At 38.6% G+C, this 144179-nt stretch overlaps 6 protein-coding genes, 1 long non-coding RNA gene and 3 other non-coding genes across 21 annotated transcripts in view; 7 read left to right on the forward strand and 3 right to left on the reverse strand.

Moving 5' to 3' along the window:
• Positions 1-438: 438 nt before the first annotated feature.
• LOC135587260 (uncharacterized) lies at positions 439-28430 on the reverse strand. Of its 6 annotated transcripts, none has more exons than XM_065078469.1 (9): positions 28185-28430; positions 27656-27805; positions 5112-5288; positions 3790-3878; positions 3633-3724; positions 3372-3474; positions 1665-1772; positions 1316-1418; positions 439-606 (listed from the first exon to the last, which is right to left on the reverse strand). In XM_065078469.1, the coding sequence occupies exons 1-9, from the start codon at positions 28324-28326 to the stop codon at positions 581-583; spliced, it is 990 nt and encodes a 329-aa protein (XP_064934541.1). In that variant the 5' UTR covers positions 28327-28430; the 3' UTR covers positions 439-580. The 6 variants fall into 6 exon arrangements, with proteins under 6 accessions (XP_064934541.1, XP_064934535.1, XP_064934522.1 ...); XM_065078463.1 differs by having other exon boundaries at positions 455-606; positions 1316-1467; positions 28185-28429; XM_065078450.1 differs by lacking the exon at positions 439-606 and adding an exon at positions 964-1228.
• A 6018-nt stretch (positions 28431-34448) lies between these two features.
• LOC103998046 (uncharacterized) lies at positions 34449-40225 on the forward strand. Its single transcript, XM_009419424.3, has 4 exons — positions 34449-35474; positions 35556-35699; positions 37619-37804; positions 39894-40225. Exons 1-4 carry the CDS (start codon positions 34536-34538, stop codon positions 39972-39974), a joined length of 1350 nt encoding a protein of 449 aa, XP_009417699.2. The 5' UTR covers positions 34449-34535; the 3' UTR covers positions 39975-40225.
• Positions 40226-41074: 849 nt separating this feature from the next.
• On the forward strand, positions 41075-74086 carry LOC103998027 (protein PLASTID TRANSCRIPTIONALLY ACTIVE 14). Of its 3 annotated transcripts, none has more exons than XM_009419395.3 (13): positions 41075-41230; positions 41333-41506; positions 41585-41722; positions 45192-45317; positions 46346-46474; positions 52313-52402; positions 52472-52622; positions 52996-53105; positions 70764-70835; positions 72742-72847; positions 72959-73159; positions 73272-73314; positions 73407-74086. In XM_009419395.3, exons 1-13 carry the CDS (start codon positions 41165-41167, stop codon positions 73483-73485), a joined length of 1485 nt encoding a protein of 494 aa, XP_009417670.2. In that variant the 5' UTR covers positions 41075-41164; the 3' UTR covers positions 73486-74086. The 3 variants fall into 3 exon arrangements, with proteins under 3 accessions (XP_009417670.2, XP_009417678.2, XP_018678481.2); XM_009419403.3 differs by having other exon boundaries at positions 41076-41230; positions 41336-41506; XM_018822936.2 differs by lacking the exon at positions 70764-70835 and having other exon boundaries at positions 41090-41230; positions 73407-73583.
• A 717-nt stretch (positions 74087-74803) lies between these two features.
• Positions 74804-78186, forward strand: LOC135676215 (uncharacterized). 3 transcript variants are annotated; one of them, XR_010514199.1, is made up of 6 exons: positions 74804-75118; positions 76999-77067; positions 77140-77234; positions 77347-77524; positions 77711-77820; positions 77925-78186. It is a non-coding gene; the product is annotated as an uncharacterized LOC135676215 (long non-coding RNA). The 3 variants fall into 3 exon arrangements; XR_010514198.1 differs by having other exon boundaries at positions 74805-77067; XR_010514195.1 differs by having other exon boundaries at positions 74805-77234.
• Positions 78187-80569: 2383 nt separating this feature from the next.
• Positions 80570-80642, forward strand: TRNAA-UGC (transfer RNA alanine (anticodon UGC)). The gene has a single exon. It is a non-coding gene; the product is annotated as a tRNA-Ala (tRNA).
• A 38073-nt stretch (positions 80643-118715) lies between these two features.
• TRNAA-UGC (transfer RNA alanine (anticodon UGC)) lies at positions 118716-118788 on the forward strand. The gene has a single exon. It is a non-coding gene; the product is annotated as a tRNA-Ala (tRNA).
• Positions 118789-123921: 5133 nt separating this feature from the next.
• LOC135679328 (ethylene-responsive transcription factor 11-like) lies at positions 123922-124614 on the reverse strand. The gene has a single exon (XM_065192960.1). It carries the CDS (start codon positions 124612-124614, stop codon positions 123922-123924), a length of 693 nt encoding a protein of 230 aa, XP_065049032.1.
• Positions 124615-125616: 1002 nt separating this feature from the next.
• On the forward strand, positions 125617-125698 carry TRNAS-UGA (transfer RNA serine (anticodon UGA)). Its single transcript has one exon. It is a non-coding gene; the product is annotated as a tRNA-Ser (tRNA).
• A 707-nt stretch (positions 125699-126405) lies between these two features.
• LOC135587275 (receptor-like cytosolic serine/threonine-protein kinase RBK2) lies at positions 126406-128326 on the forward strand. Its single transcript, XM_065078497.1, has 5 exons — positions 126406-126746; positions 126824-127075; positions 127159-127313; positions 127384-127463; positions 127974-128326. The coding sequence occupies exons 1-5, from the start codon at positions 126422-126424 to the stop codon at positions 128323-128325; spliced, it is 1164 nt and encodes a 387-aa protein (XP_064934569.1). The 5' UTR covers positions 126406-126421; the 3' UTR covers position 128326.
• Positions 128327-140694: 12368 nt separating this feature from the next.
• LOC103998003 (uncharacterized) overlaps positions 140695-144179 on the reverse strand; it is a 9081-nt gene continuing 5596 nt past the window's right edge. For 2 of the 3 annotated variants that reach the window (XM_018830911.2, XM_009419368.3), the window contains exons 4-8: positions 143963-144179; positions 143758-143838; positions 141298-141409; positions 141147-141213; positions 140695-141057 (exon numbers count right to left, since the gene is read on the reverse strand). The exon at positions 143963-144179 is cut by the window's right edge and continues 53 nt beyond it. In XM_018830911.2, coding sequence (XP_018686456.2) covers positions 140958-141057; positions 141147-141213; positions 141298-141409; positions 143758-143838; positions 143963-144179 — 577 coding nt within the window. In that variant the 3' untranslated portion in view covers positions 140695-140957. The other variant, XM_018830909.2, reaches the window with a different exon arrangement.

A 144179-nucleotide genomic window follows, 5' to 3' on the forward strand; every position in this document is an offset into this window, starting at 1 on the left:
GATACGAACAAAAAGATTGCTGTTTAGAATCATAGTGATAATTATAGTTTCACTAATGTTGATTATTTATTTGAAATCATGTATATTTAGAGTTCGATCTCTGATGACACTTTCTTTAGTTAGATATAGTGATAGTGACAATTACTCTATATATTTTGATATTAAAAATCAGATTTCTAAGTGAACTCGAAAAACAACTTACTAGTTATTTGAGTAGGGTTTTGCTGCATAGATCTAATAAGATACCTGAGGTCTCCCCAAGCCATTATGAGAATACATTGCTTTTGGAAAGGATGAAACCATTATGAGAATAAAAAATGAGAACACAATTATTTTGTGTCCTACTATGCTGAATTTGCTGTCCTTGTGACATTGATGCAGCCACATTATGCAACAATACGTTTGCTCATAACTCAGTTTACACTGAAAACAAAAAGGAAAATTGAATTGATTCATAAGGGATAAATGGTCCACTATCATTCATCTTCATGTGTTCAAGAGAGAGGATCTTAAAGCCACATTGGATCCTTTCCTAAAATAGGCCACCATAGCTTTGTTATCTATGTAAGTCCAGAGGAGATCAGCTGTTGGGTTGGTCAAGACTACCTGCTGAGACAAGTAATTTCTGGGTTCAGTGTTCTTACCTATGACCATCTTGTTGAGTTTATATAGTTCATCAATCACAATTTACATGGGAAGATAAAGCTAAAATGCATTGCTAACCAGTTATCATATCTAAGCAAAGTTCCATCTGAGGTACCACCATTTTTATCCTCCCCTCAGAGGAAGCACTGCACTGTCAGGAATGGATGGCTTTAATCCCATTCCTGACACAGAATTGTTGCTTGACACTAATGACAAGACAATATTACAAATCTATCAAATCAAACCACATCTTTGTTGAAGTTGTTTTTTTATGCAGAAGATAGAGATTAAAAAAGTTCAATCAGACAAGTCTAAGAATGCAGAAACTAAAAGTTTATTTACAGAACCAAGAACCTAAAAAGCTTAGCAAGAATGGTATCTTCTAGAAAAAAGCAAGGAAATATGTCATTTACTTTCCTAAACCAAAATCCAGGCAGGTATTGCATATGAACTAATTGTTTTGACAACACATTGACCTGATTTCATATTTATAATATACAGTTATTTATTGAAAGACAGAAGAAAATTGATGGAAGGCCAAAAGCCAACTTGCTTCACACACTGCCATACTGAGACCTGCATCCTGGATAAACATTTTGATATAGTTATCAATTCACCTTCTTTTCCAGGTACTACTATAAACATCCATCATCATTACCATCTTAGTTACCTTGAGTAAAGGTTCTTGGATGGTCAGACAGGTGCATCAGCATAAGATGGGTACTTCTGAAGAACACAAACTGGATCCCCGACAGCAATAGATTTCCCTCTGCCTGTTGGTGAGAGTGAATCTTTGCAGATCAAATTCTGTCCAAAGAAGACCTACATTTTTTTTTCAAATATAATAAATTTAACCACCATGAAATTTGACTTTAGGTTAACATTATGGCATATTGGTTTCAGATTATCCAAAAGAAAAACTGGTTCCTGTTTACTGCAAATATCGTCATGTGTACCGAGGATCACATATCTATGTGGAACGATGACTTGGTACGCATACAAAGCAAAGAATATTTTACCTTCCCCTTCTTCTCCTTTAAATGCAAAGCATGGTCTGACCGAAACTTCATTAGAGTTTGCGTTGGCTCATTCCCCACACTTCCATTCTCTTGGTTGATAGTTGGTACCTGATGAAAATGACAAGAAATTTATATTGAATCTTAGAGATAATCTTATCTATGTTCACAGTTTTCAAGATGTTAAAAAAACTACATATCTAAAACATTTCAGGACAAAGTCAATGTTTTTAATGATATTAGCCAACAGAGATATTTTCTCCTAGAAAGGTTTTCTAACTTCAGTGGAGCACTGAATCACACAAGTGGACATACATATATGTATTCAAGGACAAACATTCTAAATCCAGCATAAATTGAAAAGCTCTGATCATCAACTTAAAGGATGATAGTTTGATTCATCATTACCAAGAATACTATGGCATCGCCCTAGTGGAGCATTTTCTTCTAAAAAGGTTTTCTAACCTCGGTGGAATCACACACTCGGGCATACATATAATTCATAGACGAACGCTATTAATTCAGCTTAGATTGAAAAGCCTCTAATCATTAACTTAAATGTTGATGGTTCAGCCAATCATTACCAAGAGTGAGATGGACATTGTCCTGGTGGTTAATACCTCATTCCATTTGAAGAGGTTTTGAATTCAGACATTAAAGAGGTCAATTTTTTGCTGATTTGTTCAAATTCTAATGAGGAGATTATCCTCTAAAATCATTATTCCGCAATCACAATGCACCTGAGATAGGGCAGAGTGTGGATTAGAAAATATTCACTCTCGGTCTGGATTTATATTTAGAGAAAAGTTATATTTTGATTCAGAATTGGATATTCAAATTTTCAAACAAAATATAGAATTAGATTTGTATCATCATACAAATGCATCTACCATGGTGACACCAGACAAAGATGACAGTGTGAGCAACTGAACTTCAATTTTCCAAACAACTTGGGGACTAAGGACCCAACTTGAGCCTCCAAAATCACCTGGCCAAGGTGGTTTATGGTAGTAGGAACAAGTTCCAGTAGACTGTAAGGCTAATCTAGCCTAAGTTGGCCATAGGTCACATTAAGTGTATCTTCCAGAAGTGTTTAAATGAAGATGGATTAGAGCACTATGCTTCATATTCTTCAACAACTAAAAATCCCATAAATACAATTATATTATTGAAAACTATATATTTTTTTCCTTTTTAACTTCAACATTACTCATTTGTTGAGAGATGGTATTGGGTTATATCAATAAAGCCTGAAAATTAGACATATTCCCATAATTGGTCTTTGGCTCACAGTATACATCCAACCTAATTATTTTGAGCTCCTGCATATTACCGTAAGTGATCGACATATTTTCTTTTGAAGAAGTTCCAATTCTCTTTTTCTCATGATAGGGTTCCCTAGTTAATAAGAAATGTGAAAATGACACTATATAATTTACTTTATGGAGGTCACCAGCAAGAACAACTGCATTTATCACATTTATCAGGAGCCACTAACCATCCAAGAGATTTCATATGGCTCTAAAATGAGAAGTATTACCCTTTCTATTTGAGGTAAAAAAATTGCAATTATATACTTATATCGACAGACTGAAAGCTCACGGATGAAACATACTTATCCACACTCTGATAATTTAAATCCAAAAGCAAACACCGATAATATCTTACAGTAATAATATAAAAAAGTGGAAGGAACAGAACGCATGTTACCTTACAGCGTGCACATAACTTAACACCACAGAATGTTAACTTGTTTATTTTTATTTCTTTCCACAGGTCCTCTGAAAATGGATCACACCCATCAACAATGATACTGACAAATTAAAATTTGAAACTCATAAGTCCCTGAAGAATACTGGTGATGGATATGGTTAAGTGCAACAATCCAAAATTATCAATTAATAAAATGATATGACTGCCAAGTGTATTTTTGATTTAAAATAGGATGTTATGTATATATTACTTTCTTACTTTGCTCTGAAGCGATTAACTGATAATGGTTCTTCCAGAAGCTCATTTACAGAATTAAATGATCCCTGCATATGATATATTAAAACAGAAAGCTGATTTTGCTTTAGTATAATATTAACATTTGAAATCTTGCAGTTTCACATTAAAGAAATCTAACCTGGGATGCCAATAAGAAAGGAAACCCATCAGAAAATGCAGTTTTGTATCCCTGAGCGTAATCGGGGTCCACAGCTCTAATTTCTGATACTGAAAAATTAACATCACAAGGAAATTTTTTAATCAGCCCCTTCGATATGTTGATTGAATAGACATGATAATAACATTTTTGCAAAAAATAAGGTAAAAAAAGAATTAAGCTAACAAGAAAAACCTTACAATTTAAGATAACACACTGTACCGTACCGGTATTTCGAGGTTGGCTCGGTACGGTATGATACCATGTACCGAGCGGTACACCAAGGCATACCAGGCGGTTTTATATATTTCTTTCTCTTACTGTAGCCCTATAGCACTGTTATACTATAGCACTGTAGCACTTTCCGTCCGATAGTGGGCGGTCCGCGTACCGGTATATCGTCGGACCGGTACGTACCACCCGTACCGGACGATATCGTTCGAAATTACATACCATGATTTGTAATAAGAGGCACAATTTAAAAATATCACTGAACAGAAATATACAAGTAATATTCAAAAGCAGACTAATTTTCATAAAGAAGATTTAAACAACATTCTCTTTATGTAATTCCACCTCAAGATGAGCATGTGGTTACTAAAACATGCATACTTCATCAGTTAAAAGTGTTTGAATATTTTTAGTAATATCATAAATATATGGATTCAATTAATTCTTTTGAACTTTGAATGAATTACTCAAGGCCTATAAACTCTATAGAGACCATAGCATTATATGTTGTCAGTGACTTCGTCCTATTTCTAGTCCACTGATTTTGTTGCTTTATAATTTTGATAATTTGATATTTGCCTAAATATCTAGGAAATCCTGCCAGTCAAAGCCTACAAGTGCTTATAAGGATCTCCACCTTATTTAGTTTTATGACTCCGATCTACAAGTTCAAAAACTGCACTAAGCTTCATACAATAAAAGAGTGAAATTTTAACTACAATTGAATCATATGTAAACTGACAAACTACCATTATTATGCATGGATGACAAGTGCTCATCAGGTGAAATGTAATCATAGCACTGAACTAGCAACAGAATATTTTCCACACAACTAAACAATACAGGTAAAAACATGCCAAGTAAAATCAGTATTGCTGAGGGGAGAACAAGAATGGCAATATTAGCCAAGTGGATTAGAAATGAACATCAACTACATAGATGCCAGCCATATTACGTTCCCATTCAGAACCTTGATAATTTTTCCAATTAAAAACCCTTCCTAGCATCAAATATTATGGGACTGAAGAACTTATAGCATTGAAAGAAATAAAAGAGCATTAGAAAATAAATACCAGTATTAAAACGGACTAGACGGCTTGGTTTTCCAAGATACTTGGTAAACCACTCAAATGCTTCATTGCCTTCATCAAGTGCAGAGCCAGACCACTCCCATACAGATATGTCATCAATGGCAGCATGTTCTCTATTCAAAGGAATCTTCAGTGGCTCCATCTGAGGTGCCTTTATAACTGCAGAAAATGTAGAGAATATAATACTCGCAAAGAACATACCAAATAAGTATAGTTGTTACTTAAAACATAACATCAAATCATATTGTTCACCACAAAAATAGGAAACTACTGAAAACTTATGACCAACATCGTGGCAAAGTGCATCGATACCATCTTTCTTTTTCCTTTTTGTGCAAAGGCAAGATAAAAAGGCAAGAGTTGATCTTAAGATAACATTATCAACGGTCAAGATTTTTATCAGAAATGCTAATTTTCATCTTAAAAAACTTTTAAGTTAGCTTTGTACACTACGACCATACCAATATTTTAGTATATAAATTTATTGGATGGATTATGAACCCTCAACCTTTTGGTATATGAGTTACATGTTGGAGAATCTGGGCCGACATCACATGCGCAGCGAAAGAACAGAAAACAAAATCCCAGAATTCCCATAGAAAAATAAGGTTTCATCGTCATGCAAAGATTGATGCGTAAAAACCCGCAAAATCGAAAAACTACGTGCATAAGAAAGATGTGTTACCTAGGGAGATCGTATATCCCTGAAAACCTACGGATCTATGGGAGAGGATGATGGAGGTCAACTGTCCTCCTCTCTAGCGGTGATCCACACGATAGGGCCTACGAAGACGCTCCTCAAATCGCTGCCCAAATGTCTTCCTCGCGCACACCATGCAATCAAGAAGGAGCTGCCCCTTCTTGTTGTCCACACTATCACGGATAAAATGGTAACTGGGGTGTTCGATGTAATGCTTATGTATGTCCGTGTCTTTCGGTTTTGTTTATGCTTTGCACAGCATATAAAGGGCTGGCAGTAGGCCTAGCAGCCCCATTTTCTTTGGTTTTGGTGGCCGTCCTAGGCTTGCAAATAAAGATTGTGTCATGTGAGCACTTGTGGGGATTTCAGTATGTGGTGGACCATTTTGAACTATTTGTTGTGCGACCGTTCAGTGCTTGTAAAGTATGTTTGCAATTTGCATTGGCTATGAAGTGCTTACTGAAATGATTACTTGTGGATCTCGAGTAAGACGTTTTCTCTTTTGTAGGTCCTAAGGGACCATAGGAGGTTTCGGAGAAGCTGATCTTTGCGGACGAACACGCAAGGGTGCCACATGACTTAGGCAAAACCAGCAAGTCCGTGACAGATGGTATCAAAGCGGGACAAGGACTCATAGAAACACTTGGCATGCAAACGTGGGGGACCTAGCGGGGCTGCGTTGAGGGTAGCCAGCATGTGCGATCGTTTAGGGGAAAACAGGCATGGAGATGTAGGGAAAAGGAGTCGTTCAAAGGAGTGGGCATTTGAGATTGGTATTCAAAGGAATGGCCAACCCTTCGCGTAAGAGGCACCACGATGTCACAAACGGTCGTCGCGCACTCACAACAACTTCGTTCAACGAACCGTTCGTCGCTTTTGCTGTTGAATCTCGTATTTTGATGATGAAACCAATTGATAGTATTTCTGATTTGATCTGCATTTTGAGTGACGCAGGATGCTTTGATCAGGATGAGATAATTAAAGCAGGAAGAATCATGTTAGTTCGGAGAAAAACATGTCAGAAGATTGGACGTCGGGCCGGAGGATCGGTTGACATATCGACAGAAGGCTTCGGGTCATGGATTCGAGCATCGGGCCAAGAAGAGCATATATTGCACTATCGGAGTTGTGGAGTCAACTGGCCGATTGGAAAATAGGCCGCAAGAGAGGACGATGCGCCGAAGAATCGGATGAAGCGTCGATGGACCAATGACATGCCGGACAACATGATTCAAGCTTAGTAATAATTGTCTAGATCGAAGTGTGTTTTACATATGCAGAATTAACTACGATAGCAAGGCATGAAGCAAAATGAAGTCCCGAAGTCAAGGACGCGATTTTGTTGGGAGTTCGAGAGTTCGTCGGAAGTCCAGACGTTCGTCGGAAGTCCAGACGTTCGTCGGAAGTTCTGTAGGAACCAGCCAAGAAGTCCAGGAACTTGCCGGAAGAAGCTCGTCGGAACTCGCCAATAAGATCGTCGTGAAGTCCAGGAGCTTGCTGGAAGTCTGTTGGAACATTGCCGAGAGATCCTCGGAAGTTCGCCAGAAGATCGCCAGAAGCTCGCCGGAAGAAACCAAGACCTAGGGACTTGTTTAGCTTAAGTATGCCATAGATTTCGTAGTTATCACGTAATTGGGATTGGATTTCGGCCAACCCAATTAGGGGCCAGTTGGGCCCATGTAAGGACTGTGTTGGGCTCAATGAAAGGCCCAAACAATGACCCAAGAAGTGGCACCGTCGTGGCACAATCTCCGAGACTGTGTCAGGCGGTGGTACCGTCGGTACCGCCCAGATACAGCCTCCGAGAGGCTGCAGGCGGTGGTATCGCCCAGTGTCAAGCGGTGGTACCACCAGACTGGGCAGTGGTACCGCCCAGTGCAGTGTCAGTGTCAGACTAACACAGGCGGTGGTACCGCCCGGACCCAAGAAACCCGGGATGAGATGTTTTTAGGCTCTAAGTTTGAATCAACTTAAAGCCTATAAATACCCCTCTAATCTCTGGTTAAAATACACAAGCACAGAGAATTTAAAAAGGGAAAAACGTTATAGAAATCTCTTGTGAGAATCCTCCTTTAGCCCAAGTGTTAGAATAGTTTGAGAGGAGTGAGTGCTTGTAAAGGTTGACTCCTAAACCTGTGAAAAGGAGAAGAGGGGTGTAAAAAGGAGGTTGATCTTCGCCTATTAAAGGAAGATCGATAGTGGATGCCGATGGCCTCGATGGAAGAGGAATCGGAGGAATGGATGTAGGTCACAACGATCGAACCACTATAAAAATCTGGTTTGCGTTTTATTTGTGCAATTTACTTTAACTGCAAACCTCCTTACTTGCTTTACATCCACTACGCTTTTCCGTACGCTTTCAAGCTATCTTTCCGAGATCGGTTTTCAACGAATGAAAGAATTTTCAGAAATTGAATCTTTTCCTAAAAATTGAATCTTTTCGGCTTTCAAGACGGTCACTCTCTCATTCGTCCTCCGTTTTTCAATGGGACGGACTACACATATTGGAAAACTCGAATGAGAATTTTCTTTCTTTCGATTGATTTAAACTTATTGAACATTGTCGAATCCGGTTTTAAAATGTCTTTCTCTTCCAATGAAAGATTGGAATGATTTGGAGAATAAGGCTTTTTCTTTAAATGCTAGAGCTATGAATGCTCTATTTTGCATCTTAGATAAAACTGAATTTAATCGGGTTTCTTTGTGCGAAACGGCTTTCGATATTTGGCACATTCTTGAAACCACACACGGAGGCACAAGTAGTGTTAAGGATTCTAAAGTTAATTTTTTGATGCACGATTTTGAACTATTTCATATGAAACCAAGTGAAACCATTGGAGACATGTACACCCGTTTTACAGATGTCGTCAATGGTTTAAAAGCACTTGGTAGAAGTTTTTTGGATTTTGAACTTGTAAACAAAATTTTACGTTCTCTTAATAAGAATTGGGATTCAAAAGTAACGACAATTCAAGAATCAAAAAATTTAAATACCTTTCCGATTGAAGAACTAATAGGGTCTTTAATGACCTATGAAATGACGTGCAATGCACGTGAAGAACTCAAGAACAACCTTCCAAAGAACAGGAAGGATTTCAGACTAAGAACAATCAAAGACCACTCGAGCATAAGCTCAAGTGATGGTGAACATGAACTTCTCACTATGAAATTTAAAAGGTTCATGAAACAAGAGTTAAAGAACAAAAATAAACTTAAAAAGAATGCAACTACTTACTATGAACACAAGAAAAAGGAAGCTATTTGAGATGAATTGAGCTCCTCCGAAGACGAAGAGAAAATCAACAAAGGCGATGTGACAAACTACGCCTTAACGGCTTTCGACGACGAGGTAATCAAAATGCCTTTAATTTATTTCGAAATTACATGATGTTTTTTTATGAGTTATTTTTAATTTCGTTTAATTGTTTTTCTTGAAAAGTACATGTTTAATTATGTAATGAAAATGCAAAAGAATTTGGATCATACTAGTAATTTTAAAAATAATTATAAAAATTACATATTTTATGATAAACAAATAAAATGATTTTGATTAAAAATGCATTATGAATCATGCTTGATGAAATAATGTAATGATGATTTGATATCATGCTTAATGAGTTTACATTTAGAAATGATGCATGATGATCTTTGCGATTTTTATCGTAATGAAAGTTGCTTTTTCGGTTTTAAAAATGATGCATGTTTTAATTTGGATAAATGAAAAAGGTATGCTTATATGAAATAGTATAAGTGTGACGATTGTATACTTAATGATACATAATGATGTAATGAAAATATTAAATATTTTGATACCATGATTGACGAGTTTATGCATAATGATTTTTGTGATTTATTGATCTTGATGATTTCTGTAAAAAGAGATACGATTTTATAATAAATCTTGTACTTTTGTTTTAAACGATGATATATATTTTGATTTGGCATTAAAAAAAGGGACAAAGGCATGCTTGTATGTAACAAACAACTAAAAAGATGAAATCCTTCTCCTTAAAAAATGATTTTGATTTGACCATTTGAATTTAAATAAGTTTTACTTAAATCATGATCTTAATATCTTGGAATAACTTGAGATTTTTTTTAATCAAGATCTCTTCTTTATACTCCTACAATTTTTTTTGGTATTTTATTTAAGAGGAGATTTAATATATGAATCATGTCTTTTGGTATTTACATGATCTTATCTCTCATGATATGATTTATTTTTGTATAACTTTTTGTATTTATCACCAAATTAATTTTTCTGAATGTGATGAAATAAAAATATGCATGAAATATGAGATGCAATGTAATTTGACATTTAGATACCATCATAATTTAAAATGCTATAATTTGTTGCTAAAATAATGTATTATAAATGTTGATTTAATGTTTGGTATCATGGATACTTTAAATGATGAATTTTTGGTATCATGAACAAAATGTTGATAAATGCTTAAAAATTTTAATGTCTTAGTATCATGTATAATATGGTCATAATGATGATTGATTTATTTTTTTGGGGTATCATGAAAAATGAAATGTAAAGTTTTAAAATTGTGTATGTTTTAATTTGAAACTATTATGATGTATAAACATATTGAAATAAGATTGATACTTTACCTTTGTCATGCTTTGAAAATTGTTGTAAAGGGAAAAAGAGATACAAAATTATATTCTTTCCTTCTTTTTGACAACGACAAAGGGGGAGATAGCTAGCTTGCACAAGTTAAGAAAATGCAAAAACTTGCAACTTGCACATTGCTAAAAGAAGCAAGAATCGCTAGCTTGCACACTTCAACAAGAAAGTTATCTTGCATTTGCTTTTGAAATATTGCTAGCTTACATTTTTTAAAATGATATAAAAATTTGCTAGCTTGCATGATGTAAAACTTGCTATCTTACCACCTTGCATATCTATGATGATAGTAAAATTGCATGATGATAAAACTGGAGATTATGTTAATTATGCAATAATTTGAACTTCTATGTCCAAACACTTGATAGTTGGAACTTCTCCTTTTTATTGATGACAAAGGGGGAGAAGTATAATCATGTTATGCATGATGACGTGATACAAATATTCATGATGAAATTTGCAATAACTTGAATTTAGCTTGAATTCAAGGTTCTATCAATATGACATATTGATAGGGGGAGTTAAGGTTAACTACGTCATCAATTGGTTGTCATCATAAAATAGGGGGAGATTGTTGAATCTCGTATTTTGATGATGAAACTAATTGATAGTATTTATGATTTGATCTGCGTTTTGAGTGACGCAGGATGCTTCGATTAGGATGAGACAATTAAAGCAGGAAGAATCATGTTGGGCCGGAGGAAAACATGCTAGAAGATTGGACGTCGGGCCGGAGGATCGGTCGATGTATCAACAAAAGGCTTCGGGTCATGGATTCGGGCATCGGGCCAAGAAGAGCGGATATTGTGCCAAGGATATCGGAGTTGCGGAGTCAACTGGTCGATTGGGCAATAGGTCGCAAGAGAGGACGATGCGCCGAAGAATCGAACGAAACGTCGATGGACCAGTGACATGTAGGACAACATGATTCAAGCTTAGTAATAATTGTCTAGATCGAAGTGTGTTTTATATATGCAGGATTGACTACAATAGCAAGGCATGAAGCAAAATGAAGTCCCGGAGTCAAGGACGTGATTTCGTTGGGAGTTCGAGAGTTCGTCGGAAGTTCTGTAGGAACCAGCCGAGAAGTCCAAGAGCTTGCCAGAAGAAGCTCGTTGGAACTCGCCAAGAAGATCGTCGTAAAGTCCAGAAGCTTGTCGAAAGTCCGTTGGAACATTGTCGGGAGATCGTTGGAAGAAACCAAGACCTAGGGACTTGTTTAGCTTAAGTATGCCTTAGATTTCGTAGTTAGCACGTAATTGGGATTGGATTTGGGCCAACCCAATTAGGGGCCAGTTGGGCCCATGTAAGGACTGTGCTGGGCCCAATGAAAGGCCCAAATAGTGACCCAAGAAGTGGTACCGTTGTGGCACAATCTCCGAGACTATGTCAAGCGGTGGTACCCCGCCGATCTGGGCAGTGGTACCGCCCACACACAGCCTCCGAGAGGCTGCAAGCGGTGGCACCGCCCAATGTCAGGCGGTGGTACCGCTAGACTGGGCGGTGGTACCGCCCAGACCCAGGAAACCCGGGATGAGATGTTTTTAGGCTACAAGTTTGAATCAACTTGAAGCCTATAAATACCCCTCTCATCCCTGGTTAAAATACACAAGCACAGAGAATTTAAAAAGGGAAAAACGCTGTAGAAATCTCTTGTGAGAATCCTCCTCTAGCCTAAGTGTTAGAAGAGTTTGAGAGGAGTGAGTGCTTGTAAAGGTTGACTCCTAAACCTGTGAAAAGGAGAAGAGGGATGTAAGAAGGAGGTTGATCTTCGCCTATTAAAGGAAGATCGATAGTGGATGCCGGTGGCCTCGACGGAAGAGGAATCGGAGGAGTGGATGTAGGTCACAACGACCGAACCACCATAAAAATCTGATTTGTGTTTTATTTGTGCAATTTACTTTAACTGCAAACCTCCGTATTTGCTTTATATCGACTACACTTTTCCGTACGCTTTCAAGCTATCTTTCTGAGATCGGTTTTCAACGAACGAAAGAATTTTCAAAACCGACATATTTTACCGCTACACTAATTCACCCCCACCTCTTAGGGCTGACCCCTGTTCCTAACATTTGCATGCTTGAACAGAGAAATGGCAGCCTGTTTTGCCTGTTTTATATGTTTTTGCTTGTAAAAATACATGTTCGAACAGGTTGTAGCGCACAGTGCGACCGCTCACCGCGCAGGGTCAAAAAACCCCAAAATGGCTCCGTTTTCGCATGCCGCGGGTTGTTTTCTGCAGCCCGCTGCACTGCATGAAATGTCAGCCATCTCAGCACCCTAGAACCCCCCGGGTGGCACAGGGCTGGATAGGGCTTCGGTATATTATCGGGCATTGAAAAATCTTCACAAGTTCGCACGTTGACTTGACGAGAACTTGCCTTTGCGCTACACCCGATGAACAGTTGTTTGTGGACTTGCAACTGTTCGTTCTACCTTCTAAAGTCCTTGTTTTCCTCCTTTCTCTCTTTTCTCTAATGCACACAAGGTGCTCACTGAATTGCTTGTAAAGCTTCCCTCTTCGTGAGACATCGGGACTTGTCCGTTGCTCGTTCTTCGAACTAATGAACTTTCTCTTTTACAGGTCCTTCGGGACTCGAGTGAGGTTGCAAACTAGCTGACCTTTGCTGATGCATATCGCAAGGGCACGTCAAGACTTAGGCAATCCCAGCTAAGTCCGAGAAGTTGGCACAAGGGTGCTTCGCGACTTAGGCAACTCAAGCTAAGTTCGCGTCTTAGCCGCAAGGGTGCCTCACGACTTAGGCAATTCCAGCTAAGTCCGTGACATTGTGGTATCAGAGCGGACAAGCAATTCGAGCAAACAGCAAAGGAACTTCGCAATTCCGCCATGGCAAAGCATTGTGGCGAATCAAGCAAGGCGGGGCAAGCCGGACCTTTCCCCCAAGCAGTTGCAGGTGGGCTGCGCTACTCTCCGTAAGCAGAGGAGGCGTAATCTAGAGCGCCAACTGGGAAGAAGAGCCATAAGAAGAGACTCACAGCGGCGGAAACCCGCTTGGATGTTCTTGAAGCGAGCTGGAGGAACTCTACCAAGGCCAGCGAAGGCTTCTTAGGGTAGAGAGCTCACGAAGTCGTGGTGTAACCCACTTCTAAAGTGATAGCTCTCACACGGGCACTAAATGCGGGAGGGAGCAACACCCACATTGCATCGCAACAAAATCTGAGGGCACCTGAGCCTTATTGCTATGGAGGTGCTAGGGATGCAAAAGAGCTCGAGAATTTCTTGTTTGACATGGAACAGTACTTTCGAGCTACAAGGCATGATTATGAAGATATCAAAGTTTCAATAACAACCATGTATCCGAACGAGGATGCAAAACTTTGGTGGCGAACCCATTGGGAGGAGATCCAACAAGGTCGATGCAGGACGGACACATGGGAGGACTTAAAGTGGGAGTTGAGAACTCAGTTTCTACCTGAGAACACAGAGTTCGTCGCAAGGAGGAAACTAAGACAACTCTGCCAAAGTAATTCCATTCAAGACTACGTGAAGCAATTTTCTGCATTAATGCTGGACATACAGGACATGTCCGAAAATTATAAGCTGTTTAGCTTACTCGATGGTTTGAAGCTTTGGGCTTAACAAGAACTGCATCGAAGGAATGTTATTGATGTGATCGGGGCAATTGCTGCCGCAGAAAGGCTCACCGACTTTGTTTCCTTTTAGGACCCGAGAAAAAGAAAACAATCTTCAAGAAATCGCCCTCCAAAATATTCTCGAGGGAAGAAGCCCGGAGGTGAACAAAGGAAGAAGAGTTCCCACAAAGGGCCAAACTTAAAAGGCAAGGCCTCGAAGATTGGCGGATGCTTATTGTGCGGAGGGCCGCACATGGTGAGGGAGTGCCCATAGAAACAGGCACTCAATGCTTTAACAGCTTCCATCCACCCCCCCAAATCAGACAAGGGCAAAGCCGTCACCCTTAGTTCAAGCAGTTCATAATCTAGTAGTGACGATGAGTAGTCGCAAGGTCCCTGAATGGGAGCAATGCGTTTGTTAAATGCATTGCGAGGTCAAGTGGGGGAGAACATGAAGGTAAAGCCATTGAAATCAGCGAGTAACGAGCTGATGTATGTGGACATTAAGCTCAATGGCCAAACAACCCGTGCAATGGTGGATACGGGCGCTACCCATAACTTTATTGCCGATCGAGAAGCAAAGCGACTTGGGTTAATCTTGGAGAAGAACCCAAGTCGAACGAAGGCGGTGAACTCGGAGGCCAAGCGAATCTCCGGGTTGGCAAAGGGAGTTCCCATCAAGATCGGAACGTGGTGCGGGAGTACTAACATGATTATCGAGCCCTCAACAAAGTAACGGTAAAGAACAAGTATCCAATCCCGCTCATCGCGGACTTGTTCGACTAATTGGGCAAGGGCAAGTATTTCTCCAAACTCGACCTTCGGTCGAGGTACTGGCAGGTGCGCATTGCTGAAGGCGACGAAGCGAATACTACTTGCGTGACCAGGTATAGAGCGTTTGAGTTCTTGGTGATACCTTTCGGCTTAACCAATACTCCGACCACGTTCTGCACTCTTATGAACCAATTATTCAAAGAGTATTTTGATAAGTTTGTGATCGTCTACTTGGACGATATCGTCGTCTACAGTTAAACGCTCGAGGAGCATGTCGAGCACCTTCGAACAATTTTCAAGGTTCTCAGGGAGAACACTTTGTTCATGAAGAGGGAGAAGTGCTACTTTGTTCAAACAGAGATCTTATTCTTGGGGCATCGAATCAGCAATGGCTCCATTCGGATGGACCAATCAAAGGTGCAAGCTGTTGCGGAATGGCGAACGCCAAAGAAGGTGCCAGAGCTGAGATCCTTCCTTGATTTCGTCAACTACTATCAACGCTTCATAGCGGCGTATTCAAAGCGTGCAACTCCACTGATGGAGTTGCTGAAGAAGGAGCAACCTTGGAGGTGGTCTGATAAATGTGAAGCTGCATTCCAAGATCTGAAGGCTGTTGTGTTGGAAGAACCGGTGCTCAAATTGCTGGACTATGGGGAGCCCTTCGAAGTCCATACAGATGCTTCAAACTTTGCTATTAAGGGAGTACTAATGCAGGAGGGTCATCTAGTGGCCTATGAGAACCGCAAGTTCAACAAGACCGAGCGGCAGTATCAGGTGCATGAGAAGGAGATGATAACGGTGGTCCACTGTCTACGAGTTTGGCGACACTACCTTCTTGGATCGTGATTTGTGTTGAGGACAGACAACATTACTTTGAGCTATTTCCAAACTTAAAAGAAACTCTCCCCAAAGCAAGCACGATGGCAGGACTTCCTAGCTAAGTTTGATATAGCCAAGGTATACAATACCCTATAGTGCCGATGTTTCGAGGTTGGCTCGGTACGGTACGGTACCAGCGTACCGAGCGGTACACCAGGGCGTATCGAACGGTACACCAAGGCTTACCGAGCTATTTCCTCTTACTGTAGCATTGTAGTACTGCTACACTGTAGCACTGTAGCACTACTACAGTGTATTACTATAGCACTATAACACGGTCCGTCCGGTGGCGGGCGGTCCGCGTACCGGTATGCCGTCGGACTGGTACGTACCGCCCGTACCGGGCGGTACCATTCGAAATTGCATACCATGGATATAGCAATGGAGTACAAGCCCGGAAAGACAAATGTCGTGGCCCATGCATTGAGTCGGAAGGTGGAGCATATGAATGTCGTACAATTAGAGGGCAGAGGTCAAGCAAGCCAATTGCACTTCAACTTCCTTTCCAAGATCAGGGACGAACTGTATAGTGATCCCCAAGCAGTAACCCTAATGCAGCTCATCAAAGAAGGCAAGGCATGACGATTTTGGGTCCAGGAGGGACTCGTTTATACAAAAGGGAATAGGGTTTCAGTCCCTCGAGTGGACAATTTGAGGCTTGAGCTCTTAAGAGAGTGTCATGATTCCCTTTAGGCTGGACATCTGGGTACTCACAGAACCTTTGCTCTCATGGAGAGGGTCTTCTACTGGTCGAAGATGGGGACTGATGTGGAAGAATATGTTCGAACGTGCCTCACTTGCCAATAAGACAAGGTGGAGCAACGGAAGCTGATGGGACTTTTGGAGCCGTTGCCCATAACAGAAAGGTCGTGGGAGAGCATTTCCTTGGACTTCATATCAAGCTTACCAGCAGTAAGGGGACTCGGATCAATACTCGTGGTGGTCGATCGATTTTCAAAGTATGCAACTTTCACTACTATACCCCTACACTGTTCTGCAGAGGAGGCGGCCAAGCTGATGCTGAAGAATGTGGTGAAGTATTGGGGAGTCCCGCACAATATTATCAGTAATCGAAGCGCTCAGTTCCTAGGATGATTCTGGATCGAGCTATTCAAATTGTTGGGGTCTAAGTTATTCTTCTCCACGAGCCTCCACCAACATCACTCTAATTCTTTAGGAACAAAGTACATAAAGGATTGGTGCGCAAGTGTGAAGGGCTCTTCCCAATTATCGGTAGGGTGGGCAACGTCTCCTACAGGTTGCAATTGCGGCGTGGCTCAAAATTCACAATGTTTTTCACGCCAACAACTTGAAAGCCTATCACTCAGATCCGCAAGATGCTTCCCGAAGTGTTCCAACTCGGCTACCCCCCACCAGAGCCTCCTACGAGAAGCGAGTTGAAACCATTCTAGCGGATCGCAAGATAAAGCTACCCAATGGAGCTGAGCAGACCGTGTACTTGGTGAAGTAGAGAAAGCTTCCCTGAACTGAAGCAAGTTGGGAGCCCGAAGACGCCCTACAACATGAAGAAGCAATCATCAACAACTACCAACAAGCGTCGACGAGGGCGTCGACAGGTTAAGTGGGGGAGAATGTCATGAACGGTCGTCGCGCACTAGCAACAACTTCGTTCAACGAGTCGTTCGTCGCTTTTGCATGCTTGAATAGAAACATGGCAGCTTGTTTTGTCATGGTTTTGTGTGTTTTTGCTTGTAAAAATACATGTTCGAACAGGTTATAGTGCACAATGCGATTGCTCACTACGTCAGGTCAAAAAGCCCCAAAATGGCTCCGTTTCCGCGTGTCGCGGGCTATTTTCTGCAGCCCGCTACACCGCGCGAAATGTCAGCCATCTCAACACCCTAGAACCCCCCGGGTGGCACAGGGTTAGATGGGGCTTCGGTATATTGTCAAGCGTTGAAAAATCTTCACAAGTTCGCACGTTGACTTGACAGGAACTTGCCTTCACGCCCGACACTCGATGAGCAACTGTTTGTGGACTTGCAACTGTTTGTTCTACCTTCTAAAGTCCTTGTTTTCCTCCTTTCTCTCTTTTCTCTAATGTACGCAAGGTGCTCGCTGAATTGCTTGTAAAGCTTCCCCCTTCGCGAGACGTCAAGACTTGTCTGTTGCTCGTTCTTCGAACTAATCAACTTTCTCTTTTACAGGTCCTTCAGGACTTGAGTGAGGTTGCAAACTGGCTGACCTTTGCGGATGCATATCGCAAGGGCGCGTCAAGACTTAGGCAATCCCAGCTAAGTCCGAAAAGTTGGCACAAGGGTGCTTCGCAACTTAGGCAACTTAAGCTAAGTTCGCGTCTTGGCCGCAATGGTGCCTCACGACTTAGGCAATTCCCGCTAAGTCCGTGACAACAAGGACAAGCAAGTTAGGAAGAATGTGTAGCGCACAAAGGTTTGGATGACTGAGTTTGAGCTATGGCTCAATGTTGGTAACCATACTTAATAATGCTCAAGACAAGCGAGGCGCTTGGTAAAGGATGAGACCATGCAAGGTGGAATGGGTTGTTCAGCGATCGAAAGAGTTGTGCAAAGCTCGCAGAGGTGAGGGGAATTGCTAACTCGAAGAATTCAGTACTCATGCAAGGGCTTGTATGCGAATAATGGAGTGTTTGTGGCCATCCCAAGGCGACCGAAACTCGACAGCATGGAGCTTTAAAACTTTCTCTTCAGCATGAGAAGGATACATCCGTAGGAGGCTGAAGTGTGTAGCAAGTTCGGCATGTTACTAGGCCTTGAGGGGTGCAGCGGGGGCTGCAATGACATGGAGTCATAATCTAGCAAGTGCGTTTGCGAGAGGCAGAACAATACATAGTTTGTTCAGCAAGGCAGAGTAGTCCAAGGGGATTATGGTCTTTGAAACTTTCATAGAGAAGGAAGTAAAGAGAGAAGTTGCTCAAACGGAACAAATATCCATGAGGGATAAGTCTCAGCTCTCCAGAGGGAGAACCATGTGCAACGGACCGCACATGTTGTTCCAACGAGACAAATATCCAGGAGGGATAAGTCTCGGCTCTCTAGAGGGAGAACCATGTGCAACAGACTGCATATGTTGAGGAGGAGTACCTCAAAACAACTCCACAAAGCTCAACGGGTCAAGCGAGCGACGAGGAGTCATCGCATGATCTCGCTTGAGATAATGCATTAGGGGATGCATTACGAGATCAAGTGGGGGAGCGATCTAAGGCAACACAAATCAAGGCACACTTGGAGTCGATATGGAGATCAGACTCAATGGAGGGTTGACTCGTGGAATGGTGGGCGTAAGGACCATCATCAACTTAATGTAAATCGAGGAGCGGAGCAACTTGGGTGTAACTTGGCGAAGTACCCAAGCTGCATGAAAGGAGCCAGCAAAGAAGATGGAACATGGAGCAGAGGCACAGAGCTTTCCTTAGACAGAAGTCAAGGACATGAACTCTTGTAGAGGCAAGAGCAAAATCATGTCGTTCCATGGGTCCTTAATTATGATGGAGTGGACTCATCTTGCATGGTACCAAAGATGAAGGGAGCTTCTGGGCACATGCACCTTATCTCGAAGAAGCATTTGATGGAGAAACCAAGGCGACTAAACTTGCGGAGGCGAAGTTAGGTTCAAAAGGCCTTGGCACGGGGCAAGAGGATGTAGAGACGGATACTCCTGAAGAATATGCCACGGTGCTACCATTCAAGTTGCCATGAAGGAAGTGGTGCGTAGCAGAGATTGTGCTGGTAAGGGCAAAGGCCCAGGATCCAGACAATGGTGCACCAATTTCAATGAAGTCGGTGGACTTCGAGAGCTACTAGGCGACGGACTGTCCTAGAGCAGTGTTTTGTCTAGGTGTGACCCAAGAGCGGGTGGACGAAGGTTCATTACCAAATGAGTGAACACAATCGAAAGTGGAAGAGGCCCTGCGATGTGTTGGCAGAGGCCACACATAGAGGGAACACAATCCGAGTTCATCTCACAAGGATCAGAATGCAATGGAGATCTCACCAGGAGGTGACATGGTGCAGCGGATTGTGATGGAACAATTCATGGCAATGCGATACACACGAATCTAGTCCCGCGAGGGACTATATCATACGGAGGTATGATCGGGAGCTATTGGAAGCTCCATTTTGGTGAACAACATGACGGTAAGAAGGGCTACGGATTCAAGGAGTGAAAGACATGGTACCACAGAGGCGGGTATTTCGTGCGTGCATCGAATTTTGCATTGGATTAAAGCCTTGGTCATCAGCACAGGAGGGTTGTGTACCACCGAGGGGAATTACTTGGAGAACACGGAGGTGTTGAAGCAGGGGGTCGAAAGGGGCGAAGAAGCGACGACGAGTCCATAGGGACTTAGCTACCTAAAACTAAGCATTGGTTAGAATAGAGGTGGACTCGGAAGAGTGCCACAGAGATAGCTCTACCGATCGCGAAGAAAGGGATGCAGATGCGATACGACGGATAGTATGGCTATGGGTATAGCAGCGCCATGGTACCGCAAAGGCAGGACTTTCGTGAAGTTATCAATCCCTTACTCTCATGGGAGGAGAGCGCTTGGTCGTAAAAGGAGTCGAGGAGGTGGAGAATGCAAAGGTAAACTCCAAGCACCGAGACAAGGCTAAAGGGCAGAGGTCAAGGAACTTCGTAAGACTTGTGTCAACGAGCTTCTCATCAAGATAGTCGAAAGTGGAGGACTTCAGGTCGATACAAGAGTGCGCAACCAAGAAACGAAGCAGACAGTATGCGGTGTTGTACCTTTGCTCCTCAGTGGAGTAGGCGGCTAGGTTGATGAAGAAGATGGTACAATCCAAGAGACGACCAAAACTATTAGAGACTTACTCCAAGTTGAGGTGAAAACTTCCTGCATTCCAGAAGTTCGATGGCATTGAGAAGGTGAATCACAGTAACTAACTCAATACAAAGAGTGCAAACACTTCAAGTGCTTTGAGCAAAAGGGCAGGCGAAGGCTCTCGATACATGGAGTATAACCCTCGAGGAGGCGGGCGAAGTCAAGTAACCTTTGCCTTCTCAACTCTTAAAAGAATAGGTGAAACTGAGTACCCCAATTCTCTTATCTATCAAGTAGAGGAGTTCTGCACATGTTCAAAGACCCTTCGAAGAAACCAAATGGAAGACTAGTTGTCAAACCCTCACCAATGGTGATCAGTGCTACTGAGAGTAGATTATCCGCTTCATTTTCCAACAGAATGCCAATCGAAAACGGAAGTTATATGAACCTACTTGGAAGTGACAATTAAGTGAAAGAAGAGTCAATGGGTAAATTTTGTGAATGAAGGATCCAAAAACTTCAAAAGTTTGCGAGGCGATGCTCGTTAAAGCTCCAACAAGCATCCACCCAATTCAAGTGGCATGGGGCATTTGAGAGACTAGCGTATACTAAGGATAGTCTTTTCCTTCATCTGAAGGATCCGCAGGAACAAAAAATAATCAACACAACTCAGCCAACTCCACACTAAAGTCAAAGTCATTGGCGAGTTGAAGCAACATGACGGATTAAAAGTTCGACTACTCAACAATAGCAGTGGAGAGCAATTGGGAGCCAAGAGGTGCATTGTAGTTGGAGCGAAAGATTAAAGACTCAGCAAAGGCAAGGAATTGCAACGTTGGCAAGGGCTTCGACGAGGATGTAGAAGGAATAAGTGGGGGAGAATGTCACAGACAAAATGGTAAATGGGGTGTTCGATGTAATGCTTATGTATGTCCGTGTCTTTCGGTTTTGTTTATGCTTTACACAGCATATAAAGGGCTGGCAGTAGGCTTAGCAGTCCTATTTTCTTTGGTTTTGGTGGCCATTCTAGGCTTGCAAACAAAGGTTGTGTCATGTGGCCACTTGTGGGGATTTCAGTCTGTAGTGGACCTTTTTGGATCTTTTATTGTGCGACTGTTTAGAGCTTGTAAAGTTTGTTTGTAATTTGCATTGGTTATGAAGTGTTTACTGAAATGATTACTTGTGGATCCCGAGTGAGACGCTTTCTCTAACCCGTTTTCTCTTTTGTAGGTCCTAAGGGACCATGGGAGGTTTCAGGGAGGTTGATCTTTACGGACGGACACGCAAAGGTGTCGCACGACTTAAGCAAAACCAGCTAAGTCCGTGACCACGCCCTAAATAGGGGCTACAATATGAGGAGGAGAATGAGAGAGGAGAATAGAAGGTAGCCAAAAAGAACCTAGCCCATGGCCCTTTGGTTCCCTCCTATTTATAGAGGTCCCTTGTCAACTTACCCTAATGGACCATACTATATTGGGTACTAGATCTCCATCCAACTACCCATGCTACTTAGATTAGTCGGTCTTTACCCAATAATCTCTCATTGGCTCTTATTGGATCTGATCCATAGGATCCAATAATTCATGAGCTTATTGGATATCTAATAAGATAGGGACTCCAACGGATATCTCATATCTGAACCTCTACTCATCGTAACACTTATGACCCTCTAAGCCCAATATCGAGCTGGTCATAAGTCATACCTATCAAAACTCCTTATGGATTAATAATTATCATCTCCATAATAATTCATTCGACTTATTAACTGCGAGCGTACTAGGCCACTACGTCGCAGTCCTTAGACGATACAAGGAAATCCAATCTATTGGATCTGTCTGTCCTCCGTTACCATGTATCTATAGTCTCTCATCCATCTAATACCTCAAAGATTGTATACCGAGGATAATGCTATCATATTCATATGATTTCTACTCAAGTTTTGCTCTAATCGAATTCTCTTGAAGAACTTTTTCTTTTTCAATCTGAATGACCCTGGCTAGGGATTTGTCTAAGCAAGAATACATGGGATATTCCTCTCATGACACTGAGAGCGAATGATCCTCTACTGACACTCAGTAGCCCTCGTAAGGTTGGCTACCACTCTCGATAACCGGCTGTGCTAGATCTGGAACTTCTAGGCTTATAAGTCCGGTATCAAATAGTAGAGTACTCATAAAGGACATCCTTGGTGTCTCAAGTCTAAGAACCAAATATACCATTGAGACTACAGAATCACTGTCTGACAATAAGGCATCATCAACCATCCAGCATTCCATAAGTGGATCAATCAGTGAACTCATTCTTCAATGAGCACGTGCACTATATCCCTAGTGTCCCCACACAAGCAGCTATGAGACCAGTTGCCTCTATCATATAGACGGGTATATAGTACACCAGTCTGTCTTGTTGTCTCGATATCCCTCTCGAATAACCTATAACTGAGATTATTTATGGTCTATGTTTAAAGACGAATCAGTCTCATTATCGTGATCTCATCCCGATCCGATTCGCATTGCACAGATATATATATATATATATATATATATATATAAGTGATAAAATACCAAATAATATAATAAACAAAAAGAAACAAAAAGAGTGTGTATCATATCCCACGTTTTATCACACACGTGTCATCACTCATGTAATTGACTTGCAGGGCACATATGACTAACATTATATATATCACCATCAAAATAATATTTATGAATACTAATTTATAAACATCGAAGCTATATATATATATGATCAAAATAGAAATAGAAATATAATAAAGATATTGATTGCCCACTCTCTCTGGTATTCGAAAGTGTGAGATTAAAAAGAAACTCTATGTGCCTATCAACATTTCTCACAACAATGATATTAAAAACTAAAAACAATGCTTTCACATTAATGTTTATCTTCCATTAAACTCTATTGAGGGATGTCTAAATATTTCTATTATTTCAAAAACTGCCACTTATAACAATTAAACAATCATCTCGAAGGAGACACCACCTTTGCACCTCACTAGAACTTAACAAGCCCACCTAGGCAACCCCTAGGCAATTAGGCAATGTTTAGGTCATCAATGTAATTTACTTAATAATTTGAAGTGTAGAGCAGTTCTCCTGAAACCCATATGACTCAAACGTTATGCTCCTCATAAGACAACCAATCAATAATTTTTATTTTCAAAAAATTAAGACAATGAGGAATACAGAGAAGAGTAAATGTTGGGGTAAGAATATCGTCATCACAATCATAAAATTTCTCCTTTTCTTTATTCCTTTCTTCTTCCATATTCTCCCTCTACACGTTACAGTTCAGAGGTGCATTAGCACTAGCCTTATTCAACATAGCACATATTTGTTAAAGAATCTTTAATGCATACAACTATTAACAAAATGTTAGAATCTTATATTTGATGGAAATTTAGGTTAAGTATGTCAGGCTTCCGTTGAGAACACAGTGCATTACCAAGTAAGTGGCTTGAAATGCAAAATTATTACTCGAGAAAATAGTGATTAATCAAGTAAGCATAGTCCATGCAAGTAAATATTTGTTTTTAAAAGCCTTAGAACAATGACTAATTCACAAAATGCAAGAAATAAAATTATTATGTAAAAATGTAATGTCAGGATTGAAATCAAGAATCGTATATCCAAGACAGAAGGTGTATACCTTTTGAACACGATAATTAATAGGGTAATTAAATGTCATGAAGCAACACATCGTGATCTGCAGGCATCATGAATCTGCATAAGAAAGAAGCTAGACTTGTATTCTCTTCACTTCCTATTTTTAGGGCCACTGTAATTAATAGAATGAGGATCTATCAGGCGATGAGATAAGAGATCTCTACGATCGTGATATAATCCCTAAAAGGTCCTGCTTATATATAGGCGTGAGTAGAAAGTTTAGGAAAGGCAATTACTTTTCTTAGAAATTACCTCTCATCAAAGTCATCTTCTAGGAAATCCTACCATAATTGAACTTCTATACTATTGGCTGATAACCATGATAAGAATCCAATCAAATCCATAATATATCTTACCTAATTAAATAAGCTCATATAATCTAACATTCTCCTATTTAGCCTATTAATTGGTCAGATATAAAATGGTTCAAAATCAAAATAAATAAAATAAAATTTATTTAAAAATAATTTTATCCAACTAGATTTTAAAATTTTAAAAAACATTTATATGTGCACGAATTTAAAAACAAACTAATAAGTTCAATAATTAGAATAATACTACATTGAGTCTGATTAGTAATGCGAGTCATAACGATCATATGTCATCAATTTTATACTTTATTCTTCTATGTCTACAACAACACAATTGGTCTTTCCTAATACAATCCAAAATGACCTCTAATTTATCTTGTCAAGACCATCATATTATTCACATTTAACCATAATATGTACATACATAAATGTGAAAAGGATTGGAGAAATAAATAACTTTAATTATATAAACAAGAATGTCAATTATAATGTTCACTCAAACATGCATCATCATAACTTTTATGATCAGCTCACGAACCCAATCATAAGAACATAAATTCTTTCAAACACTTTAGGTTGTAAGGTGTAAGTGAATGAATCAGTAATCAACACTAGTTGTTTATAGACTCTTTCTCTAACCACCAAGTATTTTATGCCAATATACTTAGAACTACTATAGTATTTGTTATTCTTAGAGAAGAAAGCTACTACGGTATGTCACAAAATATCTTCAACAACTTGACAATTGAGTCTAACACTACCAAATCTTGAGATGAAATTTCATACACATAAGGCTTGTTTAGTAACCTCAAAGTATACCACAAAATAAGCTTCTACTATTGATAATATAATTTACATTATATTATTCTTGTAAATTGCTCCTCCAGCTAATGTAAACATAAATCATAAAGTGGATTTCCTATAATCGAGATAATTTATAAAATTAATATCTAAAAATATCATTATTTCAAGCTTATCTGATTTCCTATATATGAGTATATAGTTTTTCATCCCTTACAGATATGTTTTACTTTCTTTGTAACTTTCTAATATTTCATTATTAGGTAACTTTAATATCTATCCAATATTCCAATTACAAAACTAATATCTGGTTTGATATAGGCTTAGCATATAATAAACTTTCAATTGTACATGCATAGGAAATATTTTCTTATATTTATTTTTTTATTTGATTATTTTCTAAATCAATTTTAAAAAATATTGAGTTGAATCTTACACCTTTATCATTTACTAAACAAAGCTACATACTAAATCTTTTCAAGACTCAATTAATAAGTTATTTATGAGATAGTCTTAACAATTATTTTGATGTATACTTAAATATCTCTATGTCAATAAGGTAAATTGTCTCAATCATATTAATCATTTTAAAATTTTTGATGAGAAATTTTTTAGTTTCGTACAGTAAACCAAGATCATTATTGACAAGCAATATATTACCCACGTACAAGATCAATATAACAAGCTTGCTCCCACTGATCTTTAGATATAAATATTGATCAATAGTATTTTTCTTAAATCTGAAGGAAGTAATAGTCTCATGAAACTTTATATAACATTGCCCAGAAGCTTATTTATAGTCATAAATAGATTTTTTTAATTTGTATATTAAATTTAACATTTCTTTCTTTTTTCTACGAATCGTTTAGGTTAATCTATGTAAATTTTTTTATCCAAACTTTCATTCAAAAAAATTATTTTCACATTTATCTAATGTGACTCAAAATAATAAGGAGTCACTAATGTCATAATGAATCTTACCGAGTCAATTAGATAAACTAGAAAAATATCTCACATTGCTTAATGCTTTATTTATGAGTAAAATCTTTGACCATAAGTTTAATTTTATATCGTTTGATATTGCTCTTCAAGTCATGTTTAGTCTTAAAGATTCATATATAATTGACTCTTTTATAATTATTAGGTAATTCGACGAGTTCTCATATATCATTTTGGTCTATTGATTCCAACTCTTTTTTTATTGTATCATACCACTTTTCATAACTTGTAAAGACAATAAGAGATCCCCGTGATTCTTATCATAATATGATATTTGTAGATATATCACATACTTATAAAAAATAGCATATCTCCTTTCTCTTTAAGATTTTCACAAAACTATCTTTTCTGATTGTTCTACAAGTCATCGGTAGTGATATCAACATTATGTGGGAGTACATTAATATTATTTTATTGTTCGCCTTCATCAAGTCATTTAATGATTAGAGGAACAACAACTTTCCGAATATAAAATGATGAAGGAGTATCAACTTGTATCTCCTATATATCAAAATTAAATTTCGAGATCTTCAATCCCACTAAATCGTTATTTTCTAGGAATCTTACATTATCATATTTAACTATCCTTAAATGATGATTATGCAATAAAATATGTACTCTTTTGAATTTTTTTAGATAAATAATAAAATACCCAAAAATAATCCTTGAATCCAATTTTTTTTCATGTGAATTAAAAAATATTATGTCTGCAAGACAATCTTAAATATGTAAATGTTTCAAAAGGAGATGATGAAATTGACTTACTAGAAACCTTATTCAAGATATACATAATCATCCTTAGAGCTTCATCTCACATTGACATGACTTGATACCAAGTGTAAGAAATAAAATTATTATGTAAAAATTTAATACTAGGATTGAAATTAAGTATCGTAAATCCAAAACAGAAGATGCATATCTTTTGAACACAATAATCAATAAGGTATCTCATATGTCATGAAGGAATACATCATGATCGGCATGCGTCATGAATCTGCACAGGAAAGAAGCTAGACTCGACTTCCCCTATCTTTCTATTTTCAAGACCACTCTAATTAATTAAATAGTAACCTATCGAGAGGTGAGAGAAGAGATCTCTACAATCACGATGTAATCCCTAAAAGATTCTGTTTATATATAGGCAAAAACAATAGATCTAAAAAAGATCTAGAAAAAATAATTAGGAGAGTCGTTCGAGATTCTCTCTTAAGAATTTATATCATAATTAGACTTTTATTCTATTAGTTGATAAATATGATCAAAATCTAATCAGATATATAATATATCTTACCTAATTAAATAAAATCATATAATCTAACACATTGATCTTAAAATGATTATCTTATAGCAATTACTTTATATTACTCACCCATATATGAGATGTCATTTGGCTCCCAGTCCTCCCTAAAGGCATCAATTGGCAGCTCTATCTCGACCAGAGCAAGTGTTTGTTCAACTCGTTGGGTGTATGCTCTCCCCTTTGAGTTCACAACCAACCACTGCCGATCCCATCGAAGTCCTAAAAGCAATTGAAATAAACGTCATGTTAATCACACTCAGGAGCACTTGGCACAAAGAAAAGAGCCCTATGCCAACCTAAGAAACATGTAGTCACAAAATAAATATATAAATGGTAAATACATACGTAAATAATTTGACTTCTCCACAGCAGAAGCAGAAGAAAGAAAAAGCAAACGCCTTTGCTCCACATAAAATCCCAAAATACCAAATCAAAACTCAACACATCCCACAAGTAAATCGACAAAGCCGACATAATTAGCTGTCGGAATCGGAAAGAAATGAAAGTATCAACGAGGACAACGCTGCCGCCTAAGAAACTCTCGAACCGACAACTCTCATCAATCCTCCGAAGAGGAAGGGAAATCTGATTGGAGTACCCGTGGACGTGATGCAGGCTCGAGGGACAGAGATTCCACGGCAAGACTTGATAGGGTAGACGAAGATTGTGGCGACCGTGGCGGACGCCACCGGCTCCCGCGATCCGAAGACGGAAGCAAGAATCGAGGACGCTTTCTCCATTTCCTACGCTACCGTAAGTGCCGAGTCACTTGCTCCCGCCGCTCGGCAACCACCGCCTTCTCCTTGCCCGATGTTTTATATAGTAGGATGCAGTCGACAGGTGCCAACATCACGATTGTTTCACATATATATCCTTGCGAAGTATCGAAAACAACGAATTTATCCTCTTATTTATATATATATATATATATATATATATATATCGATCATCTCTTCTCTCACCTCTCGAGAGGTTTCAAACTTAAAAAAATATTTAAGTTTGAAAATTTTCATTATAACGTTTCAATGTTTTACTTGTCTTCGTATAATTTATTATACCTCCTTCTTATACCATCTTCATTCTCGTCGGATCTAAGAGCATTGTGCTTATGCTTATGAAGGGGGATAGATCGATAAAGATTATTCATGTATAAAAATATAAACGATTAGGAGCGATAAGAGGACGGAGATCAACCTATGTGTAGAGATATATGCAATCAGAGATGATGATTGAAGAGATAAAAAAGAACAATTGATGAAAAGATATTTTAGATATTATTTCAATTGGATGTAATATTTAAAAAAAAAAATGACAGGGAATTATCCTTCTTACTTATTATTTACTTCATCGAGACCATACATATATTTTTTTATTTCTCTTATGAATATCATAAATAGAGTAAAGCTAAATGGTTTTGTTTTTACGTCGACAATAGATGTCAGCAGCAGAATCCCAAATCCGAAGAGGCGTGGGGAAGATAAGGACGCCAACGATGAGGGTCAACGAGTCAACGATGAGGGTCAGTGGCTTTTACGAGCAGAGCACGCCATGCGCGGCCCTATCTCGCTTCAGGTGGTCTGCGAGGACGACAACCAGCGCGAGGTGACGTGAAAAAACACGGACACGCGTCATAACGTTGTGAGGATTTCAACTGTCACGCTCACAAGCTTTAATCAAAAGGAATTCTCGGAAAATAGTTACCGGTTTTGATTCCTTTTATTTTTTTTCGAAGATCGGTAATCTTATTTTACCCCTTTTTTTTTTCCTACAGAATGCTTTTTATTTACAGTTTTACCTCTAAAGAAAGGATCTGAAAGTCTTTTTTTGGGGCGCGCTTTTGAATTTTTGTTTAGACAAGTTTTTGGATCGATAGATCATAAAGCATAAAACAACCAGTTCGAATCAATTCTAACACCTCCAAATTTTTTTTATTAGATAGCTTTGAAATTATAAAAATATAAACTTAAGAAATAAAATTTAAAATTTATAAAAATTAAAATAATTTAAAATACATCTCAATATAAAATTTTCTTAGCATAGAATTTTAGCAAAATAATTGTATAATTTTAATAGAAATAAAAATATTCTAATATTTGTATAACTTAAATATTATATTAAAAATAAGAGTTGGATCATACGTTTGTTAATGATTTCTAGAAAAATATTTTTATAATTAATTTAGTTTGGTTTAGTTTATCGGACCAATGCTTGGTGCATGAAGTCGAACCAAGAAAGAACTTGTCGTAAAGAGATGAAAGGCTAATTACAAATTATCTCCTTGTACTTAGACCTATTAATAGCATTACGATTTTTCTATTTAGAAATTTTATATTAGGATATCTATAATTCTAAACATAAAATAAATAATTCTATTTGTCCTAACGTCATCAATTGTCTTGACGAAAAACATAATACATGATATAACATGCTAGATCGATATAAAAGTGATAGACAAAAAGATAATTTTAATATCTTTTTTTAATGACTTTATCAACAAAAATATAATTTCAACATATTGAAAACGAAAGGAATATTAAAATTATATTTTTTACTTATTATTTTCATACCAATCTAGTATATGATATCACGTGTTGTATTTTCGTCAATGCAAGTGATGACGTTAGGAAAAATGAAGTTATTTATTTTTTTAGAATTATAAAATTTTTAAATAAAAATTTTAAAATATACTAATATGATTTAAATATAAAAGATAATATGTAATTAGTAAGATGAGATAAAAGAGGAGAGGAACAATATAAGTAAAATTACTTTTGACATTTTAAGAAAGAAAAATGAAAAGTGTGTGAGGTCACTTTTCCCGCTGATTCGATATGTTGACTTCCACGATTCCCTCTCAAACGCAAATTTGACTTAATATGTTGGGAACATGTTGACGTTGAAGGTTTCACAATCTTCGATTCGATCTTTAAAGCATGATAGATTCCATTTTTTAGTACGATTCATATAATATTTAAATCCTCCAGCCATAGTCACAGGTTGAACCAGTGTTGCACTCTGATGTAATCCACAGGCACACCGATTCCACATAGACAACTTATAATAGTTCTTCTCTCAGGCCAAACACCAGCGTCTCTTTCCTTTTACCTCCTCATCCCCTCTCTCTCTCTCTCTCTCTCTCTCTCTCTCTCTCTCTCTCTTTTTCCTTCGACAACTCTTCTATGATCACCCACTCCTCTCCCTTCTATAGGTCTTTCATCGATTCATTTCTATTAGGTCTTCTTCCTATGGTTATTATACTCATCTTTGCTATCCTTTCTTGTCGTATTATAATTTTTTATTTCTAGACATAAATTTTGACATGGCACACATTATTGTAGAGGAACACTCGAGTGAACATTTTGTACAGCCATATCAGATAGAGGTTGAGGACGTTAAGACAATAAGAAGACTCTTCTTCTTGCTCGTAAAATCTTCATGAGTGCATCAAACCACTGTATCATAAACGAGACATTATTAGTGATGGACATGCATTATTGGTGATGGACCAACACATGCCATCCTTTTTGGCAACCAAAATTTTCCACAATAGGAGAATTAATTGTCTACAATGTTCAGTTGTAGACAAATGCAAATGCTGAATAGTTTGATAGCCATGCTTGTCCGCTTGTCCTTGCCAGTTGGATGCGGTCTATGATCACTCTTCCATCATCTATGTGGTGTTTTGGGGTTTTGATTGATGATGCTATCTATTACTTGGTGTAGTTAACATAAATGTTGGTATAGTTCTTTATTGGTGTTTCATTATCCATGATATCAATATTACATTAATATATCTTTTTATTGTCATCTAAACATAAATTGAATAGGTATCTTTTGAGCGACTTTTAATTTTATTTATTATTAAATATTATTTTTAATTTCTAAATAGACCTAATCACGATTTCAAAATCATCGATTCTGATTTCACAATACTTGGAATTGGAACCAAACCTTCAAGGGTTAGTTCTCGTTCGATTGGTTTTAGTTTTGGTTTGAATCATTAATTTTAAATATTTTTAAAGTAAATAATATAAAAAAAATTATATTTTTATTTTTAATTTTTTAAAATAATAAACTCCCATAATGACTTAATGAGTATAAACATATAATGACATTACTTAAAAAATTAACATAATATTAAGTAAAATAATTATCGGACATTATGATGGTCCTTTCAGTAGACATATCAATGAATAGGATGTTGTTGTCTTCATCGATGTATACTTAAACTTCAACTAATTCAAGGGGTATGCTTGATTTGGTTTCATCTAGGATTTATCCTCCCACTCAGAAGACTCGACACTAGAGTTGTTAGTATCTGTCTCGCAATCTTCACTAACATTGAAAATATTGTTGTGTACTGTATCTACTATTCTAAAATAGAAAACTCTATACCTATAATGTTGTCCCCAAACTGAAAATAAGTTTGAGCTTAATAATCTCCTTGATATTTTTATCTTTGTATTAATAGTTTTTCTCCCTTCAAAATTTTACTATTCCCACTAACTTGATCAAAGTTTTGAAGGTACCATGTTCTCGAACAAAGTTAGCACTATAATGATCATACAAGTTATTGACCAATTTTTTAATATATCTAATTTTATCATCAAGATCAACATCTCCTCCTAAACTTTCATAATAAATGGGTAAATAATCATCTAATCTAATGCGAGGATAAAAAATACATGCAACTAAATATAAACGGATGAAATTTCAAGAAAATAATTTATACAATTTTATTTTATAGCCATTATTATCATATTTAAATCATTATCATTTTGATATTCTTCTAATGCACCAACAATATTAATGCAAATAACAAAAAAATTATGTGTAGGATAATAAACATCATATAAGGTATATGTTGTATTATTAAAAACTTTTAAAAGTCTTTCATACACGTTTTAATTCTGTGAATATAAACAAAATTTGCCTAACATTACTTTTAATAAAAGTGTATAATAATTCTTTATATTCAAAAGATTCTTTAAGCAATTTATATGTAGAATTCTATTAGGTAGAAATATCCCTAGAAAATATTTTGGGCCTTTTACCATTTAACTTATAAAATCTTATCCATTCTTTTATTACTTGTGGATGACCCCATGAAATAGTTTGCTTAATAGGTGAACAAAAAATTTAAGAGATCTAAGTCGTACATATAAATTCAAAACATGATAACAGATTGATAAATTGATATAATTTTGGAATAGAAGTAGTATTTATCGATACATTATCAAAATCAATAAAAAAAATAAAAAATAAAAAATATTTTTATAATTTTTTTATCATTCTATAAATATTATTGGTTGTATGTAGTTCATTGAAAACTCTAAAAACAATAATACATTTTTGTATTTTCCATCCACTGTATGGCAGGTGGATTGTAGGAATATATTTGCTAGTGATCATTTCAAATATCAGCACAAATAGAAACATGATCGTCCAAAGCTTTAAATTTTTTTATATTCTTTTATTTTTTATAAAGATTATGTAAAGAATGAGTAAGAGTTGTAGGAGAACTCGTTGTGCGATAAGATTTAAAATCTCTTGATAATAATCAATAAATCTAACTTTTTATCAAAACTAAAAGATAAATATTCAATGATAATTAATTTGACTAATGACTTATGAGTTTTTTAAAAAGAAAATTAAAAAGTGAGAGAAGTAGGGTACTTGAAAATTTACAATTGATTCCTATGCATATGGACGTATTATAAAGTTTCTTCTAATATTTCATATTCTCTTTTATATTTAAAAATTTAGCCATAGTAATTATATAAAATATAGAAAGAGCAATCAACATTACGAACTTTCTTGAAGTATAATTTGAAGATATATAACTTTAGTTTGGATGTCATATCAATATCCTCTGATGCTGATATATTACTTTCTTGAATTATTATAATCAGATAGAGCTTAAGAACGAGAGATTTGAAGGGTATTTATAGGGTTTTCATATTGTTTTTCCTAAAAAATAACTATTATGTGATAGATAGAAGGGGTAAATATTTTTTTTAAAAATTATATTTTTAATTATAAAAATAATTAAAATATCCCTAAACGTAATTATTTATATGATTGTTGAGAGGGGCAAATGAGTCATTTACTCATCCATCGATCATTTAAGCTCAACTATCTTTAACACATTATTAATCGGGGATGCTTTTTTTTTTTTTTTTTTGAACCGCCATATCGATGATTCCAGTTATCAAAATGTATGAATCATAATCGAACTGTCACTGGTTCGATTCGGTTCAATTCCGATTCAAACTATTTCTAACATCTAATATGTTTTAATTTTAATTAGAGTTAAAGTTTGTATTATTCATACAACTAAACTCTAAATCATAACAAGCAAAGGCATAAAAAAATTATAAATAAAAGGGGAGAGAATTTGCACTAATGATTCTTCGAGCTCTCTAATTAGAATTAAGCTACTATGTTTCATTGTAATGAAGGAGATGAATGAACTAAGTGCCCTTTTAACTCTGGACTTGGCTGTAACACATGTATATCTAAGATATTGCGTGTACATGTCTCATTATATATACTCTAAAAAGTATAAAAGTGAGCAATTATTAACTCACTATTACTCCAGACTAAATTGTTTCACCCAAACCCTAAATTTTCTAAGCCTAACCCAATAAATTTGAGATTTTGGCTAATTGGATTTGACCTGATGAAAACAATTTCTCAACTAAATTTCAAGATATGGGATATATATATATATATATATATATATATATATATATATATATATATATATATATATATATATAATTAATGAGGCTTGGAATTGGTCCATATACCTACAAAGCCCATAAGCTATTTAGAGAATTAGGTGAGGATTAGGCCCAATTCTACTACAGCCCACGTAGCCCTGTCAACCAAAAGCCTCTCTCTCTCTCTCTCGTGCTATCTCACCATCGACAATCCATCGAACACCATGCGGGGCTTCGGCAAGCTAGCCGCAGTCTCCGGCCGGCCCATGACCGTCCCCGCCTCCGCCGCGGCGGTCTCCTACTCCACCTTGACTGGTGGAGGCGGTGGAAGAGGAAGAGGCCGGGGTTCTGGGACCCCGTCCCGTGTCCCGGACCAACCCGATTCCAACGCCGGTGATGACGACCTTTTCGCCCCTCCAGGCGTCGGCCGCGGGAGGGGACAACCCGTGCTTCCTTCGTCTCCCGTCCTTCCCTCCTTCTCGTCTTGGATGTCTTCCGAGAAACCCGCCGTCGGGCGGGGCCGCGGTCGCTTAGCGCCGCCTCCGCCGGATTCCTCCGAAACCTCTTCTGATATGCTACCTAAAAAGCCCATATTTTTCAAGCGGGAGGATGTCGCCGTATCTCCGGTAGAGAAGCCTGAGTTTGCCGATGCGGATGAAGTCGAACCGCTTCCTCTCAGCCTGTCCTCTGGACTCGCTGGTGCCGGAAGGGGCAAGCCCACCCGATCGGCTGAACCCGACTCCAGGGCGCGCGAGGAGAACCGGCATCTCCGGCCAAGAGCGGCTCCAAGGTCGACACTGGGAACATCTGATCAGACGTCGAGCCAGCCTAGAATGGGACGGGAGGAGGCCGTGAGGAAGGCGGTGGAGGTCCTGTCTCGCGGCGGCCCCGGCGGTGGGAGGGGTCCTGGTAGGGGAAGAGGAGGGAGAGCAATGATGCGAGGAAGAGGGAGAGGTGGGAGATTTAGGGGACGAGGAGCGGGGGAAGCTGATGAAGATATTGGCATTTACCTCGGAGACAATGCTGACGGGGAGAAGCTGAAGAAGAGGCTTGGAGAAGAGAAGATGAAACAGTTGTCTGAAGCGTTCGAGGAGATGAGCTGGACAGCTCTGCCTTCTCCATTTGAGGACGCATATTTGGATGCTGTACATACTAACAACATGGTTTGTGAGGCCACCTTTGTTGTATTGTGCAAGTTGTCTTCTCTGTTATCTTGCTCTAGCTTGATCTTTTTGTTTGTGCAGATCGAATATGAACCGGAATACTTGGTTGATTTTGATAATCCAGATATTGATGAGAAGCCTCCAATGTCCCTTCTTGAAGCACTGGAGAAGGCTAAGCCATTCTTGATGGCATATGAAGGGATACAGAGCCAAGAAGAATGGGAGGTGATTTGTTGTGCTGTTGGCTTGTTTTAGATAGAGAAGTCTATTCTTGTTAATAAGTTCTCGACCTTCTACATTATGAAAAGTAGTTGATGGTCCTCCACCGAAGGTGGTCATTCCCAATATATAACTTACAGGCTGGAATTGATCCATGCAACTTTTATTTTTGTACATCTTTACACACAACAAAATTTGAAGTTCATAGAGCCAAATCTGACCATTATCTGCCTGCTAGAAGACTCAGATGCCAGCTGCACCTGTTGAGTGGTTGTTCCATTTTCAGATAGTTTTGATCCAGACATTATGGTAGCTTTTTGGGTTCTTTTTATCTCCGAGGTATTATCTATTATGCATACATGTGTAGATACAACTTGGAATCTGATTGGAATATAATAGGCTTCACTGATCTGACAAAAAATATTGGTACATTCTTCTATATAAGCTGCTTTAAGCATTAAGCTCTATACTGTTTTGTCTTTGCTTTACAATTTGCTCCTAGGATAAGAAATTAAAGATGTCAACAAGACCCGTACTGTTACATTGTTCATCAAAATGCTGTGCAAACCAATTTATCTTCAGATAATAACTGTCGAGATCAATATTTGTAGAAATAAAAAAAACGTAGACTCAGAATCTCAAGAATCTAATGCATCATAGGACAATGGGTGAACTGGACTGATTTAAAGTGATGATTGCTGGCTAAGATCACACAGAGTGCCAAAAGTTCAAAGGAGTAGTGACAAACTGATCTAACTTCAATGGTGAGCCTTGAGCAGATCTATAAAATTGGAAGTGAATGCATAAATTTGTGATTAATTCAAATTATTATTGAAAAAAGTTCTCTAAAGTTGACTTCAAGTAGTTGTTAAAAGAGTTTGAATTTTGTAGTTATGGTTTTACATAATTCCTCTTCCAATTTCTGCTTTGCAGCATAATAATTTGGTATCTATTTTTCATATCAAGGCAATGAGTTCCGACATGGTATATCCTAAACTGTTTTGGAACCAATATGCAAGTGGAATTCTCAAATGGTTGTTGAAGTGCTTGTTATTTTGTTTCAACTTCTATTACAAAAGAAAATTGTTTTTATTTAATCCCTGTACGAATTATTGTAGAGTTGAAGAGTGTTAACCGCTCCCAAGGCATGATTCGATAGCAGATTTGATGCCTTTTTGGATTTTGTTAGCTTTTCAGATATTGCAGAAGCTACACTCTTTTCCAATTGACTATTAGTGGTGAAGACTGTAGATGCTTGACTGTCTTTTGTAGTTTATAGCATTGCCTGCACCTTAGTACAAATGACTTGTTGATGACTTATGACTTATAATTACTGCACCTTTATCATTTGGCTTTTGCAAGTTCATTTATCTCTACTTTGTGCTGCATGTTAAATTGTCTCGGTAAGAGGAAAATATGGTGTTGTTTTTATCTTAGTCATTTTTTAGTTTAAAACCTGAGGAATCTATTTGGATGCTCTTTATTCAAGCAACTGTTAAACACACCACATCCTGATTATCATCACCTGTCTTGAAATATTGTGTACACCTTGTTGGTAGCATCTTGTTTCTGTCACAAGCTTTTTTTTAATGTTTTTGGGACTTATATCCATGTGAAGCTAGATATCATATTCTTCCTCTTTCTAGATTCTCTTGGAGCTGTGAATTTTGTCCCCTTAGCTGCACTGTATTTTTGTTGTTCAAACAGTGTATCATCATTCTAGTTCCTTCATTATATCAAATATGACTGTTTCAATCACAAAATCAGTTTCTTTGGTAATATTGGGTCAAAACTATATCCTTTCTTTTGCGTTTTGTCTTTACATGAACTTAAAATTGTAAGTATTGATGTCTTAGTTGTGGCTACCAGTTAGAAATTTCTTGTATTATTTCGTGAATTTTCTGATGTCCAATTTCCTAAACTAGGAAGCTGTGAAAGAAATTATGGAAAAGCTACCTTATATGAAAGAGCTTATGGATATCTACTGTGGACCTGATAGAGTTACTGCTAAGCAACAACAGCAAGAGTTGGAAAGAGTGGCAAAGACTCTTCCAGAGAATGCAGCTTCTTCCGTGAAGAGGTTTACTGAGCGAGCACTTCTGTCTCTGCAGGTTGTCTTCATATTCATAATTCTTTATGTTTCAATCTGGACCATGATTTTTACACGTATAAAGCCTTTTTTTTTAATAGAACAAGCAGTCAATGCATATATTTGCTTTAGATGTTTCAGTACACTATATTTTGTTTCACTCTCTACTATTTAAAATTCTTGACTTTCATGTAGAACTATTTTTGTTTTCTTTTTAGGAAAATCCATGCAAAATTCTAATAATCAGTATTTTGATTCTGTAAAAGACTTAAGTAGCAACTCTGATGAAGACATCACATTAGTTTCTGATGAATTGAAGGACTCAGATGTTTTTCTGATATTGTTATGGAAAAAACCCATGTAAAAATGTTGCAATTCTTGGGATCAACTATCTTTCTTTGGCATGCACAACCCGTCTATACATCCAGTGAGACTCTGTAGTATCATTTATGGAAACTTAATTGGATATTGTTGACTGTCTGAATGCAAATGGTCCAAGGGATGGGCCTATTATCTTAATTTAGAGGTTGCTTGGATCCGTATAGCTTGCATACCAGAATAATAGATTATTTATGGATCTAGTTATTTGACATCCGTAAATTAAATCATGGTTGTTTGGATCTTTGTTATCTTGTTTGGTTGTCTGCATTAGATACAAGTTAGTGCATTGGCAAATGCCTCATATGGGGTTAATGCAGGAACTGTACAGCCAGAACCTGCATCCATAAAGCTGCATGCCTGTATGCAGGATCCAAACAGCCCTAGTATATAAGACAGGGTGTCACTGCTTCTACTAAAAAGAAAAAGCAAGCAGATGCAAACAAGTTGAAAGTCATATTCTTTTTCTGAAGAGTGAATTCATCTATTTGATTGTCTAGAATATATCAGATTGACGTCTTGAGGAATAGATACAAACCCTTACTGCTGTTAAATTTGATGCTAGTCCCTTTCGGAAGGATTTTTATAGTTTATACTAAATACAATTAATCTTTTAACTCTCTACATTCCTCTTTAACTCTTCATTATCATATGAGACTGCAAAAATGTTATTCATTACCATTTGCAATGTGTCACAAATATACTTTTCCTATGAGTTGTTTGTAATGACAAAAATGCTGAAAAAGATATGATTTAATTCTTCTCTTTGACATCTAGAGATGTTATGAAACTCACTTGTAGAGATTTTTTGTGCAGTGGTTTTGTTTCCCTGAGTCCTTGACCCACAAGAAAAAGTAAATTACTCTATTCTTTAGAATTGCTCTAGAACCAAATTCAGGAGCATAGTGAAAATATTTGCTATATCCTTTTCAGAAGACCGCTCCAAGCTCAGCTTAATCATAGGTTGGTTTATTGAAATGTGTGCAGTTGTAGAATGTTTCTACTACACTGCATCTTAGTTATGCTTTAGGGATTTAAAAAATCAAAAGCCCCAATTTCCCAGAACCTTAGCAATAGGCAAGTCTCTGGAGCGATGGTTCTCAATCCCATTAACAATAGCGAGAGGCAAGACTCTTGTCACAGACTGGAGTGGTCTGTCTCTGGTCTCTCTGCTGGTGAGAGATCATGTCAGCTGATGCTTGCCTAATCTCCCTCCATGCAGCCTTTTCCCCAAATTTGTCTTTTTTGGGAGTATAGGCTTAGAGTCACTTCATGTTGCTTCGCTTGTGCAGCTCACAGATATTATTTAGTGAATTTTTTGACATTTAAAGCTACTGGAGTTGAATCTATTGCTTGTTCATTGCTAGCTTGATTAGGCACCTTAAATTTCTGCTTGCTTGTTACCTAAGAAAAAAAAAAATGCTTGCACAATTTAATCTTTATCAAATTTAAATATCAAAATAGCCAATAAAGTCATATTCAATGGTTACTTACTTTTCTTGATTTATAATTTTATTCTTGGTTTGATAAAGACAATGGAGAAGTAAAAATTCTTTGGTTTGGCGATTCATAATTTTCTAGGTTTGGCGATTGGACATTCATTGTTGGTTCCATTATGCAGTTCAATTAAAAACAGTTCAATTCCTTTTATTGCTTCATTAAATATCTTGATTTCAGTTGTAACTGGTGTGAGAGTCATTCCTGATTATTGATCTCTTGGCCATCTTTTGCAGAGCAACCCAGGCTGGGGTTTCGACAAGAAATGCCAGTTCATGAACAAGCTTGTCTGGGAGGTATCACAGTATTACAAGTAGTGACTGGATACCTATGAGACATGGTCTCTGCTGAAGTGTCCTCTTTTTCTTTAGTAAATCAAAGAAGCTTTTGTGGAAGCTGAGAGGAGTTGAGATTTCTGATCAACATACATGATGCATCTGATATGCCATGCTATTTAGCACCTTTTCTTTCAATCTTTTGAATAAATGTCTTCCTACTAGCTTGTGTGGACTGAAAAGTTCTGTTTAATTATCTGAAGACGACAAATAGGAGGTTTGCCGTTTTCCTATGCTGATCTGAAATTTTTAGTTTAAACAGGAGTTCATGCAATCACTGATGAGGGTGTTGTGGGTTTTTTGTTGCATGATTAAAATGGTACGTGTGTGCTAGCTGGATGCAGAAGATTTCTTCACAATACACCCATTCTAATTTTGTGAAGCAATTGCTACTCACTTTGAAGGAATCTGTGCAACATTTGCAGCTTTACTTGTTGATGTTCTGGACAGCCTCACTTATCTGTGTCAAATCCTTTATCACAATTGAGGACAGTCCTAATTATTTAGTGCCATTTATTGATTTTAATTACGTACACACAGAAGGAAATAGGAGGGTCAATTTATTAGTTCTGCTAAGATCCTTAAGTTAGGCTGTGAGCTCCAAATATTAGTTCTGCTCCTATGATAGTGGCAAACCATGTGTGCTTGGATCCCTTCAAGAGAGTAGTACCCACACCCCCCCCCCCCCCCCCCCCCCCCCCCCACCCTTTTTTGTTTGAGACTCCAATTTATGTTAACGTAACTACTGGACATCACTGAGGATCAAATAATTCGTTAAAAATAATACATTTTATATTGTCCAAAATTCCAATAAATTTTTTAGTTCAAATGTGACCATGATTAGTAGTTAAAAATAATGAATTTTATTTTTTTAAAGTTTCAATTATGAAGATATCTAGAGGGAAATTAAAAGAAAATCAAGGAATATATGTGCATTATTAAATTTGGAAGGGGCAAGAATGATATTTTCAAGCTCTGTAAGGATGGAAATGTAAAAGCCTTTTTTCTTTTTCATTTTAAGGGGGCTGGTCCACAAAGAAGCGAATCGGTTTAAATCGGAATCCGGTTTACCTCGACCGATTCGGCCGCAAGATAACGTTCTTTGAAACCCCCTCTCGGGTATCTTCTTCCCCTCTTCCTTTCTCGAGCATTTCCACACTCCCCGCTCCTCAATGTTTTCTTCCCCCATTCTCCCCCTTCCTCCCCTTCCCTCTCCTTCCTTCCTCTCCCATCGCACTGTAAGTATCTTGCCTTTCTCCCTCTCTCACTCATCTCTCATCTTCTCCTTTTCTTGTGGGGTTTCCAGAAACCTCTTCCTCTTCTTATCTCATCAATCTCAGCAGCTTAAGAACGGAGACAATGCCTTCTTTGTCCCCCTTGGCAACAACAGCAGCACCAGCAGCAGAAAGGGAAGGAGGAGGGTTGTCACCGTCAGCAGAGCTTCCACCGCTCCCCTTCCCCCATTCAAGTTCTTCGAGCCGCCTAAGGCCGAGGAGAGTTCCCTGCTCTCTGAGGTGTGACTCCTCGTGCTGTCTCAAATTTGTTGGAGGTTTTGTTTGTTGTGGTTCAGTTTTGGTGCCTGGATCGTGCAGTTGGAGCCCGCCGACCCTGACTTCTATAAGATCGGGTATGTGAGGAGCATGCGTGCTTATGGCGTTGAGTTCATGGAAGGACCTAATGGGTTCGGAGTGTACGCGTCCAAGGACGTCGAGCCGCTGCGACGAGCTAGGGTGAGTTGCGTTAGCCTCCTGAAAAGGTTTCCCTTTTCAGTGTTGTCATTTTCTTGGTTTTTCATCTAATTGGTGGACATTGTCTGATAGATTGTTGTAAACACTGTTTGTTTCTTGATCTTTTTCTAACGCGTCAAGATTTCTTGATGCAATTTTTTGTTTATAATCTTTGTTTGTTCCTTGATTTATTTCTAATGCGTATAGATTTTTTGATACAATTTTTTTGTTTGTTGACAATTGTTTATATATTGTACAGAATCTGACAAATCAAGTGAAGGATTTACCAATTGATTAAGACAATATTCCTCTTAGGCTCTTACCAACTATTACAGATTTCTTAAATAGTGAGAAAATAATGTGAATACATCTTGTATACATTAGACAACACATTATCTAGAAATTATACATGTGCCTGTTTATACTCATTGAAGAATCAATGAGAATGAACTATTCTTCCAACTCATCTCCACATAGTATTAGAGCATCCAAGCAGTGCACAGTATACTCTTTTCTGCGTACTATTGCTACGCCACCTTCTTGGACATTGTTCTTAAAGGATGTGACATGTGTTGAAGATACCTCATCCTCCCAGTCCTTGTCGTCTTAATGTGGATAGTCTTCACACTCCAATTATATTTGTGGACACTATCTGTCCATGCATTCCATGAAGCACCTTGCAGAATCAGTTCCTAAAATTTTGGATTGTTTCAATAAAGTTTGTGATGTTTATCCTTTGACCAAACAAATTAGACTTCCTTTTGGATTAAGTTCAAATTCTACTACTGGACTGTTTGAAATGGTTCATTATGATAGTTGGGGAGCTTTTCGATATTCTTTTTATTTAAATGCTCATTATTTTTGACCATCGTGGAAGATCTTTCTAGTAATGCATGGATATATCTCATGCATTTTTATTACAACTCCAAACCTTATTAGAATTTAAACTCAATTTGATCGAAAGGTTAGATAAACTCAAGTAGATAATAGAATTGAGTCTTATTTTATGGGAGATTTCTTCAGTGAACATGGAATTATTTATAAGCATAGTTGAGTTTTCACTCCCTAACAAATAGGGAGGCCTTAGAATGTAGATACTGTCTTGCTGTAGCCCAGGCCTTGAGATTTCAGTCAAAACTTTCATTACCTTTTGGAAAGTGAGTCTGCTCACTATATCTTACCTCATGAGCTCTTGTCGGCATCTCTTCTCCATAGAAAAATACCATATGAAGTTCTTCATAAACAGTCACCTACTTATAATCATTTGTGAGTGTTTGTTTATGTTTTGAAAATGTACTTTTGTTGGATATCATTTTGATCAAATGGCTTATAAAGCCTATGATTTTGAGGCTAAATATATTTTCACAAGCCGAGATTCTATTTTCCATGAACATATTTCCTTTTTTGATGGTGAAATGAAACAATAACACTAGATTGTAAGTTTTGCCATTATCATTGTCTGACCAAGTTATCATTTGTGACTTACAAGCCTTTAAGGGGCATACCTATTCAAACATTTTAACTTGCATAAAGATTGATGGCATTTTTGTTGAGGAATCCATTCCATCTATCTCATCTCAGCTAAGTTCAAATCAGCCAACCTATGCTAAGATGATCAGGTTGCATTGGTCTACCATCAGTTTGGCTATGAGATTCCCATTGTTCCCATACCATGTTGTTATTCCCAAGCTCAACATCATCTTCAATGCTGATGTCTGGTAAGGGTACTTTTGATCCTTTAAATGTTTTATTTCTTATAAAAATCTTTCCCTTTCACCATTCCTTTGTTGTCAGCATCTCTATTTCTATTCAACCCAACACAATTTGCTTAGGCCGAGAAAAAAAATCCAAGTGGCAATATACCATGACTTAAAAACTTCAAGCATCGGAAGAAAAGGATGTTAATTGTTTCCCTATAGGAAAAATGCTCATTGGTTGCAAATAGTCTATAAGATCAAGTATACATCTGATTGTTTCATTGAACGTTATAAGGTCATATGGATTGCCATGGTTTACACATAAGTTGAAGGATTGGATTACAATGGGACATTTGCACTAATTGCCAAACTAGTTACCATTAATGCTTGTTTGCTATAGCTTCTGTAAGATGCTGGTCTCTTTATTAACTTAATGTTCAAAATGCTTTTCTTTATGGTGAAATCTCCGTTGCAATATAGAAGACTTGCAGACTTGTTGGCCGACTTATTCATCTTACAATAACAAGGCCAAATATAACTTCTTCGATGCACTTCTTAGTAAATTTATGCACCGGATTCTTACACCACATTTTGTCATAGCGATTCGATTTTTGTGACAACTTTTTTGATGCACCTTCTTACTAAATTTATACACCAACTTCGTATACCACATTTTATTCATCTTACAATCACAACCATATATAACTTCTTCGCTGCACCTTGTTAGTAAATTTATGCACTAGCTTCGCATACCACATTTTGTCATAGCGATTCGATTTTTGTGATATTTAAGTGTCTATTGTTTCCAACAAAGAATGACATAAATTTAACTGGGTATGATGATGCTGAGTGGGGAGGTTGCTTTGTTACAAGATCACTTTTCGGGTATTGTGTTTTCCTGGGACTTCATCATTTGGAAGATAAAGAAACAATTAAAAATTGTTTTGTTCTTTGACAGAAGTAGAATACATAACTATGCCAATGATTACTTATGAATTTATTTGGTTGGTACATCTTTTACAAGATTTATAAGTTAACATTTTGGGTCTTGCCAAGTTACACTGTCATGATCAGGTGGCATTACCTCTTGTAGCAAACCCTGTCTTTCATGTACACATGAAACATATTGAAATGTTGGTTCGAGAAAAAAACACAAAACTATCAGATTATACTACTTTTGTTGCTTTTAGTCCATCACACACTTAAATTGCAGATATTTTACTAAATTACTCCGAAAGACACTCTTTCATTCTTATATAATGTGAATATAATGTGAACACCATGTGAATTGGTACATGTGCTTATTTATACTCATTGAAAAAATTAATGAGAATGATCATACTCCCAAGTCATCTCTTTTTCCACAGTTTATTTATCTGAGTTGTTCTAATATTGGAGAATTCTTGTTGGTTTCTTGAATCTATGGGTAGGGACGTTTTCCTTCTCTTGTGCTGTAAAATTTTGGAGATTTCTTCTAGCCAGTTTTTCCAGGTTCATGTTTCCTTTTCAATTTTGTAAATTAAAACAGGTGGGATTTCCACTTTTTCCTTCAAAAGGAAAATAAAAGTGTCACTAAGATTTTTGTTCAAGGAGGCAACCTATTCTGACAGAAAATAATTGGTAGATGAAATCATAATTCCAGTGCCCTTGGTTGCTGTAAATGGTGCTTGATATTAAGCATATTTGTTAGCTTTCCCTTCTTTATGTTTCCTAGAATTTTTTGGTAATAACAAATTGTTCCTTTTAATGATGTTAGATTCTATATTTATTTCCAGGTTATAATGGAAATACCATTGGAGCTGATGTTGACTATAAGCCAGAAGCTTCCATGGATGTTTTTCCCTGACATAATACCTGTTGGTCATCCAATATTTGATATTATCAACTCCACAAAACCTGAGGTAACTGAAATGACTTGACAGGTTCATGTATGTTCGCTCCAAAGAACGACTTCTAACTCTGTCTATATATTTAGTGTTGTATATCTCCAGTAAATATATAGCTATTGCGAAACAATGATGTCTTTCATCACTGGTAAAATAGTACCTTGCACCATTAACATTTAAAATTTTAAAACATTATGCATTAAGTATATACAATGATTCTTTCAAAAAAAGAAGTATATACAATGATGATAAGCTCTACTTTCTGTCATGTTAGAGGCCAAACTTATATATTAGAAGCAAGGATTACAATTTCGAATAATACCGTCTATACCGAGCGGTACGTATCGGTCCGTCAGCAGACCGATACACGGACCGCCTACTACCAAGCGGTATATATATATATATATATATGTATATATATATATATATATATATATATATATATATATATATACCGAACGGTATACTGTTCGGTATATAGTTACCGAGCGAATGTCAAAACTCCGGTATGGTACGATATTTCAATCCTTGATTAGAAGTATTGCATATGTACTTAAAAAATTTGATAGAGAGGCTAAAGATGTATTATGAACTCTAGAAAAAGATAGGCTCTACTTTCTGTTGTTAAACTATGGAGATTAATCACAATAGTGGAATAGTTATTTTAAACAGTGCAATTAACCAAGACTATTTTCTCTTGTTACAACAGATTTGTAAGACATTTGAAGTCAGTTTCAGAGATTTCTACATGAACACTGCTATTCTCTTATTGTGAACATTTGTTGGTCTCCTAAAAGAAAATTCTCCATATATTCTAGACGACGAACAAAATTGAATAAGAATCATAATTTATCTATAAAAGCGATTGTGGGGTATATGAAAGACTGACAATTTTTTTGGAGGTCTTTTGTCATGCTGGCTTATAATTTTACATGCTATATCTATTGCATTGTAATTAAATTTTGACACCAGTCAGAAGTGAGCAAAAATTAAATAAATTCGTATAAGATTTTTTTTCTTACTCTACTGTGCTTGATTTGCAGACAGATTGGGACCTAAGATTGGCCTGTCTTCTTCTATATTCATTTGATGTGGAGGGTAACTTTTGGCAGCTCTATGGTGACTTTTTACCAAGTCCAGAAGAATGTACAAGCTTGCTTTTGGCACATAAGGTATGTGTCACTGCAACTGATGGATTCTGGTATCAATGGATCATATATTCTGTACATTAGATTATTCTTCTTAAATTACTTTGTGTACATCCCTCAATATCTTGATTTTATATACATATCCTTGCAAATTTAAAAATTATAAATATGCTTCTGAGTTTAGTTACTGTCATTTGAAATTTTGATTGCTAGAAAACTTCTTTTAGTGATTAAATGAGAAAAAATAACCTTTCTCCAAAGTGCCTTTTGTGTGAAATGGTGTACACAATCAAATCAAGGAAAAATTCAGAGATTAAGGTGGGCTAGAGATTCTCGAGTGTTAGTGGTTATGGTGGATTCGAGTTAAGTTGGATCTGTCCTATTTTAAAAATGTCCTTGAGTCATGCCCTTAGGTCTGTCCTAATTCAAAAATATCCTTGCACTGTCAGTGATAGCCTAAGTAGAGGATTGGTGGTGGTAAAGGAGAAGATGGATGAATAAGAGTTAGGTTTACTTTGATGTAGGGATTGTTTTCTTGTTCTCCTTTCTTTTCTTTGGGTTTTGAGAGATGTTGAGGTTTGGGGGGGTGTGAACAAGGATGAGATGAATGAAAGGGAGAGGGTAAGTAAAAGGTTATCTTAGATCCTTTGGTAGTTTGAAGATGGTGAAGGAGGATTCTGTGTAGGGCTTATGATGAAGGAGAAGGGTCACAGAAGAGGGGAGAAGGAAGAAGATTAGGGGTCCTTTGATGATCCTATAATTTTTTTGGATATGCATGTAAAAGTCAACTTTTCAAGGGGTATGACTAATTGACTATCACTCCCTTGTAGATGGATATATATGAAAATATCTCCTTTGCTCCCAGATACAAATACAAAGAAAATGGCTGCTTGTTGTTCTTGTCATTGTTACTGTCATCTTGTAGATCCATATAACATGATCTGTATAGCTATCCACCCTTAACTTGAATTCGATATCTTATTGGTGGTGGGAAGAGATAGAGTAAGACCCAAGAAGACTTCACTCGAAACGATAAAAAGAGATTTGAATGTTCTTGATTTTACTAGAAATATTACATTGTGCAGATTTCAATGGTGCAAAAAGATCCATGTGACCCCAAATAGTTGGGACATTACATTTTTGTTGTCATTGTTGTATCAGTTTTGATTTTGGATCTAGACGGCCATCTGAACTAGATCTAATGATTTGCTTGTGCATATGAAGAGGCTTACTGGCAGCCCAGTCAGATATGACTGAAGGCCTATTTTAGATGCTGAATCATAACCTTTGGCTGCAGCATATTTCAACTTGATCATACACAAAATGCAGGCTGGTGGTTAATTTGGTTTCACAAGATTTCACATATACTTATGAACTCCAGTAAATTGCTTGATTGTGGCTTTCCATCACATATCTTGATGACATTTATATAATTTTTTTTTTGAGAAAAATTAGAAGCTTTCATTTATTGAAGATATATGCTAAGGGGATTAGGCGAAGAGCCTCTCTCCTCAGTCATACAAAAAGAAGAGAATCTGGTTGTTCTAGCAAAATTAGTTAGATCATGATGTTTACAATTAGAGCTCCTAGACATGTGACTATGATGAACAACATTTAGCTTTTCAATCAAGAACTTAATATTTGCAATGATGGTATTGATATGCCAACGAACAGCAGCAGTAGAAGTGATGAAATTGATAGTATGTAAGGCATTCATGCGAATAAAAATATTTCTCCACTGATGGGATTCTGCTTGTTTGAGCGCTTTAAGAAGAGTTAGCGCTTCAGACATAACAAGATATGAAGCTTGGTAGGGAGCAGCCGATAGCAACAAGTTTGTCTTGAGCATTGAAGAAGACATATCCCAAGCCTGCAGTAAGATTAGAAGAACAAAAAGAACCATCACATTCCAAAACATAATCAAAAGTAACCATAGTTATAGAAGATGACACAGGAGCAACAACATTAGTTCCTTCAGAAGTAGGATATATATAAAATAATAATTCATGAGTGCAAGTGCCTTGTTGATTAAGGAAATAGGTTTGGATTGATGATTACGAAATTTGACATTATTCTTATTTAAACAAAGACACCAAAGATAGTAAGAAATGAGACTTAGGATCCATTTAGAAGTTATTTTGTCGGTATCCTTACCCTCTTCTAACCAAGACCCAAGGTACCAATTGTCAAAATACTTAAAATTAAGGTTGGCTTTCTCTTGAAGAATAGAGCAAAAATATTAGAGAATGAACACTCAAAAGAAAATATGTTTAGGAGAATCAATGTAAAGATTACAATCAGGACAACATTCAACTTGGCTGTGCAAGATATGAGAAATTAGATTAGAAGTGGGGAGTATATTCCAACAAAGTTTACACAAAAGAGTTTAATTTTAGGAGTTATAACAAGCTGCCAAATTTCCTTTCAATCGGGCCAAACTTCAACCTTAACTTCTAAGCCAAATTTCAAACTTTGGTAAGCACTACTCACAGAAGTACCCAATGGATTGTATGTCATAAGTGGGGACTCTAGGGATTTGAATCTTCTTAATACTTTCAACTAGTGAAGGATGAAAAAGGAAATAGAGTTTACAATCATCCCAATGAATACGGAGGATAAGATCAGAGACCATCTGAAAGTCATTCAGTGCAAACACATTAATCAAAGCGGGTCATCTATTTATGGTAATATTCCAATCCATAGATCAGACCAGATATCTGTAGATGTACCATCACCAATCAATTTCATAAATCCTTATTTAATTAAGTCAATAAGAGTGCAAATATTTCTTCTAGATCTAGAAATAGGAGGGATCATCCCAAGGATGTAAGTGACTGTATTTGGTATTTTGAATGCTAACCCAAAGCGAATTGGAATTATTCAAAAGAGGTAAAATTCGTTCAACACATATAGATTTTTTTGGTAGTGAGAAGATCTCTCAATCCCAAGGCCCCATATTTCTTAGGTCTTGAGATGGTGTCCCGACTATGAGCTTCTTCTTCTTTTTGGCGAGATCTAAATTGCAAAAGAAATAACTGGAAAGCTTGGTCATATGATTCAGGATAGAATCATAAATAAAACAATTAAGAAGGAGCTGAGTGGGCATAGAATTAAGAACAAAATTTGTTAGAACCATCTTCCTAGCTTGGGAGATAAGCCCTTTATACCAACATTGAATTCTAGATAGAGCCTTATCCACTAGGATGTTTTGGAAATTTTGAGGGAGGCAACCTTACGATAAGTAGGCATCGAGGTACTTTATAGGGCATGACCCCTCCGTAATACCTAGAGTACAACAAATAGAATGTCTGGTGGAGGGTGGACAATGTCTTGAAAAGTAGACGTTTAATTTGGAGAGATTGACTTTTAAATTAGTAAGTTGTTCATATTCATAAAGGTTAAGGATGTTGAAGATAATGTTGCAAGACTTGTTAGCACAAAAGGCCAAAAGCAAGTCGTCAACAAACATTAAGTGTGAAATCATAATGCCTTTTTAGATTGAATGGGATAATATCCTTTTGGTTAACATGTTTGTTAAATAAAGAGGATAAAATCTGTTGATCTAGTATGAAGATATGTGGAGATAAGAGGGTCTCCTCGTCTAATGCTGGCTTCACATCTTTAAGAGAGACAACCACTAATGAGGCAGCCATTATAATTAGTTTTTAGATGAGTGTAAAGCTCTCAAAATATATGACGGTTCATCCTTGTTAACTAAAAAAACTATGGTTTATACCAAGGTCCGCCATACCGTACCGTACCGGAGTTTCGACTCAGGCTCGGTACGGTACGGTACCGGTGTACCGGGCGGTACACCAGGGCGTACCGAGCAGTACACCAGGGCGTACCGAGCAGTACACCCTGATGTACCGATAATTTTATATTATTTTTGTATACTATAGCAGTGCTACAGTGTAGTACTGTAGTGGTACCGGGCGGTCCGCGTACCGAGTACCTGTCGGACTGGTACGTACCGCCCGGTACGGGGCGGTACGCTTCGGTACGGCAGACACTGGTTTATACCAAGGTTCGCTGTACTGTACTGTACCATACCGACGTTTTGACCCGAGCTCAGTATGGTACGGTACCGATGTACCAGGTGGTACATCAGGGCATATTGAGCAGTACGCCCTGGTGTATCGAATAATTTTTTATTTTTTTTCATAGTGTAGCAGTGCTACAGTATAGTACTGTAGCACTGTAGCGGTACCGGGCGGTCCGCGTACCGGTAATCTGTCGGACCGGTACGTACCGCCCGATATGGGGTGATACGCTTTGTTACGGCAGACCTTGGTTTATACTTTATATTGTATACCATGATGCCATCATTACTGTGGGAACTTGTTGATCAAAGATGAATGTTCTTCTTTTCTAAGCAAAAGCAAACAGCCAACTTCCCATATTAATATATCTTGAATGATCAAGGATCGTATAATAGTTTAAGTTGAAAGTGTTGAAGCTTCGAAGTTACTAATTTCAAGTTTCTTATTTGTCCCTTCCATTGGAAAGTTATTTTTGTTGCTTCACCCCAAGGTTCGCAATTTCGGTCCATATCGGCATAACAAGCCTCGCTCGGTACAGTATGTACTGAGGTGTATCAATGGTACATCAGGGCGTACTGAGCGGTATACCTAAAATAACATAAAATCCTTCGAAAATACTTGAAAAATAGAAAAAAAAGTTTAGGATAGGGTATTTAAATTAGAAATAAATATACATTTAGTATAGTTTTAAAAAAACTAATGTAAATTAGGTAAGAATAGTGTCATATATCTTTTTTCGGGCTTTGAGGAGTAGCCTTGTATAAGGTTCGCAATTTCAGTATGTTTCAGAACGTCTTTCCGTCGATATTGAATTAACATATGATCCAATCCTTAATATGCATGAAATATAAACATTTGACCTATTAAGTTTCTAATTTCAAATAAATAAATATTAAACACACTAATTATAACATTAAAGACTTTAATTACTCCCTAATTAATTATATTCCACCATCAAAAGCATATCAAACAACATATTAGACATTAAGTCATATATCACATAGAATATGCTTAATTATCTCATAAATCAATAAAAATATAAAAAGAGAATACATACCTCTTGATTAAAAAAGTTTTTCCTCTTAATCCTCCCAAATTAACCTCCAAATTAGCTTCCTAAATTTGATCTAATCTACAAATCGTTGTTTTGTTGAGTTTAGGAGAGAAAATATGAGAATAAGAGAGAGATTGTGAGTGAAAATGAGTTTGAGAGAGTGTGAGAGTGAAATGAATTGAAAGGGGGGAGAGGAAAGGGTATAAAAATCCTTTAGGTTGCCTCTAGGAGTAAATTGACTGTTTGAAACCTGATATAAGTTGGTAATGGTCGGTTTCGACCGTTACCGCTTGATACAGCCCTATATCACCTAATACAGGGTCAAAATTTTGGTACTGTCCGGGAGCAGGTGGTTCGTGTGCCGAGAGGCTTTCGGATCGACATGTACCACCCATACTGGGCGGTACACATCGAAATTAAAAACCTTGCTTCACCCTATAAGAGAACAGACTCTGACAGTCGTAGAATTGCAATTCAAGATTGTTATATTAGTTAAAGTTTTACTCCGATTATTGAACTTTAAGGATCCAATTAAGTATCTATATATATTTATTGTTCTTCAAACTTAAGAAATTCCAGTTTGTCCATCAAGTTTCCTGTACAATGTTCTTTTGAGATCTAGATGAAGTCATCTTTTCTAGTCTTCTTTGTTTTTTTCTTAGTTCTAGTGCAATCGAATTCTCATAAACAAGCTGTAACCCTGATCTGCTTGGGTAGCTTTTTTTTCCAGGTTGTAATAATTTCTTTTTAACATATTGCTTTTAGGATGACCTTTTGGAGCTGCAAGACACAGATCTGGCTTCTAAAATGGAAGAACAACAAAAACGAGCTATAGAATTTTGGGAAAAACACTGGGTAAGGTTTTATTCAGTTTTTTGTGAACCTTAGCTTCACCTAACGTCAGTCATGGTTGACATAAATTAGCACTCAGCGGCCCCTTTAAAGATAAAACGCCTTGCTTGTGATGCTGAAAGATTTCTTTGGGCATTGAGTATTGTTCAGTCACGTGCTGTTAACATGCAAATCAGGGTTGGAGCTCTTGTACAAGATGCAAACATGCTTGTTCCTTATGCTGGTAAGTGTAAAGCACCAAACCAGTAGTTCAGAGTTTCTGCAATCATGTAATATATTCGTGATATTTACATGTCATATTATTAGTATGTGGAGACTGCAGTCAGTAGGTCAGAAACTGTCAGTCCAGTCCCATTTTATTTGCCAATAAATCCAACAGGGACAACTGCTCAGTTAGATTTGGTTGACAACTTAAAATCACAATCTCTTGCGGTGTTCACAAATATCATCCTTTTCACTTGAACATTCAATAAACCTCCAGTTCTGGAACTCTACTTTTTATCTATTGATTTCATTTCGGCCACAGTTTTCAGCTTTTGTTGATAGAAGTATTTCATTGGATGTCTAGGAGCATGTTAAGCATATTTATTATGCAGATATGTTGAACCATTCCTTTCAGCCCAACTGTTTTCTGCATTGGCGTTTTAAGGATCGCATGCTTGAAGTGATGATTAATGCTGGACAGCGCATTAAGAAGGGAGAGGAGGTAGGCTTAACATTTGTAACATTTAGTAACTACTTGTAACTGTTAGCACAATGCTTATTTATCTGTGGTGAAATGCTTGAGTCTTTTCAAGGTAGCTATGTCCTTGAATAGTTGAATTACGTCAAATCCATGCATTAAAGGGCATTTTGTGTCTACCATGCAAGTATGTCCATTAGATCTTTTCACACTTTCTTTAGCAACAAAACCAATGACCTTGTTACTTTAGTCACCTAATTGGTTTCTAAATAGGAGTGTTGGATGGATGCAAATTTTTCACAATGATAAGGTTGATCTTGGAGACAAGGTTTAGAGTCCTGAGGTGTCTCAAGCAAGGATTAAAATCTCAATTTGGTATTGATATCAGTATGCATCTGTATATCGATACTGGTTGAATAGATCGGTTCCGGTTGGACCAATTTTGGTCCAATTATTTGTCTACAAAAACTTTGTTTTTTCTTGAGTTTGAGTTAATAAGAGATCAAAATATGTCTGTACTATCTATTGCAAACCATATATCAAGAAGCATGCACAAAATTTTTTCAAGATATGATAGGCATTTAAATGTTCTACCTTATGAATGGCCTACTATTACCAAAAGGATCACTTTGTTTCAATGGACAATTTCTGGTCCTCAATATTACTCATTTGCGATTAAGATTATATTTTTGAAGAACCGATGCGTGAAACTGCTTCCATCACATCTGATATCGATATTGTTTGTGCCACTAATAAAGCAATAGCAATAATAGTTGTAGCCTTATTGTCATTAATTATAACTGCGGAAGTAGGCAGCTGGGGCAAGTATGGCTATGGCAAATATGACTATATTGGCCATTGAGTTGTAAGACTGAAAGTGCCATTATTATAATGGCATTGTGAGCCATATGAAGTACAGGCTTTGAGGAAAATGATTAATTATTGTTATATAATATTGGCCATGAGATTCGTGCTGTAAGAAAGATTGTGGCTGTAAGAATCTTTTATCTGATTTGTCGTAATATAAGTAGTCTCTCATCTTAAAATATCAATTGCTTTTCCTTTGTTCTTGTCTTTTTTGCTATATATAAATTGGGTGGATTGGCACACATCATGATTGTTATTTTAGCCTTTTAGGTGGCATGAGTGAGATATTGTTCCTTGGTTTACAAGCACTTCTTTGTATTTGCATAGTTGACATAGGTCTCCTAGCCCTGTTCGCCAGTGGTAGATGTAAAACTATCCACCTCATTATCATCTTCACGAACCTTACAAGAACATAAATTTGATGAAGATGTCTCATTATTTGAATCAATTTATTGCTCATTTATGGCATCCAATGGATCAACCGATTGCAATAGAGGACCTTTCTTCTTGACTTGCTGACTGGATGATTGAGACTGATGCCCTGTGCCACAACCCTTGGGCAAACCCATGGGCAATAGATAACTAAGCAAACCAATTGATCTAGAGATACATGAATATCAATGGCAAAGTTGGGATCTGATTAACTGTCCTGATCCTTATCATGGATGGACAACTCAAATCCTTGCCCAGTGAAGTCTTCTCTCTGGGCTTTCTGCTGCAACTTTAGGGTCTTTGAGCATACAATTTGGCTGTCAAAGCTTGCTTGGTTTCTTGAGTTACCTTAGTGCATTTGACTATGTTGGAAAGCCCACCTTATTAAATGCTACTTCCAGATTATTGCTTCAACCCAATCAGTTTAGTCACAATACATGCATTGTTTCAGTCCAGATGGGTATGCTGCCACACTGGATGTATATTTTGCTACTTTGGTGTTATTTTCTTGCAAATATTAACAAATTGATTTAGATGCACAATTATCAGATTTATGCTTGATGTTGAAATACAGTCTGTTAGTTCTATGCATAACCAATATTATTTCAATAAGTAGATTTGCCCTTCATTTGCATAAATCGTGGTAAAATTCGTACAAATCTAGCTTAGATCAGTGGATATAGCCTAGATCATCTCAGTCGGGTTTGAATGGATCTCAGCTGGATACATCTTGGTCAAATTCATGCAAATCTTCATTGGACATGGCATATATTTACATAGACCCAGCTAGATTTGCATAGACCCAGTATCATTACAGCAAGAAATTAGGAGAGGGAAATGCATACATTTAAAAGTAAAGCAACAATCTAATCATGAAATCATGACCTGAATATGGACATTTTGAGGTTGACCTTGGTTTGGAGATAATGTGGATGCTTTCTTAAGTTTAATTCTTGTTTTGCTAGAAAACAAACTCAGATATTAAGAAGATAGAGATTTGAAAGTGAGTTTGAGAAGAATTGATAGAGTGATAGTTTAGAGCAAAAAAGAGGAGTGATAGAGAGTTGGGATGGTGATGAAAAAGGGTGGTATCGGTCTGGTAACAGGGCAACATGCTTACTGCTTGATGAGCTTGTCTGTGCTGACTACTTATAGCCTAGTATGCATGGCATGGTAAGGGTTCTGGAAGTACAACCCATCAAGGATTGAAATATCGTACCGTACCGGAGTTTCGACCTTCTCTCGGTATGGTATGGTACTGTATACCGAACGATATACCATTCGGTATATATATATTAATATATGTATATATATATATATATATATACATATACATATACATATATACATATATACATATATATATATATATACCGGTTTCCTATCGGACCGGTATACCGCCCATACCGGGCGATATCATTCGAAATTGTATACCTTGCAACCCATATCAAACTGGACTGAGCTATTTGTATCTACCTGTTGATTGCCGGATTAGTAAATATTTGTATCAATAGGAATTGATATTTGAATCCTTATTCCAGGTATACTGCTTGAAACATCTCAAGCTGAGGTTGTTCTGTATCGTGGTTAAACGGCCTTAAACAAGTTGCAAGATAGGCTTTAGTAAGCATGTTAAGCCTAAATCAATGGATTGACCAGTTCGGGTACAGTTCTTTTAATCAGATCTAGTTCTATTAACAGCTGAGCTATTTGTATCTACCTGTTGATTGTCGGATTAGTAAATATTTGTATCAATAGGAATTGATATTTGAATCCTTATTCCAGGCATACTGCCTGAAACATCTCAAGCTGAGGTTGTTCTGTGTCGTGGTTAAAGGGACTATTAAACCTTCGATCGTCCCTCTACATGTTGTGCAAAGCATGAACAAACAGAAAGATATGGACATATACAAGTATTACATCAAACATCCTATTTAGAACTTTGTCCGTGACATTCTCCCCCACTTGTTCCTTCAACGTCCTCGTCAAAGCCTTTGCCGACACTGCAATTGCTCACCTTTGCCGAGTCTTCAATCTTCTACTCCAGCTGCAATGCGCCTCTTGGCTCCCAGCTGCTCTCCGCTGCTGTTTTTGAGTAGTCGAACCTTTGATCCGCTATGCTGCTTCAACTCGCCAATGACTTTCTAGTGTGGGGTTGGCTGAGTTGTGTTGATCCTTGTTGGTTCTTGCGGATCCTCCAGATGAACGAAAAGACCATACTTACTATGTGCTAGTCTCTCAAATGCCTCATGCTGCTTGAACTGGGGGGATGCTTGTTGGAGCTTTAACGAGCATCGCCTCACAAACTTTTGAAGTTTTGGGTCATTCCTCCACAAAATTTGCCCATTGACTCTTCTTTCACTTAGTTGTCACTTCCAAGTAGGTTCGCATCACTTCCGCTTTCGATTGGCATTTCGTTGGGAAATGAAGCGGACAATCCACTCTCAGTAGCACTGATCATCGTTGGTGAGGATTTGACAACTATTGTCTTCCATTATCTTCGAAGGGTCTTTGAACCTATGCAGAGCTCCTCTGCTAGATTGATAAGAGAATTGAGGTATTCAGTTTCGCCCTTTCTCTTAAGAGTTGAGAAGGCAAAGGTTATTTGATTTCGCCCACCTCCTCGAGGTTGTACTCCATGCATCGAGCTGGTTACTGGCCTTCGCCTGCTCTTTGCTCACACTTCTGAAGCACTTGAAGTGTTTGCACTCCTTGCGTTGAGTTAGTTACTGTGATTCACCTTCTCAATGCCATCGAACTTCTGGAATGCAGGAAGTTTTCACCCCAACTTGGAGCAAGTCTCTCTAGTAGTTTTGGTCGCCTCTGGGATTGTATCGTCTTCTCCATCAACCCGGCCGCCTACTCCACTGAGTAGCAAAGGTACAACACCGCGTACTGCCTGCTTCGTTCCTTGGTCGTGAACTCTTGCATGACCCGAAGTCCTTCACTTTCGGCTATCTTGATGAGAAGCTCGTTGACATTGGTCTTACGAAGTTCCTTGGCCTCTGCCCTTCTGTCTTGTCTCGGTACTTGGAGTTTGCCTTTGCATGCTCCACCTCCTCGACCCCTTTCACAACCAAGCGCTCTCCCTCCATGAGAACAATGGATCAATGACTTTCACGGAAGTCTCGCCTCTGCGGTACCTTGGCGCTGCCATTCCCATGGCCCTACTATTCGTCGCCTCGCAACTGCATCCATTTTCTTCACGATCAGTAGATATGTCTCTGTGGCACTCTCCCGAGTCCACCTCCATTCTAATTGATGCATGATTTTGGGTAGCTAAGTCCCTCTGGACTCGTCATCGCTTCCTCGCCCCTTTCGACCCCCTGCTTCAACACCTCTGTGTTCTCCAAGCAGCTCCCTTTGGTCGATGGAAAGGCAGAAATGCAACTCCCATGCATGGCCTCTGCCATCACGTTGTAGGATTTGCACCGATTCTGTTCTCCTTAGCTTCCTTGGTAGTTACGTTGGCTTACTCGACCTTGTCCTCTAACTTGTCGGGCTCTTAAGCAAATATGGGCTCTGGAGCAGTCCAACTCTCCAGCTGCTTCGATCATACCTCTGCATGATCAAGTCCCTCCCATGGGACTCACTGGTACTTGCATTCGAACTTTTCCCTTAATGGAATACGACCCCCATATGCTGATGACCAAGGCTTTCATCCGATGCAAAATTCGATGCACGCACGGAAGACCCGCCTCTGTGGTACCATATCCTTCACTACTTGAATCCATAGCCCTTCTTGTCGTCATGTTGTTCACCGAAGTGGAGCTTCCAATAGCTCCCGATCATACCTCCGTATGATATAGTCCTTCACGGGATTATGTCGTGTGTATCGCATTGCCACGAACTGTTCCACCACGATCCACTGCACCATGTCGCCTCCTAGTGACATCTCCATTGCATTCTGATTCTAGTGGGATGCACTCGAATTGTGATCCCTCCACGTGTGGCCTCTGCCAATACATCGCAGGGTCTCTTCTGCCTTCGATTTTGTTTGCTCCTTTGGCAATCGATCTTCATCCACCCACTCTTGGGTCACACCTAGATGAAGCACCGCTCTAGGACAGTCCGTCGCCTAGTAGCTCCCGAAGTCTACTGACTTCGCTGCAATTAGTACACCATTGTCTGGATCCTGGGCCTCTGCCCCTACCAGCACAATCTCCGCTGCACACCGCTTCCTGCCTGGCAACTTGACTGGCAACACTGTGGCATATTCTTCAAGAGTACCCACCTTCGCATCCTCTTGCCCCGTGCCAAGGCCTTTTGAACCCAACTTCGCCTCCGCAAGTTGAGTCGCCTTAGTTCCTCCGTCAAATGCTTCTCCGAGATAAGGTGCATGTGCCCAGAAGCTCCCTTCGTCTTTGGCATCATGTAAGACGAGTCCACTCCGTCAGAATGAAGGACCCATGGAACAACATGATCCTGCTCTTGCCTCTGCAAGAGTTCATGTCCTTGACCTCTGTCCAAGGAAAGCACTGTGCCTCTGCTCCAGGTTCCATCTTCTATGCCGGCTCCCTTCATACGGCTTGGGTATTTCGCCAAGTTACACCCAAGTTGCTCCGCTCCTCGTTTTTGTATTGAGTTGATGGTGGCCCTCGCACCCACCATTCCACGGGTCAGCCCTTGCTTGATTCTGATCTCCATATCGACTCCAAGTGTGCCTTCATTTGTGTTGCTTTGGGTCGCTCCCCCACTTGATCTCGCAATGCATCCACCAATGCATTCTCTCAAGTGAGATCTGTTGGGAAATCATTGGGGGCGACATCACATGCGCAGCGGAAGAACAAGAAAACAAAATCCCCGATTCCCAAAGAGATGTTCGTCATCGTGCGAAGATTGGTGCGCAAAATCCGCGAAACTTAAAACTGCGTATAGAGTAGGTTGTGTTACCTAGGGAGATCGTATATCCCTGTTTCCTTGCAGATCCTTACGAGAGGGTGAAGGAGGTCAAGCGTCCTCCTCTCTAGCGGTGATCCACACAGCAGGGTTACGACGACGCTCCTCAAAACTCCAGGCCTGCTCTGAGGTGGAGAGGAAGAGGAGAATAGGAAAGGCAAGCAAAGGCTCTAGCCTATGAGGCTCTGAATCCCTCCTATTTATAGAGATCCCCTATCAAACCCTAATGGGTCCTCCCCTAGTGGGTATTGGATCTGCATCCAATAAGACAAGGGCTCCGTCGGATATCTCATATCTGAACCTCTACTTATCGCAATGCCTACCATATGTGTGTGACCCTCTAGGCCCAATATCGAGCTGGCCGTGAGTCATACCTATCAGAACTCCTTCTAACTCAGTGAATTATTATCTCTGTAATAATTCACTTGACTCATCGACCGCGGAAGTACTAGGCCACTACGCCGTAGTCCCCAGACGATACAGGGGAATCCAATCCATTGGACCTGTCTGTCCTCAGTTACTATGTACCTATAGTCCCTCATCCCTCTAATATCCCAGAGACCGTATATCGAGCATGGTGTTGTCAGACCTATACGGTTTCTACTCGAGTCTCGCTCTAATCGGATTCTCCCGGAGAACTCTTTCTCTCTCAACCCGAATGACCCTGGCCAGGGATTTGTCTGAGCAAGAACACATGGGATATTCCTCTCATGACGCCGAGAGTGGATGATCCTCTATCGACACTCAATAGCCCTCGTAAGGTCGACTACCACTCCCAATGACCAGCTGTACTAGATCTGGGACAGCCAAACCTATAAGTCTGGTATCAAAGAGTGGAGCACTCATACAAGACATCCTTGGTGTCTCAAGTCTAAGGACCATATACACCACTAGGACTACGGAATCGTTGTCTGACAATAAGACATCATTAACCATCCAGCATTCCGTAAGCGGATCAATCAGTGAACTCATTCTCCAATGAGCACCTGTACTGTATCCCTAGTGTCCCTACACAAGCAGCTATGAGACCAGCTGCATCCATCATATGGACGGGTATACAGCACACCAGTCTATCCGGTTATCACGATGTCCCTTTCGAGTAACCTATGATCGGGATTATTTAGGATATGTGTTTAAAGGTGAATCGATCTCATTATCGTGATCTCATCACGATCCGATTCCCATTGCACAAATCCAAGGACATCATAATATATATATATATATATATATATATATATATATATATATATATATATATATATATATATATATATATATATATATATATGCACATATAAAGTGATATACGCCAAAATATAATAAGCAAAAAGATTCTATATCAAGTCACACGTGCCATCACTCACGTGATTGGCTTGCTGGGCACCTATGATTAGCAAGCCAATCAGTACACCATTGTCTAGATCCTGGGCCTCTGCCCCTACCAGCACAATCTCCGCTGCACACCGCTTCCTGCCTGGCAACTTGACTGGCAACACTGTGGCATATTCTTCAAGAGTACCCACCTTCGCATCCTCTTGCCCCGTGCCAAGGCCTTTTGAACCCAACTTCGCCTCCGTAAGTTGAGTCGCCTTAGTTCCTCCGTCAAATGCTTCTCCGAGATAAGGTGCATGTGCCCAGAAGCTCCCTTCGTCTTTGGCATCATGTAAGATGAGTCCACTCCGTCAGAATGAAGGACCCATGGAACAATATGATCCTGCTCTTGCCTCTGCAAGAGTTCATGTCCTTGACCTCTGTCCAAGGAAAGCACTGTGCCTCTGCTCCAGGTTCCATCTTCTATGCCGGCTCCCTTCATGCGGCTTGGGTATTTCGCCAAGTTACACCCAAGTTGCTCCGCTCCTCGTTTTTGCATTGAGTTGATGGTGGCCCTCGCACCCACCATTCCACGGGTCAGCCCTTGCTTGATTCTGATCTCCATATCGACTCCAAGTGTGCCTTCATTTGTGTTGCTTTGGGTCGCTCCCCCACTTGATCTCGCAATGCATCCACCAATGCATTCTCTCAAGTGAGATCATGCGACGACTCCTCGCCGCTCGCTCGGTCCATTGAGCTTCGTGGAGTTATTGTTTTTGAGGTACTCCTCCTCAACATGTGCGATCTGTTGCCCATGATTCTCCCTCTAGAGACCACCATCCCCTTGCACAATTCCGATTTGCTGAACAAACTGCGCATTGTTCTGCCTCCTGCAAACGCACTTGCTAGATTGCGACTCCACGTCAATACAGCCCCCACTGCACCACTCAAGACCTAGCAACATGCTGAACTCGCTGCACACTTCAGCCTCCTACGGACGTATCCTTCACATGCCGAAGAGAAAGTTTCAATGCTCCATGGCGCCGAGTTTCGGTCGCATTGGGATAGCCGCGAACATTCCATCATCCGCATACAAGCCCATGCATGAGTACTGAATTCTTCGAGTTAGCAATTTCCCTCACCTTTGTGAGCTTTGCGCAACTCTTTCGATCGCTGAGCAACTCATTCCACCTTGCATGGTCTTATCTTTTACTAAGCGCCTCGCTTGCCTTGACCACCATCAAGTATAGTTGTCAACATTGAGCCGTAGCTCAAACTCAGCCATCCCAACCTTTGTGCACTCCGCATTCTTCCAAGCTTACTTGTTCTCGTGGTGCCTCTTGCGCGAAGGATTAGCCATTCCTCTGAATGCCAATCTCAGATGCCCGCTCCTCCGAGCGACTCCTTCTCCCTACATCTCCATGCCCGTTTTCCCTCAAACGGCCGCGCATGTGCTAACTGCCCTCAACGTAGCCTCGCTAGGTTCCCCACATTTGCATGCCAAGTGTTTCTATGAGTGCTTGTCCCGCTCTGATACCATGTTGTCACGAACTTAGCTGGTTTTGCCTAAGTCGTACGGCAACCTTGCGTGTCCGTCCGCAAGGGTCAGCCTCTCCGAAGCCTCCCATGGTCCCTTAGGACCTACAAACGAGAAAACGGGTTAGAGAAAACGCCTCACTCGGGATCCACAAGCAAACATTTCCGAAAACACTTTATAGATAATGCAAATTACAAACGGACTTTGCAAGCTCTGAACAGTTGCACAACAAAGGATCAAAATGATCCATTACAGATTGAAAATCTCTCACAAGTGTCCACATGACACAACCTTTATTTACAAGCCTAAAGCGGCCACCAAATCCAACTAAAATGAGACTATTAAACCTTCGGTCGTCCCTCTACATGTTGTGCAAAGCAAGGTCTGTCGTACCGAAGCGTACCGCTCGTACCGGGCGGTACGCCCCAAAAACCCCCGTATCGCCCGATACGGGGCAAAATCGAGCGGTAACGGTTGAAATTTCGACCGTTACTGCCCGGCACCACTCGGTACCACTCGGTAACGGTCGATTTCGACCGTTAACGTCTGGCACCACTCGGTAACGGTCAAAATCGACCGTTACCACACTATAGCAGTGCTACAGTGTTCCAACGGTCAATTTGACCGTTGGAGCTTTTTCTCCTCCTATTTAAACCATTATTCTCTCTCTTATTTCATTATACTTTCTTAAACTCTCTCTCAAACTTTCTTTTTCTCTCCTAAACTCTATAAAACAATGATTTGTGAATTAAATCGAGGCTAATTTGGGAAGATTAAGAGGAAGAACTTTCTAATCAAGAGATATGTATTCGTTTTCTTTAATTAGAGAGTAATTAAGACTATCCTAACTTTTCTAATCAAGAGGTATGTATTCGTTTTCTAATCAAGAGGTATGTATTTGTAACTTGAAAACACTATCCTAACTTTTTTTTTCTAATTTTCATGTATTTTGGAGGGATAAATCGATAAAATCAGGTGTACCGCTCGATACACGTCGGTATACCGGTCTGTCACGACCTTAGCTGGAATTGCCTAAGGCGTGCGGCACCCTTGCGGTCAAAGACGCGAACTTAGCTTGCGTTGCCTAAGTCGCGAGTCACTCTTGCGGCAAAGACGCGAACTTAGCTTGCGTTGCCTAAGTCGCGCTTCGCCCTTGCGATCTTGCTCCGCAAGGATCAGCCCACTTTGTAACCTCTCGCAGGTCCCGAAGGACCTGTAAAAGAGAAAGAGAGTTAGATCGAAAGAACGAGCAACGGACAAGTCCCGAAGTCTCGCGAAAAGGAAAGCTTTACAAGCAATTCGTCGAACACCTTGTGTGCACAAGAGAAAAGAGGGAGAGGGGGAAAAAACAAGGCTTTCAAGGATGAACGAACAGCTGCAAGCCCACAAACAGCCGCTCACCTGGTCCCGGACGCAACACCAAGTTCCCGTAAAGGTCACGTGCGAACTTGCGAAAGAGTGTTCAACGCCCGGTATATAACCGAAGCCCCATCCAGCCATGTGCCACCCGGGGGGTTCCTGGGGTCGGAGCTGGCTGACATTTTGGTGAGCGGAGGCAGCACTCCGCTCACCTCCCGCGGCACGCGAAAACGGAGCTGTTTTGGGCTGTTTTGGGGCTGTTTTGCTCGGTTCGGTGAACGGTCGCTTTGCAACGCTGCAGCTTGTTCGAACTTACATATTTACAAGCAAAATGACCCAAAACCATAAGAAAACATGCTGTCAAGCAGCTGTACATGTGGGTGTGAGCGACGAACGGTTCGTTGAACGGAGTTGTTGCGGGTGCGCGACGACCGTTCGTGACATTCTCTCCCACTTAAACTGTCGACGCCGTCGTCGACGCTTGTTGGTAGTTGTTGATGACTTCTTCTTCATGTCGCAGGGCGTCTTCAGGCTCCCAACTGGCTTCAGTTCGGGGAAGCTTTCGCCACTTCACCAAGTACTCTGTCTGCTCCGCTCCGTTGGGTAGCTTTATCTTGCGATCCGCCAGAATGGTTTCCACTCGCTTCTCGTAGGAGGCTGTGATGGGAGGTAGCCGAGTTGGAATACTTCGAGAAGCATCTTGCGGATCCGAAAGGTAGGCCTTCAGGTTGCTGGCGTGAAGAACGTTGTGAATTTTGAACCACGCCGGCAGCTGCAACTTGTAAGAAACATTGCCTACTCTGCTGATAATTGGGAAGGGCCCTTCATACTTACGCACCAATCCTTTGTGGACTCTTTTCCTGAAGAATTGGAGTGATGCTGGTTGGAGCTTTACCAACACCAAATCGCCAACTTTGAACTCTTGTGGTCGCCTTCCCAAGTCTGCCCACTTCTTCATCCGTTTTGCCGCCTTCTCCAAGTAAGCCCGCGCAATATCGGCATTTCGATGCCACTCCTTTGCGAAATGGTAGGCTGATGGACTACTCCTAGTATAACCAATTGCCATAGTGTGCGGAGTCGACGGTTGTTGTCCTGTGATAATTTCGAAGGGGCTCTTGTTGGATGCAGAGCTCCGCTGCAAGTTGTAGGAGAATTGGGCGATGTCCAACAGCTTCACCCAATCTCGTTGATTGGCACTCACGTAGTGCCGGAGATACTGCTCTAAGAGCGAATTTATTCTTTTAGTCTGACCATCCGTCTGGGGGTGGAGACTTGTAGAGAAGTATAACTTTGACCCCAACAATTTGAATAGCTCGGTCCAGAATCGTCCCAGGAACCGAGCGTCTCGATCACTAACAATATTGTGTGGGACTCCCCAATACTTCACTACACCCTTCATCATCAGTCTGGCCGCCTCTTCAGCTGAACAGTGTAGGGGAGCAGCAATGAAAGTTGCATACTTTGAAAACCGATCGACCACCACAAGTATCGATCCAAGTCCCCCTACAGGCGGCAAGCTTGATATGAAGTCTAAGGAAATGCTCTCCCATGGCCTTTCTGGTACAGGCAACGGCTCCAAAAGTCCCACCGGCTTCCGTTGCTCCACCTTGTCTTGTTGGCAAGTAAGGCATGTTCGAACATACTCCTCCACATCAATCCCCATCTTTGGCCAGTAGAAGGCCCTCTCCACGAGAGCCAATGTTCTGTGAATGCCGGGATGTCCAGCCCAAAGGGAATCGTGACACTCTTTTAAGAGTTCACGCCTTAAATTGTCCACTCGGGGAACATAAACTCTATTCCCTTTTGTGTAAACAAGTCCCTCCTGGACCCAAAATCGTCGTGCCTTGCCTTCTTTGATGAGCTGCATCAGGATAACTGCCTGGGGATCACTATACAGTCCATCTCTGATTCGAGCAAGGAAGTTGGAGTGTAACTGACTTGTTTGGCCTCTGCCTTCCAGTTGTGCAGCATTCACGCACTCCACCTTCCGACTCAGTGCATCGGCCACGACATTCGCCTTCCCGGGCTTGTATTCCATTGCCATATCAAATTCAGCCAGGAAGTCCTGCCACCGTGCTTGCTTTGGGGAAAGCTTCTTCTGAGTTTGGAAATAACTCAGGGCGATGTTGTCTGTCCTCAGCACAAATCGCGACCCGAGGAGGTAGTGTCGCCAAACTCGTAGGCAGTGGATCACCGCTGTCATCTCCTTCTCATGCACCGGATACCGCCTCTCGGTCTCGTTGAGTTTGCGGCTCTCGTAGGCCACCGGATGACCTTCTTGCATGAGTACTCCACCAATAGCAAAGTCCGAAGCATCGGTATGGACTTCAAAGGGCTCTCCATAGTTTGGCAATTTGAGCACTGGTTCTTCCAGAACAGCAGCCTTCAGATCTTGGAATGCTATCTCGCATCTGTCCGACCACTTCCAAGGCTGCTCCTTCTTCAGTAACTCCGTCAGTGGGGTTGCCCGCTTCGAATATCCCGCGATGAAGCGTCGATAGTAGTTGACGAAACCAAGGAAGGATCTCAACTCTGGCACCTTCTTTGGAGTTCGCCATTCCGCAACTGCTTGCACCTTCGACTTATCCATCCGGATGGAGCCATCACCGATTCGATGCCCCAAGAATAGGATCTCAGTCTGAGCAAAGTAGCATTTCTCCCTTTTTACGAACAACGTGTTCTCCCTGAGAACCTTGAAAATCGTCCGAAGGTGCTTGACGTGCTCCTCGAGCGTTTGGCTGTAGACGACGATATCGTCCAAGTAGACGACCACGAACTTATCCAAATACTCCTTGAATAGCTAGTTCATGAGAGTACAGAATGTGGCCGGAGCGTTGGTTAAGCCGAAAGGCATCACCAAGAACTCAAACGCTCCATATCTGGTCACACAAGTAGTCTTTGCTTCGTCGCCTTCAGCGATGCGCACCTGCCAATACCCCGACCGGAGGTCGAGTTTTGAGAAATACTTCGCCTTGCCCAATTGATCGAACAAGTCCGCAATGAGCGGGATGGGATACTTGTTCTTCACTGTTACTTTGTTGAGGGCTCGGTAGTCAACGCATAATCGGAGGCTCCCATCTTGTTTCTTCTGAAAGAGAACTGGAGCTCCGAAAGGTGCTTTTGAGCTGCGGATGAGACCACCGCTTAACAGTTCACCTAACTGCTTCCTGAGTTCTGCCAACTCTGGCGGGGGCATGCGGTAGGGTGGTCTCGCTGGAGGCTTCACTCCTGGCTCCAGCTCGATACTGTGATCCACGCCTCTGCGTGGTGGAAGAGTCTTCGGCAACTCGGGTGGCATAACGTCTTTGAACTCCTTCAGGACGTTCGCCACCACAGCAGGTTCTTAAATGGCTTCTTCGTTGAGTGGCTCTAGTTTCATAGCAGCCACGAATGTCAGTTCGCCCTTTCGCACCTCTTTCTTCAATTGTAATGCCGAAATATGTTGGGGCTCCTTGGCTCCTCTCCGAGAGACGGGAACCACGCAGGGGTCATCTCCTCCCATCATACATAGGGAGTTTAAGAACGGCATCGACACCAACTTCGCCGCATGCATAAACTCCATTCCAAGAATCACTTGGAAGTCGTCCAGTGGCACGGCCATCATGTTAGTGTTACCGCTCCAAGTCCCGATTTTGATAGGAACACCCTTCGCCAACCCGGAGATTCGCCTGGCCTCCGAGTTCACCGCCTTCATTCGGCTTGGGCTCTTCTCCAATGTCAACCCAAGTCGCTGTGCTTCGCGATCGGCTATGAAGTTGTGGGTAGCGCCCGTGTCCACCATTGCACGGGTCGTTTGGCCATTTAGCTTAATGTCCACATACATTAGCTCGCTGCTTTCTGCTTTTTGTGCCTTCGTCTTCATGTTCTCCCCCACTTGACCCCGCATAGCGTTCAACAGACGCATTGCTCCCATTCGGGGTCCTTGCGACTCCTCATCGTCGCTGCTGGATTCTGAACTGCTCGAACTAAGAGCAACAGCTTTGCCCTTGTCCGATCGGGGAGGGTGGATGGAAGCTGTCAAAGCGTTGAGTGCCTGCTTCTGTGGGCACTCCCTTACCATGTGCGGTCCTCCGCACAAGAAGCATCCTCCAGGTTTTGAGGCCTTGCCTTTTGGGTTCGGCCCTTTGTGGGAGCTCTTCTTCTTCTGTTCGCCCCCGAGCTCCTTCCCTCGAGAATGTTTTGGAGGGCAATTGCTTGAAGATTGTTTCCTTCTCGCTGGGTCTTCAGAGGAAACGAAGTCGGTGAGCCTTTCTGCAGCTGCAATTGCCCCGACCACGTCGGTAACATTCCTTCGATTTAGCTCCTGCTGAGCCCATGGTTTCAAACCATCAAGGAAGCTGAACAACTTGTCCTTCTCGGACATGTCCTGTATGTCCAGCATCAGTGCAGAAAACTGCTTTACATAGTCTCGGATGGTGGTACTTTGGCGGAGTTGTCTCAACTTCCTTCTTGCGACGAACTCTGTGTTCTCCGGTAGGAACTGAGTTCTCAACTCCCGCTTCAAGTCTTCCCATGTGTCGACTCGACACCGACCTTGTTGGATCTCCTCCCAACGAGTTCGCCACCAAAGTTTCGCATCTCCATTCAGATACATTGTTGCTATGGAAACTTTGGTATCTTCAGAATCGGGCCTCGTAGCTCGGAAGTATTGCTCCATGTCAAACAGAAAGTTCTCGAGCTCCTTGGCATCTCTGGCCCCTCCGTATCCATGGGGCTCAGGTGCCCTCAAATTTTGTGGCGGTGCAACGCGGGTGTTGCCTCCTCCCGCATTTAGCGTTCTTGTAAGCATAGCCACCTTTGCCGTGAGTTCCGCCACAACATCCTGTAAGTGTTGCACGGAGTCTTTGGTGTCATCAGACAGTCGATCGACTAGGGCCTCGACCTTGTCGATCCTAGACTCCGCTTCCTCTTGCGAGCTCTCTACCCCAACAAGTCTTTGTTGGCCATGGTAGAGCTCCTCCATGCTCGCTTCCAGAACATCCAGGCGGGTTTCCGCCGTCGTGAGTCTCTCCTTATGACTCTTTTTCCCAGTTAGCGCACCAGATTGCGCTTCCTCCGCTCGCGGAGAGTTGCCAACTTCTCGCTCATCCTGTTCGTTGCCGCGATCCTCGTGAGCGGCTCCAACAGCATGAGAGCGAGTGTGCACATGCAGCCCACCTGCGGCTGCTTGGGGCAAGGGTCCGGCTTGCCCCGTCTTGCTTGATTCGCCACGATGCTTTGCCATGGCGAAGTTGCGAAGTTCGTTCGCTGTTCGATCGAAGAGCTTGCCCGCTCTGATACCACAATGTCACGACCTTAGCTGGAATTGCCTAAGGTGTGCGGCACCCTTGCGGTCAAAGACGCGAACTTAGCTTGCGTTGCCTAAGTCGCGAGTCACTCTTGCGGCAAAGACGCGAACTTAGCTTGCGTTGCCTAAGTCGCGCTTCGCCCTTGCGATCTTGCTCCGCAAAGATCAGCCCACTTTGTAACCTCTCGCAGGTCCCGAAGGACCTGTAAAAGAGAAAGAGAGTTAGATCGAAAGAACGAGCAACGGACAAGTCCCGAAGTCTCGCGAAAAGGAAAGCTTTACAAGCAATTCGTCGAACACCTTGTGTGCACAAGAGAAAAGAGGGAGAGGGGGAAAAAACAAGGCTTTCAAGGATGAACGAATAGCTGCAAGCCCACAAACAGCCGCTCACCTGGTCCCGGACGCAACACCAAGTTCCCGTAAAGGTCACGTGCGAACTTGCGAAAGAGTGTTCAACGCCCGGTATATAACCGAAGCCCCATCCAGCCATGTGCCACCCGGGGGGTTCCTGGGGTTTGAGCTGGCTGACATTTTGGTGAGCAGAGGCAGCACTCCGCTCACCTCCCGCGGCACGCGAAAACGGAGCTGTTTTGGGCTGTTTTGCTCGGTTCGGTGAACGGTCGCTTTGCAACGCTGCAGCTTGTTCGAACTTACATATTTACAAGCAAAATGACCCAAAACCATAAGAAAACATGCTGTCAAGCAGCTGTACATGCGGGTGTGAGCGACGAACGGTTCGTTGAACGGAGTTGTTGCGGGTGCGCGACGACCGTTCGTGACAGGTCGGTACACCTGTACCGTACCGTACCGAGCCCGGGTCGAAACTCCGGTACAGTACGGTATGGCGGACCTTGGTGCAAAGCATAAACAAACATAAAGATACGGACATACACAAGTATTACATCAAACATCCTGTTTAGAACTTTGTCCATGACAATGTGCCAAATCTTTATCAAACCTGTTTAATCAGGTACATTCTGGTTGTAAAATGTCAAAATTGATCGCTAAACCATCTCACCAAAATCAAACCACTCGAGAAGCCCCTCATCCATAATCCTTTAACTTGTGAGGTTTGGGTAGATTAAAGGTCTGAGTTTGGTGTACACATCCTAGTGGTTTATGTGTATTTCTATTACATGAATATGTCTTCTTTTAATTTATTAGTTATTTTATTTTGAGAGAATGATTTGGTTATTATCCCATCAATTTATCAAGACTTCAAGAGTTACAAAGAATAAGGCTGGTTAAAAGTGAAAGACAGGTGATAAAGAACAGGCTGATATCCTGTTTTTTCACCATTTTAGATTTGCATAAGCCTCATCCTGTTTTAAGATAAAAGCCTATATTTAAAAAATTGCCAGATTATAAGCCTCATCTATGAATTTGCTTGTAGTAATCCATCTAGAAATAAACTGGAGGTGCCTTGCAGATTTGCAAAATAGTTCCAGTCTTCCCTTCAAATGCTTTCCTGTTATGTTCCTTCCAATTTGTTAAACATTCTGAATGTTGAAGCCTGGGTTTTTTCAATCTACCAATTATAATTATATAATAACATCTTAGTTTTAGGGAGTTTTATATTTCCTTAGACCCATTTAAAAACACAAAGAAATTACTTATTGAGGTCATATCGTAGTATATTAGTCTACAGAAAATGAGAGTTCACGAAGTAACTATAAACAGTTTTAGGAAATAATTTAAGTAACGGTGTCCACTCCTATGATGCTTTTGTTATAATCTATCTAGAAAATTGATGAGATGATGATATCAATTAAATCTGCATCCTCATGTTTCTGCATAGATAAATTTGATGCTGGATTCTATGGGTGTGTATTCATTTGTCAGTTCATGACAGGAAAAAATTAGCTTTTCTTGTTTCCTATCATATAGAGACATTTAATTGGTTATGACATTTAATGGAATACCAAAACCGTATACTTCTGTTGTAATTCGGATTGCTGATTACTTCGTTAATTATCTCATGCATCGACAGATGACTATCAATTATATGAGTGGGCAGAAGAATAACATCTACATGGAAAGATATGGCTTTTCATCACCAACGGTACTAGTTATATTATTTTACATTGACTATTGCTATTTGAGCTTATTGGTGTTAGGCAATGTTGATTAAGTGCTTTTAGCTGATTGATGTTAGGTAGATGCTAAACAGGATCTAATCTTCAACAAATTAAGAGATGTTCTGTTGGAAAGAGTTAGATCAAGGCTTATAAACACTTTTATTTGCATTATTTGTTCATCAAGAAAGTAAGAAAATATGGAACCTGCAGTTAGCAAGCTAGCCAAAAATTCTATAGTACACATATGTACAGTTGCAATCATGGTTTTAATATTTTTACTGGACTGTCTACTAGTCGCTGTTCAGACTGGTATCAACCTAGTATATACTAGCATACCAGCGTATGATACACCAATTGCAATGAGGAGGGAGGAGGAGGAAGAGAAGGAAAGGAAGAGGAATGAGGAGGAGGCAAAGAAGGTGGAGGAAAAAGAGGAGAAATACTAGACAAGTCGGTCAGCCAGTGGTGTGTAGCAGGTAGTGCCTTACGTGAGGTGAGGTAGATGGCTAGAGTGGTCTTTCTCGGGTGTGTGTGTGTGTGTGTATAGAGAGAGAGAGAGAGTAAAAAGGCCGGTTTGGGTTAAAATCCCTGGTTCATGTTCTAATTCATGCCCGAACCAGTAAACATTGCCCCATACATACAGGTGCGGCCGAAATATTACACCTTACAATTAAACTAGATGAGCAACCTGCAAAAAATTAAATAAGCAAGCAACCATCTAGAAAGCTCATGCATGCTTATACCACAATAGAATTATCATAACCAGATGAGGTCATAATGATTAGCAAAGGATATATGTAATTGTAGAATGATGTGGAATATGCAGGAATCAGGATCTTGCACTAACATGTGCAGCACAAGTTACCATGGTGTTGTGCATGCTGTGATTAGTAATCAAGATTAACTGTATCAAAGTAACTGATAACCATCCATCTTAACTATGTATTTTTACCCTTTCCCTTCCAACTCTTTTTGTGGTTATGTAGAAGCCAGCCAAATATCTCACGGATTGCTAATGTCAAAATTATCTAAACACAAGTGTGATTTACTTCCTTGAGCAAGTAATTTGGCAAATATCTGGCAGGAGATAGTAATCTTTAAGCATATTTAGAGTTAAATGTATAAGATCATAGTGCCTCTTGATGATATGAACTGCATGTCATGATCGATAAACATTGATTTGTAACGAAACATGACAAGCTCTACCTTATCCAACTTCGAGAAAACTTGTCATATAGCTGGTCACTTAATTGGTCTAAGAAATGCTGCCTCAGGCTTTTCATGCTAAGCTAGATTGGTATGTTCTAGGTGAATGCAAGAGTCTTAACTTCCTGATTTGTTAACATGTTGAGTTTGTTATGATCAATATTGATTATGAAATGATACTTATTACTAGAAGACATTACATACACCAGATACAAAGAAATTTTTTGTGACACTGTGAGTATTAAGAACAGAATAAGGATGTCTAAACTTGAAATGAAATGTGTTGTGATGCATATATCATCTGGAGGTGTATGCCATATGTTGGTTTTCTTCCCGATTTAAGCAAGGCTCTCAACTTTAAATAGGCTGCAATTATAGTCATGTATTCTGACATTCACTGGAAAGAAAGATAACCATGTTAGACTTGTGACCTGCAAATCTATATAGGTCAGCTAATATGAACTGAAACAGATGTTAATATAGGTTCTTCCTCGAACCAATTAAAAAGCTGTTTTATGTAGTTCAAAGTTGTCTTTTTATGGTTCTTGATGTGTTTAAATATTTGCATAAATATATAAGGTAATTTATTTGTTCTTGTACATGTTTCCTTGTTTGAAGATGTTCTAAGTTTCCCTGGGGTAGTTCCATCTCGAGTTTTCTCTGATTTCCTTGAAAGTTCTACAGAATCCTTGGGATGTCATAAATTTTTCAAGCAATGCGAAAATTCACTTGGATTCTTACTTGTCAGTCTTCAACATCTCAGGATTGCCAGAAGAATTCTATCACAACAGTGAGGACAAAAAAATCCCCCAAATCTCTTTGATGATTTGAGTTTATCACTTTCTGGATGTTCTAGTAGCCTCCTAGTCTTTTTGTTGTCATATACTGCTCTTGTTTGTAGGCCTCTTATCTAGTGAAGAAGACAATAAGTTTGTTGATGGAGCAGTCATTGCAGCTGCACGGACATTGCCTACATGGTCTGATGGAGATGTACCTCCAGTCCCAAGCACAGAAAGGAGATCTGCACGGGAACTGCAAGAAGACTGCTATCGATTGTTATTGGAATTTCCAACTACATTAGAACAGGATTGGCAAATATTGGGTAAGTTTTCAGTTTCCTTGTAGTGCACCATTTGTGTCTTCTTTTGATCACATGAAACATACGGTGCTGAATTCTATCTTTTCCTCTCTTATTCCACCTTCGGACTTTTCAGATTCGAACCCTGATGCTAGTAGAACATGTGAAGCTGCCATAAAGTACATTCCTCAACCAGCCAATCTTTTTGTAGTTGATACCAGCTTTTGGAGATCTTCAAGTAAAATTAACACACTTTGTCTTATTCTTGCAGGTATCGGTTGCATCGAAAGCTATTCCTCAAAAAGGTCATCCAGGCATTGGAGCTATATCAGGAAAGGATATTGTTTTGACTTGTACAAATTGTATCATGCTGTATGAGATTTATCAGCGAGGTTGTGAGTTCCAGCTCTGTTAAGCACATGTTCCTGGAGCCGCGAGCTTATCTTGATTTATGGTGCACAGTTCACTGCCATTAAAGCTTTGAAACTCCATTATGTGCATAATATGCCCAAGTTAGCAGTAATTTGGAAGATCAGACGGTTAAATGTGAGGAGTAGATGGAAGCAGAAGATTGGACAGAGCATATATTATTCCAGTTCACCAACTTATCGAGTCCCTGATAGAAAATTGCCAGTGAATATACCATGCAGTTTGGACTTATAAATATTTGATTTTCATCTTTCTTTATCCTGTGGGCTATGAAATTTGTTGAATGGTGGCTGAAGAACATAATGCGCTAACAAAGCAAGGTCTCCAGTACCAGTTGATAATGTATGTACCAATGATATGATTTGCTATCTATCTTCTTCTGTTTCCACTGGTATCGGGTCGATAAATTGGCCAGTATATTGGTATCTGGTATTGTATCGGTCTGATAGGTTACCGAAGCTGTATTTTATCAATATCTAAAATCTTACCAGTAAATACTAGTTTCATTGTCTTCTCTTCTAAGCAGGTCCAATCGTTTAAATTGTTTAGTTAATTGATAGTGTTATTTTGTGGTCGTCAGACTTCATATGCTGGCGTTGAAGTAGCTAGATTTAATTTGTGAATCGGTAGACTCAGTTGTTGCATCAGATACATGCAAATATCTTCCCACTTTGCAGAGAAACTTCTGATGTTAGTGGAAGGGGTAAAAGCAAAACTTTATCTCCTGTTTCCTTCCTGCTTTAGAATTTAGAAAGATCAAATCATCTTGTTTTCTAGTAAATTGATACAAGGTCATCTTTTTTTCTAAAGAAAATCCTCTTTATGCGTCTTTATTTGGATGATATCAGAAAAAAAAAACCTTGGTTTAAATCGAGTGTTTTTACCCCCATGTATCATTAGCCTTGCTTCTGTCAATCGATGGTTTCATTTATATCTTTATTCCTTCGTTTATTTGAGCAATCAAAAGGGAAAACTAAATAAAAAAGAGGGGGTCATAAGATTTTTCTGGGTAAATCTAGCTGTGTTTTTTATTTACTTAAATTAAATAAATGAATTGTTTTTTATGGTAAGTTCTTGACCTGAACTCAAGAACGTTTACGCTGCTTTCGTGATCCGATAAGAGTCTGTCCTTAATTAACCCGAACTGAACTTGAGCTAACGCGAGTTCTGTGTGACACCAACCGCGCAACTGGCCTCCCCATGTAGGAGCGCTTTTAAGATTCGTAAAAGCACGTGCCCGCGGTAGATCACGATCAAAGGGGGTGCGAGTTTTCTCCAACAGAAGCCCTGCGAAAACCCTACATCAGCCCCCTTTCTCGTGTCTGCACGTCGAGTCGTCTCTATCACACGCCCGCTTGCCCCGTCCTTTCGAAGAAAAACCCCCCTTTCCCTAGTTCTTTGCCTCTCTCCTTGCTCTGATTAGTTCGCTTCCAATTCGTCTCCGGGTCTCGGCTCTGTGTCAAGAATTTTCCCAAGTACGTCAACGAGGACCGCCTTCGTGAATTCTTCTCTCAGAAGGGGGAGGTCACCGATGCCAAGCTTATGCGCACTTAAGTAAGAGATTGAATGAATTGCTCTGTTGCCCTATGAAGCACTCTATATTGGTAGTTGCGTCGTTTATGTATGCTTCCTTGGAAATATTTCTGTTCATTGAGCTTTGATAAGCTCCAACTATATATTCGAGGAGTAGCGAATTTGTGCCGTTATAATGGTCCCATCTTTTCTTCACGGGATCAACGCATTTTTCTTTCTTAGCTAGAATTACCTGCTCATTAGGCAAGTTTAATAAGTGGGAAAATATTTTCTCGCCCTAGATAGTTTCCTTCATTCAGTGCGTGCTTATCAAACACTATATTGGTAGGGTTTAGTTTTTCTAATTTGAATGTTCTTCTCTGGCTTTCATTCATTATTGGGAGATTAGCCATTTTGTTCTGGCCTTCATTCATTAATTTAAATATCTCATCATTTTACTGAGTGGATCAAGAACCTAATTCGATTCACTTGTTTGTTTATTTGTCACTTAATGATTTGCCTGGTGGCCAGTTTAAAACCAAGAAACAGAAAAAATATATATCATTTTCTTCTGAGATGACATTTTTTATTTGTATAGTAATTTTTATGCCTTTGGGATCTATATGTTAAACTTGTTTCTGTTAGAGATGGAAAGAGAAGGCAATTCACATTTATTGGGTTCCGAACTGAGAGGGAAGCTGAAGACGCCTCAGCTACTATAACAATTCTTACATGGATACATGCAAATAATTTTTTTTGAAAAAGGAAAACATAAATTCATTTAAAATTCAAACTGCTCAGTGAGCAAAGGCAACGGTATTGTTCGCGGATCAAAATTGCTTTCCCAGAAGACTCCACAGTTAACCACCCTTCCCCAGTTAGCTAGTCTATGGGTCGAGTCTTTATAGGCTCAACGTATGTGTTGAAAGTCAATCACATTGACTTCCCTGGCCAAGTTCACTTATCACTAAGGAGACTGTAAAGGTGCCAAGGCACCCTCCTACAGTTCCCTACAAAATTGATCCATTCATTGGAATCTGTACAAAAATTATATTCTTCCATCCTTGCATTTGGGCTCTCTCCAGAGCCTTCAAAATAGCTCTGCCCTCAGTTTGTTTGGGGTCTTGCACCTTGCATCCCTCAAATCCAGCTGCTAGAAGTCTGCCATCCTTGGTTTTGATGATGAATCCCAAACCTGTATTATAGGAAGAAAAAGAGCCATCACAAAGTATCACAAATTCATGTGTCCCCTCAATGGAAATATCTGAACATTCCTCTCAAGGCGCTGGATAGGTTTCAGGAAGTCAATAGTGGCAGCCACTATATTCCATTATTCCTGTACATCGCTATGTAATCTGAGGTAGGCAGTCTATTCCATAAGAAAATTTTTATTTTGGGATAAACATGTAAATATGCCAAAGTGCTGTCTGACCAGACCAAGATGCATCCATGGATGGGGCTCCCTCTCTCAACAAACTGTCAGCACTATTAACCAAAGCCTCACTACTTGGAGTAAGAGCCCATACTCAGCGGTCAATGACCAGGGCTGCTAGAAATATCAATACAAAGAATTCTATCGATCAGGAGGGGATGAAAACAGTTTGATGAAAGCAAGAAATCCCAAAACCCATTTAATAACAGATCTGAAACCATCTGCAAATTCGACATCAAATCAGCGTTTACAAAAGTCGGCCGCTTGCTAATTGGAATACCATCGATCCAAGGATATGTAGAAATCAAAGTTGATGTACCATCCACCATGCTGCGTCCGAGACCTCGCCTAATAGACATAATCAAGTTATTTGTGATCCTCCAGTTCCATGAAACTGGTCTATTGTGATTGAGATTCCAAGTCTTTATTTTTTACTTTTGTTCTTGTTATCTAGTCACGATCACTATTTTTCAAGAACCTGAATTTCCAGGCAATTGATGACTCTTTGAAGAAACATTTTAGTGATAAAATGAAGGATGGGATAATAAAAAGCGTAAAGGTACATTCTTGATTGGATTGTGAGTTTTCTTCTCTTTATTCTTCTTTTCAAATGTTCTTACTGTTGTTTTAGGTAAAAAAACACCAAAAAATGGAAAGGATGTTTCCATTGGTTTTGTTGAATTCGATTCTGTGGAAACAGCAACCAGTGTGCGTAAGGATTTACAGGTAAAATACCAGCTGCTATTTGGGCATGCTCAACAGAGAAACTTACACAGATTGAATTACATCTCTTGTTGAACTGTAGTCTAAGAATAGCTCTTTATACTTTACACTGCAGGGAACTGTTCTGGATGGTCATTCTCTTATATTGCAACTTTGTCCTTCCAAGAAAGCCAGACAGGTTCCTAAAAAAGACAAGAAGATTAAGAGCTCAACAACATTGATCGTAAAAAAATGTTTTTGCATTTGAGGCAACCGAAAAGGATCTAAAGCAGCTGTTCAGTCCATTTGGTCAGGTACTGTTATGTATTCAACTGTTGTCTTACATGGTATTGTGTTTCTTTCTTCTCAAAAATCTTTGTTGATAATGGGGATATCAGTTTGACTATTGGTGACAATCTTTAGTAGATATTTCCACTACATAAAATATGTTTTAGGATATAAGAATGACTTGGATGAAATTACATGATTCCATACTCCAGTGAAGTTCGGGGGTCATGACAAGGGCTATGCATTCTTCTAGGATGCTACTGAGCAAGAGGCCCAAAATGCATTGGAGAATCTTTCAAGCACGCATCTCTATAGTCATCTGGTAATTTCCTTCACGGTTATGTATGTCATGTATACATATACGTGTGAATTCATTGCCTTTGAAGCTTGGCCAACGTTTTACTTTTTGTTCCTTGGGTCCTCCAGCGAGCAAAAGAGAGAAACAATAGAAGATCTAAGAGCAAGAGCTGCTGCTCAGTTTGGGGTTGACAATGGTGGCTTATCGAATAAAACGAAGGCCACTTCTGTGGTTGAAGGCGCCAAGGAGTTAAATCATTCTTTCGGCATTTATTGATTCATAGAGCCCAAAGGGTAAAGCATTCCTCAATTTCTGCCAAAAGTTTCTGTCTGTAAAGAATGTTCTATCGCAGAACGAATAACTGATAAGAAAAAACACTGATTCCTAGCATTTAATTTAACCTTTAAATAATTATGGAATGCGAGGCACGGGGTTCCATTCCCTGGGTTGGCTTTAAAAATATTTTAAAACCTATATAACATATATAATGTTATTGATGTTTAATGGAGATCCCTTTTTAATTATATTAGTCTCGGTTAAAGAGTTTTAATTTCACAATCAATTTTCTAATATAATATTCTTATTAAACACATATTTAAGTAATACAACATGAGGGTATACCTCATATGGTAGCGCACTTAGGTTTGATTTCTTGTATCTCCATGTATGTTAATTTGATCTAGTCATATAATATTTTATGTTTAAAAATATTTTAAATCTTATATAATGTCTATAATGTTATTGATATTCTAATCATTTGATCTTAATGTTATATTTTCATAATCAAATTTTTAATATTTTATTTTTAGATAAATAGAAGATGATGTCATATATAAAGGACAGCATGAGGGTAGAGTGTTTGATGTTGTATTTTCTTAATAATTTTTTTTTATATTTTATTTTTAGATAAATAAAAGATGATGTCACGAATAAATGATATCATGGGGGTGTAGCTTATATGGTAGAGTATTTTTTATATTTTAGATAAATAGAGGATAATATCATACATGAATAATAGTATGGGGGTGTAGCATATATGGTAGAGTGTTTGCTTTGCATGCAAGAGGTATGGGGTTCAATTTCTTACACCTCTATGTATATTAATTTGATCTAATCATATAATTTTTTAAGTTTAAAAATATTTTAAATCCTATACAATATCTACAATGTCATTGATATTCTAATCATTTGATCTTGATGTTATACTTTTATAATTAATTTTTTAATATTTTATTTTTAGATAAATAGAAGATGCTATCATATATAGAGGACAGCATGATGGTAGAGCGCTCGCTTTGCATGCCAAAGTGAAGATACCTTTTTAATTATATTAATCTTATTTGAGGCTCTATGTTGTACATTCACTATATGTTGTACATTCACTATCAATTTTTTAATATTTTATTTTTAGATAAATAGAAGATGATATCATATATATAGAGAATAGCATGGGGGTAGAGTGCTTGTTGTACTTTCCCAATAAATTTTTTAATATTTTATTTTCAGATAAATGAAAGATGATGTCACACATGAATAATAAAATGGGAGTGTAGCTCGTATTGTAGAGCATTCGCTTTGCATGTACGAGGTTCGATTCCCTACACCTCCATGTATATGTGTTAATTTGTTCTAATCATATAATATTTTAAATTTAAAAATATTTTAAATCCTATATAATATATATAATTTTACTGATATTCTAATCATTTGATATCAATGTTGTATTTTCATAATCATTTTTTAATATTTTATTTTTAGATAAATAGAAGATGATGCCATATATAGAGGACATCATGGGGGTAGAGCGCTCGATGTTGTGCTTTCATAATGAATTTTTTTATATTTTATTTTTAGATAAATAAAAAATGATGTCATATATAAATAATAGTATGGGGGTGTAGCTCATATGGTAGAGCACTCGCTTTACATGTGAGAGGCACAGGGTTCGATTTCTTATACCTTCATTTATGTTAATTTGATCTATTCATACAATTTTTTAAGTTTAAAAATATTTTAAATCCTATACAATATCTACAATGTTATTGATATTCTAATCATTTGATCTCAATATTGTACTTTTATAATTAATTTTTTAATATTTTATTTTTTGATAAATAGAAGATGCTATCATATATAGAGGACAGCATGGGAGTAGAACGCTCGCTTTGCATGACAAAGTGAAGATATCTTTTTAATTATATTAATCTCATTAGAGACTCTATGTTGTACTTTCACAATCAATTTTTTAATATTTTATTTTTATATAAATAGAAGATGATATCATAAATAGAACAGCGTGGGGGTAGAGCGTTATTGTGCTTTCCCAATAAATTTTTTTATATTTTATTTTCAGATAAATGAAAGATGATGTTATACATAAATAATAGCATGCGGGTGTAGCTTATATGGTAGAGTGCTTTGTGCTTTCTCAATCAATTTTTTTATATTTTATTTTTAGATAAATAAAAAATGATGTCATACATAATTAATAATATGGAGGTGTAACTCATGGTAGAGTGTTTGTTTTGCATGTGAGAGGTATGGGGTTCGATTTCCTGCACGTACACATATGTTAATTTGCTCTAATCATATAATTTTTTAAGTTTAAAAATATTTTAAATCTTATATAATATCTAATATTTTATGTTTAGATAAATAGAATATGATATCATAAATAGAATAGGGGTAGAGCGTTGTTGTACTTTTCGAATAAATTTTTTTATATTTTATTTTTAGATAAATGAAAGATGATGTCACAAGTAAATAATAGCATGGGGGTGTAGCTCATATGGTAGAGCGCTCGCTTTGCATGCGAGAGGCATGGGGTTCAATTCCCTGCACCTCCATGTATATATTTTAATTTGTTCTAATCATATAATATTTTAAGTTAAAAATATTTTAAATCCTATATAATATCTAAAATATTATTGATATTCTAATCATTTGATCTCAATGTTGTATTTTTAAAATCAATTATTTAATATTTTATTTTTAGATAAATAGAAGATGATGTCATATATAGGGGACAATATGGAGGTAGAGCGCTCGATGTTGTACTTTCCCAATAAATTTTTTTATATTTTATTTTTAGATAAATGAAAGATGTTATCACAAATAAATGATACCATGTGGGTGTAGCTAATATGGTCGATCGCTTGATTATTGGCACCTCCATGTATATATGTTAATTTGTTCTAATCATACAATATTTTGTATTTAAAAATATTTTAAATCCTATATAATATATATAATTTTACTGATATTCTAATCATTTGATATCAATGTTGTATTTTCATAATCAGTTTTTTAATATTTTATTCTTCGATAAATAGAAGATGATGTCATATATAGAGGACATCATGGGGGTAGAGTGCTCGATGTTGTACTTTCCCAATGAATTTTTTTATATTTTATTTTTAGGTAAATAAAAGATGTTGTCACAAATAAATGATACCATGTGGGTGTAGCTCATATAGTAGAGTGCTTGATTCCTCGCACCTCCATGTATATATGTTAATTTATTTTAATTATACAACATTTTAAGTTTAAAAATATTTTAAATCCTATATAATATATATAATTTACTGATATTCTAATCATTTGATATAAATATTATATTTTTATAATTAATTTTTTAATATTTTATTTTTAGATAAATGGAAGATGATATTATATATAAATAATAGCATGGGGGTGTAACTTATATGGTAGATTGCTTGCTTCGCATGCGAGAGGCAAGGGGTTTGATTCTCTACACTTCCATATATGTTAATTTGATCTAATCATATAATTTTTTAAGTTTAAAAATATTTTAAATCTTATACAATATCTACAATGTTATTGATATTCTAATCATTTGATCTCAATGTTATACTTTTATAATTAATTTTTTAATATTTTATTTTTAGATAAATAGAAGATGCTATCATATATAGAGGACAGCATGGGGGTAGAGCGCTCGCTTTGCATGCCAAAGTTAAGATATTGTTGAATCTCGGATTTTGATGTTGAAGTTAATTGTTATTTATTATCTAATCCATATGTTGAGATAAGTGTGCAGGATTAACTACGATGGAAGTAAGACTTGCAGCAGGAGTTGTGCTGGAGTCAAGACCATGATCATGTTGGTGGTTTGAGAGTTCGACGGAAGTCCGGACGATCGTCGGAGGTTCTGCGAGAACAAATCCGAGAAGTCCAGGAGCTTGCCAAAGAAGCTCGTCGGAACTCGCTAAGTGGATTGTCGCAAGTCCAGGAGTTTGCCGGAAGTCTGCCGGAGCATCGCCAAGGGTTCGTCGGATGTTCGCCGGAAGTTCGTCGGAAGCTCGCTAGAAGAAGCGATTGACGCACTGGAGCAAGTTACAGTATTAATATCTTAAATATCATAGTTAGCATGTAGATTAAGTTAGGAATGAGAGGTGATCCCATTAACTTAATCTGGGGGGCAATTGGGCCCTTAACAGACCCAAATTGGGCCGAATGGATCAACCCATTCGGACCAGAATTCCTGACAAGACGTGGCATCGCTAGGGCCGATGGTGGCACCGCCCAAGAGCTCAGTCTCCGAGCGGGACTGGGCAGTGGAACCACCCCAATCAGGCGGTGGCACCGCCAGAGCTCGGTCTCCGAGCTCTATCAGGCGGTTGTACCGCCCAGTCTAGTGGTAGTACCGCCAGGACCCCAGAAATTCGAGAGATGACATTTTTGAGCTCCAAATTCAAACTAGTTTGGGGCCTATATAAACCCCACCCTTTCCTGCATGAAAGGGCACCGAAAATCCAATCTTACTCTGTGATTTTTAGAGCTCAAAAGTGTTGTAAAAGCTAGAAGTTCTCCTCCCTCTTTTCTTCCAAGTTTTGATCTTTCAAGAGAGGAGAGAAAATTCTGTAAGGGTTGTCTCCTAAGCCCATCAAAAGGATTGAAACTATAAAAGGGTGGTTGGCCTTCGCCTATTGAAGGAAGGCCTCTAGTAGACGCCAATGACCTCGTCGGAGGAGGAAGCCGAAAGTGGATGTAGGTTACGTTTGACCAAACCACTCTAAAATCTGGTTTGCATTTCCTTTGTGCTATTTATCTTAACTGCAAACCGCTTTCCTTACTTTACTTCAAATACGTTTCCGTAGGCTTTCAAAGTTATTATATGCACGAAACGACTTTTACGTCAGAATTGAATTTCAACGTACGAACGTAGTTTTAATCGTCGAAAGTTTTCCGCTGCAATAATTCAACCCCTCCCCCTCCCCCCCTAGTGCTCTTGATCCTAACAATTGGTATCAGAGCTGTAACATCCCATTAGTCCCACATCGGAAGTGGGCAATGTGTATGATTAGCTTATAAGGGCCTGATGAGTGTACTACTTAACTCCCGCTTAAGCATTTTGGTCCGTGGTTGAAGAACCAAAATGGAGTTATTGGCTAGTTGGCTCATCAGACTCGGGTCGTGACATTTGGTATCAGAGCCGACCTAGCATTTGGGCAGGGTGAGAGTGCTCGAGTAGGAAAGGGCTACCCATGGATGGAGTCGAGAACTCATCACGGCGTGGAGCCACCACTGAGTTAAACCTCACATGCACTATGCTAGGGTTCGATCTGGGTTATGTCGGGTCTTGACGAGGATGTCAAGCTAATTGAGTTGAGGATATTGTAACATCCCATATCGGAAGTGGGCAATGTGTATGATTTCTATATATTTTGATATTGAAAATCAAAATTTTGAGGTTGACAATGATAGTTCTTTTTTGAGTGAACTAGAAAAAAAACTTTCTAGTTATTTAAGTAGGGGGTCTAAGAAAAAGAATCACTACTATTATCATTATATGTATGATACTCAATTTGGTTGGAATAATCACATTAATAGTTGCATTGATAGTTATCTTCGTTTTGAAGTCAGTATTAATAGTTCTATTTCGGGTAGTACCAACAATTATAGTGACAGTTACTTTTATAACTTCATTTGTACTGAAAATAGAAATTAGCTTATAAGGGCATGATGAGTGTACTATGTTAACTCCCGCTTAAGCATTTTGGTCAGTGGTTTAGACCAAATGAAGTTAATAGGCTAGTTAGCCCATCAGGCTCGAGTCCTGATATTTGGTATCAGAGCTCTGATACCATTAAATTTGTCACATCCCAAATTTATAAAAAGAATAATAAATCAGTAATTTATTATCCATAATTTACAAAATAAACTCCCTCATTTTCTTTTCATTCGTCTTTGAATTCAAATCATTGTCTTTACACTAGTAGATATTCTATTAGCTAGAAAAATGACATCTTCTTCACAGGGTCACAAGTCTCTTCCACCCAAGCTTCAGATCTATTACACAATAGTAGATTACTCTGAAAATAAATATAAAATAAAAACACATCAGCAACCACACATGCTGGTAGGAACCTCAGAAAAATCATAAAAATAATCTTCAATATTCATGAAATATAAACAAATATCAATAATTCAATATCAAAATATATCTATTCATCATAAAACTTATGCATTAGAAAAATGATGATAATTTCTTACATAATAAATAAAATCATGCATCAACCACATGCAGCACATAGATAATAACAAAGGCGTACATCACCCAATGGACATGTTCCTCCCAATAGCGGATGGAGGAACCGTCTAACCATCACATCTGATGACCCGCTAATCTCCGAAGGGAATTGCCATACCTGCCCTCGGCAGGGATACATAAACATCCATGATCATTCATTTACACTCATTCAATCACTTATGCATACATCAAAAATCAATATGATTAAATATTATGAGAGACTATACTTGATGTAAATCTACTAGACTATGTTCATTGGTGGCTCCGCACTATGATGGGCTCGTAGCTCCTTTCACAGGTTGCACTCCCAATGTGAACTACTAGTCTAGTCACATCTACTACATGATACTTATCATATCAATATCATAAACATAAAAAACTAATAATCATTTTCAAATGACATCTTTAGATAAAACCTTTAAATTCATCATATCATAAAAGCATTAAATATCAATATCTCAATAGTCCTCAATCAATCAAAACCCTAATTGGAATAACTCAATTGACTTAAACCAAACTCAATTCGATTATGATCTAACAGAACCAATATCAAATCCTTATGGAACCGGTCTGGAATCACCCTAAACCGGTCTAATTAGATTTGATTGATCTCGATTAGGTCAAATAGGTTTGAACCAGTCAAGTTAGTTTGGAATCACCCTAAATTAGCTTTAACTAATCAAACCTATTTGATTTCGTCAATTAATGAGCTTAAACCAATAGAGAAGGAGATTGGACTATGTCATATAGTACTAACTCAAACCGAACCAACCCACTTGAGTCTTGGGCGGGTCATATACATTGCATATACTTATTCCAAATACTAGGTTGAGGTACGACGGGCTATATAAAAGGAGCGACGATATATCTAATACCAATCGCGTAGTTGGGCAGGCTTAACTTCATGGACTAGGCTAAGCCTCACTTATAAGTTGGGCTGGGCCTTACCATTGAACTAGGCCATGCTTGGCTCACGAATTGATCATAGACACATGAGTTGGGGTCGTATCTGACCACCTAGACTAAGTTGTACCTAGCCACATAAGTTGGCTCATGCTTAGCCACATGGTTGGGTCGTACCTTACCATATGAGTTGGGTTATACATGGCCACATGGACTGGATTGTATCTAGTCACATGAGCTGGTCCATGCCTAACCACATGGTTGGGTCGTACCTTACCGCATGGGCTGGGTCATACATGGCCATATGTATTAGATCATACCTAGCCACATGAGTTGGGTCATGCGTGACCATATGTGATAGGTTGTACTTAGTCACATAAGCTAGGTTGTACATGATCACATGGTTTGAGTCGATTCGATCTGATCGATCAACTTGACTCAAGTCAGACCCCAATTAGACTCCTTTTATCAAATTAGATTTTAATATTTAAAATTATTAAAGAATTATTCAAATACATTAATTAAATCTTTAAATTCATGATCTAAAATTTAAAACTAATTACATTACAGAAATTCACACATAATTCTTGAAATATAGATATAACTAATTAAATAAATTAGAACTATTATACTAAATAAGAATTTTAATAATTAAATCAATATTAAAATTCACTTAAGCTTAAAAGATCAATACAAATCAAATAATCAATCTAACATCACAAATCAATTATTATTATTTAAAAATCAAGAAATTTCGAAATTAAAACATCATTATTCATTATAAAATTGTAACAATCTCAATGTCAAGATTTCAAAACACAAATCAAAGCTAATTAAAAAGAAAGGATCCTACCTCTCTTCGATTATCCCTTCCTTGATATCATCTCCCCAAAAAGTCATCTCCTCAATCCTCCTATTGTTAGGCCTACTAGAGAATGAGGGATGAATAGTCCCTTTATATAGGAGAAGATGAGATCTTCCCGAAAGATAAGTAATAATTTAATTTTTATTTTTAATTTATTTTATATTTGCTTTCACACACAAAAAAAGTAATATAATATTTATTTCTTATAGTTCACACACAAAAATGGAATGTAAACTATTTACTTCCTAAATATCAAATCACTCGTTAGGAAATAAATCAATTAATAATTTAATTGATTAGTAGAATTCCTAACTTATCCATATGATTAAGGAAACCAAATCTAATCATTTTCTTAAATATAATACACAAATATAGAAGTTAATAATAAAGTAATATATTATTTATAGTAATTAATTTATGTTAGGGGAAAAATTATTGGTGATTACATTTCTCCCCCACTTAATAGAAATTTAGCCCCCAAATTTGATTAAGAATAATATTAATCAATATAGTTAACTTTTGAAATACTAAGTCGAGCCACATTAACCTAGAATAACATTAATTAATATTTTCTCTGTTAGGACTCTAGCTAGGAGAGTCCTAATTAAGAGGGACATTCATGTAAAACCTACCTAAGCCGACCCCTATTAAAAAGGTGAAGAGGCGGGCTAGGGTTAGGAGGTTGTTTCTTAGAGATGAATTAGGAATTGTAAAGGAATAAGAGTCTTGAGTAGAAGTCCTATTAGGAGTTGGTTAGAAGTATGAGTCTTGAGTAGGAGTCATATTAGGAGTTAGGGTTTACAAACCCTATAAATAGCCATGTATTCCTCCTCTTTTGATAAGCAATAGATAAATCTTTTCTGCAGCCTTTAAGCAGCAACTTGGAGGGAGGAACCCCTATAGAGTTCCAAGGAGGCCGATCCCCTAAAGAGATCAACCCCAAGTTTATAATCTACAAGGGTTCTAACGCCTGGTATTAGAGCAGCGTTCTTGGCGTCTCGCTGCCCTTCCACAGCCATCCATCAACCCTCCACAACCGCCCAAAGAAATTCCCACAATTGCTTAAGAGATCGTTGCCAAATTTCGCCGTCATCTCCACCACCACGGATCATCCTTTGATCTCCCCGTGAATTGCAACAGGTTCTGATTTTCTACCTTACTGCTGCTGCAATTTAGTTATCCTTATTTGAAAATTCTAAAAAAATTATTCCTATATTGTTGCATAAACTTTTCGTCATAAAGTTTTCATCTTTACGACGAAAGATACATTGCAGAATTCCAACCGTATAGCACCGTCTATTTGATCTTGCTATTGTGTTTTTTCTATCCAAATCTCTACAAAATTTTTATGACATCTTTGACATTTCCTAACAGAAGATTTTCTTTTGGTTTCATCAAAAAATTCTCAATATAAACCACTGATCTTTTACGTCCAATCTGCTATACTTAAAATCTGTGCTGCAGAAAATTTCAGCCGCATATTGTTGCCTTAACCCATCTATTTGCAATCTTTTTTGAATGAAATTTCTTATATACTTCATAGATCATCTTGGCTTCCATCTACGATTGATCTATTAAGAAATTCATCTCTAAAAACGATTTTGTATTGCTGCAAATTTTCATCGTAACCCGCTGAAATTTCTCGACGAGAATTCTGCAATCGCAACTTACACCAATTTCCTTGCTGTTATACTGCCGAAATTTTCTTGATTAAATTAGATATCCTTGCTGTCATATAAACTGTGATTTTGCTATCAATTCCCTCCTCAATTCTCTCACGTTTTTGGTGGAAATTACGTTGAGAAACCGTTGTTTCTTCGACGACAATTCTACTCTTACAAGACAGCATATACTTGCTGCAACTTCCACTTATTTCTATCAAACCTTTGCTACCATCTACCACAGATCCAAAACTTTCATCTACAGCCCTAAAACTCCACCAAACCACACCACAAACTGCACCCAAAATAGCCACAAAACAAGCCTAAACCGTAGCCTACATCCACCGATCTACCAACCCTTTCGACCATCACATCTCTCAACCAATACATGCCTTTAACCCGACAACAAAAGAGAGATCTTAACATCACAGATTTGGCGGCATATACTATGGCATCTGAGGAGGTAATCAATGCTAAATTTGAAGCCTTCGAGGGGCGAATGAAGGATAAGATTCAGACGCTCTTTACCGAACTCAGATTGGGTCGACCACTAAGCCCGAAGAAATCACATCAAGGAGAGAGCTTTGCCCAATTGCACCAAGCCCAAAGATATGACTTCCAAGAGAGGGGAAGCTCTATGACCAAGCCCAACTATCCATGCATAAGAGTGGATTTCCCTAGATGGGAAGAAGGAGACCCGATTGGTTGGATCTCGCGCGCGGAGCGATATTTTCGGTACCATAAAACCGCGGATGCATCTATGGTGAAAATTACCACTATACATCTTGAAGGGGATGCTATACAGTGGTTTGACTGGTTTGAACATACTTATGGAGTCCTTTCATGGCGACAATTCAAAGAAGGACTGCTGATCCGCTTCAAACCAACCGATTACGAGAATATTGACGGACAACAAGCAAAGATCCGACAAACCTCTACCATTCAGGAGTACCAAACTAGGTTTGAAAGGTTATCTAATCAAACTCATGATTGGTCTCAAAAATAGCTATTGAGGACCTTCATTGAGGGCTTGAAGCCAGAGATCCGAGGAGAAGTTAAAGCGCGACAACCATATACGCTTATGGCAGCCATCTCTTTCGCACGACATCAAGAGGAGCAATTGAACCATGAAGCTCATAGGACTAGGGTGACTCCTCAACTAGTAATATTGAAGCCCTCAGCCCCCCCTACTATCGACCAAGTCCCTACACGAAAGAAGTTAATAAGAGAAGAGCTTCGGGAGCGATATGCGAAGGGGTTATGTTGGCATTGTGACGAGCCGTGGAGCCGTGAGCATCGCTGTAGTAAAGGGAGACTTCTTATGATTGAACCAATAGAAGAAGAGGTCATTGAACATCCAAAAGAGAGCCTTGAACATGAAGAAGAAGATGCAGAAGAAGAGCAACAACCGATCGAAGTTATGGTACATACACTAGCCGGCTACTCAAACCCGCAAACGCTGAAAGTTGGAGGCCTTCTCAAACAACAACCGATCACTGTTCTCATCGACACGGGCAGTACTAATAACTTTCTAAAGAGTAAGGTTACTATCCAAATGGCCTTACCTATCGAGAATTGCAACAAGTTTGAAGTTAAGGTCGCCGATGGATGGATTTTTAAGTATGATCATAGGCGCTCGCAAGTGAAACTGTTGATGATCATGAGGCCTTACCAAGAGATAATTGCATATTTCTTCCTTCTCCCTCTTGATGATCATGAGGCCATGCTCATAATTAAATGGTTGATGACATTAGGTGATATTTCTTGGAATTTTATGCAACTAATTATGAAATTTTACAGTAAGGAAAAACAGGTGATGCTGAACGGGAAACGTGGGGGCGACATAACGATGATTTGCACACAACAAATGGAGAAGGTTTTGCATAAAGCATGCAGCAGATTTTGGTACAACTTCAACAGCAAACTAAGGGAGAGGCAATACAATTTGAAGATCCAAACCTACTTCATTTGCTTGCTGAATTTTCAGATATATTTGACGAACCGTACAACCTACCTCTTACCCGTCGGCATGATCATTATATAATGATTCTTTCAGGAAAACCTCCAGCAAATACTCAGCCATATCAATATCTACATCTCCAGAAGGATGAAATAGAAAGGATTATAAAAGAGATGCTCGAAACAGGAGTTATTCGGCCAAGTTGCAACCTCTATTCTTCACCGGTGCTACTTGTACGCAAGAAGGACGGAACATGGCGAATATGCGTTGATTACCGAGCTCTCAATGACATAACCATCAAGGACAAATACCTTATTCTAATAGCAGATGAATTGCCAGATGAAAGGGAGCACAAATCTTTACAAAGCTGGACCTTTGATCCGGGTATCATCAAATATGAGTGTGCGAAGAAGACATACCGAAAACCACCTTTTGAACACACAACAACCACTAGGAATTTTTGCTTTCTTCAACAGAAGGTGGAATATCTTGGGCATATCATATCAGAGGAAGGTGTGACAGTGGACCCCTTCAAAATTGAAGCAATGCAAAACTGGCCTACCCGAGGAACATAAAATTGCTATATGGCTTTCTGGGTTTAACAGGCTACTATCGTAAGTTCATGAAAAACTATGGAAAGATCAATACACCACTTACTTTCTTACTGGAAAAAAATGTCTTCCAATGGTTAGACAGAGCCTCCGCTACCTTCGACAAACTTAAGGCAGCTATGACGACGACGCCGATGCTAACACTACCAGATTTCAACCGACCCTTCATTATTGAGGCCGACGCATCTGGAGTCGGAATTGGAGCCATTCTCATGCAAGATGGTCGACCACTCACATACACTAGCAAGGAATTATCTCCCTCCCATCAAAATAATTCAACATATGATAAGGAGATGCTCGCTATTGTGCGCGCAGCAATGAGGTGGAGACCCTACTTGATTGGTCGACGATTTCAAATTAAAACCGACCATAAAAGCCTCAAGTACGTTTTGGATCGAAAGATATCATCCCCTGAGCATCAAAAATGGGTAACAAAACTTCTTGGATTTGATTATGAAATAACTTACAAAAAGGGGAAAGAGAATGTTCTTGCAGATGCGCTTTCGCAGCTACCCGAGCAAGCTGAAGTTTCGGCCATTTGACTTCCGACCAGCGACTTCTTTGAGGATATTAAGATGGAATGATAGGAAGATTCAGCGGAATTTTCAAATATATTTGACGAACCGCGTAACCTACCTCTTACCCGTCGGCATGATCATTGTATAACAATCCCTCCAGGAGTTATTCGGCCAAGTTGCAACCTCTACTTTTCACCGGTGCTACTTGTACGCAAGAAGGACGGAACAAGGCGAATATATGTTGATTACCGAGCTCTCAATGACGTAACCATTAAGGACAAATACCTTATTCCAATAGTAGATAAATTGCTAGATGAAAGGGAGTACAAATCTTTACAAAGCTGGACCTTTGATCCGGGTATCATCAAATATGAGCGTGCGAAGAAGACATACCGAAAACCACCTTTTGAACACACAACAACCACTACGAATTTTTGCTTTCTTAAACAGAAGGTGGAATATCTTGGGCATATCATATCAGAGGAAGGTGTGGCAGTGGACCCCTTCAAAATTGGAGAAATGCAAAACTAGCCGACCTCGAGAAACATAAAATTGGTACATGGCTTTTTGGGTTTAACAGGCTACTACTGCAAGTTCGTGAAAAACTATGGAGAGATCAGTGCACCACTTACTTCCTTACTGAAAAAAGATGTCTTCCAATGGTCGGATAGATCCTCCGCTGCCTTCGATAAACTTAAGGTAGCCATGACGACGACGCCGGTGCTAACACTACCAGATTTCAACCGACCCTTCATTATTGAGGCCGACGCATCTGGAGTCGGAATTGGAGCCATTCTCATGCAAGATGGTCGACCACTCACATACACTAGCAAGGCATTATCTCCCTCCCATCAAAATAATTCAACATATGATAAGGAGATGCTCGCCATTGTGCGCGCAGCAACGAGGTGGAGACCCTACTTGATTGGCCAACGATTTCAAATTAAAACCGACTATAAAAGCCTCAAGTACATTTTGGAGCAAAAGATATCATCCCCTGAGCAGCAAAAATGCGTAACAAAACTTCTTGGATTTGATTATGAAATAACTTACAAAAAGGGGAAAGATAATGTTCTTGCATATGCGCTTTCGCAACTACCCGAGCAAGTTTAAGTTTCGACTGTTTCATTTCCGACTAGCGACTTTCTTATGGATATTAAGATAGAATGACAGGAAGATTCAGAGACTAGTAAGATTATAAAAAAATTGGAGGAAGCACTAAGCCCCATGGCTCATTACAATTGGGACTCAAAAGAATTACACTATAAGGGACGCATTGTGCTTATGATAAATTCTACTTGCATCTTCATGAGCAGATTTTGGACAAAGTTATTCCATATATAGGGTACTAAATTGAAAAGGAGTATGACATATCACCCACAAACCGACGGCCAGACGGAAGTTGCAAATAGGTGCTTGGAGACAGCCCAAAGTCACCCACCAAATATGACTACCCAAAGAGAACTTCAGACTAAGCCAAGTGCCATTATTGATCGACGGATCGTGGCTCGACGACGATGATCCACTACTGAATTGCAAATACAGTGGGCAAACCTACTAACAGAAGATGCCACTTGGGAGAACTATAATGACTTGAAGATCAAATTCCCAAAATTCATGAATCGTCAGCCTCGAGGACAAGGCTGATTTGAAGACGGCGGGTTTGTTAGGACTCTAGCTAGGAGAGTCCTAATTGAGAGGGACATTCATGTAAAACCTACCCAAGCTGACCCCTATTAAAGAGGTGAAGCGGTCGGCTAGGGTTAGGAGGTTATTTCTTTGAGAAGAATAAGGAGTTGTAAAGGAATAGGAGTCTTGAGTAGGAGTCCTATTAGGAGTTGGTTAGAAGTAGGAGTCTTAAGTAAGAGTCCTATTAGGAGTTAGGGTTTAGAAGCCCTATAAATAGTCATGTATTTCATCTCTTTTGATAATCAATAGATGAATCTTTTCTGCAGCCTTTGAGCAGCAACTTGGAGGGAGGAACCTCTATAGAGTTCCAAGGAGGCCGATCCCCTAAAAAGATCAACCCCAAGTTTAGAATCTGCAAGGGTTCTATCACCTGGTATCAGAGCAGCGTTCTTGGCATCTCGCTGCCCTTCCACAGCCATCCATCAACCCTCCACAGCCACCCAAAGCAATTCCCACAATTGCTTAAAAGATTGTCGCCAAATTCCGCCATCATCTCCACCACCACGGATCATCCTTTGATCTCCCCGTGAATTGCAACAGGTTCTGGTTTCCTACCTTACTGCTGCTGCAATCTAGTTATCCTTATTCAAAAATTCCAAAAAAAATTATTCCTATATTGCTGCATAAACTTTTCATCACAAAGTTTTCATCTCTACAACGAAAGATACATTGCAGAATTCCAACCGCAGAGCACCATCTGTTTGATCTTGCTATTGTGCTTTTTCTATCCAAATTTCTACGAAATTTTTATGACATCTTCCTAACAGTGGATTTTCCTTTGGTTTCATCGAAAAATTCTCAATATAAATTACTGATCTTTTATGTCCAATCTGCTACACTTGAAAATCTATGCTATAAAAAATTTCAGCCGTATATTGTTGCTTTAACCCATCTATTTATAATTTTTTTTGAATGAAATTTCTTATACACTTCATAGATTATCTTGGCTTCCATGTAAGATTGATCTATTGAGAAATTCATCTCTAAAAACGATTTTGTGTTGCTGCAAATTTTCGTCGTAAACCGCTGAAATTTTTCGACGAGAATTCTACAATCGCAACTTGCACCAATTTCCTTGTTGTTATACTGCCGAAATTTTCTTGATTAAATTAGACATCCTTGCTGTCATATAAACTGTGATTTTGCTATCAATTCCTTCCTCAATTCTCTCAAGTTTTTGGTGGAAATTACGTCGAGAAATCGTTGTTTCTTCGACGACAATTCTACTCTTAAAAGACAGCACATACTTGCTGCAACTTCTACTTATTTCTATCAAACCTTTGCTACCGTCTACCATAGATCCAAAAGTTTCATCCATAGCCCTAAAACTCCACTAAACCACACCCTCAAACTACACCCAAAACAGCCACAAAACAAGCCTAAACAGCAGCCTACATCTACCAATCCACCAACCCTTTCGACCATCACCTCTCTCAACCTATACACACCTTTAACCCGACAACAAAAGAGAGATCATAACATCATAGATTTGGAAGCATATACTATGGCATCTGAGGAGGTAATCAATACTAAATTTGAAGCCTTTGAGGCACGAATGGAGGATACGATTCGGACACTCTTTACTGAACTCAGATTGGGCCGACCAATAAGCCCGAAGAAATCACATCAAGGAGAGAGCTCTGTCCAATTGCACCAAGCCCGAAGAGATGACTTCCAAAAGAGGGGAGGTTCTATGATCGATCCCAACTATCCACGCATAAGGGTGGACTTCCCTAGATGGGAAGAAGGAGACCCGATTGGTTGGATTTCGCATGCGGAGTGATATTTTTGGTACCACAAAACCGCGGACGCATCTATGGTAAAAATTACAGCTATACATCTTGAAGGGGTCCACTACCACACCTTCCTCTGATATGATATGCCCAAGATATTCCACCTTTTGTTGAAGAAAGCAAAAATTCGTAGTGGTTGTTGTGTGTTCAAAAGGTGGTTTTCGGTATGTCTTCTTCTATTAGTTCAATAATAAGAAGTCTCCCTTTTCTATAGCAATGCTTGTAACTCAACGGCTCGTCGCAATGCCAACATAGTCGCTTCGCAGATTGCTCCCGAAGCTCTTCTCTTGTCAACTTCTTTGGTGCAGGGACTCGATCGACAATAGGGGGGCTAAGGGCTTCAGTATTTCTGGTTGAGGAGCAACTCTAGTCCTCCAAGCTTAATGATTCAATCGCTCCTCTTGATGTCGTGCGAAAGAGATGGCTGCCATAAGCGTGTACGGTTGTCGCGCTTTAACTTCTCCCCGGATCTCTGGCTTCAAGCCCTCAATGAAGGTCGTCAATAGCTATTTTTGAGACCAATCATGAGTTTGATTAGATAACCTTTCAAACCTGGTTTGGTACTCCTGAATGGTGGAGGTTTGTCGGATCTTTGCTAATTGTCCGTCAATATTCTTGTAATCGGTTGGTCTGAAGCGGATCAACAATCCTTCTTTGAATTATCGCCATGAAAGGACTCCAAAAGTGTGTTCAAACCAGTCAAACCATTGTATGGCATCCCCTTCAAGATGTATAGCTGCAATTTTCACCATAGATGAGTTCGCAGTTTTGTGGTACCAAAAATATCGCTCCGCACGCGAAATCCAACCAATCGGGTCTCCTTCTTCCCATCTAGGGAAGTCCACCCTCATGCTCAATGAACTATGATCTTCAAGTCATCATAGTTCTCCCAAGTGGCATCTTCTGTTAGTAGGTTTGCCCACTATATTAGCAAGTCAGTAGTGGATCGTCATCGTCGAGTCACGATCCGTCGATCAATAATGGCACTTGGCTGAGTCTGAAGTTCTCCTTGGGTAGTCATATTTGGTGGGTGGCTTTGGGCTGTCTCCAAGCACCTATTTATAACTTCCGTCTGGCCGTCAGTTTGTGGGTGATATGCCGTACTCCTCTTCAATTTAGAACCCTGCATATGGAATAACTTTGTCCAAAATCTGCTTATGAAGATGCAAGTATAATTTATCATAAGCACAATGCGTCCATTATAGTGTAATTCTTTTGAGTCCCAATTTTAATGAGCCATGGGGCTTGGTGCTTCCTCCAATTTTTTTATAATCTTACTAGTCTCTGAATCTTCCTACCATTCCATCTTATTATCCTCAAGGAAGTCACTGGTCGGAAGTGAAACGGCCGAAACTTCAACTTGCTCGGGTAGCTACGAAAGCGCATCTGCAAGAACATTCTCTTTCCCCTTTTTGTAAGTTATTTCATAATCAAATCCAAGAAGTTTTGTTACCCATTTTTGCTGCTCAGGGATGATATCTTTCGCTCCAAAAAGTACTTGAGGCTTTTATGGTCGGTTTTAATTTGAAATCATCGACCAATCAAGTAGGGTCTCCACCTCATTGTTGCGCGCACAATGGCGAGCATCTCCTTATCATATGTTGACTTATTTTGATGGGAGGGAGATAATGCCTTGCTGGTGTATGTGAGTGGTCGACCATTTTGCATGAGAATGGCTCCAATTTCGACTCTAGATGCGTCGGCCTCAATAATGAAGGGTCGGTTAAAATATGGTAGTGTTAGCACCGGCGTCGTCGTCATGGCTGCCTTAAGTTTGTCGAAGGCAGCGGAGGCTCTGTCCGACCATTGGAAGACATCATTTTTTAGTAAGGAAGTAAGTGGTGCACTGATTTCTCCATAGTTTTTCACGAACTTGCAGTAGTAGCCTATTAAACCTAGAAAGCCATGTAGCAATTTTATATTCCTCGGGGTCAGCAAGTTTTACATTGCTCCAATTTTGAAGAGGTCTACTGTCACACCTTCCTCTGATATGATATGCCCAAGATATTTCACCTTCTTTTGAAGAAAGCAAAAATTCATAGTGGTTGTTGTGTGTTCAAAAGGTGGTTTTCGGTATGTCTTCTTCGCATACTCGTATTTGATGATACCCGGATCGAAGGTCCAGCTTTGTAAAGATTTGTGCTCCCTTTCATCTAGCAATTCATCTACTATTGGAATAAGGTATTTGTCCTTGATGGTTATGCCATTGAGAGCTTGGTAATCAACACATATTCGCCTTGTTCCGTCCTTCTTGCGTACAAGTAGCACCGGTGAAGAGTAGAGGTTGCAACTTGGCCGAATAACTCCTGTTTCGAGCATCTCTTTTACAATCCTTTCTATTTCATCCTTCTGGAGATGTGGATACTGATATGACTGAACATTTGCTAAAGATTTTCCTAGAAGGATAGTTATACAATGATCATGCCGACGGGTAAGAGGTAGGTTGCGCGGTTCGTCAAATATATTTGAAAATTCAGCAAGCAAAGGAAGTAAATTTGGATCTTCAAATTCTGTTGGCTCTCCCATAGTTTGCTGCTCAAGTTATACCAAAAAGCCGTTGTATGCTTTATGCAAAACCTTCTCCATTTGTTGTGTGCAAATCATTGTTATGTCGCCCCCACGTTTCCCGTGCAATGTCACCTGTTTTTCCTTACTGTAAAATTTCATAATTAGTTTCATAAAATTCGAGGAAATATCACCTAATGTCGTCAATCATTTAATCCTGAGCATGGCCTCATGATTGTTAAGAGGGAGAAGGAAGAAATCTGCAATTATCTCTTGGTCCTGCAGCAATAGTTTCTCTTGCGGGCGCCTACGATCACAATTCAAAATCCGTCCGTCGGTGACCTTAACATCAAACCTACAGCGATTCTCAATATGTAATGCTATCCAAACAACAAGCTTACTATTTAGGAAGTTAGTAGTACTGCCCGTGTCGATGAGAACAGTGATCCGTTGTTGTTTGAGAAGGCCTCAAACTTTCATCGTTTGCGGGTTTGAGTAGCCGGCTAGTGCATGTACTGTAACGTCAGTCGGTTGTGGCTCTTCTTTTGCATCTTCTTTATGTTCAAGGTTCTCTTCTGAATGTTCAATGACCTCTTATTCTATTGGTTCAATCATAAGAAGTCTCCCTTTCATCGTTTGCGGGTTTGAGTAGCTAGCTAGTGTGTGTACTATAACGTCGGTCGGTTGTGGCTCTTCTTCCGCATCTTCTTCGTTATGTTTAAGGCTCTCTTTTGAATGCTCAATGACCTCTTCTTCTACTAGTTCAATCAAAAGAAGTCTCCCTTTTCTACAGCAATGCTTGTAACTCCACGGCTCGTCGCAATGCCAACATAACCGCTTCGTAGATTGCTCCCGAAGCTCTTCTCTTGTCAACTTCTTTGGTGCAGGGACTCGATCGACAATAGGGGGGCTGAGGGCTTCAGTATTTCTGGTTGAGGAGCAACTCTAGTCCTCCAAGCTTCATGATTCAATCGCTCCTCTTGATGTCGTGCGAAAGAGATGGCTGCCATAAGCGTGTACGGTTGTCGCGCTTTAACTTCTCCCCGGATCTCTGGCTTCAAGCCCTCAATGAAGGTCGTCAATAGCTGTTTTTGAGACCAATCATGAGTTTGATTAGATAACCTTTCAAATCTGGTTTGGTACTCCTGAATGGTGGAGGTTTGTCGGATCTTTGCTAATTGTCCGTCAATATTCTCGTAATCGGTTGGTCTAAAGCGGATCAGCAATCCTTCTTTGAATTGTCACCATGAAAGGACTCCATAAGTGTGTTCAAACCAGTCAAACCACTGTATGACATCCTCTTCAAGATGTATAGCTGTAATTTTCACCATAGATGCGTTTGCGGTTTTGTGGTACCAAAAATATCGCTCCGCACGCGAAATCCAACTAATCGGGTCTCCTTCTTCCCATCTAGGGAAGTCCACCCTCATACATAGATAGTTGGGATCGATCATAGAACCTCCCCTCTTTTGGAAGTCATCTCTTTGGGCTTGGTGCGATTGGGTAGAGCTCTCTCCTTGATGTGATTTCTTCGGGCTTAGTGGTCGGCCCAATCTGAGTTCAGTAAAGAGTGTCCGAATCGTATCCTCCATTCGTGCCTCAAAGGCTTCGAATTTAGCATTGATTGCCTCCTCAGATGCCATAGTATTTGCCTCCAAATCTGTGATGTTATGATCTCTCTTTTGTTGTTGGGTTAAAGGTATGTATAGATTGAGAGAGGTGATGGTTGAAAGGGTTGGTGGATTGGTAGATGTAGGCTGCGGTTTAGGCTTGTTTTGTGGCTGTTTTGGGTGCAGTTTGAGGGTGTGGTTTAGTGGAGTTTTAGGGCTGTGGATGAAAGTTTTGGATCTGTGATAGATGGTAGCAAAGGTTTGATAGAAATAAGTGGAAGTTGCGGCAAGTATGTGCTGTCTTGTAAGAGTAGAATTGTCGTCGAAGAAACAACGGTTTCTCGACGTAATTTTCACCAAAAACTTGAGAGAATTGAGTAGGGAATTGATAGCAAAATCATAGTTTATATGATAGCAAGGATGTCTAATTTAATCAAGAAAATTTTGGCAGTATAACAGCAAGGAAATTGGTGCAAGTTGCGATTGCAAAATTCTCGTCGAAAAATTTCAGCGGTTTACGACGAAAATTTGCAGCAACACAAAATCATTTTTGGAGATGAATTTCTCAATAGATCAATCTTAGATGGAAGCCAAAATGATCTATGAAGTGTATAAGAAATTTCATTCAAAAAAATTACAAATAGATGGGTTAAGGCAACAATATGCGGTTGAAATTTTCTGCAGCATAGATTTTCAAGTGTAGCAGATTGGACATAAAAGATCAGTAGTTTATATTGAGAATTTTTCGATGAAACCAATGGGAAATCTACTGTTAGGAAGTGTCAAAGATATCATAAAAATTTCATAGAAATTTGGATAGAAAAAGCATAGTAGCAAGATCAAACAGATGGTGCTATGCGGTTGGATGTATCTTTCGTCGTAGAGATGAAAACTTTGTGACGAAAAGTTTATGCAGCAATATAGGAACAATTTTTAATTTTTTTTGGATTTTCGAATAAGGATAACTAAATTGCAGCAGAACCTGTTGCAATTCATGGGGAGATCAAAGGATGATCCGCGGTGGTGGAGATGATGGCGGAATTTGGCGACGATCTTCCTTATTCTTCTCTAAGAAATAACCTCCTAACCCTAGCCGACCTCTTTACCTCTTTAATAGGGCCTTATAAGCTAATCATACACATGGGACTAATGGAATGTTACAATATCCCCAATGACATAACCCAGATCGAACCCTAGCATAGTGCATGTGAGGTTTAACTCAGTGGTGGCTCCACGCCGTGATGAGTTCTCGACTCCATCCATATGTAGCCCTTTCCTACTCGAGCCCTCTCACCCTACCTAAATGCTAGGTCGGCTCAGATACCAAATGTCACGACCCGAGTTTGATGAGCCAACTGGCCGATAACTCCATTTTGGTCCTTCAACCACGGACCAAAATGCTTAAGCAGGAGTTAAGTAGTACACTCATCAAGCCCTTATAAGCTAATCATACACATTGCCCACTTCCGATGTGGGACTAATGGGATGTTACAAGAGCGGGGTTAACTCTCAAACGGATTAAAACCCAAGAGAGATGATATACGTCGGAAACCAAGAGGGCCAATCTATTACACGTCCACCCATGTTCAATGGGACGAACTACACCTATTGGAAGACCCGAATGAGGATCTTCCTTATTTCAATGGATTTTGAATTTTGGAATCTTGTCGAAAATGGATTTTCGAAGTCTTCTCTTCAATGATCGATTGGAATGAATTGGAGAAGAAGACTTTCGCTCTTAATGCAAAGGCTATGAATGCCTTATTTTGTGCGCTTAATAAAAATGAGTTCAATCGTGTTTCGGTTTGTGAAACCACGTTTGATATTTGCCATACACTCGAAGTGACTCACGAAGGCACAAGTAGAGTGAAAGAGTCAAAAATCACTCTTTTGATACATTCTTTTGAACTTTTCCGAATGAAACTGAGTAAGACTATTGACGACATGTATACCCGTTTCACGGATGTCGTCAATGGTCTAAAAGGACTCGGCAAAAGTTTTTTGGATTTTGAGCTCGTAAATAAGATTCTAATATCCCTTCCTAAGAGTTGGGATCCTAAAGTCACTACTATTCAAGAGACTAAAGATTTAAATAACTTCCCTCTTGAAGAACAAATCGGGTCATTAATGACCTATGAAATGACTTGCAAGGTCATGAAGAGCAAGAAGACATCCTTCCAAAAAACAAGAAGGATATGACACTTAGAACTTTAGATGACCACTTGAGAGAAAACTCAAGTGATGAGGACTGTGATGATGACTTGACACTTCTAACAAGGAAATTCAAAAAATTCATTAAGAGAAACAAGTTTAAAAATGACACAAAAAATAAATTTGAACCCAAAAAGGACCAAGTTATTTGCTACGAGTGCAAAAAGCCAGGACAATATAAAAGTGATTGTCCCCAAGCCAAGAAGAGAACATAAAAGAAGAAGGCGCTCAAACCAACATGTGATGATTCAAGTGCGTCCGAAGAAGAGGAGTCCAACATTGAGCAAGTTGCTTATTTTGCCCTAATGGCCATCAGAGAGGAGGTAACAAATTTAATTGATGCAGATTTATCATTTGATGAATTATTAAATGTCTTCCATGACTTATTTGATGAATGCAAAACAATTAGTAGAAAATATAAATTGTTAAAAGATGAGCATGATAGTCTTATTAGTAATTTCGATAAATTAAAAACTGAATATCATGATAGTTTAGCTCTATGTATAAAATGTCATGATATAGAAATTCTCCAAAAAGAGAACTTGCTACTTAAGGACACTTCGAAGAAATTCGAGGTTGGTAGCAAGTCTTTGAACATGATCCTTATAAATAAGGGTCATGTTCCTAAAAAAAGTGGAATTGGATTTATGAGAAGTCCTCATCAAAATCCAACCACCTTCATAAAAGGCCCTATCTTACATGTTCGACATCAAAGCAAATGTAACTTTTGTTGCAAATATGGACATAAAATGTATCATTGTCCATTCAAGAAAATTAGTTCGAACAAACTGATTTGGGTTCCCAAAGGAATCATGATAAACTCTATATAACATGATAAACAATATAGATAAGTTTTTGAGGCACCCAAAAGTAAATAGGTACCTAAAAATCACCCCTTCTTGTAGAAACGTACACCATCAAAAGCTAGGAGCAAGAGATAATATCCTGCTTTTTGGGTACTCGATATTCATGACTTGAGATCCAAAAGAACACGTAATGTTCTCTAGCCTAAATAGTAAAAAGAGGATTAGAAAATTAATATTACAGAGTGATAATAATACAATCCTATTTGATCCCTCATATTTTGAAACTCATAATTCTCCCTTCACATACCCTCCGGATTTCTAAATTCATCGAATTGATTTCTTCTTTACCTTCGGATCCAACTATATCATGAACTTACGTCTTGCAAGCAAAGTTTGTCATAAACTTGTGAAGCTTACCAACTTGGATAATAAATCATGAACATGTCTAAAATTGTGTATGACATTTAAAGTAGAGTATGCGCGTCACAAGATCTATCTTGAACGTACGAAATTTCTCATCTTGAAATGGAAACTCTTACGTAATTACGAAAGTAAAGTTGATTGCTCCACAAATGAAAACTCTCCTCAAGTCGAAAACATCCAAATTAGCTCAAACAGGCCCCAAACAAGTGCTCACCGCCTGTAGGCGGTGGCACCGCCCAACTGGCGGTACCACCGCTGGCTGTCACGGGTTGCAAGCGGTGCCACCGCCCGCAACTTTGCCCCCTTTTAAACCGAGCTAAGGCCGACGGTGGAACCGACCCCAACTCACTCCCCTCTCCTTCTAATAGCTCCAACACTTCTCCACCTCCATTTCTTCCCTTTAGCTGCCCAAATACTGCCCATTTCAAAGCAAAGATCAACAATCTCTCATTCTCTTGAAATGGATTTGACGATTCCTTCTTATATCTTTTGAGAAATAATTTTACGTGCAAGGATTTGATTCACACACATATCTTGATTCTTGTAAAAATAAAGCGTGCTTTAATATCTTATCAATTTTAACTTCATTCAAGTAAGCTCACAAATGACTTTCCTCCTTCATGCAAAAAGATAATAACAAATAAAGAGGAAGAAGTAATGAAAGTTACCTCCATGTCATGTTTTCCTTGAGATGTTTGTATAATTGGTATCCTATCACTCATTGTTGAAAAATGACATAAACCTAGTTAAAATTTGCCTATATAGTTATTCTTTTTGTTGATGACAAAGGGGGAAAAATATATGAATTGATACTATGAGTGCCATATTTGAATTTAATGCTATATGAATTGATGCTATGAGTGCCATACTTAAATTTGAATTATGTTGAGATATCAAAAGCGTGCATCGAAATATATGATAAATTGGTAATAGAAATGCTATGATTGCCATATTTGCATTATGCTATATCTGCACTATGTTAAGATATCTAGAGCATACATCGCAATTCTACAAATTGATATCTTATCATGTGATGAAATGCTATGATTGCTAAACACTTGAAATGTTTGTATTATGTTAAGATATCAAGAACTTACATCACAGTTTTACATGTTGATATCTTACCATATGATGAATTGCTACGATTGCTATCTTTCACATTTGAAATGTAAAACCTGAAAATGGATGTCAAGCCTTGACATCATTTTCAGAGAAATACATCATGATAGGAATCATGATGGGAGTATTAATAAGGTTAAACGATCTTAACTTATCAATATGTCTCTTGAATTCAAAGGCTTTGAATTCAAGAATGACTTATCTCAAGTATGGTATATAGATAGGGGGAGTTAAGGTTAACTCCGTTATCAATTGATTGTCATCATCAAAAAGGGGGAGATTGTTGAATCTCGGATTTTGATGATGAAGTCAATTGTCATTTGTTATCTAATTCATATGTTAAGATAAGTGTACAGGATTAACTACAATAGAATTAAGAAATACAGCAGGAGTTGCACCGGAGTCAAGACCATGATCACGTTGGGAGTTTGAGAGTTCGACGGAAGTCCGGAGGAGGTTCTACGGGAACAAATCCGAGAAATCCAGGAGCTTGCCAAAGAGGCTCGTTGGAACTCGCCAAGTGGATTGTCGCAAGTCCAGGAGTTTGCCGGAAGTCCACCGGAGCATCGCCAAGGGTTCGTTGGATGTTCGCCAGAAGTTCGCCGGAAGCTCGCTGGAAGAAGCGATTGACGCACTGGAGCAAGTTGTAGTATTAATGTCTTAAATATTGTGGTTAGCATGTAGATTAAGTTAGGAATGGGAGGTGATCCCATTAACTTAATCTGGGGGGCAATTGGGCTCTTAACAGACCCAAATTGGGTCGAATGGATCAATCCATTCGGATCAGAATTCCTGCCAAGCGGTGGCACCTCTAGGGCCGGCAAGGGCACCGCCCAGGAGCTTAGTCTCCGAGCGAGACTAGGTGGTGGAACCGCCCCAGTCAAGCAGTTGCACCGCCAGAGCTCGATCTCCGAGCTCTATCAGGCGGTTGTACCTCCCAGTCTGGTGGTAGTACCGCCAGGACCCTGAAAATCCGGGAGATGACATTTTTGAGCTCTAAATTCAAACCAGTTTGGGGCCTATATACACCCCACCCTTTCCTACATGAAAGGGCACCAAAAATCCAATCTTACGCTATGATTTTTAGAGCTCAAAAGTGTTGTAAGGCTAGGAGTTCTCCTCCCTCTTTTCTTCCAAGTTTTGATCTTTCAAGAGAGGAGAGAAAATTCTGTAATGGTTGTCTCCTAAGCCTGTCAAAAGGAGTGAAATTGTAAAAGGGTGGTTGGCCTTCGCCTATTGAAGGAATGCCTCTAGTAAACGCCGATGACCTCGTCGGAGGAGGAAGCCGAAAGTGGATGTAGGTCACGACCACTCTAAAATCTGGTTTGCATTTCCTTTATGCTATTTATCTTAACTGCAAACTGATTTCCTTACTTTACTTCAAATACGTTTCCGTAGGCTTTCAAAGTTATTATCTGCATGAAACGACTTTTATGTCGGAATCAGATTTCAATGTACGAACGCAGTTTTAATCGTCAAAAGTTTTCCGCTACTCTAATTCACCCCCCCCCCCAACCGAAGATGATATCATAAATAGAACAGCATGGGTAGAGCGTTGTTGTACTTTCCCAATGAATTTTTTTATATTTTATTTTTAAATAAATAAAAGATGTTGTCACAAACAAATGATACCATGTGGGTGTAGCTCATATGGTAGAGCGCTTGATTCCTCGTACCTCTATATATATATATATTAATTTATTCTAATCATATAATATTTTAAGTTTAAAAATATTTAAATCCTATATAATAATATAATTTTACTGATATTCTAATCATTTGATATCAATATTATATTTTTATAATTAATTTTTTAATATTTTATTTTTAGATAAATAAAAGATGATGTCATATATAGAGGACATCATGGGGGTAGAGCACTCGATGTTGTGCTTTCCCAATGAATTTTTTTATATTTTATGTTAAGATAAATGAAAGATGATGTTATATATAAATGATAGCATGGGGGTGTAGTTCATATGGTAGAGTGCTCGCTTCGCATGCGAGAGGCATGGGGTTCGATTCCCTGCACCTCCATATATTTTAATTTGATCTAGTCATACAATTTTTTAAGTTTAAAAATATTTTAAATCCTATACAATATCTACAATGTTATTGATATTCTAATCATTTGATCTCAATGTTATACTTTTATAATTAATTTTTTAATATTTTATTTTTAGATAAATACAACATACCTTTTTAATTATATTAATCTTATTAGAGGCTCTATGTTGTACTTTCATAATCAATTTTTTAATATTTTATTTTTAGATAAATAGAAGATGATATCATATATAGAGAACAGCATGGGGGTAGAGTGCTCGATGTTGTACTTTCATAATAAATTATTTATACTTTATTTTTAGATAAATGAAAGATGATGTCACACATAAATGATAGTATGGGGGTGTAGCTCATATGGTAGGGCGCTCGCTTTGCATGCGAATGTTGTGCTTTCCCAATGAATCTTTTTATATTTTATTTTTAAATAATTGGAAGATGATGTTACACATAAATGGTAGCATGCGGGTGTAGCTCATATAGTATAGCGCTCACTTGGCATGCGAGAGGCATGAGGTTCGATTCCTTGCAATAATTTTTTAAGTTTAAAAATATTTTAAATCCTATACAATGTCTACAATGTTATTGATATTCTAATCATTTGATCTCAATGTTGTACTTTTATAATTAATTTTTTAATATTTTATTTTTCGATAAATAGAAGATGCTATCATATATAGAGGATAGCATAAGGGTAGAGCGCTCGCTTTGTATGCCAAAGTGAAGATAGCTTTTTAACTATATTTATCTCAGTTGGAGGCTATCATATATATTTGTATGCCAAAGTGAAGATGCTATCATATATTGATCTCAATGTTGTACTTTTATAATTAATTTTTTAATATTTTATTTTTCGATAAATAGAAGATGCTATCATACATAGAGGATAGCATGGGGGTAGAGCGCTCGCTTTGTATGCCAAAGTGAAGATAGCTTTTTAACCATATATTTTAATTTGATCTAGTCATACAATTTTTTAAGTTTAAAAATATTTTAAATCCTATACAATATCTACAATGTTATTGATATTCTAATCATTTGATCTCAATGTTATACTTTTATAATTAATTTTTTAATATTTTATTTTTAGATAAATACAACATACCTTTTTAATTATATTAATCTTATTAGAGGCTCTATGTTGTACTTTCACAATCAATTTTTTAATATTTTATTTTTAGATAAATAGAAGATGATATCATATATAGAGAACAGCATGGGGGTAGAGTGCTCGATGTTGTACTTTCATAATAAATTTTTTATACTTTATTTTTAGATAAATGAAAGATGATGTCACACATAAATGATAGCATGGGGGTGTAGCTCATATATTCGGGCGCTCGCTTTGCATGCGAATGTTGTGCTTTCCCAATGAATCTTTTTATATTTTATTTTTAAATAATTAGAAGATGATGTTACACATAAATGGTAGCATGCGGGTGTAGCTCATATAGTATAGCGCTCACTTGGCATGCGAGAGGCATGAGGTTCGATTCCTTGCAATAATTTTTTAAGTTTAAAAATATTTTAAATCCTATACAATGTCTACAATGTTATTGATATTCTAATCATTTGATCTCAATGTTGTACTTTTATAATTAATTTTTTAATATTTTATTTTTCGATAAATAGAAGATGCTATCATATATAGAGGATAGCATGGGGGTAGAGTGCTCGCTTTGTATGCCAAAGTGAAGATAGCTTTTTAACTATATTTATCTCAGTTGGAGGCTCTATGATGTACTTTCATAATTAATTTTTTAATATTTTATTTTTAGGTAAATAGAAGATGATATCATATATAGAGGAGTAGAGCGTTGTTGTACTTTTCCAATAAATTTTTTTATATTTTATTTTTAGATAAATGAAAGAAGATGTCACACATCAATAATAGCATTGGGGTGTAGCTCATATGGTAGAGCATTCGCTTTGCATACGAGAGGCACGGGGTTTAATTTCTTACACCTTTATGTATATGTTTTAATTTGTTTTAATCATAAAATATTTTAAGTTTAAAAATATTTTAAATCTTATATAATATCTAAAATATTATTGATATTCTAATAATTTGATCTCAATGTTATATTTTCACAATCAATTTTTTAATATTTTATTTTTAGATAAATAGAAGATGATGTCATATATATAGGATTGCACTGGGGTAGAGCGCTCGATGTTATATAAATAGAAGATGATGTCATTTATATTTTATTTTTAGATAAATGAAAGAAAATGTCACAAATAAATGATACCATGTAGGTGTAGCTCATATGGTGGAGCGCTCGATTCCCTACACCTCCATGTATATGTGTTAATTTGTTCTAATTATATAATATTTTAAATTTAAAAATATTTTAAATCCTATATAATATATATAATTTTACTAATATTCAAATCATTTGATATCAATGTTGTATTTTCATAATCGATTTTTTTTATATTTTATTTTTAGATCAACGGAAGATGATGTCATATATTAATGACAATATGGGGGTGTAGCTCATATTGTAGAGCGCTCACTTCGCATGCGAGAAGCACGTGGTTCGATTTCTTGCACCTCCGTATATTTTAATTTGATCGAGTCGTACATTTTTTAAGTTTAAAAATATTTTAAATCCTATACAATATCTACACTGTTATACTTTTATAATTAATTTTTTTAATATTTTATTTTTAGATAAATAGAAGATTCTATCATATATAGAGGATAGCATGGGGGTAGAGCGCTCGCTTTGCATACCAAAGCGATGATACCTTTTTAATTATATTAATCTCAGTTAGAGGCTCAATGATGTCCATTCATAATTAGTTTTTTATTATTTTATTTTTAGATAAATAGAAGATGCTATCATATATAGAGAGCAGCATGGGGGTAGAGCGTAGTTGTACTTATCCAATAAATTTTTTTATATTTTATTTTTGATAAATGAAAAATGATGTCATACATTAATAATAGTATTGGGGTGTAGCTTATATGGTAGAGCATTCATTTTGCATGCAAGAGGCACGGGGTTCGATTCCTTATACCTTCATGTATATGTTTTAGTTTGTTCTAATCATACAATATTTTAAGTTTAAAAATATTTTAAACCCTATATAATATCTAAAATGTTACTGATATTCTAATCATTTAATCTCAATATTATATTTTCATAATCAAATTTTTAACATTTTTTTTTAGATAAATATATAGAGGACAACATGGGGATAGAGTGCTCGATGTACTTTCCCAATGAATTTTTTTTAATTTTATTTTTAGATAAATGAAAGATAATGTCATAAATAAATGATACCATACGGGTGTAGCTCATATGGTGGAGTGCTCGATTTCCCACACTTCTATGTATATGTGTTAATTTGTTCTAATCATACAATATTTTAAGTTTAAAAATATTTTAAATCCTATATAATATATATAATTTTATTGATATTCTAATCATTTGATATCAATGTTGTATTTTCATAATCAATTTTTTAATATTTTATTTTTAGATAAATAGTAAATGATGTCATATATAGAGGACATCATGGGGGTAGAGCACTCGATGTTGTGCTTTCCCAATGAATTTTTTATATTTTATTTTTAGATAAATAAAAAATGATGTCATACATGAATAATAGCATGGGGGTGTAGCTCATATGGTAAAGCGTGTTAGGATCTGAGCGGCACTAAGAGGGGTGGGGGGATGAATTAGTGCATCGGATTAAAATTTGTAAGTTTGAAAATGATTCCGTAAAATGCAAGAAGATTTCGCTTTGATTGTAACTTGAGTAAAGTAAAAAAAAAACCGAAAATGATTGCAGAAAGGAAAGTACTCACAGATTCAATGAACACACCAATTTAAAGTGGTTCGGTCAAATGACCTACATCCACTTGTGAAGCCTTCTTCAATGAGGCTTCCAACTTCCACTAGCAAATCATTTTGAAGGGGAAGGACTAATACCCCTCTTACAACTTTTGCAAGTCGTTCACACTCTTACAATTTTCTCAACAAGAAGGAAGGAGGTGAACACTCAAACAATTTGAAAACAAGACTTGCTAAGACTTTGCTAAGACTCTTATCTCAAACTATTGCTTCGCAAAAGTTGTATTCTCTGCTGAGAATTGAGGGGTATTTATAGGCCCCAAGAGGATTCAAATTTGGGCTCCAAATTTTGAATTCTCTTGGGTTTCTGAGACTAGCGGTGCCACCGCCTGTCAATGTCTGTCAGACGGTGTACTGCGGTGCCAACGCTTGTCGGTGGCTGTGCCACCGCCTGATCTCGGGTGCTGGGCAGTACCACCGCCTAGTTTGGCGGTGCCACTGCCTGACACTTCGGGCTCTGGGCGGTGCCACCGCCCAGTCCGACGGTTCCACTGCCCGTCCTTACAGATCTCTGGTTGGGCTTCAAGTCCGTTCCAAACCAGGTCACTTTTGGGCCCAGTTGGCCCCTAACTAGGATATAGGATTGTCCCTTAATCCTAACCCTAATTACATGTGAACTATGTACCTAAAAGCATAATCCTAAGCAAGTTTTTAACCGGCAAACGTCAAGTCTTATTCCGACGAGCTTTCCTGCGATCTTCCGGCGGACTTCCGATATGCCCTCGGGTTTCTTCCGGCGGACTCCTAGCAGGCTCCCGATCTTGTGATGAATTCAACGAGTAGCCGAGCCTTCTCGGTGATCTCTGCGAACCTCTGACAATCTCTTCGGCAGACTTCCGAAAGTTCCGACAAGTCTCCGACCTTTCTTGGTTGGTTCCGACAGCATCTCCGACGAATCTTCGAACTCTCAAACGTCCATCGAACTTGACTCCGGTATCCTTGCTTTATGTTTTTAGGCTCTCGTAGTTAACCCTGCACACTTAACTTCAATAATATAGATTAGATCAATTAACCCATCAATTGATTTCATCATCAAAATCCGAGATTCAACAATCTCCTCCTTTTTTATGATGACAATCAATTGATGACGGAGTTAAACATAACTCCCCCTATCTATATGCCATATTATGAGAAGATAAAAACACTTGAATTCTATCCCTTTGAATTCAAGCATAAATCGATAAGTTCTAATCGTTGAACTTATCGTTATCTTATTAAGCATGAGCAAATACGAAATTTCGTATTTCTCATAATTTTCAGTTATTGAAAATTATTTTCAAGTCAAATGATAAGAGATAATTTTCACTATGACGAGAGATAAAAATTTTCAACATGAATTTCATGATATAAATGTGAGGAATGATTTCATATGATCAACCAATCTGAGAACTTGCGATATACTCAAGGATTTTGCGAGGCATATAAGATAAGCTTTTGCAATTCATATAAGTCATGCTATCGATGCGCATAAGTCATTTTTATTAAGTCATGATACATACAAGTCATCACTTCTCTCCCTTTGTCATCAACAAACAAAAAAAAAAGGAGATGAGACTTGAAGCACACAGTTTGTGACCATAAAATCATTAGAAAAGGAATTCAGCATTAAGATTAATCATACAAAATTCATCATTCAAAATTAATCTCGCAAGAAATATTTATCCAGATTCCAAAACAAATCAGCAATTATCCATAATTTAACAATACATCTCAAACAAAGATTCAGTTTTTGTTCAAAAGAAGACGACAAACTTCTAACTTGACATTTAAGAGTAATTAGAATAGAATAAGAAACTACATCGATTAATCCTTAGGAGGTAAGCCACAGTGCTGATATGTGACATCTATTTTTTTGATTCATTTGTCGTAGTTCCTTCAAAATTTCAATTTGCTGGATTTGAATTTATTCTTGCTACGATTTGATCTGATACAATTCTGCCATAATGAGTTCTTCGGAGGATGAAACAGGAGCCGAAGGTGTTGCGCCAAAGGGACTAGGAGGAGGAGGAGATTCATTTCCCCTAAGAATTGGTGTTGCGGGGTATTCTACTGGTGGGGGAATTGGATCAGTCATTCTAGGTTGCCTAACCCATATACCGTTGCTAAATGTGCACCTAAGTCTTTTCAGCAGATTTCTATTTATGATGTTATACCGATCACTTTGAATTGTTTCTTCATCGGGTGGGATACAAATGTCATGGGCAAGTAGGAATCGAGTGAGTAACCCTCCATTTGGCAACATAGTGTCTTTAGCTATAATATCCTGCATATGTTGCCGGATTGAGTATCCAAAATAGTTATGTTGACCGGTCATAATCCAATACATGGTGCTTATTTCTATTTGACTCATTTCATCAAGATAAAATTGCTTAGGGAATAGTATGCTTGTTATGATATGATGAAGGATTTTAGAGTTAAAGGGCAGTAAGTGCTCGTAACTCTTGGGTATTATGCCGAGGTTCGGATTTGCAAAAATAGTTTCGACGGCTTCGGAGTAAGTTGCTCCGATTATATTGACATCCTATTTACCTCTAAAATAACAGCCCCTATCTTTTTTAGTGATTCCAATTAGTTCACAAATAGTACTATCAAAAATTCTAATTTGTGTTCCTAGTAGGTAAGTACTTAGGCTATTATTATCCACATATAAGTTTGCATAAAATAGCCTAACTAACCTAGGATAAATTGGTTCATTTATTTGTAGCAGAGGTAGGGCATCTAGATGTGCAAACCACCTAATGGGTTCTAGGTTTTCTAGTTCATTGAGATCAACGTGTTTACCCTTACGGATACATCTTGTTTCGAAGTTTGGAAACCTAAGAGCTACTTCTTTGGATCTAAAAAGGTCTTGGTCACATGAATCTCCTTCAACCCTTTTCACTTTTGATCTCTTAGGAGTCATTATCTAGACAAGATGATAGATGCAACTATAAAGAGTAGGTGAAATAATGAGAAGAGAGGAAGGATTTCAGATTTTACCTTATTAAGAATCTCTTGGAAGATGGAGAGCTTGGACCAACAAGAATCCCTCTCCAAGGCTTCTAAATGCTGGAATGAAGGTTTAGAGAGGTTGTGGGAGAGCTTGAGGCAGTTTCTCATGGATTGGGGGCGGTGTCACCGTCGGCCCTAACCCCTCGGCTTATAAAGGGGCTCTCGGGCGGTGCCACCGCCTGGCACCCGAGCGCTCAGGCGGTGCTACCGCCGGTTCTGGCGGTGCCACTACTGGCATGCCGCAGAAGAGAAGAAAAAATTCTTTCTTCCCCTCTTTTGTTTTTCAAAGGTGTTTGACTCAAGATAGGTTGAGATATTGGGTTGTACTTTAATATATCATTTGAAATCGAAAGAGAAGGATGAAATCAAATCCACAAAAGAACGGAACAAGGATGAGACATTTTTCGAAAAATACATTCAAACAAGCTTATTTTCAGGGACAATTTAACATGCCTAGTTCCCTTCTAATGAATTCAAATTGGTCTTCATTTAAGGGTTTTGTAAAAATGTCTGCTAATTGATGCTTTGTGTCAATAAATTCTAGAACGACATTATTGTTAAGGACATGATCATGTATAAAATGATGCATAATATCTATATGCTTAGTTCTAGAGTGCTGAATTGGATTTTTGGTAAGACATATGGTACTTGTATTATCACATTTTATAAGAATGTTTTTCAAGTGAATTCCATAGTCTTCTAATGTATTTTTCATCCAAACAACTTGTGCACAGCATGCACTTGCAGTAATGTATTCGGCTTCCGCCATAGATAGTGCAACTGAATTTTGTTTCTTGGAAGTCCAAGAAACAAGCGCATGTCCTAAAAATTGGCATATTCTGGATGTACTTTTTTTATCTATCATACATCCGCCAAAATCGGTATTTGCATAAGCTATTAAATCGAATTTATCAGATTTTGGATACAACAATCCTAAATTTGGAGTTCCTTTAAGATATATAAATATTCTTTTAACACTCTTAAGATGAGATAATTTAGGATTAGATTGAAATCTAGCGTAAAGTCCTACACTAAACATGATGTTCGGTCTAGTCGCGATGAGCTAGAGTAGACTACCTATCATTTCCCTATATATTTTTTGATCAAAATTTTCACTATTTTCATCCATATCTAACTTAGTCGAAGTACTCATAGGGGTGTTTATCGCTTTTGAATTATTCATGTTAAATCGTTTTAACAATTCTAATGTATATTTAGATTGGTTAAGAAATATACCATCACTAAGTTGTTTGAATTGTAATCCCAAAAAGAAAGTTAATTCACCCATTAAACTCATTTCAAATTCGTGACTCATACATTTGGCAAATGATTCACATAGTAATTCATCCGAAGAACCAAAAATAATATCGTCAACATAAATTTGCATAATAAGAAAATTATTTTCAAAGTATTTGATAAACAATGTAGTATCAACCTTGCCTTTGGTAAAATTATTTAAAATAAGAAAGGAACTAAGCCTTTCATACCAAGCTCTATGAGCTTGTTTCAAGCCATAGAGAGCCTTACTCAATTTGAATACATGATTAGGAAGAAGAGAGTTTTCAAATTCGGGAGGTTGTTCGACATATACTTCTTCGAAAATAAAACCATTCAAGAAGGCACTTTTGACATCCATTTGAAATAGTTTAAAGTTATTACTACCAGCATAGGCAAGGAGCATCCTAATAGCTTCTAATCTTGCCACAGGAGCGAAGGTTTCTTCGTAGTCGATACCTTCTTCTTGGTTGAAACCTTTGGCCACTAATCTAGCCTTGTTTCTAACCACGATACTGCATTTGTCTTGCTTGTTTCTAAAGACCCATTTAGTACCAATGACTAAATAGTCACTAGGTCTAGGAACAAGCTTCCATACCTCATTCCTCTCAAATTGGTTCAATTCCTCTTGCATTGCAATGACCCAACAATCATCTTTTAAGGCCTCGTCAATGCATTTTGGTTCGATTTGAGAAAGGAAGGCAGCGTTAGCACAAAAGTTCTTGAAAGAAGAACGAGTTTGAACCCCTTTTGATGTATCTCCTATAATTAGCTCCTTTGGATGAGCATCCATATACTTCCATTCCTTGGGTAAGGAAATTTCAGAAGAAGATGCATCCAAGTTGCTATTTTGAGGAGGGAGTTCATTTAAATTCAAATTATCAAAACCAAGATCATCATCAAAATTATTTTTCTTTAAATCAGAAATTTCATTAAAAACTACATGAATAGACTCTTCTATAACTAAGGTTCTCTTGTTAAAAACACGAAAAGCCTTAGAAACGGAAGAGTAACCAAGAAAGATGCCTTCATCGGATTTAGCATCAAATTTTCCTAAGGCATCCTTTTCATTCAAAATAAAGCATTTGCAACCGAAAACTTTAAAATAAGAAATATTTGATTTTTTGTTATTCCATAATTCATAGAGAGTTTTTGATGAAGACAGTCTTATTAGAACCCTATTCATGATGTAGCAAGCCGTATTCACGGCTTCGGCCCAAAAATACTTGGGTAGACTATGTTCATTTAACATAGTTCTTGCCATTTCTTGTAGGTTTCTATTTTTTTCTTTAAACTACTCCATTTTGTTGAGGATTCCTTAGAGTGAAGAAGTTGTGATTGTATCCATTAACTTCACAAAGATTTTGGAAATCACGGTTTTAAAATTTGCCACCGTGATCACTCCGAATTGATGAAATCATGAAGCCTTTTTCGTTTTGAGTGAGTTTACAAAATTTTGAGAAACACTTGAAACAATCACTTTTGTGAACTAAGAAATAGGCCCAAATGTATCTAGTATAGTCATCCACAATTACAAAAGCATATTTGCTTCCTCCTAGACTTGTTGTGTCAATTGGTCCAAATAAGTCCAAATGGATCAATTGTAATGGTCTAGTGGTTTTAATTTATTTTTTAGTTTGAAACTAGTTTTTATTTGTTTACCTAGTTGACATGCATCGCATACTTTGTCCTTAATAAACTTCATATTTGGAATCCCTCGTACTAATTCTCTAGATGAGATCTTAGATATTAGTTTCATGCTTGCATGGCCTAATCTCCTATGCCAAAGCCAAGCATCATCATTTAGAGCAGAGAAGCACATTTCATTCCTTAGTTCATCAAGGTTGATGGTGTAGACATTATTTTGTTTTAATGCAATCATAGTCATGTTATTGTTTGGTTTTTTAATAATACATATATTTGATTCAAATCTAACGATATAACCTTTATCGCATAATTGACTAATACTCAAGATATTATGTTTCAATCCATCAACTAGTAATACATCATCAATAGAAAAACTTAATTTGTTACCTATGATTCCCTTGCCAATGATTTTGCCTTTGTTGTTGTCTCCGAAGGTGACATACCCTTCTTCTTTGCTAGTGAGCATAGAGAAATGAGATGGATCTCCAGTCATATGTCTTGAGCATCCACTATCGGGATACCATCTCTTGCTCCTAGCTTGTGGGTTTTTCTACAAAAGAGGATGACTTTTAGGTACCCATTTGATTTTGGGTGCCTCAAAAATTGATCCACTAATTTTGTTATTCATTACTGAATTTTTTATAGTTCCTTTAGGAACCCATATTAATTTATGTGGATTAATTTTCTTAAACGGACATTTGTAGGCAATATGTCTGGATTTACAACAAAAGTTGCATTTCATATAAGATGAAACATGCAATGTAGGTCCTTTTATGAAAGTGGTAGGATTTTGATGTGATCCTTTTACAAATCCAATTCCACTTCTATTTACGACGTGACCCTTGTTTGCAAGGATCATGTCTAATCCTTTGCTACCGACCTTAAACTTGTTTAAGGTTTCTTTAAGTAGCAAATTTTCATTTTTTATTGTTTCTAAATGCTCACACTTAGAGCATGGAGGAGTTTGAAGACTATCAAACTTATTTTGTAGTAAGACATGCTCTTTCTTTAAGATATTTAACTTCTTACTAATAATTCTACATTCATCAAATAATTCATGAAAAGCGATAGAGAGTTCTTCAAAAGATAAATCTTCATTAATTAAATCACATACCTCTTCTCCTAAAGCCATTAGCGCGAAGTTTGCCTCCTCTTTGTTGCTAGCTTCTTCACTTTCGGAATCACTTGAATCGTCCCAAGTTGCTTTTAGAGCTTTCTTCTTCTTCAATTGCTTCTTCTTAGCTTGGAGGCATTCATTTTTTAAATGCCCCGGCTTCTTGCATTCATAGCATATCACTTGGTCCTTTTTATATTCAAGTTTGTTCTTGGTGTTATTTTTAAATTTGTTCTTTCTTAAAAAATTTTAAATTTTTGAGTCAAAAGTGCAATCTCATTTTCACTGTCCTCATCACTTGATGTTTCTTTCAAGTGATCTTCTTGTGATGTGAGTTCCATATCCTTCCTATTCTTTGGAAGGGGGTTCTCGAGTTTGTCATGATCTTGACACGTCATTTCCTAGGTCATTAGAGACCCAATAAGTTCTTCAAGAGGGAATGTTTTAAGGTCCTTGGCCTTTTGAATGGTCGTAACTTTTGGATCCCAACTTTTAGGAAGAGATCTTAAGATTTTATTTACTAGTTCAAAGTTAGAAAAATCTTTACCAAGAGCTTTGAGTCCATTGATGACATCCGTGAAACGGGTGTACATGTCTCCGATGGACTCACTTGGTTTCATTCGGAAAAGTTCATAAGAGTGCACAAGGATGTTGATTTTAGACTCTTTCACTCAGCTAGTGCCTTCATGAGTGACCTCAAGAATTCTCCAAATATCAAAAGCCGAATCACAAATTGAAACACGATTAAACTCATTTTTGTCTAGTGCACAAAACAAGGCATTCATAGCCTTTGCGTTTAAAGCAAAAACCTTCTTCTCCGATTCATTCCATTCACTCATCGGAAGAGAAGATTTTTGAAATCCGTTTTCGACAATAGTCCAAAGCTCGAAATCCATGGAAATGAGGAAGATCCTCATACGGGTCTTCTAATACGTGTAATCCGACCCATTAAACATAGGTGAACGTGTGATAGAATGACCCTCATGTATGCCGGAGTAAGCCATCTCTCTTGGGTATTAAACCAAATATAAGAGTGAGCCTCGCTCTGATACCAATTGTTAGGATCTGAGCGGCACTAAGAGGGGGGGGGGGGGGGGTGAATTAGTGCAACGGATTAAAACTTGTAAGTTCGAAAATGATTCCGTAAAATACAAGGAGATTTCGCTTTGATTGTAACTTGAGTAAAGTAAAAAAAATAAACCAGAAACGATTGCAGAAAGGTAAGTACTCACAGATTCAATGAACATACCAATTTAAAGTGGTTCGGTCAAATGACCTACATCCACTTGCGAAGCCTTCTTCAATGAGGCTCCCAACTTCTACTAGCAAATCACTTTGAAGGGGAAGGACTAATACCCCTCTTACAACTTTTACAAGTGGTTCATACTCTTACAATTTTTTCAACAAGAAGGAATGAGGTGAACACTCAAACAATTTGAAAACAAGACTTGCTAAGACTTTGCTAAGACTCTTATCTCAAACTATTGCTTTGCAAAAGTTGTATTCTTTGCTGAGAATTGAGGGGTATTTATAGGCCCCAAGAGGATTCAAATTTGGGCTCCAAATTTTGAATTCTCTTGGGTTTCCGAGACTGGCGGTGCCACCGCCTATCAATGTCTGTCAGACGGTGTACTGGCGGTGCCACCGCCTATCGATGGCTGTGCCACCGCTTGATCTCGGGTGCTAGGCGGTGCCACCGCCTAGTCTAGCGGTGCCACCGTCTAACACTTCGGGCTCTAGGCGGTGCCACCGCCCAGTCCGGCGGTTCCACCGCCCGTCCTTACAGATCTCTGGTTGGGCTTCAAGTTCGTCCCAAACCAGGTCACTTTTGGGCCTAGTTGGCCCCTAACCAGGATATAGGATTGTCCCTTAATCCTAACCCTAATTACATGTGAACTACGTACCTAAAAACATAATCCTAAGCAAGTTTTTAACCGGCAAACGTCGAGTCTTGTTCCGGTGAGCTTTCCTGCGATCTTCCAGCGGACTTCTGATACGCCCTCGAGTTTCTTCCGACGGACTCTCAGTAGGCTCCCGATCTTGTGACGAATTCAACGAGTAACCGAGCCTTCTCGGTGATCTCTGCGAACCTCTGACGATCTCTTCGGCAGACTTCCGAAAGTTCCGACAAGTCTCCGATCTTTCTTGGTTGGTTCCGATAGCATCTCCGACGAATCTTTGGACTCTCAAACGTCCATCGAACTTCAATAATATGGATTAGATCAATTAACCCATCAATTGATTTCATCATCAAAATTCGAGATTCAACAAAGCGCTCGCTTTGCATACATAGGGTTCGATTCCTTACACCACTAATGTTAATTTGATCTAATCATACAATTTTTTAATTTTAAAAATATTTTAAATCCTATATAATATCTACAATGTTATTGATATTCTAATTATTTGATCTCAATATTGTACTTTTATAATCAATTTTTTAATATTTTATTTTTAGATAAATAGAAGATGCTATCATATATAGAGGACAGCATGGGGGTAGAGCGCTTGCTTTGCATGCCAAAGTGAAGATATCTTTTTAATTATATTAATCTCATTAGAGGCTCTATGTTATACTTTCATAATCAATTTTTAATATTTTATTTTTAGATAAATAGAAGATGATATCATAAATAGAACAACATGGGAAGAGCATTGTTGTACTTTCATAATAAATTTTTTTATATTTTATTTTTAGATAAATGAAAGATGATGTCATACATAAATAATAGCATGGGGGTGTAGCTCATATGGTAGAGCGCTCGCTTTGCATGCGAGAGGCACAGGGTTTGATTCCCTGCATCTCCATGTATATATTTTAATTTATTCTAATTATATAATATTTTAAGATTAAAATATTTTAAAATCTATATAATATCTAAAATGTTACTGATATTCTAATCATTTGATCTCAATGTTATATTTTCACAATCAATTTTTTAATATTTTATTTTTAGATAAATAGAAGATGATGTCATATATAGAGTACAACATGGGGGTAGAGCGCTCGATGTTGTACTTTCCCAATGATTTTTTTTATATTTTACTTTTAGATAAATGAAAGATATTGTCACAAATAAATGATACCATGTGGGTGTAGCTCAAATGGTAGAGCGCTTGATTCCTTGCACCTCCATGTATATATGTTAATTTGTTCTAATCATACAATATTTTAAATTTAAAAATATTTTAAATCATATATAATATATATGATTTTACTGATATTCTAATCATTTGATATCAATGTTGTATTTTCATAATAATTTTTTTAATATTTTATTTTTAGATAAATAGAAGATGATATCATATATAGAGGATATCATGGGGGTAGAGCAATTGTGCTTTCCCAATCAATTTTTTTATATTTTATTTTTAGATAAATAAAAAATAATGTCATACATGAATAATAGCATGGGGGTGTAGCTTATATGGTAGAGCGTTCGCTTTACATGTGAGAGGAATGGGGTTGAATTCCTTACACTTCCACATATGTTAATTTGATCTAATCATACAATTTTTTAAGTTTAAAAATATTTTAAATCCTATACAATATCTACAATGTTATTGATATTCTAATCATTTGATCTCAATATTGTACTTTTATAATTAATTTTTTAATATTTTATTTTTAGATAAATAAAAGATGCTATTATATATAAAGGACAGCATGGGGGTAGAGTGCTCGCTTTGTATGCCAAAGTGAAGATACCTTTTTAATTATATTAATCTTATTAGAGGCTCTATGTTGTACTTTCATAATCAATTTTTTAATATTTTATTTTTAGATAAATAGAAGATGATATCATAAATAGAATAGCATTGGGTAGAGCGTTGTTGTACTTTCCCAATAAATTTTTTTATATTTTATGTTTAGATTAATGAAAGTTAATGTCACACATAAATTATAGTATGGGGGTGTAGTTCATATGGTAGAGCGCTCACTTTGCATGTAACAGATATGGGGTTCGATTTCTTGCACCTCCATTTATATGTTTTAATTTGTTCTAATCATACAATATTTTAAGTTTAAAAATATTTTAAATCCTATATAATATCTAAAATGTTACTAATACTCTAATCATTTGATGTCAATGTTGTATTTTCACAATCAATTTTTTAATATTTTATTTTTTGATAAACAGAAGATGATGTCATATATAGAGGACAACATGAGGGTAGAGCGCTCGATGTTGTACTTTCCCAATGAATTTTTTATATATTTTTTTTAGATAAATGAAAAATAAATGATACCATGTGGGTGTAGCTCATATGGTAGAGCGCTTGATTCCTCGCACCTCCATGTATATATGTTAATTTGTTCTAATCATATAATATTTTATGTTTAAAAATATTTTAAATCCTATATAATATATATAATTTTACTAATATTCTAATCATTTGATATCAATATTATATTTTCATAATCAATTTTCTAATATTTTATTTTTAGATAAATAGAAGATGATGTCATATATAGAGGACATCATAGGGCTAGAGCGCTTGATGTTATACTTTCCCAATGAATTTTTTTATATTTTATTTTTAGATAAATGAAAGATGTTGTCACAAATAAATGATACCATGTGTGTAGCTCATATGGTAGAGTGCTTGATTCCTCGCACCTCCATGTATATATGTTAATTTGTTCTAATCATATAATATTTTAAGTTTAATAATATTTTAAATACTATATAATATATATAATTTTACTGATATTCTAATCATTTGATATCAATGTTGTATTTTCATAATCAATTTTTTAATATTTTATTTTTAGATAAATAGAAGATGATGTCATATATAGAGGACATCATGGGGGTAGAGCGCTCGATGTTGTGCTTTCCCAATGAATTTTTTTATATTTTATTTTTAGATAAATAGAAGAAAATGTCATATATAAATGATAGTATGGGGGTGTAGCTCATATGGTAGAGTGCTTGCTTCGCATGCGAGAGGCATGGGGTTTAATTCCTTACACTTCCATATATGTTAATTTGATTTAATCATATAATTTTTTTAAGTTTAAAAATATTTTTAAATCCTATACAATATCTACAATGTTATTGATATTCTAATCATTTGATCTCAATGTTGTACTTTTTCAATAAATTTTTTAATATTTTATTTTTAGATAAATGAAAGATGATGTCACATATGAATAATAACATGGGGGTGTAGTTCATATAGTAAAGCGCTCGCTTTGCATATGAGAGGCACGGGGTTCGATTCTTCGCAACATCATATATATATATATGTTAATTTGATCTAATCATTCAATATTTTAATTTTAAAAATATTTTAATTTTAAAAATATTTTAATTTTAAAAATATTTTAAATCATATATAATATCTACAATGTTACTGATATTCTAATTATTTGATCTCAATGTTGTACTTTCCCAATAAATTTTTTTATATTTTACTTTTAGATAAATGAAAGATAATGTCATACATGAATAACAATGTGGGTGTGTAGCTCGTATGGTAGAGCACTCGATTCCCTATACTTCCAAGTATATTAATTTGATCTAATCATAAAATATTTTAAGTTTAAAAATATTTTAAATCCTATACAATATCTACAATGTTATTAATATTCTAATCATTTGATCTCAATGTTATACTTTTATAATTATTTTTTTAATATTTTATTTTTAGATAAATAGAAGATGCTATCATATATAGAGGACAGCATGAGGGTAGAGCGCTCGCTTTGCATGCCAAAGTGAAGATACATTTTTAATTATATTAATCTTATTAGAGGCTCTATGTTGTACTTTCACAATCAATTTTTTAATATTTTATTTTTAGATAAATAGAAGATGATATCATATATATAGAGAACAGCATGAGGGTAGAGCGCTCGATGTTGTACTTTTTCAATAATTTTTTTAATATTTTATTTTTAGATAAATGAAAGATGATGTCACACATGAATAATAACATGGGGGTGTAGTTCATATAGTAAAGCGCTCGCTTTGCATATGAGAGGCACGGGGTTTGATTCTTCGCAACATCATATATATATGTTAATTTGATCTAATCATTCAATATTTTAATTTTAAAAATATTTTAAATCATATATAATATCTATAATGTTACTGATATTCTAATTATTTGATCTCAATATTGTACTTTCCTAATAAATTTTTTTATATTTTATTTTTAGATAAATGAAAGATAATGTCATACATGAATGACAATGTGGGTGTGTAGCTCGTATGGTAGAGCACTCGATTCCCTATACTTCCAAGTATATTAATTTGATCTAATCATAAAATATTTTAAGTTTAAAAATATTTTAAATCCTATATAATATCTACATTGTTATTGATATTCTAATCATTTGATCTCAATATTGTACTTTCACAATCAATTTTTTAATATTTTATTTTTAAATAAATAGAAGATGATATCATATATAGAGGACAGCATGGGGGTAGACCTCGCTTTGCATGCCAAAGTGGAGATACCTTTTTAATTATATTAATCTCAATTAGAGGCTCCATGTTGTTCTTTAACAATCAATTTTTTAACATTTTATTTTTAGATAAATAGAAGATGATATCATAAATAGATGATAGTATGAGGGTAGACCTCTCGCTTTGCATACGAGAGGCATAGGGTTTGATTCCCTGCACCTCCTCTAGGTATTATGAGATCAAATGTTAATTTAAACTTATCATATTTAATATTTTAAAACCTATATAATATCTATAATGTTATTGATATTCTAATCATTATACCAATTAAATGGAGATATCTTTTTAATTATATTAATCTCAGTTAGAAGCTCAAGCACTTTTACAATTAATTTTCTAATATTTTTTTATAAAAATAAAAGATGATGTCATATATAGGTTAATTTTTAAAACCATATAAGTTTAAAAATTTTGCATCGAATATCTTTAACTTTGAAAAAAATTTAAATAGTACATGTTATTTTCAAAATAATCATCCTACTTATACCGATCATCACTAATCCCCTCATTAATTGTCTATCTCTGCTCTTCCTTGGTTCTCAGTATTCGTATTCATTGGCAACCCAACCGATCACCCCTTGGTCGATCGCTTGCCCCTCTATGTGTGAACTGGCTCAATTGGTCATCTCTTACAAGGGTGATTAACACTGATGTGGACACCCACACTTGTAAAGCCTCGGTGTCCGATGAGGATGTAAGGGCAGTGGCGGAGGCGATACGATGAAGAGAAGTAATATTTTAACACCTATATAATATGGTATTGATACTCTAATCATTATATCAATTAATGGAGATATCTTTTTAATTATATTAATCTCAATTGGAGTTTTCAATATTGTACTTTCAGATTCAATTTTTTAATATTCTATTCTTACAAAATAAAAGTATGATATCATAATATATACGTGAATTTTAAAAAAAACCTATAAGTTTGAAAATTTTCAATAAAGCTTCAAAAACTTTTTGGATATTACTCAGTATTTATTATTTTCTAAATGTTTATCCTATCTATATTGGTTATTACGCATCGTCTTATCAATTACCTTTCTCCATGTCACTTGGTTGCCTATAATACCTCTGTGTTCAATCAGGACAGTTGGCTATCCTGTCTTACGATCTTGTAAGGATAGTTAAAATGGGCACCTATGACTATGATACCTTTATGTTCTATCAGGGTGTATAGGAGTAGTGACAAAGCCAAGGTAATGAGATAGAAGTAAAATAATATTTTCAAGTAGCCAAGGGTGTTATGTAAAAATTTTGTAAAGCTGAGACATAAGACGAAAAATACTGAAATTTTTTTTGGATCATATATATATATATATATATATATATATATATATATATAGTCATTTTATTCTTACAGATGACTTTTTTTATTTAAAGAATTAGATTCTGCTCCGTGAAGTGTCTAATATTTCTCGTAAATTTCTTTTTATTATTTATAAAGATTTGGATATCAAGACGAAGCAATTGCGAACTCCGGCGAAGGTGGCAAATTGAGATCGAAATCGAAGCAAATCCTCTTCGTCGCTCTGGCCGACGGTGAGCGAGGGCAATCAACCACCGACGACGAGTCCGAGTCGCTCTCCACCCCGTCACACACCGGCCCCCTGATATCTCTGAACTCTGCCACGATCGTCGGAGGAGCGATCATTGTTGCCGCCTTCTCGGAAGCCGCGATCGGGTCGAAGAACACCAACGGACACGCCGCGGCGGGCACGCAGTGCGCGAATGGGATCCGGGCGGAGGGATGGGGGAGCCCGAGATCCAGCGCCGGGATGCGGTCAGAGGGCCTCCTCGGCGGGGTGGACGACTCGACGGTGCTGACACTGGGGCTGGAGGACGCCGCGCCAGCGCCCGCGCCCGCTGCCGAGGTCGTCGGGGGGCAGGGGAAGTTTGTCTTGGCCTTGGGCCCGCGGAACCGGCGGGCGGCGGCGTCGTAGGCGAGCGCGGCCTCCTCGGCGGTGTCAAAGGTGCCGAGCCACACGCGGCACTTCTTGGCTGGGTCCCGGATCTCCGCCGCGTACCGCCCCCACGGCCGCTTCCTGACCCCCCGGTAGCTCGCCCCCTTCCCATCTCCTCCTCCTCGGCAGCCGCCGCCGCCGCCACATCCGTCACCGGTTCTGGAAGCCTTCACCCTGGGTGCCATCGTAAGACTTACTTCTCTTCTTCTTTTTTTTCTTATTGATCGGGAGAGAGAGAGGATGGCAATCGGATGAGCATTGAGGGAGGATAGTGCGGGCTGGGGAGTAGAAATAGAGGACGGGTGAAGGAAGGAGAGAGGAAGAGAGGAGAGGAGCGAACGGTGGGAGCGGACAAGGATGGGCGCAGTCCACGGGCGGTTTGACCGCCCAGGGGCCCGCCGCCCTCGCTTCCACATCAATTCGGTGCAAAGTAGCGTAATGCTAAACGTATCCCCAATCCCCGGCCGACACGCCTTGCTACCAGTAGAGCGCCGCTGGAGTGGGGGGTGCAGGAACCGAGACGCCCGTGTGGTAAAAAGGGAGTTAGGATAGAATTGTGCTGCCCGACCGCCCGCGTCAGGAATAATCTAATTAATATAATTAATTAATTGATACGAATTATTATTATTATTTTATGTTTGGTCACGTGGGCGCGGGTGGGGTCGGGGAGTGCAGACCCGCTGTCGCGCCTTTTGGTTGGATGGGAACGCTCAGGCTCACGTAACGGCCGTCAACTTGTGACGGTGACGGCGTGAGCGCGGCGCCTCTGGTGGTCCCGCGCGTGTCGGCCTGGATGCCCAATTGCCGGGATCTGCGCGTGTCACGCCGAGCCGCGCGTGCAGCCACCGCTCGATTCGCGTTCATTAATGCTTCATCGAATGTGTGGCGTTTCCTTCGATTAAAGATACATTATGTAAGAATTAGGATACGCAGATTTTAATTAGGTAAATTCATGAATATTAAAATAAAAAAAGTAAAGATTACAAAGAATTCAAAACCACATTAATACTCTCTTAAGTCAAAATTTCAATGGGCTTGATCGAGATTTTCATCTTACGGCATTATTCTTTATGAATTGACCTCTCTCAATGAATCAACTTTTTAAATTTAATTAAATAATATGTTTCAAAATAGGGAAATATATATTCAAGAAACTAATAAATTGTTGGTGCGAATCGTAATAAGTAGTCGATATGTCCGAGTGGTTAAGGAGACAGACTTGAAATCTGTTGGGCTCCGCCCGCGCAGGTTCGAACCCTGCTGTCGACGATTATTGGTTTTTATTATTATTTTGCATCGAATAGCTTAATAATATTATTCCTCATAATAAAGTAAGCAGATCTTTTCCATATTTATAGTGTCGTTTATTGTTTGATTACATACATTTCCACAATAATAATAACAACATTGTTTATAGTTTAATCTCATAAAATAAAAGGATACATAGTGTTTTTGTCTTGGTTATTCATCATCATCATCATCATCATCATCTAATCCAAGAGGATGGACTTTGAGCAAATAGACGGACCAGATGTGCAGATCGTGACCCGTTTCCATTTAACCCTCTCTGCATATTGGGAGGATGAGAGGTAAAGTCGCGCCAACCTATCGCTCCTTCTCCTGATTTCTTCTTGTCCGAATGCTGACCCATTTGTCTCGAAGAAGAGATCAGATGGAGTCGTCAATGGAAGGAAGCAGTAATGGTTCCCAAATATGTTCTTCTTCTTCTTCAACCTCGTCTCTCCTCCACATGAATCCAAGTGTTGAACCCATTTGTCTCCGCGTTTCATCGTCTCTCTTGCCCCGCAACTGTTTTCTTTGAATCCAGAGAAGGCATGGTGTTGTCTGCCTGTGTCTCTGCCCATGGTAACGTGACAGTTCACATCTGCCATTTCTCCTTCTTCTTATCCTTGTGATCATGAATGTCCACATTCTCATATTGGTTCTACAGATTTACGGTGTTTCGGATCCGAGAAGGAGACCGTGGGTGACATGGAAGAAGGGATGAGGCCTTCGGACGCAGAGAGAAACTCAAAAGCCAGCACCTCCCACGCCGAAACCCTAATGTCGCGAAGCAACTCGTCTCGGTGGCAGGGATTATTCCGTTTGTGGAAGCAAAAATCTATGAGACGCCTCTCCAGCTTCCCTCCCGTCGGATTCCGGAAGTGGTCGAAGAAGCGAGGCAACAGAGACGCTCATCCCTCTCCAGCTTCCCGCCCGGACGCTCATCCCGCAGCCGACTTCTGCTTCTTCCGACCTACTTGGAAGAACTTCACCATCTCCGAGCTCGAAAAGGCCACCGACAATTTCAGCCCAGGTGACGCTGCTTGTTACCTCTTCTCCTCCCGCTTGAGAGAGAGAGTTGGTCTAAATCATGGTTGTTTTCTGCTGCAGAGAACAAGATAGGTAAGGGCGGATATGCTGACATTTACAGAGGACGGCTGGAGAATGGCCGGCTTGTAGCAGTCAAAAGGATCAGCCGCGGCACAAAAGACGAAAGAACTCACAACTTCCTGTGCGAAATGGGAATTCTCGTCCACCTTCATCATCCCAACATCGCCAAACTGATCGGAGTCGGGGTCGAAGGAGGCATGCACCTTGTTTTTGAGCTCTCCCATCATGGAAGCCTGGAAAACCTTCTCCATGGTACAATCTGGACTGATCAACCACTCCATTACTCCTCCTCGCCTTTACTGCTCAACCATGTCTTCTCCCCTCTCTGGTGTAAGATTCCAAGGACAAACTGGCCTGGGAGGTGCGATACAAGATCGCCATTGGAGCAGCAAAGGGCCTCGAGTACCTTCACGAGAGGTGTCAAAGGCGCATCATTCATCGCGACATCAAGGTCGATAACATACTGCTTACTGAAGACTTCGAACCGCAGGTATTGATCTCACATTTCTGCCCTATACGATGTTCCTAATGGACATGTCTGATTCGATCAAGCAATCCAGATATGTGATTTTGGACTGGCGAAGTGGCTGCCGGACGAAGTGACGCATCACACGCTGTCCAGCTTCGAAGGCACATTTGGGTTTGTCGACGCCATTTTCCACCTCCACCGTTCATTCTTTCTAAAGAAATTAATGTTGGGGGAGAATACAAACTCTAAAAATTAAAACAAAAATCATCAACAAAAACACAAAAGCCGAAGCAAAATTTAACAACACTGTGTCTATTGTCTATCGAGAAAATCAAAATTTTTATTATATAAAAAAATTATTATAAAAAATACTTTCTCACAATTCTTTTCTAAATCATCGATTGAATAGAAACCTTAAAAGCACCCAAAGTGTTTTATATTTCTCTCTCATCAAAATCCTGAGAGATTCAATATGTATTCATTCTACTAATCTATCAAAGAGTTTAAATTTAAATAAGATTCTTCCTAGGTAGTTAGAACATCCTAAAATTAATATTTAGTACCCTAACAATTAACTTTGATCCTATCTGCATCCTCTTTGATCCTTTATAGATCCTAAAATATTTGGTATTGGTACCCCTAACGATTAACTTGTTGCATCCCCTTTGATCATCGGAGTAGATATGTCGCTCCTGAGTACTGCACGCATGGCGTGGTCGACGAGAAGACTGACGTGTTCGCCTTCGGCATTCTGCTGCTCGAGCTCATCACCGGCCGTAGGGCTGTTGACTCTTCACAGAAAAGCTTACTGATGTGGGTACGTACGTGTGTCCTTGACGCTGAGCTTCACCTCCTCCTCCTCCTCCTCCCCCTTCTTCTTTGTTGCAGGCGAAGCCCGTGCTCGAGGAGAATAAGGTCAAGGATCTCGTCGATCCTTTACTCGGTGATTCCTACGACTGCAAGCAGCTGCTTTTTGCAGCAAGAACAGCTTTCATGTGCATCCAGTACTCATCAGTGCTGCGGCCTCGTATGAGCCAGGCATGCGTGCTGATGACTTCCATTCCAAACTGCATCTTGACTCCATCTAAAGATACCTAAATCGAGTTCTTCATCGTTCTTCAGGTTTTGAGGATTTTAAGAGGTGAAGAAGGCCGATCTGACAACGTGCGTGTGCTTCAAAAGCCATTCATCCGGAGGACCTTCTCTGAGGGGATCCTCGACGCAGAAGAATATAACTCCACCAGATATCTCAAGGACATAACTCGGCATAAGCAGATTGCTTTTGACTGCTAAATCATTGGATTCTACCTGTTGACTTTACCCTCAAGAAATCACCGACCATCTATCTATCTTTGTACATACAAGGATATATGGAGAAGAAACCAGTGCCATCGTCAAGATATCAACAGAAGATTTGATTCACCATGACCAATTACTGGTTCTCGAGGATGTGATTGATGACGGCTTCTGGCTTTAGGTGATGACATGCTCTCCTCAGCTTCATTCGAGTGGAAGACAACTGTCCCCCCCAAGTTGACTTTGACTTTTGGGCCAGCTGATTAATTGGTGACCATGTTTGTTTGGGTGTAAAGAATTAGAAGAATGCATCTAATCACATCTAACATGAAATCGGTTGATGTGGTTACTTTTATTAATACAATTAGATTCCTGTCGATTATATACTGGTCGAAGATTCTTATGCTCAATCCATCTAGAAAACAAGACAGAGAACCTCTAGTCTAGTTGACATTTTGATTGGTATCCCTCGATTGAATCCGTGGGGTGGCTTATCATTAGACCAGAGTGGATTTGCTGATGATGAAGCCTCAACATTAATTTTTATTACAATAATTAATTAGCATGAGATGAACTTCATCATAGTCAATCATAATATTTTTATACAATATAAAAAGACTCCTATAAGTATAATACATATGATTGCAACCCATTGATTTTATGAAATTGAAAAAAAAAAATCTACCAAACTGAAAGACAAATTTAAAAAAAAAAAAAAGAAATTTATTAGTACTGAAGGCAAGGGTGAGTTTCTCCATGGTTTTGAGTTTGGAGCTTGTTGAGTGCTGCTCTTTTAGAATATTCATTTCATTTAAATTCTCGATGATTCAATCAATATCTTTACGACCTGAAAAAATTATAAGGGTTTATCTAAAGATTTGTAAGGGTTTAAATATTTTAAGCAAGTAGTTTAAACTTAACAAAGTTAATAGGTAAATTATGCTCGATTTAGATTGACTAAGGATCTGATTACATTTTATATTGACTAAGGGTCTGATTACATCTAATGGTTCCGACTCAAAATTATATATATTTTTTCCCAGGTAAAACCTTGATTGAAACAGTGGCATAAAAATCTCAACTAAAAGAGGATGTCACAAAATCACATGACATAAAAACAAAACCTAGAAAATATTGAGTTACAGACAATTGTAACTATTAGGGGTTTTAATTCGATAAATAGGGGGTTTATTTATATTGCTTGACGAGAATGTTGAGGTGAATGTAAAAAGATCAAAAAAAAATTTAAATCATGTATAATTATGTATTACTTAGATAGATGATAAAATAAAATAGAATTATTTAAGATGATATTAACATGTGCTTAAGAGATCTACAAATGTAGTAATTTAGAACAGTAAAATAATTATTATTGGTGGTATGAGAAGAGATAAAAAAAATCTAAAGAGATATTAATAAAAATTATAAATAAAAAATTAATATTTTTAATTTAAATCTCAACGACATATAACCACTCCCAATACTTGATATTTTATGGTTTTGTTGTCGTTGCAATAAAAAGAAAAAAAGGTTGTGGGTGCTCAGTAATTTAAATCTCAACGAGCAATCAGTTCTCAATATATTATTCATTTGAATGCCTTGTGGAATCAAATAAATTAAGTTGTTTCAATCCTCTTACATGATAAGATTGATTAGTTTGGTGTGATGGAGATGGTTGACTGGGATTGTGTTGTCTTCCTAGTACGGCAGGAACATATCATCATCATGTACTAATTCATTATATAGAGATAACTCTTTGGTGCCTGACGCACACAATCATCATCAGAACACCAGCCATAAGTAATCTGCAGCCACCTTCTGGCACAGCAAAGCAGCACAGATGCAGCTGATGAGGGAGGAGAGAGAGGCGATGGACCAAGCAGCAATATCTGGAAACATGAAGTCTCTGGTGATAGCTGAAGCAGCAGCAGCAGCTGGAGGCGGCGCTGCCCTGTAAAATCTTACCTTACTTTGCAGAAGAACACCGTGCTCCATCACCATGTCGCCGCCAGATATGGGCGGATGGAGCTCGCCGACTACCCGAGCTGCTGCACCAACAGAACTCACACGGAGACGCGCCGCTTCACGTGGTGGCTCGCTCGGGTCACCTCGGCTGTTCATTCGGTGCTACCATGTCGAACCGGCGGCGGCGCCCTCTTCCGTTCCGCCGTGGAGGGCGACACGGCTCTTCATGACGCGATCAGGAACAAGCACCGTAAGGTGGCACTGCTGCTGTTGGAACATGATCCACGGCTGGCCAACTGCGTCAACAACGCTAGAGAGACTCCACTGTTCTTGGCTGCCGAGATGGGTTTGGCGGCCGCCGAAAAGAAGATTCTGACGGCCATGAGACGCCCCGAGGCTGAGATTTACCCTGCGAGCAATGTATCAGCCTCCCACGGGAAGGCGCCATTGCATGTAGCTGCCATTGAGAGTCGCTTCGCTCTCTCTCTCTCTCTCACACACACACACACACACATTCATTCATAGGAAGAATATGATGCTGATCATGAAAGGATATCAGTGACAACACAGCGATTTCTGCACTTGTACACGAAGAGCTTCTGCACCTCAGACACAACAGATGTGTAGGGTGAGAATTGCTCTACACTACTGTCATGGGTTTAGCTGAAATTACTTAAGTCGTGAGGCACCCTTGTGGTAAAGACGCGAACTTAGCTTGCGTTGCTTAAGTCACGAGGCACTCTTGCGGCAAAGACGCGAACTTAGTTTGCATTGTCTAAGTTGCGCTTCGCCCTTACAATTTGCGTCCGCAAAGATAAGCCCACTTGCAACCTCTTGCAGATCCTGAAGGGCCTGTAAAAGAGAAAATTGATTAGTTTAAAAAACGAGCGACGGACAGGTCCCGACGTCTCATGAAAAGGGGAAGCTTAATAAGCAATTCAACAAGCACCTTGCGTGCACAAGAGAAAAGAGGGAGAGGAGGAAAACAAGGACTTTAAAGGGTTGAACGAACAGCTACAAGTCCACAAACAGCTGCTCACTAGGTGCTGGACGCGACAATAATTCCCGTCAAGGTAATGTGTGAACTTGAGAAAGATTGTTCAACGCCCGATACTATACCGAAGCCCCTTCCCCCATGGTGCCACCCAGGTGGTTTCAGGGTGCTGAGATGGCTAATGTTTCACATGTAACAGTGGGCTGCAGAAACAACCTGTGGCACGTGAAAACGAAGCTGTTTTGGGGCTGTTTTGCTCGGTTCGATGAGCGATCGCACTGTAGCATTGTAACTTGTTCGAACTTACATTTTTACAAGCAAAAGGACTTAAAACCAAGCCAAAACATGTTGCCAAGCAGCTGTACATGTAGATGAGGGCGACGAACGATTCATTGAACAGAGTTGTTGCGGGTGCGCGATGATCGTTCGTGACATTCTACCCCACTCAAACTGTCGACGCCCTCATTGACGCTTGTTGATAATTGTTGATGATTGTTTTTTCATGTTATAGGACGTCTTCAGGCTCCCAACTGGCTTTAGTTTGGGGAAGCTTCGCCACTTCATCAAGTACTCGGTCTGCTCAGCTCCAGTATGTAGCTTTATCTTGCAGTCCGCTAAAATAGTTTCAACTCGCTTCTCGTAGGAGGCTGTGGTGGTGGGTAGCCGAGTTGGAACACTTCGGGAAGCATCTTGTGGATCCGAGTGGTAGGCTTTCAAGTTGCTAGCGTGAAGTACATTGTGAATTTTGAACCACGCCGACAGCTACAACTTATAGGAGACGTTGCTCACCCTGCTGATAATTGGGAAGGGCCCTTTATACTTGCGCACCAATCCTTTATGTACTTTGTTCCTAAAGAATTGGAGTGATGCTGGTTGGAGCTTAACCAACACTAAATCGCCAATCTTGAACTCTTGCAATCGCCTTCCCAAGTCTGCCCACTTCTTCATTCTTTTTATCGCCTTCTCCAAGTAAGCCCGCGCAATATATGTATTTTGGTGCCACTCCCTTGCAAAGTGGTAGGCTGACGGACTACTCATAGTATACCCAATTACCATGGTGTGAGGAGTTAACGGTTTTTACCCTGTAATGATCTCGAAGGGGCTCTTGTTGGATGCAGAGCTTCGCTGTAAGTTGTAGGAGAATTGGGCAATGTCCAACAACTTCACCCAATCTCGTTGGTTGGCACTCATGTAATGCCGAAGATATTGCTCTAGGGGCGAGTTTATCCTTTCAGTCTGGCCATCCATCTGGGGATGGAGGCTTATGGAGAAGTATAACTTCGACCCCAACAATTTGAATAGCTCGGTCCAGAATCATCCCAGGAACCGAGCGTCTCGATCACTGATGATATTGTGCGAGACTCCCCAATACTTCACCACATCCTTCATCATTAGCTTGGCCGCCTCCTTTGCTGAACAATGTAGAGGAGCAACAATAAAAGTTGCATACTTAGAAAATCGATCGACCACCACGAGTATCGATTCGAGTCTCCCTACTATAGGCAAGCTTGATATGAAGTCCAAGGAAATGCTCTCCCACGGCCTTTCTTGTACAGGCAACGACTCCAAAAGTCCCACCGACTTCCATTGCTCCACCTTGTCTTATTGGCAAGTGAGGCACATTCGAATATATTCCTCCACATCAGTCCCCATCTTCGGCCAATAGAAGGCCCTCTCTATGAGAGCCAAGGTTCTATGAATGCTTGGGTGTCCAACCCAAAGGGAATCGTGGCACTCTCTTAAGAGTTCACGTCTCAGATTGTCCACTCGAGGAACAAAAACCCTATTCCCTTTGGTGTAAACGAGTCCCTCCTGGACCCAAAATTGTCGTGCCTTGCTTTCTTTAATGAGCTATATCAGGGCTTCTACCTGGGGATCACTGTACAGTCCATCCCTGATCTTGGAAAGGAAGTTGGAGTGCAACTGACTTGCTTGGCCTTTGCCCTCCAGTTGTACGGCATTCACATGCTTCACTTTCTGACTCAATGTATCAGCCATGACATTCGCCTTTCTGGGCTTATACTCCATTGCTATATCAAACTCAGCCAGGAAGTCCTGCCATCATGCCTACTTTAGAGAGAGTTTCTTTTGAGTTTGGAAATAGCTCAAAGTGATATTGTCTGTCCTCAGTACAAATCACGATCCAAGAAGGTAGTGTTGCCAAACTCGTAGACAGTGGATCACCACTGTCATCTCCTTCTTGTGCACCGGATACCGCCGCTCGGTCTCGTTGAGTTTGCGACTCTCATAGGCCACCGAATGACCCTCCTGCATTGAGTACTCCCCCAATAGCGAAGTCTGAAGCATCTGTATGGAATTCGAAGGGCTCCCCATAGTCTGGCAATTTGAGCACTAGTTCTTCCAACATAGCAGCCTTCAGATCTTGGAATGTAATTTCATATTTATCAGACCACCTCCAAGGCTGCTCCTTCAACAATGCCATCAGTGGAGTTACACGCTTCGAATACCCCGCTATGAAGCGTCAATAGTAGTTGACGAAGCCAAGGAATGATCTCAACTCTGGCACCTTCTTTGGAGTTCGTCATTCCGCAACCGCTTGCACCTTCGATTTGTCCATCCAAATGGAGCCATCATTGATTCGATGCCCCAAGAATAAGATCTCGATTTGAGCAAGCATTTCTCCCTTTTCACGAATAAAGTGTTCTCCCTTAGAACCTTGAAGATTGTCCGAAGGTGTTTGACATGCTCCCTTAGAGCGTTTGACTATAGACGACGATATCATCTAAGTAGACGACCACGAACTTATCCAAATACTCCTTGAATAGTTGGTTCATGAGAGTGCAGAACGTGGCCAGAGTGTTGGTTAAGCCAAAAGGCATCACCAAGAACTCAAATGCTCTATATCTGGTCACGCAGGTAGTCTTCGCTTCGTCACCTTCAGCAATGCGCACCTGCCAATACCCCGATCGAAGGTCGAGTTTTGAGAAATACTTGGCTTTGCCTAACTGGTCAAATAAGTCCGCGATGAGCGGGATGGGATACTTGTTGTTTACCGTCACTTTGTTAAGGGCTCAGTAATCGATGTATAGTCGAAGGCTCCCATCTTGTTTCTTTTGGAAGAGAACTGGAGCTCCGAATGGTGCTTTAGAACTGCAGATGAGACCACCACTTAACAGTTCACCTAATTGCTTTCTGAGTTCTGCCAACTCTCGCAGGGGCATGCGGTAGGGTGTTCTCGCTAGAGGCTACACTCCTGGCTCCGACTCGATGTTGTGATCCACGCCTCTATGTGGAGGAAGAGTCTTCAACAACTCGGGTGGCATAACGTCAGTGAACTCTTTCAGGATATTCGCCACCACAGCAGGTTCATGAATGACCTTCTCGTCGAGTGGCTCTAGCTTCATAGCAGCCACAAATGTTAATTCACCTTTTCGCACCCCTTTCTTCAGCTGCAATGCCGATATATATTGGGGTTCCCTGGCTCTTCTCCGAGAGACAGGAACCACACAAGGGTCATCACCTCCCATCACATATAGGGAGTTAAGGAACGACATTGGCACCAACTTTGCCACGTGCATAAATTCCATTCCAAGAATTACTTGGAAGTCATCTAGTGGCACCGCCATCATGTTTGTGCTCTCGCCCCATATTCCGATTTTGATGGGAACTCCCTTTACCAACCCGGAGATTTGCTTGGCCTCTGAGTTCACCGCCTTCATTCGACTTGGGCTCTTCTCCAAGATTAACCCAAATCGCTTTGCTTCTCGATCGACGATAAAGTTGTGGGTAGCACTCGTGTCCACTATTGCACGGGTTGTTTGGCCATTGAGCTTGATGTCTACGTACATTAGCTCACCACTTTCTACTTTTTGTAGCCTTGTCTTCGTGTTCTCCCCTACTTGACCCCGTATGGCATTCAACAAACGCATTTCTCCTATTCGAGGTCCTTGCGACTCCTCACCATCGCTATTGGATTTAGAACTACTCGAACTAAGAGTGATAGCCTTGCCCTTATCTGATATATGGGGGTGGGGTGGATGGAAGATGTTAAAGCATTGAGTGCCTGTTTTTGTGGGCACTCCCTTACTATGTGTGACTCTTCGCACAAGAAGCATCCGCCAGGTTTTGGGGCCTTGCCTTTCAGGCTTGGCCCTTTGTGGGAACTCTTCTTCCTTTGTTCGCCCCTGAGCTCCTTCCCTCGAGAATATTTTGGAGGGTGATTGCTTGATGATTGTTTCCTTTTTCCCAGGTCTTTAGAGGAAATAAAGTCAGTAAACCTTTCTACGGCAACAATTGCCCCGATCACATCGGCGACATTCCTTCGATGTAGTTCTTGTTGAGCCCATGGTTTCAAAACATCAAGGAAGCTGAACAACTTATCCTTCTCGGACATGTCCTGTATGTCTAGCATTAGCGCAGAAAATTGCTTCACATAGTCTCGAATGGAAGTATTGTAACATCCCCCATTTAAAAAAAAAAATTAGTAAATGCTTGTTTGTAAATATGAGGATTATTTAAATATATTTTTTTAAATGGGGGATGTTACACTAACAGCAGTAGTTACGTGTAGCAAATAATCCAGTGGTTTAGGTTGAATGCCCAAGTGACAAGCAAAATATTGTGAAACAAAAGACAAGTTGAAGCCAGGATCAAACAAAACTTTTGCATTTCTATTAGAAACATGTAGAATACCTTCAACCACTGATTTAGAGGCTCTGGAATCTTGTTCTGTGATAGCATATACTCTAGCATGGGCTGTCAGCTTAGGGAGTAGTGGCTCTTTCTCTTTGTTTAGTGGGCAGTCTCTGACTTTATGATCTAACTTTCCACAGGCAAAACAGGCTCCAGTCACCCGAAAACACTCTGTCACGCCCCCCGAATTATCACATTCAGGAAGTGTGACCCTGTCTAAAATCAATAATATTATAATTCATCATCAATTCAATCCAGGATCCAATCTAACAATTTGAGGATACTAAGAATCATTCAACATCAATATTCACAATTCAAAAACCTGTACGTTACATAAATCATAATCCACTTCACTCAAAGATTCATAAAATCTAAAGGCAACTCAACTAAACATCAATCACAACACAAATCCAAAATCATAGAAATATATACAATCACAAAAAAGATAATTATTTACCATGAGTTCTTATCCTTATACAACTTAAACTTATCATTCCATACACATGAGCGGTCCGTTAAACTTTTACAACACATAAGTATCAACAGATCCTTAACATTACATCAGAAGTAAAGTATACTATACAACAAAAACCTATCATCCAACAAAGATTAGCTCAAAAATCTTCTAGTCTTTCACTGCTTTAACCCAATTCTAGCTTTTCAGTGCGTGACAAGCTACCCTGAAAAATTTATATAGCAACGGGGTGAGCATAAATAGCTCAGCAAGCGTCTAACATATCCATGGCGATAGGAGAAGTTCAAGCAAGCTTAGTATCAAGATGCAAAAGTAGAAATATAAGTGTTCATTTGAAATCATCTCATTTGATATAAAATCACAAAGGTTTACCTCATTCAAAAACAAGCATTAGACATAACAATAGAAGGGAAATTGGAGCATTTCATTGGCAAAAGAAATATTTAGGCATGTATCAAATGGCGCATGAAGCATTTAAGCGCATATCAAAAGTGTAAGAGTGTTTGAGAGCATGATAATGACAAACGAAACACTTCAAAGTATAACAAGTGAACCGAATAATAAACACAAGCTTGTATGTCATTTTTAATGTAGTATGCATTCCATTTTTATCCAAAGCATAATATGAACTCATAAACAAAGCTTTGGATATCATATCAATAAACATAGATGGCGTTGTGGGACCACATATATAATGTGATTCATCCATTTCTAGATGACCACCAAGCATAAGTCTCCCACGTCTGGGAGCTCTATCCACCCACGTCTGAGTGAAGTCAATGGGGCCGACAGAGCAATCGCGGGCTCTAAGCATAACTCCCTTTACCATTTCTGGCAAAGGTTCACAATATCCCACAAGACACCAGAGTACAAAAGGGTAGTATGAACAATAACATTGACACATATCAGAAGCACATGCGGAACAACGAAGATATGCATGTGCCTTTATCAAACAAGGAAATGCAAACAAAGCATTACATAATAAATTTCAGATATACAATAATTTCAGGATGAACAATACAAGAACTTCAAAGGACTAATATAAAGCTCAATTGAAGAAGAATTTATCAAAAATCAAATTTCCAATAGGATGAAAATTGAATAGGCAAAACCCAACAAAGTTTTCAATTCTAATAGAATTTGAATGGTACATTTCCTGAATTGTTTGAGTGATCAAACATACTCTAAATCACTAAAAATAGATGTCATTGGAAAGCTGTATCAATCTATTTTCGGATGAACTCAGATTTATAATTTTTTGAGTTCTTAACAGGAAGTTACAACAAATAGAGTAAAGGAAGGTCAGAATTGATCATCCCTGTTTTGCAGACTTGATAGAATCAATTTAAACAGATGTTTCAGAAGGTAAATATACTTCAAAATTTCTAAATTATATGTCAAAAGAAAGATATGCGAATCTATTTTCCAAAAGAACAATTTTGCATAATTCAGAATTTTCACTAGAGAGTTATGAGCAATTTAGTAACAGAAGGTCAGAAATTTCAGTCCCTATTTTGTAGAATTTATAGGGTTAATTGAAACAGAAGTCTTAGTAGGCATTTAAACTCCAAATCATTCAATCTCAGTGTCAAAATAAAGATATTTGAGTCTACTTTCAAATGGATTAGGCTTTGCCTAAATCAGAGTTTAGTGCTAAAAGTTAGATCCAAAACAATGTATAGAAGTCAGATTACCGAAAAATTTCAGATTCATGGCTTTGTATCAAAAGGAAAGAAAGGTTTGGTACTAAGCTGAAATATTTTGAATTATGAAGTATTAAAAGGAAAACAGAGATTAGGAATTCTGTAGGAAGAGGTTAGAACACTTGCCTTAGATGAGTTTGATTCCCAAATATAGGGAGTTGATGCAAAACCTCAAACAAAGTTTCCACTTCTTCTTCTTCTCCTTCTTCTTCTTCTCTTCTTCTTCTTCTCCTCAAACTAACGTTGGCTGCAAAGTTTCTTTTTAATGGTGCTTTAAATTACTTAGGTTTGGCTCATGCTAAAATAGTGAGGTGGCAAGCATGCATGGGGGTTTAGGTGTCAACTTTAGAATAAATACAAGTGACTCATCCTTGTTAATGACACATGTCCTCCATTTTATTTTATTTTATTTTTATTTACTCAATTCTGAATATTCTATAAATCATATCAAAATTTTATTATTTACTCTTAGGTCCTTAGCCATAAAATTTAATATAATATTATTTAAAAAAAATTATTTAAATAATCCTCATATTTACAAATAAGCATTTACTATTTTTTTTTTTTTTAATGGGGGATGTTACAAGTACTCTGGCGGAGCTGTCTCAACTTCCTTCTTGCGACGAACTCTGTGTTCTCCGGTAGGAACTGAGTTCTCAACTCCCGCTTCAAGTCCTCCCATGTGTCAACTCGACACCGACCTTGTTGGATCTCCTCCCAATGGGTTCGCCACCAAAGTTTTGCATCTCCGTTCAGATACATTGTTGCTATAGAAACTTTGGTTCGAAAGTATTGTTCCACGTCGAACAGGAAATTCTCGAGCTCTTTGGCATCTCTGGTCCTTCCATAACCATGAGGCTCGGGTGCTCTCAAGTTTTGTGGCGGCGCAACGCGGGTGTTACTTCCTCCCGCATTTAGTGCTCTTGTGAGCATGGTCACCCTTGAAGTGAGTTCTGCCATAACTTTCTGCAGGTGTTGCATGGAGTCTTTGGTGTCATCTAACAATCAGTCGACTAGGGCCTCAACCTTGTCGATCTTGGACTTCACTTCTTCTTGCGAGCTTTCTATCCCAACAAGCCTTCGTTGGCCATGGTAGAGTTCCTCCAAGCTCGCTTCAAGAACATCAAGTGGGTTTCTACCATTGTGAGTCTCTCCTTATGACTCTTTTTCCTGGTTGGTGCTCCAGATTGTGCCTCCTCCGCTCGCGGAGAGCAGCCAACTTCTCACTCATCATGTTCGCTGTCGCGCTCCTCCTAAGCAGCTCCAACAGCATGAGAGCGAGTGTGCACTTGCAGCCCACCTGCGGCAGCTTGGGGCAATGGTCCGGCTTGCCCCGTCTTACTTGATTCGCCACGATGCTTTGTCATGGCGAAGTTGCGAAGTTCCTTTATTGCTCGCTCTGATACCACAATGTCATGGACTTAGCTGGAATTGCCTAAGTCGTGAGGCACCCTTGCGGCAGAGACACGAACTTAGCTTGCGTTGCCTAAGTCGCGAGGCACCCTTGCGGTAAAGATGCGAACTTAGCTTGCGTTGCCTAAGTCACACTTTGCCCTTGCAATTTGCATCTGCAAAGATCAGCCCACTTGCAACCTCTCACAGGTCCCGAAAGACCTGTAAAAGAGAAAGTTGATTAGTTCGAAGAACGAGCGACAAACAAGTCCCGACATCTTGTGAAAAGGGGAAGCTTTACAAGCAATTCAATGAGCACCTTACGTGCACAAGAGAAAAGAGAGAGGAGGAAAACAAGGACTTTAGATGGTTGAATGAACAGCTGCAAGTCTACAAACAACTGCTCACTAGGTGCCGAGTGTGACAACAAGTTCCCGTCAAGATAACGTGCAAACTTGCGAAAGATTGTTCAATGCCCGATACTATACTGAAACCCCATCCCCCATGGTGCCACCCGGGTGGTTTCAAGGTGCTGAGATGGTTGATGTTTCACGTGCAGCAACGAGCTACAGAAAATAACCCGTGGCACACGAAAACGAAGCTACTTTGGGACTATTTTGCTCGGTTCGGTGAGCGATCGTACTGTAGCGCTGTAACTTGTTCGAACTTATATTTTTACAAGCAAAATAGCTTAAAACCAAGCCAAAACATGCTGCCAAACAACTATACATGTAAATAAGAGCGACGAACAATTCGTTGAATGAAATTGTTACGGGTGCACAACGACCGTTCATGACACTACGCTGCATCCAATGCATAGTAGGCATGTGCAAAAGGATTGACAAAACAAAAACCCAAGTTGGTAAATTCGATTCAGCTATCCAAAACAAACACATCTGTGACAACCCCAAGTTGGTGAGTATATAAAAGAGGGAAAAAGGTCGACAATGAACTCTCATTACACATAAATATACAATAAACCTTAATTATTCCTCAGTTTACATGGCATATATAACAAGGAATAATTTGAAAGACGATAGATAGTGGAAATGTTATTTATACAGTTTAATTAAGAGACACAAACTAGCACTACATGAGCATACATCTAATCTCGTATCATGATTTAGCAAACTCATTACAGATGGAGGACTCATTCATGAAGCCACACTCAGCACCTGTTAACAATTCTAAGCACATTTGGTCACAGGAAGAAATTGGTTGCCACCATAGAGTCTCATCCGTATTGTTGATCGGGTCTGTTTAATGTGGTCCGAGAAGAGCCGATGCCTGAAGATGATGGGAACAAAAAAGGAAGTGTGAGCTGAGAAATTTGCTTGCAATCCAAGATTTCAGGAAAAAACCATAAGCAAACTAACCTCTCATATTCTAGCTTCTGGATGACTATACCATTGAGTAAAAGCTCCGAGCTGAAAATACCAGTTCCTACATATAAAATTCAACCATGATCCATGCTGTTGGATCTCTTTGATTGTATAAGACATGCCAAATAAACACGAGAAACAATACCTTTCTCAAGGAGAGGCATGCAGATAGAGTAATCTTCTTCACAAGATATAACCAAAAGCTCATCCGGTGCTTTACCTTGCTTCAATGCAGATCTCCCAATTCTCTTGATTGCCTAAGTAAAATATGATACATTTGCATAATGCAATGGTGAGTGTGAACTGAATAATACTTCCAGCAGTATATCAATTATCCAGACTATTCCTTCCTGTTTATCCAAGTTAGAGAAATCAATAGCATAATATGTTACATGTGCCAGATGTGTGGTATTTTACCTTGAACAGATGTTGACCACAGGCAGGAAATAAATCCACCCTTTAAAGGGTGCTGTTTAGGATGAGTGCATATGCAAAAACTTCAGACCTCTCAGTGCATGCCATCTCAACCATTAAACAGAATTCTAATATGATGCTTCATTCCATGCCTTCGCAGGGATGTGACTCATCCACCATTGATAATATGTAAAACACTTAGAATCTAACTCCTATCCCCTTTAAACATGCTTGCAATGGCATGATTCTTTCGATCCATTAGTTTGAAGTTTGAAGTTTTAAATTGGAAGTAATAGAAGGTTTTTTGTTGTTTAAGAGTGAAGTGGAAAGATCAATTGCAGATGAAATAAACCAATGTTTTCAGAAGTTCTACACAAAGTTCAAATGCTACACTCACATTTTTATGGTTTCTGTAAAAGGTCAAAAACATTCACAAGCTTACTTATTAGCAATAAACAATATCATATGAGCATGGGTATTACACATTAGATTTTAATAATGTAACAATACAAATACAATGGCAGGTGTCATTGAAGTCCAACCCTCTAAAAACTGGTGCAAAATTCCTAGCCGATGCATATTAATGCAAGAGAGAGAGAGTCCTCATAGAACCTGAAATGCATCTTGAAGTATAGGAAAATCTGTCATGATGCACAGTTTAAGCTCATGGAATCAAGAAGCAACCAACAAAATGTCCTAATCTAGGAGGGTCTAGATGAAATGCAGAATAAAACATATTGACCACCTCTAAAGCAAAGTCAAGATGGAGTAAAGCATAAGCCAAGTTCTACTGCCTATAAACATTTATACTGAAACTCTAAGATGTTGTGATGCATCCCCAAATTTGAAGAGTCACTTGTAGGGAAGAACTCGGGGTGATTTATTCTTTTTAATAGCATGAACATCAGATTAGACTACCCCCAAGATCTGCAAAGCTGAATGACAGAACAAACGTATACTTGCCAGTGTCCTGATGACGCAGCTGCATTCTGCATACCATCGCATCAACTGCTTCTTACAAAGAATTAAGAATCCATATTAACACAAATTTTGTTCCCATTATAAAGTAATTACTATATACCTGTTATGTTCATAATTTAAGAAACAAAATAAAGTCAGATTGAAAAATCTCAGATAATTTTATCCAATCCTTCCATGACCCTATTAGTGATAAAAATTAACCCACAGGTATATTCATGCCAAAAATGCATTCACATCTAAAAGTGCTCACCTATTCTCTTTTTATCAGTGAGACTCAGAAGCCTTCAGATCCACTGCCCTCAATAACCCAACACTTATTTAACATAAATCAGAGATTGATCATGTCATTTAAACCCATGTTCGTGGCAATGGATGTAATATCTAGACAACTCAAATTTGAAGTATGACAGAATGCTTATTAAAATTTGAAGGATGGTCTTTATGGGAACATGTCTATTCCAATTTACTGAGATTTCATGTCTATATAAGGGTAGCAAAATTTAACTCTAATAAAGGTCAGAAATTTCATTGGGTTGAAATATAAACTGGGTTACATGACTAAGTTCTTTAATAGGTTTTCCATGCACAGAAAGTTGCCCATTGAGGGTAACTACAGCCATTATAAAGCCTTTGCCCTTCTGAATTCTTTTACCATTAGTCTCTATGCTGTTAGGATTTGGATAAAATACAAGAATGATCTCACTAAAGTTTTTCCAAGTAAACTCAAGATGAGGATATTGAACAAATGTCTAGCAAGATATTCTACCATTATTACCTAAAGGGGAGCAAGCAAATGATAATTACGCAAGTTCAACAATGTTGTCCATAAATTTTGTCTACCTATTTATAGAGCAAAAACAGAGGAGCCTCATGCACAAGACTCCCTCTAGTGCAAGTTGGAGTACATCAATGCACCCAATCTTACCTCCAAAAGTAAATTTATGACTCAAACTGTTCATACCTAAGTCATAAAAGAGCAACCTTCCTGTAGCACCAAGGCTCACTCCTTAATGTACATGGTCTTATCTTTGCAAGTAAAGAGGTTGTTCCCATGACTCATACACAATGGTTGACAATGGGTTTTTCTAGTATGCATTCAAAAAGTGTTTGTAAAACCTTGATGACTGAGACTAGTAAAAATGTCAACATACAGATGATATAATATCTGGAATCAGAACTTTAGAAATGTAGAATAACAAACATGAATTACCTGACCATGAGATGCCTTAACCAAGCTTGCAATAAGTTCTCTGTTAGGTTTGACATTTGCTGTTACAAACACTCTTTTACCCTGCAAAGATTTTTGAAGGATGAGAAAACTGATCATTGTTACTTAGCTGCATCAAGAAGCTAAGTAGCAAATATCATAGACAAAAAAACTAGCCAGCTAAACCTACAAATGCTAAAAATTAAACCTGCAAAAGAGGTTGTTGGCATGCACGAGCCAGTGAAACAGGCATGTTGAATCCTATCTTTCTCTCCTTCTTAGAATCTCTCAGTATGTAATATTTCTCATCCATAAAGCAACTTGCCTGTCCACAGCTTTCAAGCCACATAGGTGTTACCACGGGTTTACCCATCGCAATTGCTTCGAGCATGTTCTGTGTGCGAACAAATTCATCTGTGACAAAG

Source organism: Musa acuminata, chromosome BXJ1-1, assembly GCF_036884655.1.
Source record: "Musa acuminata AAA Group cultivar baxijiao chromosome BXJ1-1, Cavendish_Baxijiao_AAA, whole genome shotgun sequence".
In the NCBI taxonomy this organism is placed as follows: domain Eukaryota; kingdom Viridiplantae; phylum Streptophyta; class Magnoliopsida; order Zingiberales; family Musaceae; genus Musa; species Musa acuminata.

Coding starts and splice junctions, on each gene's coding strand:
- LOC135587260 (XM_065078450.1), bottom strand. CDS start 28,326: ATGGAGAAAGCGTCCTCGATTCTTGCTTCCGTCTTCGGATCGCGGGAG. Junction 3,725..3,789: donor CTTTCTTATTGGCATCCCAG/GTTAGATTTCTT, acceptor AAGCAAAATCAG/CTTTCTGTTTTAATATATCA. Junction 1,229..1,315: donor TCCAAGAACCTTTACTCAAG/GTAACTAAGATG, acceptor ATGTTTATCCAG/GATGCAGGTCTCAGTATGGC.
- LOC103998046 (XM_009419424.3), top strand. CDS start 34,536: ATGCGGGGCTTCGGCAAGCTAGCCGCAGTCTCCGGCCGGCCCATGACC. Junction 35,475..35,555: donor CTGTACATACTAACAACATG/GTTTGTGAGGCC, acceptor TTGTTTGTGCAG/ATCGAATATGAACCGGAATA. Junction 37,805..39,893: donor GAGCACTTCTGTCTCTGCAG/GTTGTCTTCATA, acceptor CATCTTTTGCAG/AGCAACCCAGGCTGGGGTTT.
- LOC103998027 (XM_009419395.3), top strand. CDS start 41,165: ATGTTTTCTTCCCCCATTCTCCCCCTTCCTCCCCTTCCCTCTCCTTCC. Junction 41,231..41,332: donor CCTTCCTCTCCCATCGCACT/GTAAGTATCTTG, acceptor CATCAATCTCAG/CAGCTTAAGAACGGAGACAA. Junction 52,403..52,471: donor AATTTTGGGAAAAACACTGG/GTAAGGTTTTAT, acceptor GACATAAATTAG/CACTCAGCGGCCCCTTTAAA.
- LOC135679328 (XM_065192960.1), bottom strand. CDS start 124,614: ATGGCACCCAGGGTGAAGGCTTCCAGAACCGGTGACGGATGTGGCGGC.
- LOC135587275 (XM_065078497.1), top strand. CDS start 126,422: ATGGAAGAAGGGATGAGGCCTTCGGACGCAGAGAGAAACTCAAAAGCC. Junction 127,076..127,158: donor CCTGGAAAACCTTCTCCATG/GTACAATCTGGA, acceptor CTCTGGTGTAAG/ATTCCAAGGACAAACTGGCC. Junction 127,314..127,383: donor CTGAAGACTTCGAACCGCAG/GTATTGATCTCA, acceptor CAAGCAATCCAG/ATATGTGATTTTGGACTGGC.